Source organism: Callospermophilus lateralis, chromosome 2, assembly GCF_048772815.1.
Source record: "Callospermophilus lateralis isolate mCalLat2 chromosome 2, mCalLat2.hap1, whole genome shotgun sequence".
Classification (NCBI taxonomy): domain Eukaryota; kingdom Metazoa; phylum Chordata; class Mammalia; order Rodentia; family Sciuridae; genus Callospermophilus; species Callospermophilus lateralis.
Genome location: NC_135306.1, coordinates 147,537,188 through 147,673,020, shown reverse-complemented (window position 1 = coordinate 147,673,020; position 135,833 = coordinate 147,537,188). Strand labels below are relative to the sequence as shown.

General features: G+C 51.6%; 2 protein-coding genes across 3 annotated transcripts; both read right to left on the bottom strand.

Annotated features, from left to right (window-relative positions):
• Positions 1–35,640: 35,640 nt before the first annotated feature.
• Positions 35,641–46,745, bottom strand: Lrrc32 (leucine rich repeat containing 32). Of its 2 annotated transcripts, none has more exons than XM_076846602.2 (3): positions 46,621–46,745; positions 42,233–42,323; positions 35,641–39,515 (listed from the first exon to the last, which is right to left on the bottom strand). In XM_076846602.2, the coding sequence occupies exons 2-3, from the start codon at positions 42,317–42,319 to the stop codon at positions 37,611–37,613; spliced, it is 1,992 nt and encodes a 663-aa protein (XP_076702717.1). In that variant the 5' UTR covers positions 42,320–42,323; positions 46,621–46,745; the 3' UTR covers positions 35,641–37,610. The 2 variants fall into 2 exon arrangements, with proteins under 2 accessions (XP_076702717.1, XP_076702718.1); XM_076846603.2 differs by lacking the exon at positions 46,621–46,745 and adding an exon at positions 45,173–45,336.
• A 14,471-nt stretch (positions 46,746–61,216) lies between these two features.
• On the bottom strand, positions 61,217–93,351 carry LOC143388148 (guanylate cyclase D). Its single transcript, XM_076842096.2, has 18 exons — positions 92,631–93,351; positions 88,281–88,576; positions 87,108–87,462; positions 84,573–84,657; positions 84,056–84,152; positions 83,841–83,969; positions 82,621–82,701; positions 80,149–80,325; positions 79,787–79,937; positions 79,359–79,508; positions 76,112–76,260; positions 74,648–74,811; positions 73,814–74,006; positions 69,540–69,714; positions 68,533–68,631; positions 67,110–67,204; positions 65,304–65,389; positions 61,217–61,325 (listed from the first exon to the last, which is right to left on the bottom strand). The coding sequence occupies exons 1-18, from the start codon at positions 93,349–93,351 to the stop codon at positions 61,217–61,219; spliced, it is 3,312 nt and encodes a 1,103-aa protein (XP_076698211.2).
• Between the last annotated feature and the right edge of the window lie 42,482 nt (positions 93,352–135,833).

Genomic DNA, 135,833 nt, shown 5'->3' with positions numbered 1-135,833 from the left:
ATATGTGCAAAGGCTCTGTGGCTGGGAGCCCAGTATGTTTAAAACAGAAAAGGAGACCATGCAGCAGCAGCTAATCAGTTTTTAAAATTAAAAAAATGTGAGAGGAGAGCTAGTGAGTCAGCAGCTGGCTGTCCAGGGCCTTGGCCTGAAGGACCACAGCAAGACCGCAGGTACATGGACACAGGCAAGCACCGTGGGACTCTCACAGCGGTGCTGGTGATGGCACAGAGCTTGCTACTGTCACTCAGGCTGTCTTGCACTTCCTTCTTTCTGGCTTCACCCATCCGCCTGGAGGACCCCAGGACAGGATGTGGGATCTGGAGGAACTAACTGCAGAAGGAATCGTCAGAAGTCTCTGTGGCGGTTCAGGTGCCAGCTCTGCCGCTCACTATGTGATTGGCAGGTGCTTTTCTTTCCTGCAGAGTGTATTCAGATGGCCCTTCCTGCTCTCCCTTCCTTGGAGGGCCATGGAGAGGAGGCGCCACGTGTCCAGTGCTTTGTGAAGAAAGGTTAAAAGGTCATGATCTCTCTGCCACAGGCTGCCTTCTTTCTGGGGTCCAGGGCCTGTGTGGGCTAGGGCTGCTGCAGCCCCTCTCTGTGGCTGACTGGGTTTTCTGCAGATGGAGCTGGCTCGGATGCTGAGATTGGAGAGGAAGACTCCCAGACCTGGGCCGCTCCTCCCCAGTGCCTGGGCACTGCGGGGAGGTCAGGGAGGAGGCGCTGGGAGCTGAGGGCGGGCTCCATGGTCCTGGAGCTGACTCACCGCAGGGAGGCAGGGAGGCAGGGAGCAGAGCGGGGTCTGGGGTCTCCTCAGCTGAAGTCGTTCCTGTTGGTTGATCAGACACCCACTTCCTGCGCAGGCTCAGAGTCAGCCCAGGCAGTACTGGCGCTGGGCTGGGAGAGGGGGGCAAAGCCTGGAGTGGGGAGCCCACCTAAGATCATGCAGTTGCTGGGGGGCAGAGCAAACAGAAGCCAGCAGAAGTCAGTGGGGAGGAGGGGGGAGGTCTTCTGGTCCAACCTCCACAGAGTGCACAGAACAGAATCCATAAAAGCTCAGACCTCCCACAATTACAGGGACAGGCCAGCCTGCAGACGCTGGACAGACGGGTGACAGGCAGTGGCCATAAGGTCTCTATTGCCCAACCTCAGGGACTCTTTTTCAGAGACCTTGGACATTTCCCCAACATCCCACTCCTTGTCCTAGTCACCCACCCCAACATTCCCCTGTAAAAGTTCCTCTTACCCTCTCTCCACACCAGCCCCGCTTCCTGCATTCCCAGAGTCAGGGTCAAGTCTGGGCTTTTGCTAGTCCTCAGCCCAGGATCCGGCCACCATATAACCATGCTTGGTGTGTCCTAGACAGAGCCTGTCACCTGACCCCAGTTCTACTCACCACCCTGTGGTACCCATCAGTGAGGGACGGCATCACCCGCTCTGTGCCCCAGCCAGCTAGACACCTGTCCCCCGCCCCTTCTCCTGACAACTTCTCGATCCCAAGGTATTCCTTCACCTCTGAAATAGACCTTCCCCGCTTCTTGCCCTTGGTAGGGTTCACCCCCATGGCTCCCCAGCATCCCACCCATCTTGATGGGAACCTCCTCGCAGTAGCCGGAGACCTCTTTTGGATGCACAGTTCTGATTGATGTCCTCAGGGGAAAGCCCAGACTCCTCCACCTGGGGTTGAAGGCCCTTCTTAATGTTGTGCTGGCTCCTGCCATGATCCTGCCAGTTCCACTGGGTGCCATTCCCCACACCGATCAACTTCTGGGTCCCTCCTCAGGCCTTTGTCCCCCGGATCCCTGCCCAAGGCTCTTTTTCCCCCTCTCTCTGCTCTCACTCCTCAAGGACCACATCCCTCCATGATGTCCCCTAGACAGTGGCACCGAGCCCTTCCTGTGCCCCCAGACCCCTCAATGGTGCCCCGTGCAGACCTTGACTACGTGCCTGTGACACTGAACACACAGCCCCCTCCCCAGCCTGCAAGCACCTCAGCCCAGAACCAGGTCTAACTGGGTTCAGGACAAAAAGCAGAAGGAAGGAAGAGGGAAGAGGGAAGAGGAGGAAGAGATTTATTTTAAGTGTGTGCTCAAGCACCTCCTCCCCCATGGTTACCCCCAGACAGACCCCGTCACTGCCCCCTAGGCCCTTGGCTTGCATGTCTTTGTGGCACAGCCGTAGGTGGCTTGTCAACCACTCATGTTCACGCAGGCCCTGGAGCTGAATGTCGGAGCTGAAGGCCCTTCAGCTGCACTTGGATTCACAGATGGGAAAGCAGAGACTGGCGATGAGCAGGCACTGCTGAGTGTCACACTGCAGACCAGAGCATAGCCAAGATTCAAGATCGAAGCTCAAGTTCCTCTGAAGGGGACTCCAGTCCACTCTCTGAGTCTGCTGCCTCCATCTATCAGCAGGGCAGGGCAAGGCCTGCTCGCCAGGCCTCCTGCTGGACCTCTTGATCCCAGAAGCACATCATGGGGGCAGCCAGGGGCAACCAGGCCAGAAGGAGCTCACCAAGGGGACCCCCAAGCCACAGGCCCATGAGCAGCAGCAGGGCCTAAGTGCTATGGCCCCGGTGTCAAGGGTGACAGGGGGTGAGAGCAGAGAGGAGGTCATTTAGAGGCGATTTGAAGCTCTCATGGGGATCTGGATGGGTTGGACCTCAGCCTTTGTGGCACACCCCTGAGCACCCAGCCCTTCCCCTGCTAGTGTGTGTGTGTGTGTGTGTGTGTGTGTGTGTGTGTGTAAAAATTGCTCCCCAGGACTTAAACCCAGGCCCTTGCATTTGATAGGCAAGTACTCTACCTCTGAGCTACATCCTGAGCCCATTTCGTTCTATTTTTGCCCAGGCTGCCTTTGAACTCACGATCCTCCTGCCTAAGCGCTGGAGTCCCCGGGATCACAGGCCTGCACCACCGCACCCGGCTCCATCCTTGGATCTTTAAAGCTCACTGTAGCTCGGCTGGGCAGAGATGGCCCTGGGATTTGACAACCCCTGCTCCCAGCCTCCTCAGCTCTGCCACTCACACCCTTGGGAACTCATGCAAGTGCTCTAACATCCTGGTACCTCAGTGTCTTTCTCTGCAAAACGGAAGTAATAACGATGTTAATTTGTAGGGTTGCTGGGAGAATTAAATCACGCAGAAGAGTGCCTGGCATGTGGGAAGTGCTTGCTGGTGTGAAGGGACTTTGCTTTTAGGTCACACAGGTATATCAGCTGGCATGGTGGGCTCTGTGCTGCACTCTGACGGGGCATCTCAGGCCATAGGACATTGACAGAAAGGGTCCTTGAAGCCCTTCCAAGTCTTGTGACTTGAAGGGATGTGTTGAAGGGGAAAAGCACACATCCTGGGTGTTGAGGAAGAGGACCCCAAGGGAAGCGGAGCCGTCCTCCCCTCTCAGTGCTGGCTGAGGGCTGCGGGGCTCTGAGGGGGTGGGGAAGGTCCATCCCCTGGTGTCTGCTTTGTGTCTTCCCAGGACGGTCCCTCCTCACATCAAGGGAGGCTCAGCGGGAGAGTTTACATTCCCAAGTACCCCAGACAGCTGCGATAAGAACGTCTCTGCTCTGGGAGCCTGGCAGTGGCTTTATCTCTCTAGATAGGGCCCGGCTGGCCCAGGCGGGGGAGGGGAGGGAATCTGCTGGTTTCTAAGATGTCTCAGAGCCAGACGCCCAGGTGCTGCAAGCCCACTAACTCTGGTGTGGTTTCCCTAGAGTCCTCCTCGGCCTGGCTCCTGCCTGCTGTCCTCTCCTCTCCCCTCCCACTCACCCTCGACCAGAGCCAGCCAGGAACCGCCTAGACTATTTCCTCCTGGGATCCCTCACAGCTGAGCGCCTGACACTTCATACCTACTCAGAGCTCCTCCTCTCTTCCCTCCCCTCCCTCCCAGTCAGAAACAGGCAGTGTTTTCCTCCTCTTCCTTCCTCCCAAGCCTCACAGCCTGGTGTTTATTCAATGAGCACTTACTATGTGAGAGGCAGTTGATTAAAACCCCAACTCTTGAGAGAGACTGGTATGATGCCCATTTGACAAAGAAGGATGTGTTTAGAGGGCAGAGCTGGGATGCGAGGACTGACCCCAGGTTCCACCTGTGGCCCGGGGTGGGGCACGAGGAGGAGCTCAGCTGTACCTGGCTGAGGGGTGACAGTGAGAGGCCTGCAGAGGAAGAAGAGGATATTCCTGTTGCCTGGCAATGTGTAACAAGTCACCTGAAACTGAGTGGCTTGAAGCCATGACGTTTATTTTGTTCTCTAATCTGCATTTGGGCGGGACTCCTGGGGGCTAGGTTGCCTCTGCTCCAGTTGACCTTCCCGGACATGGTGGGACTATGGAGCTGGAACTGCCTGCAGAGCTGTTCAGCAGCTGGGGCTGGCTGTTGGCTTAGCTGGTCTGCGGGTCAGGACATCTACAGGGCTTGTGCTTTAACTCACGTGGCTTGTGCTTCCTCACAACCAGGTGCCTGGATCCCAAGGGCCAGCATCCTGTGAGAGAGGAGAAAGATCAACAGATCTTTTGAAGCTGCATCAACTTTTAAGAGTTAGCCTTGGGGCTGGAGTGGTGGAGTGCTTGCCTTGTATGTGTGAGACACTGGGTTTGATTCTCAACACCACATATAAATAAATGAGTAAAATAAAGGTCTATCAACATCTAAAATATATATATATATATAAAGAGCCAAGGGAATCTGGGCAAGGTGATGCACGCCAGTAATCCCAGTGGCTCAGGAGGCTGAAGCAGGAGGATCATGGGTTCAAAGCCAGCCTTAGCAATGGTGAGGTGCTAAGCAACTCAGTGAGACTCTGTCTCTAAATAAAATACAAAAATAGGGCTGGGGATGTGACTCGTGGTCGAGTGCCCCTGAGTTCAGTCCTTGATAGCCCTCTACCAACCCCCGACTCCCAACCAAAAAAAAAAGAGCTGGCCTAGGGAACTGTGCAGAGTCACACCTGCCACATCCTGTTCATTGAGGCAGTCACAGAGGTGTGCCCAGATTCAAGGGAAAGGGGATGGGCTTATCTCTTGACAGGGAATGACAAGTTTCCAGCGTAGAACTGGAAATATTCATGAGGCTGTTTTGGGGAAATTACCATCTGCCCACAGGGACCTCCTCTCCTGGCTGTTATTAGTGGTCCTCGGTCACTGACCTGGCAAGATTCTTCTGGGGGCTTGACTAGTACTTCCCCTTTCACCCACCTTTGAAAGCATGGCTGTAGATGGTGACAGGGGCAAGACTGGATGGCTGTCTACTGAGCGCTTAGTGCGTGCCAGATCCTACATGGGGCACAACAGGACTTAGTCCTTGCATCCCCACCATGTGGGGAAACTGAGGCTGGGAGAAGTGAGGTCACTTACCAAAGTCACAGGAGTCATCAAGAATGCTTGGGTTTCAAACCAGGTCTGCGTAGCTCTCAAGGCCCTTCTGTTGCCCATACACGCGCTTTTCCTGGGGGTAAGATAAGGAAGGCACCATGGGGTGAGGGCTTGAAGCTCCTTGACCCTGGGCAGATCTCTGCATCTCTCTGAGCCTCAGTTTCCTCATCTGTTCAGCAAAATCATAAAAAAAAAAAAGAGCCTAGGGAAGCCGGGCCAAGTGATGCACCTATATATAACAGACTTTTAGAAACACAACAATAAAATAATGAAAATAATGAAATAAAACGCTCAGTTAGGAGCTCAGCACTGTCTCTGGTGCACCGTGCTCTGGACCCAGATCACCCAGGCCCTCAGGAGACAGGACCTCCTCAGGTATAGGGGGCAGAGCAAGCCTGAAGCAGAATGGGCCTGTGCCCTTACCATGGGGGACTCCCTGGTTCCTGCTGGCTATTTTTAGGCTTGTGTGGGCAACCACAGAACCACACGTGGGGCTTCCCATGGCCTGGCCAAGCCTCAAAGAGCAAGTGAGCACTTCTGATGGCGAAACTTGGGCCTCTGAAATGAGGATGGACCTCTCTTCCCTCCAGCATCCCCAGGTTGACACTGGGCAAGGCCCGAGAGCCTGAGTTTCCCCGTTTATAAGCTGGGGATGACAGTAAGACAGTAGCCCACACCTGTAGGCTGCTCACTTCCTGCCCGATGCTGGTTGAACCTCTCCTGGGCATCTTCTCGGGTGAGTCTGTGAGGCAGGTTGGAAGAGGCGGAAGTGACTTGGCTGGAAAAGTGGGCAGGAATGGAACCAGGGCTGGAGCTTTTGATCCCTGTGCCTTCTCCTCCCCAGACAGAAGGAGGGTCACAGGGTTAGTCAAGACTGCGGGTGTGGGTGTTTGTACACTGGGAACTAGAATGGAAACTGCACAGGCCAGGGAGAAATAAGTCCATGGAGACCCCTCTGAGTCTGCCCCAAGCCAGCTTTGGCCAGAGTGCTTCCCATTGTCACCTGCTTTCCACAAAGGGAGACTTGTAAGGTTTTATTTTGACGACTGCTTTTTTTTTAAAAAAAGTCTTTGAAAGCCACTGAGGGTCATACTGAAAATCAAGTCCCTCACCCAGGGCACACTGTGGGGACAGAGGCCCTAGGTGTCCGAGCCCTTGACACCAGTCCTATCCACAGCAGTGGCCCTGGGGACCTCCACCCAGTCCTTAGAGGAGCCCAAGCCTCAGGCCTACCCTCTCCTTGGCTCGCATGGGACCCTCTGCCATTCTTACTTTTTGGGCCCAGGAAACCATATTCCTGGAAGAGCCACTAGCCATGGTTGGGACTCAGACGCTCTGTAATTCCCCAAGGGGAAAAGGAAGAAAAGTGCAACCAGAATATGTTTGTGTCAGTAAGTGAGAGTGTATCCGTGTGTGTGTACACAGCTACCTGCTCACACACGTGTGCTCACACACCACATGTACTGCGTTTGATGCAGCACACTTCCCCCACACAAATATGCCTCTATATACACACAGATCTCCAGCACACACGTCCCCCCGGCCATACACACACACACACACACACACACACACACACACACCACTCCTGTCCATATACCAGTACACACATACCTTGCAAAACACTCACACACCCCATGTATTTAAATGGATTAGCATAAATACAAAACCACGATTTCTACAAAAAGTACAAACATGCACAAATATATGCATATTTACATACACCCAACCCTTACCTACTCCCATGGAAAAGCAGGTACATAATATATTCACACCGTGGAAGTTTGTATACTCATGCTCACACAAGCATGGGCGTGCAGGTATAAACGTGAGTATCCCTATTTTCTTGATTTACATATGTTCATACCCAACAAGAATTAACACAGAAACATAAGCATCCGTGCATATATAACAGCAGCACACACCACAGTCACCTGCTCATGTGTGTGCAAATCCACACACACATACCTGCACGCACAATCACACCCTCACCTCCACCTGTACAAGCTCACCGCTGCTGCACGCCATGACACACACTGCTTTTCTGGCTCTCTTGTTGCAGAGCCACCTTGCAAAGGTGCAGAGACACAAACACCTAGTTCCACTTCACCTGAAAACCCCCAGCCCCTGCGCGTGGGAGGGTGAACCAGCCGCCCTCCCTGCAGGGGGCACAGTGGAAAGTATGATCCGAGCTGACTTTTGCAAGAGTAAAGATGAGGGTTTTTCCCACCCTGTCACTTCCCTGTGTCAGGGTGACCAGGGCTGCCTTTGCTAATGGCCCCTCTGACTCTAGGACAGTAAGGTCTAACACAAAAGTGCAGTTTACTCAGCAATGAATAAGCCAAGGCCTGGTCCCTGCTGTGTGTAGGCCCTGTGCTGAGGGCTGGGGTAGGGAGAAGAGCTGGCCCCTGGGCTGCACCACGAGGGTCACAGTTCGGAGGAGGGTAGGGGTGGGGTCCATAGGAATGCTAGGTCAAGTTCCTTGAGGTGTATTCACTTGATGACCAACTTGTCAACAGATGGATTTTTCAAGTGATCAGTTTGCTGAGTATACCAAATTTATACTTAATTTTTTAAAAACTCAAATGCATATAGCAATTATGTTGGGTAGATTGCTATTCGTTTTCTTTTTGGTGCACTACAGCACTTTAAGGAATGTTCCTTTGGCCCCAAGCTAAAGGCCCAAGGGTGGTTGAGTTAACAAAGGCACTTGATGTTTAGAACTGGAGAGGGACTTTCTGGGGACATCCACCAGCAACAGGGCCATTTGGGAAGCCTATAGCATGACAGGCTTTCTGGGATCACCTGACATCAGGTGCCAGATGCCCCGTACCTGGATTCTCCTCCGACTTGCCCTGTGACCTTGGCCAAGTCTCTTCTCTCATGGCCTCTATCTCTGCATGACTGAAGAACTCATCTTTAGGCCTTGCTGACATTTAATGAGACCCTGGAGCTTCCTGTGACTTCAGACCCCTGGGGGGATCTGGATCTGGGCCACAGGCACCAGAGAAGGTGCTGACTCTGTTGGGAGCAGCTCAGCCTTGCTCAGAACAAAAAGCTGTCAGACAGCTGCCTCTGTCTGAACCAGGAGGTTTCTAGGTCCTTTCCCTGGCCCCAGGCAGAGAGGCCTGGTGTGCTGTGACTGTGAGCGGGGCACCGGGCTAGAGAGGGTGGGGCCCAGCTCACTTTCCTTTCCTGGTAATGTGCTCTCTAACCTCATTTCCTTTTTCTGAAGGGAAATGCCATTGACATCACACAACTGGATTTTCAGTGAGGCCGAATGAGACCTCGTGATCCCTGCTCAGGCAAGAAGGATGCATACACGGGCTAGAGGCGCATTTGTCCCAGGATGAATTTACAGAAACCCTGATCTGAGGTTTCTACCCTCTGCTTTACACATGGGATCAGAGAGGGGCAGAGTCATGGCCTGGCTTCACAGCCAGACAGCAGAGCTAGGGCCAGAACCCAGGCCCCTGCCTTCTACCCAGGCACTAGATAGAGGGGCCTAATCTGACCCCCTATACCCATGTTAATAACAGAACCAACATCCACTAAGTTAAGGAGGCTGACGCAGGAGGATCGCAAGTTCAAAGCCAGCCTCAGCAGCTCAGGAGACCCTGTCTTTAAATAAAATAATAAAAGGGCTTGGGATATGGCTCAGTGGTTAAGTGCCCCTGGTTTAAATTCTTGGTACCAACCAACCAACCGACCAACAAAAAAGCAAAATAAAAACAAACCTTTGGCACCCACCAAGTTGCCCAAGCCAGAAACTGGCCTCCATGCGGCCTCCTCCTTCTCTGGCCTCCTCTTTGTGGCAACATGCTTACTTGTCTCCTGCCTCTGTCCTGGGCCACTGCCCAGCTTGGGCTTCCTCATCCCTCTCCAGGAGACACCTAGCTGGGGCTCAGGTCTCCTCACTCACACACTCAGGCCTCTTTCTCTATCCAACTTCTGCCCAGCTGCCTAGGTGACATTGCTAAGCCAGAGTCCACAATGTCCCTCCCTGGTCGCAACCTCTTCAGGCTCCTTGGCTGGGAGTTCGGGGCCCTTTGCATGCCCACCTTCCTCTCAGGTGCTCCACCTGAATGTCCCTTTGCTCCCTCAGTGCAGAGATGACTGTGTCCCCGACCACACAGCCTTTGTGTATCTGCTCTTGCTCTTCCCTCTGCTGGGAGCCCCTCCCTCCCCTGCACACCCCCACTTACTCTCCCCCAGGGAAGGCTCAGCACTTCAGATCTCCCTTCCAGCCTCCTGCCTTGGAGGGAAAGAATCTCTTTGGCCTGTCTGTCTGTCTTCCCCTAGTGCCAGGAAAGCAGTGAGGATAGGTTATGGTGGAAAATTTCAAACATACAACAAAAATAGAATAGGACAAGAATCATGTGTCCCCAGCTCCAGCTTGCACCCATTCAGAGTCTCCCCTGGTTGGATTATTTGGGGCAGATCCCCCAAATCAAGTCATTTCATCCATAAATATTGTAATCTGTATTTCTAAAAGATAAAGCTGTGATCAGATTACCAGTATCCTGCCAAAGTTTTGAATAATAGATTTTTATGATCAAATATCCAATAGTATTTTACCAACTATCTCATAAAAAGGTCTCTTATTTATTTATTATTTTTTTCTTTTTTGATATATTTTTTTAAAATGGCTGGTGTCTGGCACATGGTTCACAGACTTTTGAATTGAACAAACCATTAAAATTTCAAGAACTTTTTGAGACCAACATAGAATTGCTAATTTTCACTTTGCCAAGTCCAGATGTTTAAAATGAACCAAGATCACCATCATAAATGAGTAAACTCCAAAGCAATGTAACCATAACGATCTCAGATTTTAAAACAGCGCTTCAAGATAAAAAGGTATTTTTTTTGAGGGGGCAGGTGGTACTAGGAATTGAACTGGGGGGGCACTAACCACTTAGCAACACCCCCAACCCTATTTTGTATTTTATTTAGAGACAGTGTCTTACTGAGTTGCTTAGCATTTCACTATTGCTGAGGCTGGCTTTGAACTCCTGATCCTCCTATCTCAGCTTCCTGAGCCACTGGGATTACAGGTGTGCGCCACCGCACCTGGCTAAAAAGGTCTTTTAAAAGTTGTTTTGTTTTTTTTTAAACTTAAGATCCAAAGAGGGTCAGTACAGCGCATTTGGTGTTGCAATGATCTCTTTCAAGCTTTTCCTACTTTTCTTTGAAATTATTTGTTAAATAAACTAGGTTGTTTGTCTTATGCAGTTTTCTGGACTTTTCTGTCTGCGTCACCATTATTTGGCATGTCCTTCAGCCCTCTGTGTTTCCTATAAATCAGTAGTGAGATCTAATGACTTGATTAGATTCAGGTTTGAAGTTTCAGCAAGAATATTCCACAGGAGGTGCATGTGTCTCCCTCAGAAGTGGTATTCGGAATGTCTGGTTGTATTTTGTGCTTTCCATCTTTGATGATCTCTGCCTATATTTATTATTTCATCAGGCATTTGTAAGCAACGGTATTTTTATTTTATATTGCTTCTTCATTTATTAGCTGGAATATTTCTATGGAGAAAAACTTCTCTCCTCCACTCTTTGGTTTCTCTGAGGTACAGTTGTTCAGGCAGGATAAACACTTCCTGCTCTCCCCTTGCTTATTATTTGCCCAAACAATGAGTTGATTTTCTAACATTCTCCAAGAGGACCAGCTAAGATTTTTTTGTTGGTAGGTTTTGTTTGGGGTTTTTGAACCATTATCTTGTGTTTTAATGCATGTGAAAGGTTTCAATCCTTTGTAGTTATTATATTTGTTATTACTCATGTTGTTCCATCTTTGACCCGTGAGGATCTCTTTTTTAATTGGCTTCTGAGTCCTTTTGATCAGACCCTAGTAGTATTATAACTTCTTCACTTTCTGGTATGACAAAATGTTCAGAATTGTCTTGTGCATTCTCTGCCAAGATATGTAACCAGCTATTTTTCCAAGAAGCCCAAGAAGCCCTGGTTCTTTTTAGTGAGAAATGGTATTGAGATCACATCTCTCTCTCTACATCTGATGCTAAGGGTGCTCAAAACTATTTGGTTTGTCTTACTTCTAGATTTTTTTAGTCTAGTATAGGTACATATGCTACATGTACACATACTAGTGACTATAGATAGATAGATAAATATATCTCTATGTATATATGTGTGTGTTTATGTGTGTATGTATATATAATCTCCTGCTAATCAAGTTACAGTCAAATTACCAGATTTCTAAATCACTTGAAGTAAGTCAACTTTGCATGATGAAGCAACCAACTCAATATACATATTAACTTATTTCATTTTGCTTTTGATTTGGAAGAAATGTTTCTGGTTTTTATTCTGATTTGATTTTGTTTTATTGTTATACAAAGCATTTACCTGGCTCTAAAATTGTTCTACAAAATGAGGTGTTTTCAGAGAAGTCTAACTTCAATCTCCATTCTCTTGACCCCATCTCTTCCCTCTTCTCATGGACAGTAATTTTAAAATTTTATTTATTTTATCTTAGCAGATTTTTAATTAAAGAAAATATGCATGCTTTTGCGTATCCCTTTCCACTTCTTTGATAAGTAATAATGCACTGTATACATTTTATTCCACTTTCCTTTTTCACTTAGAGACGATGCTCTTGTAACACACAGACATTTGCCACTTCCCTTGGCTAGCCACAGAGTGCCATTGTGTGGTCAACAATTCCCTACTAGTGGACACTTGAGTGGTCTCTAGATTTTTACTATCACAAATGGTGCTGCCACAAATAGCTTTGTGAACATGTCTTCTTTTTGCCAGTAAGTCTTTGGAATAGATTTCTAGAGACAAGATGATCAGGTCCAAGGGTACATATGTAAATTTGCTAGAACTCATCAAATTCCTCTCCATGTAGGGCTTGCGCCATTTCACATTCCCCCCAGACAACATACGAGAGGGCCTGTTTTCCCACAGCTTTTCCAATGGGGTACATTCTTAAACTTCTGGATTTTTGTAAGATGAAAAATAAGAATCTTGGCTTAGTTTTAATCAGCATTTCTCTGATTAGGAACAAGGTTAAACAACTCTTCATATGTTTAGATTTTGATTCACTTTTGGGTCCCCAGTGCCCAGCACAGGGCCTGACACAGAAGAGGCTCTCAAGAGAGATTTCTGGAATGAAGGAATGGAAGAACAGATAAACAAATGAGGAAATGAAGTCTTAAAGGGGATGGCTGACTTGCCCAAGGTCATGTGTCCAGTTATCATCAGAGTTGGGACTGGCTTTTTCTCCTTGTCTAATTTTTCTGACTATAAAATGAATAGATGTTTTATAGCAGAAAGTTTAGAAAGCACAAGAAAGTATAAACATGAGGAAATTGTTAATCTTTCTACCAAATATCAACCATTTTTAGCATTTTTGTATTTCCTGCTAGTCTTCACGCACTTCTTTCTGTTGTGATCACACCACACATATGGTTTTTGTATGGTGTTCTTTCTTACACTCTTCCACTTGTTTTAGCTCTTTGTGGCTATAATGAAATACCTTAGGTATGCTACTTATGAAGAAAAAGAGGTTACTAGCTCACAGCTTTGAGGGCTGAAAGTCTACACAGCATGGGTCTACATGCTGAAAGTCTACACAGCAGTGGCTGGCGGAGGAGGGATGGGGAAGCACATGTAGGAGGAAGGACCACACCTCAAAAGGAAGCCAGCGAGCTGGGTGGGACCAGGATCCGGCTTTCATCACAAACCTGTCATGAGACTACCAAGGGGTCCCAGGACAGATATCTTCACCCCTTTTGAAGACATACCCCGGCTGACCTAAGGACCTCGCACTAGGCCCCATCTCTAAAAGGTTCCGCATCACCACCCCAGGAAATAAACTCCAACACGTGAACCTTTGAGGGGACAAGCGGCATCGATACCATAGCGCCACACTCAAGACAACTCTTTGCAAACATCACTTTAATGGCTAGACACCACTTCACTGTTCTAATATATACTCGTGTATTTTACTTCTGAGTTAGTGCTAGACTTCTAGATTGTTTCCAGATTTGCTATTATAAATTAGTTCTACCATGTTCATCTTTGTTCCCATTCAGGATCCCCCCCGCCCCTTAGGATTGATTCCTGGAAATGGAGCTCCTGGAATCCCAGCACTGCACTCCAAGCTCAGGGTTTTTCTTGGCCACACTTGGAGGGGAGTGTTGGTTAATCTTTGCCCCCAGGACCGCGCAGAGCCCCTGCCCTAGCCTGGTTCTCAGCGTCTGTGATCTTCAGAGGAGACGGGCTCACACCCGAGTGAGATCAGAGGGCGGGCTGAGCTGGGTGGGCCAGAGCCCGCTCAGGACGCGGCATCCGAACCCCCTCTCATTCTCCCTCAGTTTGTCACTGCCCAGGCCGTGGACAGATCACCTGTAGCCAACAAGAGGAAACTGCGTAACGGGCAGGGGGAAATCTGGGGGAGGCAGGGCAGGCGGGGATGCTGAGGGATGTCATCTGGCTTTGGAAGCCCTTGTGGGGCAGTGGAGCAGATGCCGGGGCCAGACCCCCCACCCTGTGAAGGGCTCCATGATAGACTCACAGTGCCCGGAGCAGACGGTGAGACCTGGGAAGGCTTCCTGGAGGGGTCAACAGTTGAGTGCCGTAGTGGGAACACAGGTTTCACCTCCTAGATGAGGCCCTCTAAGCTGGGTTAGGGATCCTAGATCTTGTCCTTAGACGGCTAAGTAGGGGAATGACAGGTCCACATTAAGGACGATCCCTCTGGCTGCTGGGTGGGAGGCAGGGCTGCAGATGAGAACTGGGCAACTTTAGAAAGGCCACCACCCAGACTGGAGACCAGGACTCCTGGACCAGCACAGTGGCAATGGAGACAAAAGGCAGATAAGAGATCAGAGACGTGTGGGATACAAAACAGAAAAAGCCAAGGTAACTTACAACCTCTCTGTGGTGGGCGGGGACGAGTCCTGAACCAGAACTCAGAACACCTGGGTTCCAGTCCCTGCTCAGTGTGACCTGGGACAGGTCTCGGTTTCTATTTTTGTACCCCATGGAGGTTGCGTTAGGTCATCTCCACGGCCCTTTGTGTTTTGAAAACTTTGTGATCCTGAGGCAAAGTGACCGAGGTCCTGGAGGGAAGAGGAGAGGGAGAAACAGAGGCTGAGCAGAGGGAGCAGCCAGGGCGGGTCTCGGGGTCCTGGCTCTCCGTCTCCCCACTCCATCAATCTTGCAGCATTAATGTCAGTGGCGGGGGCCTGGGCCCAGGCCAGGGGCCAGCTGTTGGGAGGGAAGAGTTGTCTCTGGCTGGAGGAGCAGAAAGGAAAGAATGCAGAGCTTCCAAAAAGCCGTGAACGAGTCTTCTTCAGCCCTGGCAGGGTGCCCAGGGGTTTCGCAACTGCCCTCCAGTGAGAGGACGTGGGGGAGGGCGGACTCGTCCCGCTCTGCGCATCAGAGACTGTGGGGTGATGGTGGCCACACAGATGACTTTGGCTGCAAGTAAAAGCAAACCCTGCCTCCAACGGGCTACTTGAGGAAAGCGTCTCTGCCTGCTGCAGGTCCAGAGCAGGTCCAGAGCAGCCCTGGGGTCCTCAACAACAAGGCCTGCTATTCTCTCCCACCTTCAGCTGATTCTCCTGTGGCCCCAAGATGGCTGTTGGTCTCTTTGGGCTTGAAAGATGGTGGCCAGTGGCAGTGGGGGGCTATGTGCTTATTCAGCAGGACTGAGCCCCAGAGGGCATCTCTCCCATCCCTTACTTGTAAGTCCTTTTCTTTGGTCTGAATGAAGTCATGTTTCCAGCCAATCAGGGCCCCTCCCGGCATGCCATGCACTGATTGGCTTAGGTTAACTGGGATCTTGGGCTAAACCTGGGGGTGGGGAGACTATCCCAACAGAATCGGGGTTCTCTGAGGAAGGAGGAGTGGAATCCATTGCTGGTGAGTGAGCAGCACACCCACATGACGATGAACCTGGGGGCCCCAGCAGCTGCCCACACAGCCTGGGGTCAGCGGGACAGGGACCATCTCTAGATCACCAGGGAGGACTCGGGCCCAGAGAAGGGGAGTGACTTGCTTGGACCACACAGGAGGTAAGCAGCAGAGCCTGAATTGAGAAAACTAAGTGCTCAGCAAACAAACCAGGCCCAAGCTGCCCGTCACGCTCCTGGACGGCTCCTTCAGTCAGGGCTGCTGCCTCCTCTGGGCTCCCAGGCCCTGACCACCAGAACCGCCAGCCTCCAGCGGGAGCTACATGAACGAACTCATCGTTGAGGCTTCCCAAGGGCTGCCAGAGCCTGGCTGGGTCCAAGAGCAATGGTGTGGCTTTGGATCCCAGGCTTGAGCTTCTGCGTCCTCTCTGTCAGATGGAACCCCGAGCCCCACTTTAGTACCTCTTGGCATATTTGTTGAGAGGAGGGTCAAGTGAGATGAGGACAGGTGCTTTAATATCTGTGAAGTGCTGTGGAAGTATCCAGCTTCCCGTCTGCTGGGAAAGGGCTCGTTCTATGGGCCTCATCTGCACCAAGCCCTGGAAGACCACGGGAAACGAGCAGTCAGAGGGAGTCAGGGTCCTGAATCTCCGAGATGGCCAGACCTGGAGCCATTTAACTCCAAAGCACAGTTTGCATGTGCTTACAGATAAAGAAATGTGTCCAGAGTGAGGTGGTGAGCTGCTCTAGGTCACACAGGACTAGAACCCAGTCCCCTGGTTCTCAGCCCCGTCTTCTGCACCAGGCCCTAAGCATTGAGTGAGGGCCCCCCTCCCCAGCCTGCGTGCGGGAGGGACAGCTGCAAAACGACTCGTGCCTGCTAGCACGTCCCCAAGTTTCTTGGGGGCCATTCTTCAGGGGTTCACTCAGGCGAGGCCACACTTCCCCTCGGGCGGCTTCCTGTTTTGGCCAAACAATGACTCTCACCGGGACCTGGTGCCAGCTGGCTGCAGCTGTGCCAAGGCCCTGACTCCTTGCGTGCAGGAGAGGAGAGGGACTGGCCCTTAGGGACTAGGCCGGGAACCCCACACCCAAACACGTTCTTTGGGGCCCTCTGAATTCAGTCATTCCTTCATGTCCTGATCTCACACACACAAGCAGCAGGCTTTGTCTGGGTACCCAGAATGCAGAGAGAGCTGAGGAGAATTTGCTAATTTTACAGACATTCATCATTCATCCTGCACCCAGGAGTAGGGCATTGTCCTCGGTACAAGAAACGCAGATGTACACAAGATGCACCCTCTAAACGTGCTCTATATCCTCCCATGTCCTGTAAAAGCTCAATCTGTCCTTGGTCATCTAGTGCAAGCAGCTCCACACTGAAGTCTCAGGGCCCATGGGGAAGAGATTCTAAGGACATGAATAAAAATAATAAAGATGACATTTTTAATGTTGACTTTTTGAGAGGTGAGGAAATCAAAGTTTGGATACGAAAGGTACAGGATGGAGCTGGGACCTAACCTGGATCTTTAGACTCCAAACCTTGCACTTCAGGATGCTTCAAAAAGCAGCCATCTAACTGGAGGCCCCTCGAGATTGGAGAAGGTAGGGAGGGTCCTTGGGTCCATGGGGTGCGGTGCTTGATGATGAATAAAATATGGGTGGAGCCCAGATGAGGGCAGGGAGGTACAGGGAGTCTGCTGTGTGTTAGGCCCAGTCATCTTGGTTCCTGCTCTGCAGGTGAGAAGGTGCGGCCCCCCACAGAAAGAGCTCTTGGAGCATTTGCTGAGTGGGGAGCTGAGAGGCTCTCTCAAGCCCCATGCTACTGCGGCCATTCTCCTTTTGACCCCAGGACTGTCCTGCTGGGGGGCTCTCTGTGCTGATTGCTGTGGTTGCTCCTCCTTTTTCTTAGGTTCGGCCCACAGGAGGCTGTAGCAAGGGGTCTGTGAGCAGGAGACAGAGGTGGGAGCACTCGCCCCCTGCTCCTCCTTGCATGGCCACAGTCTGGCAGCAGCTGCATTCTGGTGCCACAGCTGCTGTTGGGTGGCCCCAAGAACCAGGTAGATTGCCCAACACACATGCCTGCCCCTCGGCTCTGCAGACCTGCTGTGGTAATGGCTTCCTGCTGCTGCAGCTCTCCAGGTGCCCCTTCACCCTGCTGTTCCTGTCACCCTGCCTTCCCTTGGCCTGGTCTGCAGATTCCCTCAAGGGATCCCCCCATGTCCTATGGGAGTCCTGCCTAATAAGGCACCATGGCCAGACCTTTGAATCAAAATTTTCCATTTTGGGCTGGAGATGTAGCTCAGCGGTAGAGTGTTTGCCTAGCTCATGTGAGGCCTTGGGTTCCATCCCCAGCAACACACACACACACACACACACACACACACACAAAAGTTCTGTCTCCCTCCCTGTCTCCAGCATCACCCATCCACACTCTCCTGAGACAGGGCAGTGACCTGACAAAATCTGCTTCCCTGGAGCCTCTGGAATTTGTTGGTGCTGCTGTGGAGACAATGAGAGGGAGGTTCCCACGGGCAGGCATTTGGTCCTCCTATGTCCCTCTTCTCTGGAGAATCTGAGAAGATATTTGGGCCATACTGGGCCCTGCCAGGAGGTCTTGGGGGAGCAGTGATCTGGTCCTAGGCTTGTCTGCTCCCCAGACCCAAGTTGGGGGTAAGGAAGGGGCTAGAAACCAGGGAGAGGCTCCTTCTGCGGGGCTTCAGGGCCATAGGAGTCCCCTGGGCAATGCTTTTTCCTGGGCAACATTTTCTGGTTTAACAGTGGGAACAGGCCAGGAGGGAGGGACACAGCTGAGGTCACCGGATGAATATTTCTCAAGTCTGCCTCAAGCCCCACCTCCCTCCTGAGTGCCACACACAGACCTCCACGTGCTCCAGAGACTTCTGTAACCATGAGAAGTTGACACCAACACATTCCCTTCCTCCCTTGCTCCTTGGCCCATTGACCCTCCATCAAGGGAAGGCACCAGAAGGCTGGCGCCAGGCCTGACTGGTCTTCCTCTCCATTCAGGGCTTGAGCCTATGCGGACTCTTGCCAAGTCCTACTCTGCTGTCTTCTCCCCAGGCCATGGCCATCTCCCCAAGCTGGGTCTCACCAGCTACACTTAATGATGACAGCGGCCTGATCTTCCTGATTTCAGGCTGGACTCTTCCAATCCATCCTCCATTCAGCAGCCGGAGCGACTTTCCAGAAGTACAAATCTAAGCATGTCCCTTCTGCTCTTAAATGGAGCTCAAAATCTGTGATACGCCCCAGGCCTTCCTTTCCAACTTTACCTCTAAAGAGAAATGCTATCGGATGTTCCATCAGCTTTGCTGGCTTCTTCACGTACACCGTGCTGTAGTCAACTACAGAATACCCCCTTGGAAAGAGGCACCTTCCCACCAGTTCATCACTGTCTTAGTCTAGATTCCTCCGAAGCAGAGCATGAGACAAAGATTTGGGGCAAGTAGTCACTGGGGAGGTGATTTCAAGAGGCAGGAGCAAGGGAATGGGGAGAGGAGGATGGAGAAGGAAGCAAACCCCATACCAGTGTGTGTTTTATCAGTCTCCACTGTGGACAACAGGGCACATTCCCCCAGGACCCTGTGGAATCCACAGAAGGACTCGGAATCATCCACAAAATGGAAGCTAGAAATTGATCTGCTAACTCCAGCCCCTACTGGTAAGGGCTTCTGGATATTTGGGCCATATGGCTGCCTAAGCAAGTTCCCATGGTGTCAAAGAGTCTGCAGCAGCTTTGGAAACTTGTAGCTCAAGCTTGGTGTAGATGCTGGCTGTGGGTGACCTTGGATTAGCAAGGAATTGTTCACCCTGGGTGGGGGGGCAGCTGAAATCCAGTGCAAGACAGGGTGGCTGCATATAAACACTCCTTCATTGGAAAAATCCATGTGGCTTGCTGGAGCCAGCTGTGTATGAGATGCCCAGGTTGCTGAAGAAGAGGTTGTTCTCAGAGTTCACCCAGGGCGTCGTGGAATGAGCATGGGCTTTGCAGGCAGATGAGTTCAAACCCTGCTTCAGTTTATACCAGCTATGGAACTCTGAGCAAATCACATCACCCAAGAGCCACAGTGTCCTTCTCAGCATAGGGATAATCATTTCTACCTCACAGAAATGCCTACGAGAACCAAGAGCAACCCAAGAAAGCAATAGATTTGGCTTTCTGATGTTGAGTCTGTCAGTTTCTTTCTTCCCACAGGAAGGTGGCTTTGCAGACTCTCACTTCACTGCCTCAGCCAGAATCACCCCCATTTTCTCCATGCCTGGTGGCACCTGGGTCACCTACAATTACCCAGCAGCCCTGACAACCTGTGTGCAGTGTGAATTTTTTCCAGGTCCCAGTTTGGGACTGGTACATCAGCAATCCACACCCCAATTTCACTGCAGGTGGCCAAAAGAGATTTTGTGGAAACAGCAGGAAGGACTTACATTGCGTACGACACAGCAGTCATTTATTGATCTGTTTATTTTTGAAATTCCCATTAGCTGTTGCTATCTTTCCTTGAATCCCTTTTCTGACCCCACCATTTCCACCATTTTTCTCACCTGAGCGCTGCACCTCCAGTTTAATTCCTTCATACTTTTTCTTGCCCCTTGGGTTCTGGGCTCTATTCACATATTATGGGTTGCAATTTGACCCCCCACCAAATTCATACATTGAAGTCCTAACCCTCAGGTCCTGAGAATCTGATCTCATATGGAAACAGGGTCATTGCAGAGGGTAATCAGTTGGGTATATACTGAAGTAGGGGGGCCCTATCTGATATGACTGGTGTTCTTACACAAAGAGGGAAATTTGGGCCCAGAGTCACTCACACAGGAAGAATGCCATGTGAAGACTGGATTTATGCTGCTACGAGCTGCAGTAGTACCGAGAGTCCCGGAACAAATCCTTCCCTGGGGTCTTCCAGGGAGTGGGTATATCTGACACCTTGATCTTGAACTTCCAACTTCCAGAACCACGAGATGATCGGTTCCTGTTGGTGAAGTCACCCAGTCTGTAGCATTCTGTTATAGCAGCTAGCAAACTGACACACCCCCTAAAAGGACAATTTATTTTTCTGTTGCAAATATAATTTTTGCATCATCCCCCTTGATCCCAGCCTTTATTGCTATGTTCATGTGTTTACATTTCCTGACAGTCGACCCTGGGGGCGGAGCCTGGGTCATTCTCAGTGTGGTGCTTTCAGGGTCTGACACACCGCCTGGCCTCTAGATGTGTACAGGCAATGTTTGCTGAAGACCTCTTGCTACAGGTAGATCTGGTGCTTGCCCTTCGGGGGTTGTTCACATTAGCACAGGCAGCACCATCAAGGGCAGGCTGGGCAAGGGCAGGCCGGGGACAGCATGAGCAGCTGGACTGTAGATGCTGTAGTAATGAGAAATAAGGTAGGGATGGAAGATGGGGAATGTGATGTCAGGGCACCAGAATCTGGAGAATGCACCTAATTTGGGAGGGCGATGGGGCAGCGGGGAGCCACGGGAAGGAGAGGTATCAATAGCAGGGCTCTGGGAAGATTATTCTATTGCACATTATAGGAGCCCAGGGAGGTGTGACTGGGGCCGAGAGCAGGTGAGAGGTGATGAAGGCTGACACCCTCATGGGTGTGAGGATGGAGACAAGATGAGACACAGAGGAAGAAATGCCAGCCCGACAGCTGACTTCGAGGTATTTTCCCCTTTGAGATGCAAGTCCCCAAGCTCCTCCTCCTTCTGAAGATGCCACGCTGAGAATTTCCATGATGACATAAATCACACCATCCCGCCCCCTGTCTGACAGCGACTCTTTTGGTGAGAGAGCAAAGGAACCAGCTCCCCCACCTCGAGCTGGTAAGGTTTCTGGTCCACAACTCAAAATGTCAATTCATGAAAGCAGACATTTTCCACCTTTTTAAATATCAAGTTTTTATAATCACTTATGAGTTCTACAAGTTAACTGAAATGCAATGGTGATGAATCTTGTGGGTATAAAGTGAAAATGACATACAGTAAAATATGACCTTGTCCTTTAAGAAGAGGGACCTGGAGTATTGAAAACTGATAAGAAAAGATTGCATGATTTTAATTTTCTTGCCTGTTTGTTATCTTCTTTTCCCTGGAGCATCAAAGCCAAAGTGTAGTTTAAAGAAGAATGAGAAGGCTGAGTTTGGAGGTGATGGGTGACTAAGTTAAATATTGTTGGGTTTGAATACACTGTAAGGATATGCAAAAGAAGAAAATAAAAATTGCCAGGCATAGTGGTGCACACCTGTAGTCCTGATGGCTTGGGAGGCTGAGGCAGGAGGATTGTGAATTCAATGTTCACCTCAGCAACCTAGGGAGGCCATAAGCAACTTAGCAAGACCCTGTCTCAAAAAAAAAAAAAACACAAAAAACAAAAAAACATAAAAGCTGGGCCCAGTGGTGCATGCCTGTAATCCCTGAACCTTGGGAGGATCACAAGTTCAAAGCCAGCCCCAGCAATGGAGAGGCACTAAGCAACTCAGTAAGACTCTGTCTCTAAATAAAATTAAAAAATAGGGCTAGGGATGTGGCTCAGTGGTTGAATGCTCCTGGGTTTAATAATCCCTGGTACCGGGGCTGGGGTTGTAACTCAGTGGTAGAGAGTGGTTGTTGACTCAGTTGTGACTCCATAAAACTCCTGTGTAATGAGACCTCCATAACCCCAGCGGTAAAATAAAGGTATTGTGTCCAACTATATAAAAAATTAAATATTAAAAAAAATAATCCCTGGTACCAAAAAATATAAAAATAAAAAATAAAATAAATAAAAATCATCTGAAAACTTTCTCTCTTGCTCTTATTTTTTGGTGAATATCTTCATTCTAGTCTTCCCCCAACATGACACATATTAAAAGCTATACTCAGGGGAGTAAATGGTGTAACAGTCTTATTTTTCTAGCAAGAGTATCTCCCTTCCTCTGTCCTGAATGATGATATTTTGAATATATCTCATAGCTTTTCAGAGAAGTATGTCAGATTCCAATGAAGAGTCTCATGCTTAGTTATTTAAGAATTTTTAAAAAGTTGGCCAAATAAAGGGCTGGTATAAAGTGCTTCCTGATGTGGTTTCCCGAGAAAGACCCAGCCTTTTCAGATGAGTCTCTTTCACTAAGAAACACTTCCTCGGTGAGATCTGTGAGATACTGTGATATAATAAGACATATACATTTGGTCTCTGCCGCTAGTTCCTGGTGCCCAGCTTCTAAAACCCTCGTCATCTCTGCTGTGCTAAGACTATCTGATTTTTGTGAATGAGTTGCTGGGGACCTCTCAGGGGGTCCCCAGGATGGGGATTGCTCACTGGAAAAACAGAGGCATGACCTCCAGGGAGGGGCTGAGCCGAGCTGAGGCTGAGTTGATGGCCAATGCTGATGGTGTAGTCAACCTCACCTGTGTAATGAGGCCTCCATAAAACCCCGAAAACAGGGCTCAGAGAGCTTCCTGACGGCTGGACACATGGAAGCTTCTGGAAGGTGGTATACTCAGAGTGGGCATGGAAGCTCTGCACCCCTTCCCACGTGCCTTGCCTCCCACCCCACATCTCTCCATCTGTAACCTTCATAATATCCTTCATGCCAAACTGGTTACCTTAAGTGGGTCCCTGAGTTCTATGAGCAGTTCTAGTAAATCAATCAAACCTAAGGAGGGGATTGTGGGAACCCCAACTTATAGTGGATGAGTCAGAAACCCAGGTCATACCCTGGGACTTGTGAGCAGCATCTGAATTGGGGATAGTCTTGGGGACTGAGCCCTCAGCATGTGAGATCTGATGCTATCTCCAGATAGATGGTGTCAGAAGCCAGCTGACACAGGGGGCACCCAGCAGGTGTCTGCTGGAGAAGAACTGGTCGTCTGGTGATTAGAGGTGAATTATTATGTGCTAAGTTTGAAAGTAGGAAAAACTGCATCCCCCCCCTTTTTTTTCCTTCTTATCTCTTAGAAAATGGTATAACCACCAAAAAGGCAGATCTGACAGAGGAAATATCAGACAAGCCCAAATTGAAAATCTCTCTACAGCCTGGCATGGTGGTGCACAGCCTGAGGCTGAGGCAAGAGGATCACAAGTTCCAGGGCAGCCTCGGCAACTTAATGAGGCCCTGCCTCAAAATAAAAAGGGGGGGCTGGGGATGTAGTTCAGTGGTAGAGCACTCCTGGGTTTAATCTTCAGGAGCAAAATAAAGTAAAATAAAAAGAAAGAAAAGAGAAATCCTAGTTATAAAAGAATTGGTCCAGATCAAAAGTGTCGGTGTCACAGGAGACAGTGAAAGACTGAGAACTGTCCTGGATTAAAGGAGACTGAAGACATAAAGAACCAATAGAGTGCAGGATCCCAGACAAGGCCCTTGATCAGAGGCAAAATTGCTGTAAAGGATGCTACTGGGAAATTGAATGAAATTTGGAAGTTGCCTGGGGATTATATATTAAATTTCCTGAATTTGATAACTACAGTGATTATGTAAAAGAATGTCGTTTTTCTTAGGAAATACATGTTGAAATATTTGGGATAATGATGTATGCAACTTCCTTTCAAATGGTTCAGGAAAAAATGTGTATGTGTAAAGACAGCAAATGACAAAGCAAAATGTTAACAGCTGGTGAATGTGGTTGAAGGTCTCTTGGGAGTTATTTGTACTGTTCTTGCAAATTCTTCTGCAAGCTTGAAATTGTTTCAAAACTAAAAGTTAGAAAAAAATGTTAAAGAAAATAATTCCAGGCCAAGTAAAATATCTTTATTTGAGTCTTTAGGACAAAATGTTTGTGAAAGACATAGCTAATAAAGGACTATTAAAATATAAAAAGAACTCTTAAAACTCAATAATAAGAAAACAACCTGTCAGGCATGTACCATGTCCATAATCCCAAGTACTCCAGAGACTAAGGCAGGAGGATCACAAGTTCAAGGCCAACCCTGGGCAACTTAGTCTCAAAAAATATAAATAAATAAATGGATTGGGAATATAGCTCATGGTAGTACTTGTAGTACTTGTGGTAGAGTACTTGCTTAGTGTGTGCAAGTTACCAGGTTCAATCCCTAGTACTGACCAAAAAAAAAAAAAAAAAATATATATATATATATATATATATATATAGAGAGAGAGAGAGAGAGAGAGAGAGAGGGAGAGAGAGAGAGAGAGAGAGCGAGCAAATGATCAAAAGACTTGAAGAGACATCTCACCAAAGGAGACATACAGATGACAAATGAGCATATGAAAATATGCTCAACATCACATATCATTAGGCAGTTGCAAATTAAAACAACCAAGGGCTGGGAATGTGGCTCAGTGGTCCAGAGCTTGCCTAACATGCATGAGGCCCTAGGTTCAATCCCCAAAACTGTGGAAAAAAAATAATTAAATTAAAACAATGAGATACCACAATGCACCAAGTAGAACAAAATCCAAAACAATGATAATATCAAATACTGGCAAGGATACAGAGCAACAGGAACTCTTGATCGCTGCTGGTAGGAATGCAAAATAGTTCAGCCACTTGGAAGACTGGCAGGTCTTACAAAGCTGAACTCACTCTTACCATTCGCTCCAGCAATCACACTTCTTGGTATTTACCCAAGAAGATCGAAAACTTATGTCTACACAAAAACCTATTCACAGATGTTTCTAGAAGCTTTATGCATAACTGTCAAAACTTGGAAACAACCAAGATACCCTTCAGTAAGTGACTGGGTGAATAAATTGTGCTCCATCCAAACAATGAATATTATTCAGCACTCCAAAGAAATGGGTTGTCAAGCCACATAAACACACACAGAGGAAGCTTAAGTGCATGTTACTAAGTGAAAGAGACTCATCTGAAAAGGCTGTATGATTCCAACTATAAGACATTCTGGGAAAGGCAAAACTCTGGAGATAGCAAGATCGGTCATTACAAAAGGTTAAGGAGGAATAAATAGGTAGAACTCAGAGGAGTTTTTAGGATAGTGAAACTGTTCTATATGAAGCTATGATGGTGGATATATGATACATGTCATTAGACATTTGTCAAAAATCTGACTGTAGACACTGAGAGTGAGCCCTGAGCTGGACGATGGACCCAGGGTGATAATGGCATGTCCAGGTAGGTTACTGATTGTAACAGATGTACCACCCTGCCGGGGGGGACACTGACAGCAGAGGACGCTGGGCTGGTGGGGAGCAGAGGGCATACAGAGCTCCATACATTCTTCTCAATTTTGCTGTGAACCTAAAACTTCTCTAAAAAATAAAAGTGGATTGAAAACTTATGTCTACATAAAAACCTATACACAGATGTTTCTAGAAGCTTTATATGTAACTGTCAAAACTTGGAAACAACCAAAAATATTTTTTATTAAAAAAAAATAAAACAGAACAACACTTAATCTCCCACTACACTCCATGAAACAGGTTAAAGAAATGATAGTGTTAATTGTGGAATCCTGCCCTCTTTTGGGAGGGTTACTGGGGATTGAACTCAGGGGTGCTTGACCACTGAGCCACATCAGCCCTATTTTATATTTTATTGAGAGACAGGGTCTTACTGAATTGTTTAGGGCCTCACTTTTGCTGAGGCTGGTTTTGAACTTGTGATCCTCCTGCCTCAGCCTCTCAAGCCACTGGGATTATAGGTGTACGCCAACATTCCCGGCTTGATAGTGCTCATTGTTAGCCAGGATGCAAAGCAACTGCAGCTCTTATGCATTCTTGGTTGGAACTAAACACTGAGCAGTCACTTTTGAACAGTTTGGCAAAGTCCTTGAAAGATAAACATGCACCTGCCATCTGACCCAAACTCCTATTCTAGGTGTTTACCCAAGAGAAACAAAAGCTTATGTTCAGACAAAAATCTGCATGTGAATATTTATGGTGGCTTAATTTATAATTGCCAAAGCCTGGAAGCCATCCAAACACTTTTAAGTAGGTGAATGGATGGACAAACCGTGGCCACCCACACAATGGAGTTCTTGCCCAGTTAAAAGAAGGAAGCTCTGATGCTTGGGAAACATGATGAATCTCAAATGCAGTGTACTAAGAGAAAGAGACTGGACTCAAAAGGCTACATATTTTGTGACTGCATTTATCTGACATTCTGGAAAAGGCAAAACTACAGGAGAAAACCCATCGGTGATTGCCAGGGTCTGGGAATGGAGAAAGGAGGTCACCACGAAGGGGCACCCAAAAACTTTTTAAGGTGATGGTGGTATTTTCTGTCTTGACTGTGATACTGATCATTAGTAGTGGTGAATTTTACCCTCTGGAAATCACACCTCGCTAAACAAACTAATTGAAATTTCTTACTTATCTTAGAGCTTCTCTCCTCCACTCTCAGCCAGACCCAGTCCAGAGCCCTGTGGTGAGGAAAGGGCCTTGCTTGACTTCTGTTCTGTTTCTTCGAATAGGGATCAGGATGAGTGGGGTGAGGGGAGGTGGGGGCTCATGCAAATTCGACTCTGAATGGAATCATTGTAGACTGGAGTTAGACCTCTCTGGATGGTAGATACCCAAACTCTGGCTCTGCTCACAAGGGTCAAATACTTTGGGTTGTGTGGAGCTTCCTTTGTGGGTCAGTTAGTTCCTGGGATTGGGCATCCCACCTACTAGCTGACCACCTGTGCCCTGCCTCTCCACTAGGCTGAGGGTCTTTCTATAGGAGTCCCTTGTCCCACAGAGCAGACTTCTTGGGCAGGGATCTTTCAGGCTGGCTTATGCTCTCTGCCTGGCCCTGCGTCCAGCCGATCTAGGAAGCCCTCCATTCCTTTGTTGCCAAGCTCTGGAAGCACAGGCCACTCCCTTTGCAGCCACCAGGGCCAGCTGCCCCCAGCCTCTCCTGCGTTGACTTTTCCAGGGCAGAGGTGGGTCAGGCTCTGTGTCCTCCATGCTCCAGGGGAGCCCTGTGCGCAGCTTCAGTGGTGTGGGGTGAAGTGTGGCTCAGAGACACTCTCCCCAAGGAAAGCCCCAGCTCTCCTGGGCCAGGGCTTGCTTTGGGTGGGGGTGTCACACTCTGCCATGCCCTGCTGGATTGATTGTGTCTGGTGCTGCTTTTGAGGCTCTTGGAAATAGTCACAATTCTGAGGCATGAAAGTCCCCTTTAATACACTATTACACATTGACTAATGTTACTTTAGCAAAAACTTGGGTCTTACTGCATATATCATATTACAATCTGTTTTTTTCATTTATACTATATTCTGAGCATCTTTCCATGGCAGCAAACAGATTCTATGTTCATATAATTTTATTATTAATTAATTAATTAATTAATTAATTTATTTATCTTGGTACCAGGGATTGAACTCAGGGGCACTCAACCACTGAACCACATCCCCAGTCCTATTTTGTATTTTATTGAGAGGCAGGGTCTCACTGAGCTGCTAGTACCTCCCAGTTCTTGAGTGCTCATATCATTTTAAACAACTGATTTGTTTTTCTTTGTACAGATATTCTATAACTTACTATAGCGATCCCCAAGTGTTAGCTGTTTGGGTTGTTTCTAACCTTAGATGATTATTAAAAATGCCATGTTTGGAATGCATTTCTGCGAAGTTGATGAAAGGCCCTTCCTTTTGCACAAGACCTTTTCAAATGCTTGGGAATAATCTAGCAATTTTATATTTACAATTTTGTATCCTCTGTGTTAAAGGGGGCCCTAAATTGTGTAAACTTCAGGCCCCATAAAAGCTGGATGTGTTCTTTGGCTATGATAAAAATTCTCACACTCAATTTTTTTTTTTATTGGCCACATTTTTATTTCCTTAGGATAAGTTCCTAGAAACAGATTGTTGAATTAAAGCAGATTGGCATATTTAAGATTCTTAGAACATATTGCCAAAGAGACCTCCAGAAAAGGTGATCTAATTTACACCCCAACCCTGCCCTAAATGACTTCACCCAGGACTGGGCAGTTTCTACCAAATTGTGTTTCTTTGTGACTCAGTTCTCACTGCCTTAGCACCTTCTCCTGAAGGAGACGTTTAATCTGAGATCCACAGGACCCCAGTGGTAGAATTCCTGTGGTCTGTGAATTTGGTTGAGAAAAAATTTCATCTTTATTTTCACCATAAGCCTCTCATTGAAACCTAATCACTCTCTCCATCTTGAATATAGGCCACAGGTCCCTGGAGTATTAGCAGTACCTGTGACTTTAGCAGTTCTGTCACCAGCAGAAATCACAGATGATTTCATGCCTTGTTATGATTGGGGCAGATCTTTCAATATATCATTCATTTTCATCAGAACTGCACAATTACAGTAGTTGTTAGAACTGCCACTAGATCTTGTTTGGTAATATGCTGATAAAAAACATGTATGTCTAGATTCTAACTTATGTTTTAATATTTTGATGACTGCATTCAATAGAATTGGTCTCCTTTGTAATCTTGGGTAATTTTCTTATCCTGAGAAGAGGTCCACTGTCTTCACCAAACTGCCGAGGGGTCGGTGGCACAAGAAAATTCAGAATGCTTATGATATGGCTAACCCACATTTCTTCAAAATTTCTTCATGATACTGAAGGAAAGAAATTAAACTTTCCTGATCCCTATGTGAGCCAGGATGTGTGTCGGGTGCTGGGGGTGGAGAGAGGACAGGCTGACCCCCTCCCTTTCACTTTCCAGGTGGGAGAAGCAGTTTCACAGTTCCCGCTGAGGACCCAGATTCTCAGTTTTTCCAGAGTTTGAAGAAAAATCAGGACTCCAGATTTTATGTGTTCCCATATAAAACAACTATTTCAATTTTTAAATGTTGGAAACTAATCAAAAACAATTTTTATAAACTACTGTGTGGGCCAAATAAAGCATGTCTGAAGGCTAAATATGGCTCATAGGCCACCAGTCTTCAACCTTTGGTCAAAGAGGAAAACAGAATTCCAACGAGGGGGAACAAACTCATTCAACAGAATCAAGTAGCAAGGTTGCGGAGCCCTCTACCCTGCCTCTGCAAACCAGGGAGCCACCCTTGGAAGGAAGGTCGTGGGAGAAGGAGCTCGGTGGTGTACAGTGGGAGTCTCTGAAACCTGGCTGCAGGCTGGGTAAGGAGAAAAATGGCAAAATGCAGGTGACACTGTGGTGAGAAGGTCAGGGGAGTTGTCAACAAAGTAATTCAATGACTGTAGGCCCAGAAGACCCAGGGCCTCTAGCAAAACAAAAGAAAAAACTATATATTAAGAAAAATCAATAGGGTTCTTGGATACAAGATAAATATACAAAAATCAATTACCTTTTTCAGTTTATACAACAGAGAAACTGAAGGAAATAATGATATTGGCAAGAATTTTAACACAGGAATAAATTTAACAAGAAAGACAAAGTCCATATGAAGAAAGATATACAATCTTGTGAAAGGATGCAACACAAGATCTGAACAAATGGAAAAACAGAACCATGCTCTTAGATGGGAAGATATACTGTCATAAAAATGTCAAACCTCCCCAAATTAATTCCAAACAAAGGGCAATGATTTCAATGTTTATATGGAAGAATAGATACCTTTAAAACACACACACACACACACACACACACACACACACACACACAAAGTGGGCTGGGGATATAGCTCAGTTGGTATAGTGCTTGCCTTGTATGCACAAGGCCCTGGGTTCAGTCCCCAGCAACACACACACACACACACACACACACACACACTATGTAAAATAATAAATAACAGTGCAAGAGGATTTGCCTTGCCTTGCAGGTATCAGAACAAACTCTAAAACCAATCATTGGGATATTGGTATAGGAATAGAGAAATTAACCAGTAAAACAGCAGAATAGGAAATTCAGAAGTAGATAAATAAACATCTGTATCAGAATTTAATATTTGATAGGCTGGCCTGTGACCATTTAATAAATGGCACTGACACACAGCTGCTGTTCATTTGCAAGTGAAATTTGATAACTACCCAACTTTATAACCAAAAGTACATTTCAGATTATTTAAAGACTTGAATGTAAAAACGAAAACAAGAAAAAGATCTTATGAGAAAATTTAGACAACTGTAGGAGCAATCTTCATAAAACTTAATCAAACTGAGACACTTTAAAAGAAAAGTGAGGCTCTAGAAAACACCGTAGAAGAGACCTAAGCAGAGTCAGCAGACAAATGACAGAGATGGAGACCAGTGCTATGAAACATTAGTCCAACTTTAATATCTGCACAGTACAATGACGTTTTACGAATGGACAAGGAAAAAGGAACTCAATAGAAAACTAGGCAAAGGACAGATTGAGCAGTTCACGGAGCAGTTAATACAGATGGCGAAGAGACAAAAATCTCAGACACAGAGTAGGGAAGTCCAACGAGAAAGAACAATGAGAACTCTACACTCAAAGCTAAAACCTGCATTTCTGGCAGATAAGCAGAGCAGAAGAAACTAGCACATATTATGGAAATGTGAAACATTACTTAAAAAAAAGATGTTTTATTAGAATTATATGTGTGTGTGTGTGAGATAAATTTAACCTACATATTTAACATATAATTCTAGATCAATGAATGTATGTATATGAACATATGTATATATGTGTGTGTGTGTGTGTTTGTGTGTGTGTGTGTGTGTGTGTCCTTCTAGGTATTTATCTCACCAGAACACAACCCCAGAGAAAACAGGCATATGTAAAAGAATTTTATTACAGCATGTTTATAGTTGTAAGAAAAGATAACAAAGGAAGTATCTTTCAAGAGTGAATAAATAAAGGAATATTAACGCTATGGAATATTATTATGTGCAGTCCAAGATGAATCAGAGCTCTATCAGTTTCTTGGGCAGAATGTCTTTGAAGTACTGTAGATTTTTAAAAGAAAGCAAAATGCCAGAGAGTGTACAGAAAACAATTTCACTTTTATAAAACAATGATCCCAAATGCTTAAATACCAAATCCTTATTCCTGTGTTAAAATTCTTGCCAATATCACTGTGTGTGTGTGTACATAGTGTATTGCATCTGTCCACAATTACTTGATTGTGGAGAAAACAGGAAGGGTTATGTGTGAGAATCTTTTTTTTTTTTTTGAGAAGAGAGAGAGAGAGAATTTTTTAATATTTATTTTTCAGTCTTTGGCGGACACAACATCTTTATTTTATTTGTATGTGGTGCTGAGGATCTAACCCAGCGCTGTGTGCATGCCAGGCAAGCGCATTACCGCTTGAGCCACATCCCCAGCCCCATGTGAGAATCTTAATATGGGTTCCCCGGAGTGAAAGGGGCCAACCCTGCAGGCTGACAGAGTGGTGGGGAAAGGGACGAGGAAGGCCAGACCATCATCAACCAAAATAACAAAAACAATAACCATTTAAAAGTCGGGGCCTTTGGAGCTGCACTCTCTCCCCTTGCAACCCAGCTAGCCCTCTGCCCCACAATGCGTGACTCCTGGGGCCCTTGACCATCACCCCCTCTGTCCCGTACGTGGCCTTCCAAGGTTTTTGCTATGACTCCAGAATGGGACTCGAGGTACCGAGGCGCCGGGCTGGGGACTGCCTTCCGTGCAGAGCAGCAAACCTCAGAGTTCAGTCCCTGCTCTTCCCAAGCACTTTGACAAACTCATGGGAATGAGGGGAAGAGGCTATGGGAACACTGGTTCCCTTGCTCTCTCAATTCACATCCTCCCAAGTCTCAGCCTTCAGAGCACATCCTCAGAGGACTCCTCTGAGTCCCTCCCCATCCAAATTGTCTCCCTGTTACTTCCTTTCATAGCACATGTCACAATTTGCCATTGTTTGTGTGTGTGTGTGTGTGTGTGTGTGTGTGTGTGTGTGTGTTTAATGTCTATTTCTTTAATAAGCTGTAAGTGCCTCAAAGAGAGGGACCTTGTGCGTCTAGCACCCAGCACACAGTGTGGACTGTGGCAGGGCTCAAGAAATATTGGTTGCTTTCATTAACTTACTCACTCATTCTCTTTTTCCTTGACTCACTCTTTCATTCACTCCTTTCTTCATTTATTCCTTTATTCATACCAGAAACATGTGCTATTGACCAATGGCTTTTCCCACTCTGAGTCTTCTACTTTATAGGTGGCTTTTCTTGGGATGGGGGTAGGAGTGGGGACATGACAGCAGAATTCTGGGAATGCATCCACAACTTGGGAGAGCAGAGCTGGGTGAGCTGGAAGCTCTCCACGCAAGGAGGGAAAATTCCAGAAGGCTGGAAGATCTGAGAGGAAGATGCTAGAGGATCAGATGGCACACACTGTCAGTGATGGGGTGGAGGCTGGACAGAGGCAGGCTCCCTTCTGTGCCCAGGATCTCCCACTGCCCAGCTTGTCTGCCTGGTCCTCTCCCAGTGTGTATGTGTGAAATCCCGCCCTTCCTGTGGGCAGTCAGATATCCTCCAAGTCTCCCTCACTCCTCCAGCTGTAAGGGCTGTTCCCATCTGCACATTCCCTAAGCGCAAACTCTGGACCTGCCTCAAGAGTGACCACTTGCTAGCTTGGGCTGTGGTTTTACCTGTTCCCATGTGTCCCGCAGGCCCAGGATCTAGCACTGTGTGGTCACTCTTGCCATGTTGGCCTGACAAGTGAACACCTCTGTGAGTTAGGGCAAGGGTGACGGTTTCGAGCCCATTTTACAGATGGGGAAATGGGGGCACTGATGAGTGGCATGGCCCTTGCTCCAAGGGCAAAGGAGTAGCAGAGCCTAGACTCAGCCCGGTTTCCAGTCCCAGAGGCAGGGCTTGTTCCAGGACAGCCTGGAAGGAGGTGGGGGCAGGGTGGGGTGGATTGGAAGCTGGATCCTGAGAACCAGCAGGCCAGAGAGATTTGGAGTTCAGATGGCCAAGTTCAGGGAAAGCACAGCTGGGGAGGAGCCAAGGTATTTATTATGCTTGGTCTCCAGCTCCAAACAGAGCTGATGGATGGAGCCGCTCCAGTTCCTATAAACAGCTGGGGCCTCCCTCCCCGCCACCCGCCACCCCTCCCCATTCTCAGCCACAACTGTTTCCAGTGAGATAGCGGGTGTGTGTGTGTGTGTGTGTGGGGGTGACCAAGGGAGGAAGGAAAAAAGGAATGAGATAGGACCAAAGAAGGGAGGGTGGTCAGCACACATTCTTACTTTGCTTCCCCACTGCCTGCTGCTGCCCCTGGACCGCCCACGCCCTGTGTCCTGCTCTGGGTTCTCTCCAGGTCCCTGGGTCTGTCTGAGGGCTGGTCTTAATCCTATGAGTTTATAAGTCCTGGAGGGCAGGAGCCATTCATTCAAGAAATCTTTTCTGAGCTCTCTGCCTGTGTTTATTCACAGGCCCTGGGGACACAGAGAGAGAACTCCTGAATAGGGCCTCCCTCCCAGAGCTGCGCCAGTGTGCTATGATTAAGGTGGCCGGGGCTGAGGGCCAGGAGGTAAACCTGGGCAGTCCTCCTGGAGGGGGTGGTAGGGCAGGGGTAGGAGAAGGAGTTTGCAGGAAGATCAGTGGGTGAGACCTTCCAGGGAGGGAGGGGAGAGCCTGGCGTTGGGGAGGTCAGGGTGCAGGGCCACTTAATGGTTAAGATTGATGGCTCCCTACGGGACAAACCTGGGTTCAAGCCTCAGTTCTGGAGTGTCGGCTTCTGTAAAAAGTTAGAATCGAACACGACAGTGAACATCAAGTGCTCAGCACCGGGTCTGCCCAGCCGTGCTCAATAATTGTCAGCTTTGAGCATACTGTGGGAGGCAGAGATGGGGGCCACACTGTGGGAGGCAGAGATGGGGGCCACACTGTGGGAGGCAGAGATGGGGGCCACACTGTGGGAGGCAGAGATGGGGCTGGGGGCAGCAGGCACCTGGCCTCCTAGGCTCTTGTGAGCCAGAAGGACAGGGGCACAGGAAGCAGACACCAGAGCCCAGGCCTGGGGGACTTAGCACCTGGGGTGAGAAGATAGGTAGCTGGCGTGTGCCCGGCCTTGCTGGGGGGTGCCATGACAGCTCACTGAATTGAACGAACCAGTGACACTGGGCACTCGAGGGCCTCCCTGGAACTTGCTGAAAACTTGGGAAGCCGGATGCTCTGATGACCTAGTTGGCAGCTGTGACCATGTTTGGTTGAAAACAGGAATTTCTGCCTCACTAGGGGGTCTTGACCAGGTGAGCAAACTGCCCTGTTTGCCAGGAAAAGGGGTCAGGTGGCTGCATGCAAGGCCCGCAGACCTGGGGCTGAGCTTAGCTTGTGCTGCTGCCCGTCCCCAGGCCTTCACTGAGAGCCCACAGTTTGCACCACACCCTGCACCCAGCAGCACCACCCATGAAATAGGCATTTATAATTGTTCTTTGGAGAATAGGGGAAGCAGGAACTGGGAGGTGAGAGGTCACAGGCCAGAGAAACTGGTTGGAGAAATCAGGAGGAAGAGCTGCCAGAACCAGGGCCCAAGTGGCAGCAGGGCCCCAGGGGGAGACCAGGGTGCTTGGGTGGGGACAGAGGAGCATCACTGAGGTGGGCTTGGTGGGGTGGGGGCAGGTAGGGGAAGAAGCGTGGCTCCTGCAGAGGAGGGGTGCCTGGGTGTCAGGCTGCTGAGTGGCAGGTGGTCCCAGAGGACAGCTCCAAGGGCTGTGGAATGGGAGATTTAAGGGCCGGGGGGGAGGGGGATCATTCCCTGCCCCACAGACTTGGCCTCCCCAGTGGCTCCTGCCCCTCCTCAGCTCCAACTCCTGGTCAGGACCCAGGGATGCTCTTCCAAGTTCAAGCTGGATCTGCAGCCCAGTTGCTCACTAAATGAATTCTCTAGACCCTGGGAGACCTCTGGTTGGGGACAAAGGGTCGAATGTCCAGGACAGGTGAGGCTGGAGGCAGAGATGTGGGCATTGAAGCAATGGGGTGGCTACAGCTGGGATGGAGTCCTGGTGTCATCACCTAGAGATGGCTCTTGGAAGATGAACACATAGAGGGGATGAAAGCAGTGGCCTAAGAGGGAGGGGACAACTTTTGAGTGTTGGGTCTCAGATGTCAAGGGTGGGGTCAGGATGGGGAAGGGGTCCAGGAGATAGATAGGGTCTGAAAGGTATACCGTGTTGGCAAAGAAGACCCCAGAGGCCTGAGCAAGGGCAAGGGGGGTGGGCTGGGAATGGGAGTGGCGGTGGCCGAGGTGGGGTTGTGATGGTCTTTGTCTGATGAGCAAGACTTGAGACCTCCTGAGATGGGGAAGGGAGGGGACACATGGCTGCAGAAGGAAGAGAACAAATCTGTCACCAGTTTCTCAGTGTTGGGGTAGAGAGCAGGGTTGTGTTGGGTGTGATAGGACAGAGGTGTAACGGGATCATAAAGGGGACTGAAGTCCCAAGGTCCAGGGTGGTGATGGCCCTGAGCCTTCATGTCCCCCAAGAGACATGCCATGAGGACTGAAAGACTGGAAGGGAAGTCGGGAGGTCAGGGTTCAAGTGCACACACTGATGTGAATTGCCCACGGCAAAAAGGAGGCTGCAGGCCACACGTTTCCCCAAAGTCATATTTTAATACATTCATGTGGTTATACAAAGAGCTGGTCCCAGGGCCTGGGCCGTGGCCTGGCCTCTGGGAGGTGACAGCAGCATGGTGTAGTGTTTTCAAAGATCAGGCCCAGGGGCCAATGCCGTGGCCTCAAGGCCTGAGAAGAGTGTCATGTGCAGTAGCACCTGTGGTCATGGTCCCAGCCAGGACTTTGTGCACCTGGCTGCCCCTCATACCACCAGGGCTTCAAGCAAGGGTCCAGCCCTGGATCTGCCCATTGGCCTTGGTTTCCTCATCTGTAAAAGAGTGCAGAGAACAGCATTCTGATCTTCTCATACATTCATAAGTGTCCATCATGGGTCAGACCACGGACCAAGCACAGGGAAGATGACTCTGGCTGGTCCCAGCGCTCTCCTTCTTCCCAGACAGCTCACGACTCCACGGTATGAGCAACAGGTATTTATCTAAGTTGAGCCTTTCTACCTATTTTCCTGGCAAGGGGTGGGAATCTTTGCATGATGAGGAACAGAAAGTAAGTTTGGAACTGGCATTATCTTGTGATGTGACAGATGAGAGAGAAGGACACCACACAGGTCCAACCCCGAATTTTGGCAGTGCTTCAGGTTAAACTCAAGCCTTCTACCACTGAGCCACATTTTCTTTTTTGCAGGCTGTGTCATTGACTTGTGCAGCTATGAGGAGGTTAGACCCCATGATCTCAAAATCCAGGCTGTGCTCAACAGAGGGAGAGGGAATAAGAAACCATAGGAGCAAAAACAGGAAAAGGAGAAGCCACATCAGTCTGCCAAGGATGGAATGAGGGAAACTGAGGCAGAGGAGAAGCACAGGGCCTGTAGCTGCCTGCCTTTCTCCTGCCTGGTGGGAGAGAGGAGGAAAGGGCCCACACAGCACAGGATACTCAGGCTCTGTTCAGGCAACACGGAGCCACTCAGGCCTGGACACAGAGGATGTGGGTTTGAATTTCAACTACGGCATTTCTTAGTTGCGGGACCCAGGAGGGAGACTTTGGGAGAGTTGTCTCCCCTTTTGTAAAATGAGGATAAAATACCAGACTCTGGGAGTTGTCACACAGAGGGAGACAGTAAGGCTGGGGTCTGCATCTAGAGGTGGCAAGCTGTGTGCAACACAGAACCAGACAGCTAAGGCTTCAACTCGGCTCAGCAGCCAGGATGGGGCTGGGATGGAGAAGGGGCCTGGGCAGGGGGTGGGGGATTCAGGCAAGATCGGGGTCAATGTGTGCAGCAGGAGAGTGCCAGGGTGGGAAGGACCTATGGGACATCCTGGCCCCAGCCCAGAAGACCACCTCTTAACAAGACTCTGGGGCTGCTGCAGCTTGCCTAATTAGGTCCCAGACACCCTCATGAGGCTCCCATTCTCTCTTCTGGTCACAAGTTCCTCATTTTCCAGAGAGGCTGGAAGTCATTATCAGAAGATATGACAAAACAGACCACTTGGAAACATTTCAGACCAATCCTCCTGAGCTTGTGGCCCCCCTGCCCTGGTATGGCAGTGGCAGGACTTTCCACCTGGGACTGGCTGGGACTCTGCAGAGCCTCAAAGCCCTGGGCTTCCCCATCTTGAACCCCATCCCCTGCCCAGCTCTGTGATGACCTCTCCTCCTCAGAGTGCCACATGTGTTTCATTCAACTTACTGCATCCCCAGTCCCCAAGAGCAGGGTGTGGCCCAAAACAGATGCTTGGGGAGGACTTGCTGATCCTGGGTCAACATTATTCTCTGCTGTCCCTGAAATTGCCCAGCTGCAGTTTCCACAGCTGGACCACTTGAGCAGCCTGGGAAGTGGGTCACCTTCCCATGCAGAAGGTCGCATAGAAAGGAGCCCTAGGCTGGGAGCTCGAGACCAGGGTTCTGGGACACCGGCTCACGGTGTGTCAGTCCCCACTCTGCTCTGTGCCTCCAGCTCCTGCACTGACCTGGAAGGGTCCCCTGGCTCCCTTAGGCTTTGTACTGTTGGTTGAATTTCTGCCTGCGGACACAACAGCAGGTGGCCAGCGTGGTGAGGATGAGGGCGGAGACTAGTGCGAAGGTGAGGATGATGATGAGGTTGACATTCTTGAGCCCGCCCTTCTCACAGTCCTCAGGACGCACGTGGCTCAGGGACACCTCTGCCTGGGAGCCAAAGCGGCAGATCAGGTCCTGCGTGGCGTCCACATCCACTCGGCCCTGGTGCAGCTGGGCCGCCAGCCAGCCATTGCCACAGCAGCTGAGTGGATTCCCCTGCAGGTAGAGGCGCCGGAGGCTGGTCTCCAGGCCCCCCATGGCGCTCCCTGGCAGGAGGCTGAAGCTGTTGTTCCGTAGGTCCAGCACCTCCAAGGACACAGCCTGCGTCCAGGCAGGCAGGTGGCTGAGGCGGTTCTCAGCAAGATTGAGCCTCTTGAGGCAGCTGAAGCAGGGCAGGTCCACCTGCAGGATAGTCAGCCCGTTGCCCTGCAGCTCTAGGACCTCCAAGGAGGCCTCCAGGCCAGCCAAAGCTCCTGTGGCCACATCCAGCCCAGGGTTGGCAGAGAGGTCCAGCTCAGTAAGCGGGGTGTGGAGGAAGGCCCCTGCCCTGAGCATCTCCATCTCGTTATCTACCATGTTCAGAACTCGGAGGGTGGGGATGCCAGAGAAGGCCACACAGCCTGGGGGATTGGGCTCAGCTGCGCCCCCGCAGGGACTCACCCGGTTCCCCTGCAGGTTGAGCCTCTGCAGGCTGGCCAAGCTGGCAAAGGTGTGCGGCGGCAGGTCCTGCAGGGCATTGTCCTGGAGGAGCAGCGTCCGTAGGGACCCCAGAGCTCTGGCACCCAGCTCCAGCACCTGGAGCGCATTGTGGCTTAAATCCAGAAGCACCAGGCAGGGCAGGGAGCCCGCATGCGGGGCCTTAAAGGCCTGCAGGCAGTTCCGGCTGAGGTTCAGAAACCGCAGAGAAGTCAGGCGCCCCAGGAAGCTGTCCGGGATGAGCTCAATCTCATTGTAGCTCAAGTCCAGGTTCAAGAGCTGGGAGAGCGAATAAGTGCTGGTGTTCCAGCTAGGGTTGGAGAGGGGCAGGGCTGACCAGCCCTCCGAAGGCGCGTGGAGGCCCTCGCTGCCCTGGGGCAGCCCCGAGGGGAGCCGGATAAGGTTGTTGGACACGTTCAGGTAGATGAGATGCGGGAGCGTGGCCAGGTCGGGGAAGTGTAGCAGCTTGTTCTCCCGCAGGTCGAGCCAGGCCAGCTGGTACTCGGCCGGGGGCTCCGGGGCTGTCTGGAAGGCCTCAATGCTGTTGCAGCTCAGGTCAAGCACCCGCAGCTGCGGGAGGCTAAAGTCAGAGATGCAGGTGAGGGAATTCCTGGAGAGATTGAGGTGGGTCAGGCGGGGCAGGGCCTCAAAAGCTCCGTCCTCGATGTCCATCAGCACGTTACTGTGCAGGTCAAGGCGCTCCAGCGCAGGCAGGCCCCAGAAGGTGCGGCGGCCAAGGCGCGTCAGGCTGTTCTCGGCCAGGGAGAGCGAGCGCAGGCTGGGTGCCTCGCCCAGGAGCCGCTCCACTAGGCCACTGTATAGGCTGTTTCCAGACAGGTCCAGGGAGGTCACGTGCAGCAGGGTGCCCAGACCACTGGCGTTCAGTGCAGTGCCCACTGCCAGGCGGTTGTGGGCCAGATTGAGGTGCTCCAGGTGGGGCAAAGCCTGGAAGACTCCCGGAGGGAGGAAGCTGATCTCGTTGACACTCAGGTCCAGGTGACGGAGTGCTGTGTAGAAGCCCAGGGGCAAGGCCACGATGTCCTGCAGCTGGTTTCCAGAGAGGTCAAGGGCCTCGATGTCCAACGGGAGCAATGAGGGGACCTGGAGCAGGCCAAGGCCCTGGCACAAGGCCTCCTTCTCCACCTGAGGAGGGTGATGGCGAGGAGAGCAGATGGCATTAACGGGTGCAGTAGCGGGTGGAAGCAGACGAGCTACAAGACACACATGTCCCCCACCCAGGCTTGGGTCAGCTCTCCCAGGGACTCCCAGGATGCTAGACTGTCCTCACCCAGCCTAATGTCCGATGACCCCCCTGTGCTCCCTGCCCTGTCTCTGACACCTGTACAGTGTTGAGCAGAAGGGAGGGACTAGAGAAGTCGGATGGGCAGATGGATGGAGAGATGACAAACGTGAGGACAAGTGAGCTAAGGGCAGCAAGGTACCGATTATTACTACTCCATTTCACAGGAAGCTAAGCCAGGTCATCACTCAGTGTGACATAGAGCCAGTGAGCAGCAGGGCCAATGGGGGACCAGGCTTCCTGGTTCCATATCCTGGGTCTCCTCTACTGCCCACAGGGTTAAATTTCCAGTGCTAGCCCAGAAGCTATGTTGGAAAAGAGGCTTCCAACCTGCAGTGTGTCCTCCTCTCCTCGGTTTTTATTTTGCTTTCCACCCTCAGATCTCATTCAGGCTCAGGTTCCATGGAGCTCCCAGATGTGACCTCCTTTCTGCAGCTGTCACCTGCCCCCACCCCATTAAGTGCCTTGCTTCCCATGGCCTGGTGCAGAGTCAGGCTCTGAGGTAAGGTAGGGAGAGGGAATGGGGCAAATGGTGGCCCGGGTACCAAACAACATTCTTTGGTGATAGGACTGCAATGTTGCTCTGTGACCTCCATCACGTCACAGTGCCACTCTGGTTTCTTATCCAAAGTTCCTCATCCCTCCCCAGCCACCTCTCAGCATTTGACATTGCACTTTTGGGCCTGTTCTCATTGATCCTCAGAATAGCACGGGGTGATCTGTTACCATCACCCTAACTGATAGAAATCCAGGCCCAGAGAGGGCCAAGGAGACATCAGGACCCCCAGGTGAGGAGGGAGCTGCCATTTAACCCAAGCCGTTTTACAACCAAAGGCCCCACTCCTGTACCTTCTGGGGCCAGAATTCTGTGCAAACACGGGTCTTTTTCCTTTTTGGTGTCTTGCAGACCCCCAGGAAACCCAGCCTTTGCCAGCAAACGGTCTGCCTTCCACCACCACCCGGCTCAGGCCTGCTTCTGCCCCAGCGTCTCTGTCTGCACTGACCCCTTGGGACCCACTGCCTGCCAAAGCACTGCTCCAAGACTCCGCTCAGAAACTCTCGTCCTCCAGGGGGAGTCCAGGATCCTCAGCAAGGCATTCAAGGCTGTCTGTGGCCACTACGAACCTGTCCCCTCACCCCCTCCCTCAGCCCAGTTCAGCCCACATGCCTGGTCACACCCTCCCATGCCCATTTCTGGGCCTCCCCGGAGCTGGTCGTGCCATCCTTGACCAGATCCATGGTGAATTCTTCACACTGGGCTCCAGCCTCTCCTCCGCTAGGGAGCCTTCCATGACTGCACCACATAGTGGCTTTGCCCCACTGAACCGCGACCTTTTGTGTGGGGATTTGCTATCAGTGAACTCAGAGCAAAGAGGGCCTGGTGTAATTGACATGGATGCCTGAACCTTACCCACACAAAGAACTTAGGATATTTCTGTAATGAACAAGAGTCACAGACTACTGTGACCGACACCAAGCCGGCCACCTCTCAGCTGGGAAAGAAAAGGGATGATCTGTATTCTCAGGTTAGAGGTGGAGACCAGCAGAGCAGAAAGAGGACAGCCCACCCTCCTAAGCAACTTTGCAAGACCCTGTCTCTAAAATAAAAAAAAAAATGAAAGCACTAAGGATGTGGCTCAGTGATTAAGTGCCCTGATGCCCCTGAGTTCAAACCCTGGTCCAAAAAAAAAAAAAGACCCAGGGGCAAGAAGAATGGTGGCTTCGCAGAAGACTGGCAGGTGCTGCCACCAGTCCTGAAGCAGTGGCCCATTCTGTGTTCAGGTGGAGCTGCTGGAGGGCTGTCCCTTCTCCAACCCAGGCTCTGCCACTGACTTCAGTGACTGCCCTGCCTTGCAGGTGGACCTAGGTAGTCTCTTTTTCCTGCACCCTGCAGGGTCACAGGGCTAGTCTCCCTGGCTTACAGCAGGAGAAAGGAATCAAACCTGGTCCCTGCCCTAGAGAAGTTATTAGTCTGGCAGATAAGACAGGCTTGGACCCTCCCTGGACCACCCCACATGCTCAGGATGCTCAATATTGAGATGGAGGAAAGCTTGGGGCTGGCAGGAGGCCAAAAGAGAGAGCAACCAGGCTAGGTTAGCCAGGGAGGCTTCCTGGAGGAGGCAGCAGTTCTGAGCTCTGAGTGGCATTTCAGCAGTCAGTCAAGGAGGCCAGATAGGGGGAGGGATTGGTCCCAGAAGGGACCAGTACTGAGAAGCCCCTTCCAGCTGACCCATCCCACCTTCCCTACACATATCCATATTCTGGATTCCCCAGCTGGGCAACTGGCCTGCAGGGACAGTAAGGACTAGAGTCTGACAAGTCACCTAACTTCTCCAAGTTGGGTTTCCACCTCTGTTAGATGGAAATAAGGGGGCTTACCTGGGAGGATCGCTGAGTAAGCCAGTATTAAAACATTCTAGCGAGTGCTCATTGAATGCAAGGTAAGCCCCTTTCCTCTCCTGACTTCCCTTATATCCGGCTGCTGGGGCTGGGGTAGCAGGACACCCTAGGGCAAGGGTGAGGTGTGGTGGCCCTCGCCCTGCCTGGCAGAGCCTCTTACCATCTTACAGGGCAGCTTGTCTCGGTGCTGGGAGGTAGCCAGGCCTTGGGTCAGCACAGCCAGGAGCAGCAGGATCTGGTGGCTCATGGCTCTGTGGAGGGCGGGGAGGAAAGGCCACACTGTGAGACCACGGGCTCTTCCCCTGCAAGCCCCACCTCCCACCTGTCCTTGCCTACAAAAAGGTGCCGTGGACAGGGCTGGCAGCAGATAAGACACAGTTGCGCAAAGGCCTGGGGGGACAGGCCAGGTGGGCCACGACCCGGGGAGGCAAGAATTTTAAAGCAGGGGGTGACCAGGTCTGATTTGGATTTTCAAAGGTCCCTACCTGGTGGGAGACAACCTGGAGGGGATGCAGAGGACACAGAGGGACTTTAGGGGCTGCCCTGGGCTAGGGCTGGGGGTAGAGGCCTCTGACTCGGTTTCTACCCAGGCCATAAGCAGGCGCCCCCATTCCAGCCTCAGGCCCCCAATAGAATTCCTCCCCCACCCCCGCCCCCTACCCCACTCCCCGCCACTCCCCTGCTTTATTTTGCTCTTGTTCTTTGATTCTCTGGTTCTGGAGCCCCTGCCATTGTTCCTGGACTGGGCTCAGGCCTCAACAGGAAGCCCCGCCGGGGGCCTGCCCTGCCCGGCACTGTCCCTGCACACTTCCCCAGGAGCAGGCCGCCAGGCCCCACTTTCACTGAGGCCGCCACCGGCTGTGCAGGGCGACAGGCCTGCTGGGACTGCCTCCCCTCCATCAGCCTGGGATGGGACTGAGGGCACCCAAAGGCCCCCAGCAGGGTGGAATCCCACAGCTCCCTCCTGAGGACCTGAGCCAAGTGTTGGGTAGACACAGACCGACCAGCTCATTTGACGAGCTTGTTCATTGAGTCACACCTTTACTGACTGCTTCCTCATAGCTGGCTCTGTGTTGGGACAAATCAGAGCATACAAGGGAACATAATGGGAACAGAGAGTGTTAACACAGAAGGACATCTAGAGCCCTCCTAGAACCCTGGGCTCAGAGGCACCCACTGCTCTCTCATGCCTCTACTAACCTGCTGTGTGACTCTCTATAAGTCACTTTCTCTCTTGAGTTTGTTTTCTTTTTTGAGGCTAATGACAGCCCTGCCAAGTTTTGTTGAGGATCAAATTAGATATATTTCATGAAAGTGCCACTTAGCCTTTATGCTACTTATGCACTCTTCTCAATACTTTATAATTGGTAATTCATTTAGTCCCCCAAAACTCAATGATTTGGTTCCATTATTACCATTCTCATTTTATATAAGGATAAACTAAAGCTCAGACAGGTTAACTCACAAACCCAGGGTCACACAGCTAAATGGCAGGTTCAGGCAAAATCTGGCTCCTGGGTCTATGCCCTAAACCTCTGCACCAAAAGTCTCCCACCCGGGGTGCTTGATCAATGAGTGTTGCACTGCAACTCTGAGGGGGCTTTGCAGGGAAAGGGCTTTCGAGGGCTTGTCTCTGTCAGAACCCACTGGTGATGAGTTTTAAACAAAGATGGCTGCGCTGAGGTTCTTTCCTGCTGGAACACTAGGGGCCAGGGTGACATCTTTCAACCTCTTCCTTGGTTTCCTCAGGCCACAGGCCCCACGCACAGTGGCGCTCTCACCTGCACTGCAGGTTGCCCTGGAAATTTTGTTCTGTTGTTAAAAAGTGTCCACCACTGAGTCTGGACTGAGTCTGCCACACAGCGGGCTCAGAAAACCCCTGGGAGGCCTTCGGGGCTCTGGGGACAGTCACTCCCCACCAGCTCTCCTCTCCCACTCTGGGTCCTGGATGCCCCGTTTCCTTCCTTCCCTGAGCACTTTCCCAGGGCTGCAGACCTTCGCCCCCGACCCCACAATGTGCTCTTCACTTCTCGTTCCTCCTCCTCCTCCTCCTCCCATGGCCTCCTAGAGAAGCCTTCTTTGGGTCCCCAAGTCTGGGCTACGTTCCTCCTCTCTCCTGTGCTCCAGGCCTGGAGCTGCAGGGAGCCTGCAGCGAGCACCCCAGGGTCTGCTCCCCACCCCTCTAGGAAGTGCCCCAGGGCAGGGGGGCGTCTGGGCGACAGAGGGATGCTGGTGACCTCAGTCCCCCTTGGCTCTCCTTCACCTCCCTGCCGCACTCATTCCCACACCGCTGCATTCTGCTGTCCTCCCTGAAAACAGAGCCCACATGGGCCACCTCCTTCCTCCATCACTGCCCCAGACAGGTGCCACTGTGACCCTGGGCTTGACCACGGTAACAGCCAACCCGGGTATTTGTTTCCATGCTTCTACCCGCACCTCTTGGGATCGGCCCTGCTGGAGCAGCCAGAGTGCAGAGGTAAACCCTAGATGAAGTCCTGATTGTCTGCTTTGAAAATTTCCATTACACCCAGGCTACTCGAGTCTCCTGATCTCCAGCTATTCCTCCCTCCTCTCTCAGTGCCAGCTTTCTCCAGCGCCTCCAGGGGCCTTTGCCCCCGCTGCTTCCTCTGCCTGGAATGCTCTTCCCCCAGCTCCTCATGCGTTTTACCATTTTCCTTACATCTCTTATTTTCCGAGAATTTCTTATTCTGTGGGAACTGAAACCTACTAAGTAGGTGCTCACTAAATACCCCATGAACAAAATGGAAGAGTGGGGGAATCACAAGGGGGTGGGGAGTGTGGGGAGTGCCAGGTGAGGTTTAGTTCTGAGCTTGAAGGTAGAGATGCCAAAAGGGGCCCTTATTTCCCCCTCCTCTATCAAATCCCACCCCACCCACCCCAGTGTGGGCATCTGCGCATTCAGAAGTCAAGGTCACTGCAGCACATGGGAACTCTGATGGGAAGAGGGCGCTCAGCCCTGGGCCCCCCTCAGCAGTGGCCAAGACACAAAGCGTAGTAGCATTCAAGGCCTCCTCTCTCTCACACAAGGGAGGATGGACGTCACTTAGACCCAGTCTCACATCCAAACTCCACTGCTCACCAGCCTCACTCTCAACAGCAGGTCCCTTAACCTCTCCAGGCTTCACGGTCCCATCTACAGGGCAAGTAGTCTAGTTTCCATTCTGCTGCTACCACCTACAGCCATTGTCACGATGTGGTGGAGACGGCTATAGAGCTGCCTGGGACACTTAAGTGTCCTTCCCAGGAGGTGTAAAGGCCAAGCATCCCAGATCAAGGAAAGAGGCCCCAGGCCTGCAAACAAGTGGCCAGGCAGGAGAAGGCAGCAGACACGGCAGGACTCTGACTCAGAGAAGTGCTGAAGGAGGGGGGGGGGGGGAGAGAGAGAGAGAGAGAGAGAGAGAGAGAGAGAAGGGGAGGGGAGGGGAGGGGAGGAGAGAGAAATGGGGGTGAGGAACAATGCCTACAATCAAAAGTCCACCCCCACTACGCAAAGATGTTAGATACTCTTCTAAGCACTTGACCTAATATCACTTATTTAATTTTCAAAACCACCCAAAGAGGCAATTATTATAATTCCCATTTTACAGACCAGAAAACTGAGGCACAGAAGGGCCTGAGCGCTTTCTTCTCCAACAGTGCTGGGCCCACTGCCGCCTAGAGAACCCTCCCCAATTTTTGCCCACAAGGAAAATGAGGCTCAGAGAGGTCACTTACTCAAAATCACCCAGGCAGCAAATAGCAGAATCAGGATCAGAATCCCCAAACAACTGTTTCCATTACATCAAGCAAGATCTCCCTCCATAACCCAGCCAAGGAACCCAGGCTCAGGCACGGAAGCAGCCGGCTCACGGTCCAGGCGCCTCAGGTGCTCTCTCAACAGCTCTCGGCCTCCCTCTGACAGGCAGAGAGGGTCCTGGGAGAGCTGCTGCTCACAGCGAGCAGTGAATCACCCAGGGCAAGCCCCGTTCTGGAGACATGTGCATCCCACGGGGGAATTAGACCTTAACCCAAAGGAATGCGGCTGTGATGGCGGAATCTCAGGCAGCCAGGGGTGGGGGTGGGGGGTCTTCACATCTCACCCCCATAAAGAAGGCTGGCTCAAGCCCCTGGGAGAACGGTGGGCGCCCCTTCCAGAGAGATGAGCAGGTTCTCCAGCGCGGTGGGATGGGAAGCCCACACCCGGCCTGGAGCGGAGGGCGGGAGACCTGAGTTCAAATCCTGATCGTCCCTCCACTAGCTGGGTTTCCTGGACAAGTTCCGGGCTGTCCGCCACAGTTTTCCCAGCTGTCAAATGGGAATGCCGGCCTCACCCCTCTGCAGGTAAGGTCCGCTGAGACAGGCAGGCGCCTTGGAGATTTCTCGGGGACCGAGGGAGGATCAACCCCAGCCCCACGCGCGCAGTGCGGGCGGCGGGAGGGGCGTGGGGCACCCCATGGGCCGGCCGCAGCCGGGTCGGCGCTCGTGCCCTCGAGGGGCGTGGGACCACGGCTCCCCGGGACCCCGGCCTCGCCCGCGGGGCGCTCCTACCTGGCTCAGCGCGGCCGCCGCTCCTCTCCCGGGCAGCCTCGGCACATTTTGCGTCACCCTGCCTCAGGTCCCACCCGCGCCAGACCCCGGGGTCTCGGCCCGAGGAGGCACGGCCGCTCCTGCGCCCCACGGGAGCCGGCCGCGAGGGGGCGGCGCTGGCCATTTAAATACCTCTCCCGCCCGCCACGCCCCCTCGGCCCCTCGGCCGCGCGGGGTCCTAGCGCTCGAAGAGGCGGCCCCTGGGACGCGGGTTACGGGGAACCGGCGGTGCGGGGGTGGGGTGAAGCATCTTCTTTACGCAGGAATCCCATCTGGGAAGGGGCGGGAAGAGAAGGGTCGGGCTGAGTCCGGAGAGAGGAGGGTCTCGAAGGAAGCGCGGTGGGAGCGGCGCGCAGGGGCAGCCGCACGTGCCGATCGCCTCCCGAGGCGCGCGGGGTTCGGACCGGCGGGGGCGCCAGGAGCCGCGGGTCCACCGAGGAAATCCGGCGCCGCCACACTTAAGCTGGGGCGGACGGGAGAGGTGACTGACGGCAGCTGAACGCGGAAGGAAATGACCCTTCATTGGCCCTGGGGCGGTGGCAGAGGGGGTTCCCCCACACCACGGCCATCCTGCATCATCTCCGGACTGTCAGTCCCTGGTTTTCAGATGAGAAACTGAGATTGGCATCGGGGCAATTAATATAAGTAAAAATCAGCCCCCCAAATTGGCTGAGACTAGTTAGGTCCCCACTTATGGTGGGGGAACTTGAGGCTCAGGAAGGTTATATGGCATATCCCAGAGTCACACTGTTTATAAGAGGCAGGGGTGTGAGCCCAATCTTCCCACAAAGCTATGTCCAGGATAGTTTGCATGTTGTCAGGGTTTCTGTAAGTGCTGTCCCAAAGCGAGGTGACAATATTCTTTTACATCTGTGGTTGGAGCAAATCTTCCCCAAATCTCTCCCTCTTCTAGGTGCTCCAGCCCTACCAGATCACTGGTACCTAGGTGGGTAGTCCTTGGGGGAGATCCTGCCCTCCAGGATCTGGTTCCAAGGGTAGATTCCTCTTTCTCAGTGGTTCTATTTCCTGATGCTCACTCACCAGGGCTGAAAGTGGGGCCAGATGCCTCCTTTTACAGACCTGAAAATGACCCACCACCCAAGGGCTTGTGGCAAACCGGCTGAAATTGGACTCAGAAGCTGGGTTCTCTGGAGCATGCAGAGCTTCTGCCTTCTCCTTCGCCCATCCACTCCACTGTGGAAACAGACCTGAGCAGATGGAGGGAACCCACAGTGGCATGCTGTGACAGGAGTGGCCCCAGGGCTTGCGGAGGTCAGGGAAGGCTTCCCAGAGAAGGGAACCAGAGCTGCCATGAGGAGATGCCTAGGAGGTTGCAGGAAGGGACCCAGCAAGTCTGGAGAAGGGCATCCAACCCCGCCCACCTCCAGCCCCACCCCACCCACCTCCAGCTCACATGGGCTAATCTGTGCCCACAGGAGTCCAGCTGGTCCATCCTGGTCTTTCTCTGGTGCTAACCCCTATCTGCTCAAACAGAACCTCAGTTTCTCTATATATAAAGTAGGAAAGGTATTAGCTACTTCTTGGAGTTGATGCCATATGTAAGGACAAGGAATCCAGGTCAGGGCCTGTGCCCAGGGGGTGTTGGGTGACTACTCTGATATCTATTACAGTGTTTGGTTGATACTTCTGTTATACTCTGAGGGCTTCCTTTTCCAGGTTCTATTCAAGGGAGCGAAAGGCCAGGAAAATGCTTTGCAGCTGGCCCTGTGCTTTGAGCAGATCCAGGAGTCTTGAGTTCTCTTCGACCTGCAGCTTTCGCTCGCTCGGGCCCAGGCTAGCTGAGCCCCGCCTCGCCCTTCCCGGGTTGCTGCGGAGCAGAAACCACTGTGCTTACGAAGCTTGGGGAGAGCTGCAGCAGGGTGGGGCTGGGGCCATGGTGGTGGGGGCAGGGTGGGATAGCAGCCCCCCTGCACCCCTAGAAGCTGTGGTTGTGGTTAGTTGGTTCACGGGGTTCCACCTTACTCTGTCCGGATGGGGCTCCCCAAGAGTTGGAGATGTGTGGGCAGCCACGCGTGCCCACCCACTACAGATGCCTCTTGGGACCAGGGGCTAAAGACCAGGAACTCCTTGGCACCCTTCCTTCACCCCCTCCCTTCTTCAGCTGTCACTTTATGTGTGACTTTTGGCAGATGGCTTGATCTTTTGACCTCAGCGTGTTGATCTGCAGAGCAAGGCTAATTCTATCACTGAGGCCGTGCCTTGATGGGAGGGCATGTGGAATGCGTTGAGTGCCTGGTGGGGCCTGGCCTTGTATTTGCTCTGAAAACATCATCCCCCTTCCCTGTGGGCCTCGGAGAGCTGCTGATGTCTGTGCCTACTCTGTGGACCTCCCAGGCCAGATGGGAGTGGCCACAAACACAGAGGAAGACTGAGTCCAGAGGCCTTGAAGGCCACATTCAGGAAGCTGAGCTTGAGTCTGCAAGAGGTAGGGGGTGGGATTTGCCAGGCAACCATGCAGAGCGTAGTGATCTGTTAAAGGCCACAGAGGCCAACTTTCCACACCATACTCTTAGCTCCTGCTCACACGCAGGTTCTAGGAGAACTTCTGGGGAGTTCTCTTAGACAGCCTGTGGATGCACAGCTCAGACTCCACAGTGTTGATGTTTCTGTGGAAATTCTTGCAGTCTCTCATGTATTGGTCAGTGAAGACAGGAGACATTTCTTTTTCTGGATCCTCATGACTATTATTCTGAGACAGTGCCTCTCAAGCTCCAAGTCAGGTTCAAGGCTCACTGGGAGCGTTTTGCGCAGATCATGTTGAAACCTCAAGATCTTATGTAGGAGTTAGTGGCCCAGAAAGACAACGATGTACACATCCTGTGTGGCCTTAGAGAAGTTGCTAAACCTCTCTGAGTCTTGCTATCCTTATAGAACTAGAGTGGGAAAGACTATGGCACTCTGGACCCCAACTCAGTTTTCTCTGCTTTTTGCCAGTCACTCACTACAGACCAGTCCTTCCTGTCACGTGGCAAATCAGAATAAAGACAGCCTTAGTCTTCTAATTAGGTGCCTTCATTCTCAATTATTGGCTGGAAACTGAAGTTCACAGAATTTAAGTAACTCACCCAAGTCACACAGTTTTGGAGTCAGGAATTGAACCTGGGTGGGTCTCTTACTTCCTAGGCCACATCTCAATGCAAAAACGTGACTTGTCCTCACTCCGGGCCCCTGCCCAGCACCCATGTGGGCCCGTGGGAGTCAGGGAGTTCCCCATCAGCCCTTATTTGAGTCCTGCCTTCTGGAGCAGAACCCTGGGTTCCCCAGTTCCTCCCCTGCCCACCCTCCTTTGTGCCCGCAGGCAGCTGGGCTCAAGCCATATCCCTGTGAACCCCTCCTGAAGGGACAGTGGGAGAAGGCAGCGAATGTGTCTGGGGGTCAGCTGCAAGGATTCTGTGAGCCAAACGCCAACACGGGGTGCGTGGGAAACAGACGCCGTGGGTACTGGGGGGGCTGTGACTCTGAGGAACGGCTGGTGTGTCTCAGTGAAAGCAAGGGGGTTGCAGAACCAAGCCTGGTGCCAGCAGCCATCCACTGGCCCCTTTTACAGAGGAGGGACCACCCCACACAGTGGACAGGGAAGGGCACGGCAGGTGCTCCCATCTGGGTCCTCAGGCTCCACCGGCCTCAGCCCTGGTGCGTGGCCAGAATCTGCGTGGCTGTTCTCCGTGGGACACAGGTCACCCCTCACGGTGCCACTGTGCGCCAGGCAGGGAAGCAGGTGCCGGTGAGGCCCAGAGCCCCCCTTGGCCTCCACGCAGGAGACTTCTGGCTCAGAGTCCCATCGGTGAGTAACTGTGGCTGGGGGCTCTGGAGGCTCCCTGAGGCCCCCCGGGACGGGGAGATGTTCAGTGAGAAAATTCGAGACTGGGTGAGCCAGGCAGGGCAGGATTAGAAGCGTCCCCACGGCCTGACTCTGTGCTGAGCTGTGGACCGTGAAACCACAGCTTTCTTCTGCCCTGGGGCTGCTGGGAGCCCAGGGGCTCCTCTCTCTGAGCCTCACCACTCCCCCCACCTCCGCCTCCCCCCCCCCGCCCCGGGTTTTACTCGTCTGCAGGTTCACCCCAGTGGATCCTGTTTTTGAGGGTGCCAGATTCTGCAGCCTGGGCTTGGGTTGTGGTCCATGAGGCCAGAAAGCACCAACTCCAAGCTACCGACAGCCACCGAGCCACGCCCAGGGCCAGGCAGCTGCCAGCACATGAGTCCCTGAAGAGGCAGCCTGAGGACAGCCCTGCCCCAGGGAGCTGCCGCCCGAGCCATTCTCCCTGGGGTGTTTCCTCAGCTGTAAAAAGAAGGTGGTCATCCTGCCAAGTTCGGGGGGTGGCGGGCATGGTGCCGTGGGAAGGGGGAGGGCACAAGGGCTGGGTAAATCTGACGCTTGGTACCATCTTCCTCATGGGAAAGTCCACAGTCCATGGTTGACTGAAGGGAACTGATGGCAAAGGAAGCCCCCGGTAGTGGGAAGCCATGACCGGAAGTCCTGGGAGGCCTGGTCTGGGCTGTGGGGGGAGCTATGTCAGTCCCTGGACCTTTAGGCTCAGTGCACCCAAGTCAGCTCCACTCCTGCCTCCAGCCACTCCCGCAGCTCCTCTCCCTTGGTGCAGACCAGGGTGTCGGGTTCCTCACTGGGCTGAGCTCCTGTCTTCCTCAGAGTGGTCAAATCCCCAGGGCCTGGCAGAGCGTCCAGAGAGTGGCTCTCATGCCCCTGGGTGATCCTCACAGATAATGGTCACCTTCCAAAGTTTCAGAGAATGCTACTTGCACTCCAAGGAGGATGACAGATCTAGGCACAGAAAGGGTAAGGATGTCACCCAAGGTCACACGGTACACTGAAGGTCTGATTCTCTTGCCCCAGACTGGATCCTTCTGCATGCCTCGCACGGGGCACTGCCAGGTTCACACGGTAACCTCTTCAGAGGCCAAGTCCAGTTCTTCTCAAACTTGAGAAAGTATCAGAATCCCCTAGGGCTTGTTAAAATAGACTGCTGGGCTCCACCCCCGGCTGGTTCTGTAGGTTGGAGGTGGAGCCCGGAATCTGCATCTCTAGCAAACTCCAGTGGTGCCAGGGCTGCCGGTCCACAGACCACCCTTCAAGAGACGCTGGGCCAGGGATGCTATCACCACAATATCCAGGGGACAGGGGGGCTCCGTGGGGAGGCTGGTGCAAACCCTGGCCAGGGGCTCACAGTGGGGCAACCTTTGCCAATGAAATGGGGGTAATAGTAGCCCCTCCCTCCCTGAGGTGCAGAAATGAGGGAATGAAGTACAAGGTCCCTGTGAGCAGGTTATGAATTTGCTTATCATGAGTGATTTCACCAGCTGGGCCCGGCAACTTTCACGTTCCAGCTCATTCGATCCTCACTGTACCCAGTGAGGCGGATTGTATTATCATTCATATTATTATGAATGTCCAGTCACCTTGCTCCCCTGTGCACTGGGGCAGGGGACCTGGGTTGGAGGCCAGAACTCAATTCCACTCAATTACACTGTATTCTCCATTTTGCAGATGACACATGAAGAAACCCAGAGAGGTTCAGTAATTAACTTAAGCTTGCCCAGCCAGTGCAGATGGGTCCAGGCAGTGGGGCTCTGGTGCCTACCCACTCATTGTCACTTGATAGAGCATTAATTAGCCATTAGCCAAAAGAGCAGATAATCTAAAATTTCTGTGTGTTGAGCTGTATTCCCCCTCCCACCTTAGGTGGGGTGAGGAGGGCCTGAGGAGGGCAGAATGGAGAAAGGGAGAAGCCTAAGTTTTGGAAAGAGATCCACCTGGGACTCTGTTCTTGCTGTGCCACTCTGCTGTGTGCTCTTGGGCTGGTCTCCTCTCTTCTCTGAGCTCATCCCATCTCTGTGCAGTGGGGACAAGGATGCATGACTCTGGAGAGTGAGCGTCGGTGGCACAGCTGCTTGGGTTCCTAGTGGGTCACTGATGGCATCCATAGAGCCTCAGTTATCTGTCTGGTTTCCTCTGGGGAGCTCCTAAAATGGTCTGTGAAGCTTCTCCCGGGCAGTGCAAGGGGGTGGCCATCCCATTCTGCAGGGGGAGGTGGAGGCCCCCCAAAATGGGTGGGAGGGTGGAACCCAGTCTCTCCCAGCTCTCAGCTGCAGACTGACGACCCTGTCCTATTCACAGTGCCCTCCTCCTGGGGACCCTGAGGCCTTCATGGGCGCTGCAGTGCTGCCTTCAAGGGGAAGCTGAGGCTTGAGATGTGCAGTAGCTAGCTCGAGGTCACCCAGCCAGGAGGAGGCAATGTGGGGTGGACCCTCTGCTGCTGGACACTCTGCTCCCTCCCCATGACACCGCTCCATATGCTACTGGGAGCCACACGCGCCCCACAGACAGCACGCCTGGAACCCACACGTATCCGCCTCCACGTGTACCTGCAAAATAACACAGGATGCAGGACCACAGCTCACGGGAACCACAGGCATGCATCACCTCACAGAATAATGTCACACAGGCGCATACCGTCACAGACACCAAGTCTTTTAGAGACACCCTCAAAAGTCATAGAGTCACACATGTTGAGACACACACCCTGCAAGAGTCCAGGTCACAAATACGCACAGGAAGCACCAAAATGTATGTAATGTGCGTGCCACGGATCTGCAAAGCCTGCAAGAACACCAGGCCACATGCACCACACACGAACCCCGCGCAGCGCACACCCCACAACATAGCAAGGCTTTAAGATGAGCAGGCTCCCCAAATCCAGTGCCCACACCCCAAGACAGCAGGGAAGAGCCGTGGTCTGGACACGAGGGTGCATCAGCTCGGATTGCACGTGACTCGGATTTTCTCAGAAGCAGACCACACAGGAGTCCAGTGGCTTTCACTCCAGCTGACATCCTGGGATGTAAAAAGAAAAGAGGGGAAAGGCCATCGTTTGGTCTAAATAAGTCAGAGACTGACGTGGCCCCTCTGGGAATCCAAGATGAATGCAGATGGGATGCCGGGGGCTGGCGCAGGGCTCTGGATCCCGTCCTCTGAGGGGTGGATGCTGGGCCCTGTCCACAAAGCCAGCTGCTCTGCCAGGCACTCTGTCCAGCTCTGGAAGCTTGGAAATGGTTATCTGGCCTCCTCCAGACCATGGACTTGTCTAGTCACCTTGCTCCCCTGTGCACTAGGGCAGGGGACCTGGGTTGGAGGCCAGAACGCAATTCCCCAAGACAAACTTGCTCTTGCTCTGGGGGCCGGGCGTGCTGCCTGCTGGGCCCCTGGGAGCTCCTGAGCCCCACTCCTGCAGGTTCTCCCACTGTCACCTACAGGCTCTGGTTCATAACCCCCTTCCAGGCTTCCCTGGTCCCCTCCAGCCACTGCCTGACCCGCCTGTCCCTTCCTAACCTGTGAAGCATCGCCTTCTCCTCACTTCTGCCTTCACTGGTATCCAGACCCCTCATTCCATCAGTCTGGAGGCTGGCCTCCATGGGCAGCACTGTTGTGGGTGGTCAGCCTCCCCTGGCCACCGCCACATTTTCCGCAGCCGCCCCTCCCTCCTTCTCTAATCGCCCTCCTCCCTAGCACCTGTGCCACCTGCTCCTGGTGCTCCTCTTGGCCCCGACATTTCTCCCTCCTCACCCTCTCCCCAGCACCCGGACAGCACCCGGGCCAGAGTCCCCCTTTCCTGTTTACATGTCCACCCGGTCATCCTCCACGGGCAGCCACGTGGACTTTCTCTGAAACACAGCCTTGACCAGGTGACTCCCCTGCCTAAAAGCCTTTGATGGCACCAGGAGTCAAAGCACGGGCCACGGTTCCCATTTTCCTGCTCCTATGTGTCACCCACAGGCATCCTCCGTCACCCCCTCTCCGTCCTGCCCTCTCCCAGTCTGCTCACGTCTCTGCCAAACTCCCTCTCCCCTCAAACCTTCTCCTTCCTCCCCCTCTCCCTCTTTCTTCCCATCCGTGCCCCTCTGCCTGCCCCTCTCCCTCCATCGAGGGCTGCCCGAGGCGGGGGCTGTGGGATCTCTTTTGTGGGGTTCTGTGCCAACAACAAGAAAGTCAAGCCCACTGCTGGAAGGGGCTCCTCATGCTGGTGGACCACGTCCGGGATCCAGAGCAGGAACTGTGGCAGCAGAGGCGAGAAAGCCCCCTCCCTTGGCTGACCCTGGATGACCACAGGTCATGGGCTTCCTGCTCTTCACTTTCCCATAGTCCCCCTGACACTGTGGCTCTGACCTTGACCTCTGTCCTCAGAACACTCTGGCATCTGCCCTCTCAACTCCTCCCTCTGCGACCCAGACACCTGGCTGTTGGCCCTGGCTTCACCTGGGACCCTCTCCTGACCGGCCTAACTCCTCTGAACCTCACCATAACTCACCCATTTCTGTGACTGGTTCCCGCCCCCCCCCCCCCCCGCAGTGGGTGACTGTCTGTGTCACCTCTTCCCATGTGGCCCCTAAGGATGCCAGAGTAGAGAAGTTGGTGGGGCTTGGAGTCAAGGTGCATTTCTGCCACTGGCTTGCTGAATGACCTTGGGCTGAGTCTTAAGAACTTCATCTAAAAAATGAGGAGACCAATACTTACCTTGTGTGATCGTAGTGAGGACTCAATTGCAGAGATATTATTCTTGTTAGTTCCCCCTTTTTTTTAGTGAAATTTAGTGCCTCCATAGGCTGCCCAAGGGGAGCCTTGAAGGTAGCTTGTCCAGGGCCTGGGAGACCTGGATCAGCCCTTTAAAGGGTTCCTGAGCCTTTGATGATACTACAGCTGCTCTTGGGGTAACCACCAGTGAATCAGGAAGCTGAGGCTGAGTGTTGGTGGGACCCAGGGGAGTTTGGAGAGAAGAGTGCCTGGGGGTGCGGGTTGGGGTGTAGTTCCATGGTGGAGAGCTCACCTAGCATGTGGGTGGCCCTGGGTTCAATCCCTAGCACCAGGTAGGAAACAAAGAGGATGATGGGAAGAAGACAGGGAAAGGGGAGGGGGCCACGAGGGAGGGAGCTCTGGGCTCCCAACTGAGAGGCTGACTGCAGGGTGAGCAGCCGCTGTCTTCAGCAGCTCTCCATTTCTCTCTGGTGCTGGTTTAAGGGCTGTATCAAAGCCGGGAGTGTGGGCGGAAGGTGGACGTGGGGGGCCCACAGCCAGCTTGCCCCAGGCCATGTTTATAGTAACAACCCCGGGAAAGAGCAAAGTGGATCTCAGGATGGTCCTCCAGCCGTGCGCCTGACCCATGGTGATAACTACGGTCTCCTGGCCACTGCTTCCAGGTCTTGAGGAGTGGTCGTAGCTCTTAACAGAAATACTTTGAATGATAAATAGCCTCGGGGTTGGGGTTGGGCGTCTGAGCAGTACTAGAGGACAGGGTGAGCCAAGGTGGAGGAGGGAGGGGAAGGGCTGGGGGTCAGGGAATGGCTGGGAGGGCCAGAGGCAGAGCTCCTGTGAGGGACCTCGGCCCCTGCAGTGAGCCCGAGTGGAGCAGCAGAGTGTCGTGAGGCCTGTGCTGCAGGACACCTGCCTGCACGGGTGCCCTTGTGAAGGACCCGGCTGATGAGGCCTGAACCAGAGTCCAGGGCTGGCTGTAACTCAGGGTGGCTGTGGGGTGAGGAGAGGTGTCATGCGAAGGTGGGGTGGAGGATTGGTCATCAGCCCATCTGGCCCAGGTGACCAGGCAGAGCATAGGGAGAACCGGGGCTCAATGGGAAGTATCCACAGATCAGAGATGCTGCTGGGCCTGGAGCTCAGAAGGAAGGTGCCAGGCATCGTTGAAGAGGACAGCTCTCCCGGCTGTAGATGGGGACGGTCTCACCTGCCTCCCAGGAGAGGGTGTGGCAGGACAGCGGGAGCCAGTGCCCAGGGCAGCACACTGAACATCGCCTAAAAACGTGAATGGCTGGCAGTTGGACAAACCCTTGGACACATGTTGACTTGAGCCACACCTTTTGGGTGGGAACAGGACACACACGTGGTGTCCTCTCACTGTCCTTCAGTCATCAGGGAGATTCCCCAAGCAAGACGCCTCCGTGGAGTGGCCCCCATCCCTCTGAGGACCCCATTGTCCCTCCCCCGCTGCAACAGCCCAGCCCTGGCATCTCCAGGTTGAGAACCCCAGCTCCCCATCTCTCTGGCACAACTTGCCTGCCCTCTAGTGGACCTCGGAAGAGTCTCAGACTCAAGGAAACCCTTTGGAGAGAGACCAAGCCACTCAGTCCAACCCTGTCCCCCTCTGAGGTGAAGACTGGAGCCCTGAGCAGGAGGGACTCCTGAAGGAGGTCCAGGAAGATGGGTGGGGCTGGCCCTGGAGAGGGTGAGGGACCTCGGCCTTGAGAAGGAGCAGGGCTTGGGCGCCCAGCCCCAGGGGAGCCCAGTGACACATGCAGTCACTGCATCCTCCCCAGGAGGCCTGGTCCTCACCCTCAGCGGGGAGGCAGGCACCATCCCCCAGGGCTGTGAGGGTGGCTCCCAGTGACGGCACAGGACGGGTGCTCAGCCTGTGGCCCTGCCCTGCCCTGACCATTCACCTCCTCCTCTAGCATGTTGGCTTTCTGACCACCTTTTGAGCAAATCCAGACTTTCGTGCATACAGACTCCTTAAGTTGAGCCTCACCTGCCACCATTTCCCCTGCCCCATTGTATTTCTTCTTCTCTGTGACTTTTCTGACCAGACACTGGGGTCAAAGAAAGAGGACCCAGTCTTGCCTGTAGGAAGGTCCTACAGCAAAGTCCAACCCAGGACCATACCAGAGTGTGGTCAGTACCAGAAAGAGTGGCTGAGGCTCCAGGGCCAGAGGAGGTGCCCCTCGGACAGCACATGTGGGTGGGAGGGAGGGCATCAGGGAAGGCTTCCTGAAGGAAGAGTCAGAGGAGAGGAAACATCGGGGAGGATGGCCAGAAAGTAGGAAGCATGGGTCTGGGAAAGAGCAGGGGCTGAGGGTGGGGTGGCCTTTGAGGAATGAGGGGTAGGGGGATGCAGCAAGAAGGGGCCATGGGCTGTCAAGCTGTCTGCCCTTGGCATGCAGGGTCCCACCTAAGCATTAGACCAAGAAGGTCAGAGGCAGGGAACAGCAGAGAAGAAAAACCAGGCAGATGGCCCTGGGGGCTGTCACTGCAGGATGGAGATTGTTCCCAGAAGCCTTTGGATGAATTGGTCCGTTTATTCTTCCATTCAATTTCTCCTCCTCGGCCTGCCTCCTCCCGCACGCTGGGCCAAAGGAATGGACTGGATGAGTTTTCGGCTGTCAAGTGAGGGTCAGGCCTGGTGACAGCGCAGTCATTCAGGGGAGAGTTGGAAAGGACCTCAGGAGGAGGTGTTTCCTTAGGTGGACTTTGGAGGGCATGGCACTTGCTGGCTGTTGAAGGGGGACACAGTGCTCTAGGTGGAGAACAGCAAGACGGGGATCTGGGGAAGAGTAAGGAGCCAGCCATGGCCAGAGAGTTGGGGACAGGGGGCAGTCAGGGGGCCAGCATCGCAGGCCTTGAATAGTGATTCTGGGTTGCCTAGCCCTGTGAGGACCCTCTGGAAGCCTGTGGCCCCATCTTTCATAGTGAGGCCCCTTTCCTAGGGATACCAATAGTGTCCCATTGTTAGGAACCCACCCTAAGGGACAGAAAGGTGGCTCTAGGCTGATGGGACACCTCCTGGCACCAGTTGCCCCAGCTCATCATGAAAGCCATGACTTGGGGCCCATTTCCAGGTCCCACCTGGGCATGTGCTCAGGAGCCCATGCAAACGCCAGGCTGGCTCCTCTCCAGGGTGGCAGCCCAGCTCTAAGGGCCTCCTCACCTGGAAGGTGTTACCCTCACCCCGTTCTGCAGAGGAGCAAGCTGTGTGCCCCTGACCACCTCTGCTGGGAGCCTTTCAGGGACCAAGGCTACTTCTCTGCTTCTGAAGCTCTGAGTTCTTCCTGAGATCAGGAGGCAGACAGGCTGGCGGGGACAAGGCGCTTCATCCCTGCCGCCTGTGGTTCCTCATCTATAAGGTGAGCAAAGCAGGTGGGTGTGGTCGGAATACAGAGCATGGAAGCCCCTGCCCGCTGCAGGCAGCAGGTACACAGGGAACGAGCGAGGCTCAGAAGCAGCCAGCAGGGGCATGCCGCAGGACCTGGTGGACACTGTGCCTCCCTCACCCCAGGCTGATGGCAGAGGCCAGGCAGAAGATCCCTGAGTGGGGAGTCTGCACACAGCGTTTGGGCTTTGGAGCTGGGGTTCCCTCCCAGAACTCCCAGGGGATCTGAGCAGGTGCCTCTGAGAACAGAACTGCCTCAGCCCATCTGCAGCTCTGAGTGGGCAACACAGAGGGTGGTCAGAGGCTCAGCAGCTGTCCCCCACACTACCCATCCGGAGGGCCCAAGAGCTGGACCCAGGCACGCCCTGGCAGACTCCCCATGCATTCAAGATGCATACATGGACACATACAGACGGACACATGTCACGTGCAGACACAGATTCATGACGTACCACTGCCACCAGAACTTTGGTGCCCAAACGGACAGGCTTAGACAGCACCCCCAGCTAACGCCGCTTACATGGAGGAGGCCCACGTGATACAGGTGCACAGTCCCACGGGACATATGAGGGCAATATGTACAGACAGCACCCACAGACGTCCAGGCGAGCATGTGCAAGCAGATAAAGTGGCAAGCACACATGCCCACAGGCGCAGACACAGGCTTGCAATCACCCACCGTCGGCTAAAGGTCCTTTGAGCTCTGATGGCCACGGGACCTGAGCAGGTGCCTCTGAGAACAGAACTGCCTCAGCCCATCTGCAGCTCTGAGTGGGCAACGCAGAGGGTGGTCAGAGGCTCAGCAGCTACCGAGAACCATTCACACCGCCCCCCACACAAGCCAGGCCTGTCCCTCACCTCTCAGTGTGCTCTCAGCTCTCTGCCTCCTTTGATCTCACAGCAACTGGAAGGGGAGGCAGGGCAGGGGTCTGCAGTGAGGAACTGAGGTCTAGAGATGCCAGCTGGTGGCCCAGGCCACACAGCTCACGGAGGGGAAGCTGAAGCCTGGTTTGAGTTTGGGTCTCTTGTGCCTGCCCACCAGGCTGCTCCTCCACTTACCCAGGCACGGGCTCCTGGAGACAGCGAACACACAGCCATGCGCCCGGTGGGGCCTCGCTGTCACCCAGTCTAAACACTCATGTCCCAGATGAAGAAACAGGCCTGAGAGAAACTCTGCAGGCCTTAGGTGGCCACAGTGAGAGCCTGCGGAGGGGCCAGGGTCACACCTTTGTTCACACACAACCCCGCGGCTCTGCCACACACACACAGACGGGATCTCACAGGAGCTGTGGGCACGGGCTGCAGACACGTGCATAGGTTCTCCTGTCTCAACAGCCCTCACAGGGCCAGACATGGTCCTGTGTTAAGTCCTCACAGTGACAAGGGAGGTAAGAGTGACTGGCCCCCTTTTGCATTTGAGGAAACTGAGGCGTAAAAAGATAAGGCCCAAAGTTGTGCAGGAAGGGACAGGCAGTGGCATGTTCCAAAGGCAACACGTCATCCACATCCCCATGCGATTTCTCTCTCTCTCTCTCTGTCTCTCTCTCTGTCTCTCTCTCTCTCTCACACACACACACACACACAGCTTCCTGGACTCTAGACACAGCAGCCCCCAGATGGAACATTTTCCCGGCAACCCAAAGTTCAAAGTTTTAGTGTCAGCACCTCCTTCCCAAGGGGTCTTCTGAAGACTGACGAGTTTGTTTAGGGCTTACCCTGCCTCCCAGGCCCCTGGCCCCCGCCCCTTGGTGGGGAAATGAATCCCACGTGCACCTAATCTGCCTGCTCTGAGATGGCCGTGGGATCTGGCGAGGGCTCTTTGACATGGAAGCCGGTGTACTGCACCGGTTGTGGGTGTTTGGTGGTTGCTGTTTCTGTAAGAGAGAAAACTCATTTTCCTGAGAGCCTCCATCTCCCAGCCTCAGATTCTGGAGGCCCAAAGCCTGGACTCCCAGCACGGACTGTACTCACAGACGCCCAAGGTCAAGGCTGGCGGCTGGGGGGGGGGGCAGGGAAGGCGCCAGTGCACCTTGAGCAGGTCCTGTGGGCCACGCTCTATGTTAGCAACTTTAATATCCTCTCCCAGAGAGGACCACCCAAGGGCTCCAAGAAGTGACGCGTGGCCGGAGTGTGTGGCCCAACTGATCCCGAATCCTCATCCGCCTGGCTCCTTTCTCACCCCAGTCCTGACCCAGTTCCTGGCAGCTTTGCCACCTGGAGTGAGTGGCCTCCTCCCTCTGGGCCTCCGGTCCTTCCACGGGTCAGTGAGGACAGTGTTCCTCCATGTAGGAATAATGAGCTCCTGTGATAACAAGCTCTGTGTCAAAATGATTTGTCCAGCACCAAACACTGTGTGACCAGAAGGGAGTACTTCTATTTTTATTGTTTTCATGTCAAGAGGCAAATTTGCCCCTAGGATTCATACAGGAACGCATCACTTAATATGGCTCCTGGGCACTTGTTAATGAGCACCTGGTTGGCCACCAGAGAGCCCAGCAAGCCAGTCCTCTCAGGAAGTGGGACGGTGGGGGTGAGGCGGGGGGTAAGCACCAGAGGCTTGGCTGGGGGGGGCCTGGCCTGGCCTGTTCCTCCGCTCAGGGCTGGGCTGGGGCCTCCTCTGAGCTCGAAGGCCCCGCTGCACCCTGGCGGGCTCTGGCAAAGGCTGCCTTGATTTCTTGGTTGATGAGGTCCCGCCAGGGGTCTCTGAGGAAAAAGGAGAAACAAGAATCATAAACGACCACCCAGAACAACAGTCACGGGCAGTGGAGCGCCGCTGAGAGCTGAGGGGCCGCTCCTTTCGGGTCCCCATCTCCTGACCCCACAGCAGCCCTGCCGTGGGCATGCCCCGACCCCCACCCTTGAACTGTAGGGACCCAGTGTTCAGACAGGCGAAGGCCACACAGAGGCTCCCTCGTCTGCGCGTGTCTTCCAGTCCAGTGGCCTCCAGGAGATGAGGAGCTAGCTCTGCCCCCTTCTCTGGACCTGATCTGGGAGGCCTGAGGCCCTGGGGCAGGGCTCTGTGACTCTCGGGTGACATGAAATTCTCAGTAGTTCCTGGTCTCCCACCAGAACCTACTTTTGCTTTCTCATTTGCTGTCCTTGGGTACATGGGCCAGGTTACTGTCTTGATGCAGTGAAGGAAGCGAGGCTCTGTGTGACAGCTAGACAAGGGACACTTTTTTTTCCCCTAGTGCTGGAGATAGAACCCAAGGCCTCATGCATGGAGAGAAGGAGCCGTTTCATGGAATGTTCCCCATGTTGTGTGACAGAGGCACTCCTCTGGGCTCTGCTGCTTGGGTCGGTGGCTACCTCCAGACATGGTTGAGAAGTTTTTATGCCTTTGCCCTGATCTCTGCCAGGCTTCCCAACACCCCCCGAGAGAGGCTAAATAACTTCTGCAGATAGGGGAAATATGTAAGGTGAAGATAAAAGCATCTGGGAAATTTGGCTTTAAGAAAAGTCAGATGTAACATTGAATTCAACTAAAATGTGGTAACAACCTTGTAAATCCAGCTCCAAGACGAGTTCCCATCCAGCTGGCACCCAGGGCCCCCAGCAGAGATCTGTGTCTGTCTGTCTGTTATCTCATCCCCAGACAAGCAGAAGGGCTGTGGTGCTGTTTCCATGTATGTGCACACCTAGTGCCTATGATGGATTGTGTGTGTGTGTGTGTGTGTGTGTGTGTGTGTGCGCTCATGTGCATGTGCATGCACAAGGCCCCTGTGAGCTTTGTGCAGGATCAGAGTGCAGATTCTCCTGAAAGGTTCCTAAGCTGGGGAGATGCACACTGCAACTAATCTCTCCTCTCCCCTCTCCTTTCCTGAGCCAAGATGATGAAAATGTTTCTGGCACTTTCTAAAGTTTCTGTCTAGGAGTGGAAAAGTCATCAACTGGGAGAGCTTGGGTGTGGGAGATGACAAATGGCTGCCAGACCTGCAGGTTCCCAGGGTGGCCGGAGGAAGGCTGGGAGCTGGGCTTCCCATAGTGCCTGCAGGGACAGAGCCAGGCTGGAACAGGGCCAGAGCGTAGCTGGTCAGAAGCCCACACTCCCTCGGCGGTGGGCACTAATGGGCGGAGGCACAGGCGCCTTGGCCATCTAGGGTCTCATGAGACTTGCAGGGCAGGTAAAAGTCCCATAAACACGTCATCAAGAAATACGGGTAGTTATGAGTACTATGGAGACCACCACACTGGGTAATGGTCTGGAAGGTGACAGCAGGTGGCCAGTGGACAGAGGTGGCCATGGGGCAGGTGCTAGCCGGGCTGATGAAGTCTGGGAGGCTTTGTGGGAGTTGGGCTTGGGCCCCAAAACAAGAGGATGGCCCTGGAGGGAACTTCCATATCCATCATGTCTGTGCTTTTAACTTTGGTGGAGATGGGTGGAGGGACCCAGTGGACGAGAGGAAGCTGACTAGGAGCCCTGCAGGGGGCCAGGGTGGATGGGGAAGCCCGCCAGAGGTGGGGGCAAGATGGAGGCCAGGCGGCGGGCTGCATGTGCCTACACGTGTGTGGGGGTCCACGGGAGCCGAGTCCCTGGCCTAGGCGGGAGCCCTCCTGCCTGGAGGTCCCAGAGGCTGCAGACTTGCTTCTGACAGATTAGATGGAGGTGTGCGTTGGGACCTGGAGGAGCCCGGGACAGTATGCCACTTTCCGACTGAGCGGGGCGAGGCCCTGGGTGAGAAGGGGATTTTGGAGGAAGGTTGGGTTTCCAGGGCGGTTGGACCTTTGGGCTCTGAGGTTCCTTGAGAGCCGCAGAAGGAAGGCCTGGGGTGGGGAGATGACCGGCCTGGGGAGCCAAGGCAGGCTGAGGAGAGCACTGGTGCCGGGCACCCTCAGGGCCTGCACAGGAACGGAGCCCAGCACTCAGGCTGGGAGAGGAGAGGGAAGGAGCTGGCAGGGAGCAGAGAGAGACCAGTGGGGGGGGAGAAGGGAGTGGAGGCTGGGCCGCGTGCTTCTAGGAAGAGGGAGGCCGCAGAGACGCGGTGGGACTGTCAGTGACGAACTGCAACTGCCCACGGTTCTAGTGACATGGATGGAGGTCACGGGTGACCTTCTTGAGAACCTTGTGGGCGGGACAGGGTGGAAGTCAGACTGCGGGGGCACCAGGGAAAGGGTGGGAGGAAGTAGGCCGTCCGCAGACTCGGCCCTCCGAGAAGCCAGAGGCAGGAGCAGTGGGTGGGCCTACGGGGAAGTGGGCCAGAGGGCCTGCTCCTGGGGCGCAGGGGGGGAGACCTCAGGGTACAGGAAGAGCAGGGAGGGCCCTGGCCCCTGCCCCTGGGGGGGGTGGGCTGGGGCTGCTGTGGCAACGCAGCCAGCCTAGCGGAATCTCCTCGGGGCCCTGGGAGCCAGGCTGGGGGAGAAGGACCTGCCAGAGGCCACGCAGAACCCAGGCTGGGGCCCCCTCTGGCCCAAACCTGAGTCTTCCTCACCGAGCTGGCCCCAGCAGCCATCCACACCCAGACTGTGCACCAAGGAAGGGCTCTGGCTGCATGGCCTCTCCATGAGCGGGGGCTGCTTCTGCACCCAGGAGGCTGGTGTGCCCAAGTGAAAAGGTGCCCTGTGTTCCGTACCCCGAGGCGTCTCCCTTTGCCTCCTGTCAGTGCTCCCTTCCCCACTGGGAGCCTCTCAGGACCCTGCTGTGTGCGGTGACAAGGTGGCCCAGCACTCAGGCGACTGCCCTCAGGCAGGGCTATGCCCCAGGCTCCCTGGGTCCCGAGGCCTTGGCTCCCTGACAACAGGAGAAATGGCTGCTTGACCAGCTGCCTACAGTGGCCCCTGTCCACACCAGTCCTGTCTGCTTGGAAGCATGGCCTGGCCTGCGTCAGCCCGAGTCTGTCCCAGGGAGCCCGCCTGTGCCCCACACATTTCTTTTCGTTGAGAGATGGGAAGGGGTGGCCTTGGTCAGGGGTCCGTCCTTCAAGAGCTGGGAGGGATTTGGAATGAAGGGGTAATTCTGGGAAGGGAGAGGACAAGCCTGGTTCTGGCCCAAGTTCTGCTGTCATGCTGAGAGGCCCCAGGACCTTCCCAGTCACGGGTGATAGCCATGTCCCTTGCCCTCTGCCTTCTGTGGACTGCTCGCTGACTGGGAGGAAGTGAGAGGAATCAGCACCTCAGAGCAAAACAGCCTGCTCCCAGGTGGACCCTGGGAGGGACATGGGTCCTGAAAGATGGGACAGAGGGAAGAGCCAAGCCACAGCAGGCTCACGCTCTCAGAGAATCTGCTTCACGTGGCCCCTAAAAGGCAGATGCCCTTTGGATCCCCAAACTCCATGTCTGGAAACTGTGTGAACAGTGGCAAAGGTGCGATATTTACCAAATTCTCACCCAGAAAGGAGCTGCACACTCAGCAATAGGGAAGGGCCGAGCCAACTGTCCCGAGCTGTGGTCCTGACGTGTCACCACCGCATGTCTGAAGTGCTCTGCACCATACAGGGGCTGCTCAGGGCAGAGCTGGGAGCTCAGGGCGGATTGAGGAGCTCCCCAGGCGGCCGGACCCCCACCCGCCAGGACCCCAACTAGGCGCCACGCTAGTGCTGATGCGGAAAGACGTGCTTGTACGTAGTTGAAGAATTCTATATTTTCCAAGTTTTCTGCACGAGGCATGTCTTACTTTTATAATTAGAAAAACAACAAATATCAACCTTAGAAGAGCCAGGCCCTTTGGGAAACCCTCTTACTCACCCGGGTTTGATGGGCAGAGGTGTGGGGAGGGGTCTGGGGAATCCTGCCTTCCCCACCAGCCAGTAGGTCTCCTGAACGCCCTTCCCCTGGAAGAGAGAGGAAGGGATCTGAAAGGCCTCCTGCGCCCCCAAACCTTCTCAAAGGAGGGCACAGCTGGGCGATTCCTCCAGCCTGTCGAGAGCAGCTAGAGCCGGGAGGCCCCTCCTGGGTGCAGATCCACTTGCTCTGCGGCTCGCTGGCTGTGGGATTTGGCCAACTTACTTGACCTCTCTATGCCTAGTCTCCTCTGTGCCTCACACAGCTTTTGTGAAGAGCTTTTTCATATGTATCTGTGAAACAATAAAGAAGGGACTTGAACTTGGTGGCCAGCAGGTCTGGGATGCTGGGACCCGAGGCTCCTGTGGTCTGTGATTCTCTCCAGCCCCCACCACCAAAGCCTCTGATGGCCTCCCTGGGAGAGGAGTGGCAGCCCTGGAGGTGAGGAGGGAGGGAGTCTGAGGGGTGCTCAGGTCAGGGTTGGCTGGTCTGGAGGTTCCAAACCCCACCCTGGCCGAGGTGTCACGGGGTGGGTATTGCACTATGGAGTCCCACGCCAGCTTCAAGAACCCGAGGTCAGCATGCTACCCTCCCCGCCCCTCTCTGCATCCTTTCCTACCACCACAGTCCTGTTTCTCAGGACACCCAGTGCCCACTCCCGACTCATCCAGGCTCTTCTGCCACATCCCCAGCCATAGGGAGCCATACAGGGATTCCATCCATGCCAGCCCTTCCAGGCTGTGTGACCATGCACAAGTCACTGCCCCTCTCTGAGCTGCCTTCTCCTGCTCTGACTTTCTGTAGTGTAATGAAGACAGCCCCATGGAGCACCCAATTTCTGAGGCCTATGCATAGCTTTGGGCCTTCGAACCTAGCTCCCTATCAGGCCTGGAGGAGGAATTAGGAGAAACAAGAGGAGGTGGGGTAGGAAGAAAAGTCATTCGTGAGAACAGTGTATCGTTCCAGCTACTCACAAGTTCAAGGCCAACCTTGACACCTTAACCAGGCACTTAAAATTAAAAATGAAAATATCTTAAAATGTAAAGGACTGGGGATGTAGCACTTGCCTAGCATGGGCGAGGCCCTGGGTTTAATCCCCACTACTACCAAAGAAAAAGAAAAAGAATACTGTATTATGGCCTCTTTTGGAATGTTAACATAAAACAAGAAGGTGAGATCAGCCACAGAACTTCCTTGGCCGGTGAGGTGTTCCTGAGCACGGGCAGCCCAGTTTTGTGCCATAACAGCAGAGCCAGGCAGGGGGCTGGCAGGTCACAGAGACGGCGTCACAGTCCCTGGGGGAAGGAGGTGACGTGGAGGCGTCTCTGCACGTGGCAGGTTCAGTGAGTGGCAATGTCCGAGCCCGGGTTCCAGGGGTGACCAGGAGCCCGACAGTGCTCTGGAGAAGCACAGGCTTTGGGGACATGGGATCTGGGTTCTGAGCCATGTCACTCCGACAAGTCACTTGTCCTCTCTAGTTGAATTTCTTCAACTATAAAACGGGGCCGCGTTCCTCCTGTCACTATTGCTGTGAGTGACAGCTGGGTCGTGTGCGTCACACAGCAGTGCGCTACCCCTGGGGGTTGTCCCCACAGGGACTGCTCTGCTCTGGCCAAAAGGTTTCCCAGGAAGAGAGGCTTCACTGGAATTTGGGGAGCAGAGAGCCCACGTGCGGCTGTCAGACAGCCCAGCCAGGCAGCCAGGTCAGGTGATGCGCCCGCCCGCGGCCCACAGAAGCTGTGTCCCTGGGGACTACGGACGTCCTCTCACCTTCAGCTCAGTCTGACCCCGGACAGCGACTTCGTAGCCCTCATTGAGGCCGAGCAGCGCTTCCACGGCGCTCCGGCTGGCGTGAATTCTGCATGCTGAGGAGAAGGACAGTGGTCAGGTCACCAGCGGGCGGCAGCATGCCTAGTATTTGGTACAATCATCAAAAAGCCCCAACAGCTCCAGCCCAACCAGTCACAATTATGATTTGTGCAAAACCCTCCTGCAGGTTCCGTGTCTCTCCAGATGGTTGGTTACCAAGAGAAATCCCAAGGAGAAGCAAATTGTACAGATGACTATTGGGGGAACTCAGGATGAAGTCAGAAGCCTCGGAAACATGATCTTACTTGTAGGAAAGTCTATGAAGGCTGAGTCGGAGAAGGTAGGCAGTTGTTTTTCTGAAAGCAGGAATACCCCGTGGGGCTATCGTGTTCAGTTACACAGCACGTGCACTGAACATTAGGGATTACACAACCTATACAGCCAGAAGCAGAGGCCCTGAGGATTTCAATATTTCAGCTGTTCTAACCATGCTATCAGAGTAGCTCCTGCTGCCAGCAAGGGCCTGCATGGTTAGGGATGCCCTTGTGGCAGTGTGAGGGCTATCCCAATATAATGGGAGCTGGCAGGCAGTCAGGAAAAAAAAAAAAAACTGGTGTCAGGTTCAGTCTTGAAAATGGAATATTACTCAGCCATAAAGAAGAATGAAATTATGGCATTTGCTGGAAAATGGATGGAACTGGAAGCTATCATGCCAAGTGAAATAAGCCAATCCCAAAGAACTAAAGGCCGAATGTTCTCTCTGATATGTGGATGCTGACTCACAATAGGCTGAAGGGAGTGGAGAGTGGAGGTTCACCGGATTGGACAGGGTGGAGTGGGGGGCAAGGGAGGGGGAGGGGAATGGGAAAGACAGTGGAATGAACCGGATATACCTTTCCTTTGCACAGAGATGAATGCATGACCAGTGTAACTCCACATCATGTGCAATCACAAAAATGGGAAGTTACACTCCATGTATGTATGATATATGTCAAAATCCAGTCTACGGTGTGTATATCTAAAAAAACAAATAAGAAATTTAAACCAAAAAGAAAGAAAGAAAGAAAGAAAAAGCAAAACTGGAAGGGATCTCCTCACTGAAAATGGGAGACTGAGGTCCCCAGGAAGAGTATTTTGCTCAAGGACACAAGCAAGCCACTGGCAGGGCCAGGACTAGGACCCGGGCTTCCTGCATCTGGAGTCACTGTTTTCTCTGTTAATTCCCTCATGAGATCATCACAGGTTAAAAGGACCGGTGACATGTCCTCCCCACTGCTTTGACAACTAGCGCACACTGCCACCAGATGGTGACATGGTGACTAAGCACGGAGCCTGTAGAGCAGGAGAGCCCCTCCCACGCAGGACAGGAGCATGCCGTACTCACGCAGCCCTGTGGACTCCATCCGGGATGCGGTGTTGACAGTGTCCCCAAACAGGCAGTACCGAGGCATGGTGAGACCCACGACCCCTGCCACGCAGGGCCCTGGAACCCGAATGTGCCTGGTGAGCTCCAGCAGGGCCGGGACCAGAGAGCGTCCCTGTGCCAGCTGCACCCGCCCCTACCCCCACTGCCATTCCCTCTGGATGTCCTGGGCTGCAGTTGGGGGTGATGACAATGCTATCGGCAGTCTCCAACAGTACCCACCCGAGAAGAGAGGACACCTGGGTGAGGCCCTGGGCTGGGCATGGGAGGGCCAGTCCTAGCCCCTGGGCGAGCTGCATGGCTGCCATCAATGCTGGGGCAAGGGATCACTGTGCCAGCCCGGAAAAGGACCTCCAGCCCCAGCCAGGGGGCTTTCTGGAGTAGGTGATGCTGAGCTGCGTCTCAAGGGTCGAGAAATAGCAGGCAGGGAACAGCAAGTGCGAAGGCTCAGAGGCAGAGCCCAGGGGTCTGTGGGAAACACAAGCAGCAGGAACGAGGACCCAGGCGGGGAGTGGTGGGCAGTGAGGGCGTGGAGGTGAGCAGGGGCCTGGGCGCCACGGGGTGCAGTAAGTGTGGACTTGATCCTGCAGGGCGGCCACCGAGGGAGGGAGGACTGGGGACGCGGTGAAGGCAGAGCAGCTGCTCTGAGGTCTCTCCCGGGTTGTGCACACCAGGCTCCTGTTCCGCCTCCTGCCACAGACTGTCAGCTCCTCCGCTCAGGAGCCCCGCCCAGATGCTGAGACCCACAAGCCCCAACAAAAGACCCAAATCATCACAGACTCTTTGATTCTGATATATTAGAACTTGAAGATAATAAAAGGGAAAAAGAAACCAAATTATTTTAGCATAGAATCTTAGAATCTCAGAACTCTGGAAGCAGTCATTGGGGCTGCCCCAGGCCAACGCCCCAGGGAGGCCTGGACACTGACCCCACCCGCACGTAGTGTCACCCAGGTCCCCTCCCATACCTGAGTGCAGGCCGGCCCTGATGTGTATAGGCACATCGGGCGCGTGCCTCATCCGGAAGTCCCCCACAGAGCTCAGGAGGTCCAGGGCCAGGTTGGCGATCTCGGCTGCGTGCCGGTCCCCATTGCGCTGGGGCAGCCCCGATGCCACCATGTAGGCGTCCCCGATGGTCTCCACCTAGGAACCACAGTCTTCATGCTCCAGCTCGGGGACAGGCCCTTCCTGGGCTGCCCCACACCTGCCCACATGAAGCCACCACTCAGGAGCCCTGGCCCAGCCCTGTGGGTCCCCTGCCCACAGTGCCACCTCTGCCGGGCCTCCCGCCTGGCACTTTAGCAATGACCAGATCTGTACGTTCCGAGTGACCTCTGTCTGCATCCCAGGTGACCATGGCTTTTTTGTCTCAGACCCAGGCTGCGAGGGATAAACGTGGGGACAGACCGGGGGTGCCATCTGCACAAGGCCACTGTGGCAGGCCAGGCTGTAGCTGGAGGACACAGCTGCGTTCTGAACCCCTCAGGCCTTCCAAGGCGCGATGGACAGAAAGTGGGCTCCGGAGCCATGCAGGTCCAGCCCTGGCTCTGCTCTCGGCCTGGGCACACTTTCCACCGTCCAGAGCCTGCGCTTCCTTCATGGGAAGGGCGAGCACACGGAAGATGGCACCTGGGGAGCCAGGCCCGTCAATGCTGAGTGGTGGCTGCGCTCCCTCCTCCTCCTCCTCCTGGTGTTGGAGAAGATAAGCCCTCAGCATCTCCTAAGTGGCAGGGACTCTAATGTCACCTGCCTCAACTCCCCAAGCTCCACACTCTACCCTGGCCAGGGCTCTACCGTATGGCTCTTGGCTGCTGGGTCCCCAAGCCAGTCTTCAGGACCTGAGGGTGGCCCGCTGCTCTCTCTGCCCTCTCTGCCTCCCCTTCTACCATCCGAGGCCGGAGCTGTTCAGGACACCCAGCAACCACTCCGCAAAGCAGGACTCGCTTCTCCCGACCTACCCAGCTCACTCTCCCACAAGCCAGCCATCCACACACCAGAGGCCAAACGTGACCACCACCGTCACAAAGGCGATGACTCAGAGATGCCAGCAGAGTGAGCTCTTGGCTGGAGTCAGGACCCTGGCTCCTGCCCTCAGCTGTGCTCCTGCACTCAGTTGTCTCCTCTCATCGATGGGAGGACACAACCAGGGGACAGGTGAGTGCAAAGGCTTCAATACTAATATACATAGATGTGAAGCTTTTTTTAGTATACCAGGGATTGAACTCAGGGGCACTCGACCACTGAGCCACATCCCCAGCCCCACTTTGTATTTTATTTAGAGACAGGGTCTCACTATTGCTGAGGCTGGCTTTGAACTCACAATTCCTGTGCCTCAGCCTCCTGAGCCGCTGGGATTACAGGCGTGCGCCATCACGCCTGGCCATAGATGTGAATTTTAACTCTAATACTGACTTGCTGGGTGACCCTGAGTGAGCCATCACCTGCCTCTGAGCCTGTGTCCTCATTTGTACAGAAGGGATAATAATCCATCCTGCGGAGAGGCATTAAACGGCTTAAATAAGAGGCTGCATTTGTGGCTCAGTGCAGAGCACTTGCCTAGCAGGTGTGAGGCTCTGGGTTTGAGCCTCAGCACCACATAAAAAGAAATAAATAAAATACAGTTATTTTTTTAAAAGGATTAAATAAGACCAGGAGGGGACACGTGCAAAGATCAAAGATCCTGAGGCCCGTGACCCCTGTGGATGCTGCGCAGCTGCCCAGGCCTTGCCCCTCATGCACAGATGCGTGGCATTGTGGTGTGGATGAAGGAAGGACAGCACCGTCTTCTATTTCTTATTCTGAAGAACAATCCGTTATCACAGGCGCTTTCATCCATCTGCTTTACAAATGGAGAACTTCAGGCTCAGGGTTGGCTTGCCCAGTGTGGCTTCCCGGGACTCACCCCAGGCTGGGTGGCCATGCGGGGCTCACCGGGCTCTGCTCTGAGCATGGTCCAGAGAAGTGCTTGCTCAGCGAGGGACTCCCAGACCCCTGCAGAACCAGGAAATGGCTGCCTGGCTGCCTCCCAGCCCAGACGGATTAGAGAGCAGAAACCAGATCCTGCTGGGGATGGAAGGCGAGGCCAGGGCGGGAGTGAGGAGGACGCAGTCGCCTCCGAGCCCCACATCTGGAGGGTGCAAGGGCCTTGTTTTATTTCGCCTCCCTCTGCCGAAAGATGCAGGCCTCTTGGCCAAAGTTCAGAGCAGATCAGAAAGTGTGAGTCAGAGCCGGGAGGGGACAGTGCAAAGATCAGCAGCCCAGGAAGAGTCAGGCCAGGGGTGACTCAGGGCCCATCAAGGCCGCCGGGCTCAGCCAGATGGATGAGGACTCTTTTCCTGAGTCCCGTGGGGCTGGGGCCGCCAAGGAGGCAGGAGGGAGACAGCCAGCCTGAGGGACAGACCCTCTGAACTCCAGGGGCGCAGGGTCCTGAGCAGGAGGTGGAGAGGCTACAGAAGCACCTGGACCACTATGAACCTCTGGCTTTACTTCAAGGGTGTCCACATCAGGCAAATGCTGAGCCTGCCTGAGAAGGGGCCTTGGGGACCAAACGCTAGAGTTCAGATTTGAGCCTCCCATTCCCCAGAATATAATCAAACAAGCCACTTAAACTCTATCTCCTCATTTTCTTCCTCTGTAAGTTAGGGGTGCCAGTACGTACCCCAGAAATCGTGCTGGTTAATGGGTTAGCTCCTACAGAGCGTTAGCAGCGGCATCAGTACACAGGAAGCCCTCAGTCAGTGTGGGTGACTATTGTCATTGGGACACTATAGATAATGACATCGCCAACTGCCCCGCACTCAGGGGGACAGCTGTCCTCTGGCTCCTCCTTCCCAGCCTCCCCTTCAGCCTGGCTTCCGCCCTCAGCCCTGTGTCCCCCTCTGCCTTCTTGGACGGCTGTGGCTGGAAGGGACCTTGGGGGTTACAGATGGGGACTGAAGCCAGTGGCCGAGTGTGGCTGTCTCTGGGCCCTCCCTCCCCTCCTTCTCCACCACATCTGAAGCTGCACCTAGGTCCCCAGCTCCTGGGTCAGTGTAAGGGGCAGGGCTGGGGTGGGACTGGTCCCCACAGCAGGGTGGGCGGGAAAAGACAGGGCAGGAGGCATAGTGTGTTTACAAGCCCTTCCCCAGCGAGGAAACGGTCCTCCCACCATCTGGGAACCTGCTGGTTTGGGGTCATTACACTGGGCAAGGAACCAGAGAGGGGAAGTAGAGATTCTTGGCGTAAAGCTACACAGGAACGGTAGCCAGGCTGAGACCCAGACCCCGGATCAAGGGGTACACGGGGACTGGGTCACAGAGGGTGTTATGGCCCTGCCTGGGCCCCCGCTGCTCTCTCCCCAGCTTCGCCCCTCCACGGGGCCCCTTGGTGGCCTGCCATGCCAACCCACTCAGCACCACACTCTCCCCAAGCACCCCCAAACCTCAGGCCTTCACATGTGATACCCATGTCCAGCCTGGAGCCGCCATGGCCAGGCGGGTGATGCTGGGAAGACAGCACCTGGCACAGGGTGATCTCAGCCTCCCTTGATTGCCACTTCCACTGGGTGGACATTGTCACTCATCTACAGGCCTGAGGGCTTCTGGAGGGCAGGAGTGGGCAGACTCCTCTGTGTGCCCTTGCCCACTACAGGGACAGGCACAGAGGGACCCATCTGTGGAGATGCCAAAGGGATGGGTGGGTGGATGATGGACAAGGGAACACAGTGGCCACATAAATGCAAGTGGCCCGCCCCGTCCACCCCCTCTACATCCACACCCAGTGGGACTCTGCAGTTTCTCCCACCAGAGGTGGAGATTATTTCCCCTTCTTGAATCTTTTCCTTTGACCAGTAGAATATGTTAGAAATGGCAGTTGCCTCATCCCAGGTGAGGGCGTGCGCCTCTGCCCTTCTCCCAGAACCTGGACCCACCATGGAAACAATCTGAGACTTGCTGGACAGAAGGTGAGACTCTGCGGACCAGAACTAAGTCTTCCCTATCAAGGCCACAGAGATGTGGAGAACCCAGCTAAGATCAGCAGAGCTGCTCACCTCACCCACAGCTGACCACAGATGCATGAGTGAGTCCAGAAGAAGCCTCTAGCTGGCCCATAAGCTTGTGAGCAACAACAAATGCTTATCATTTTACATTACTCAGCATCGGGGTTATTTGTTACACAGCAATAGCTAACTGGAAATGGAAATGGACAACACAGACACAGTAGTAAAGAGAGGAATAGAATGCCAGCCTCCTGCTATTCTCACCTTATATACATCGTGACTGCCCAAAATGGCATCGAACAATGTGTAGAGGTCATTGAGCAGGCCCACCACCTCGATGGGCTCACTCAGGGCTGAGATGGTGGTAAAACCCACAATGTCACTGAAGTAGATGGTGACTTGGTCAAAGTACTCTGGTTCCACAGTTGCTCCCATCTTCAGAGCTTCGGCCACAGACCTGAAGGGATGGGAGGGACCAGGGTCACACTTCGAACAATTTGAGCAGTTTGGAGGTTAGAGAGGAATATTTAGGAGGAAATGTTGGGTTGAACATCAGGGAACCTGGGACAGGTCTGCTAGTGTGCTGGCTGCCCTGGCAGCAAGTCCCTGTCCTTCTTTGAACTTGGCTTCTTCTGAAGTAAAGTGAGAGCCTTGTGTCCCCTCCTTGTTCCCAGAGATGTGGAGAGCAGAAATTCAACACCTGTGTGCTCAGCACAGTGCCCAACACATGACCAGTGTCTGCCAAAATACGTTGGATAAACAAACAGGAATGGATGAATTGGATGAGTTCACAGAACACTGATTTTTCTGAGCACCTACTATGTTCCAGAGTACATGTGCGGAGCCAGGCATGGTGGCGCACACCTGTAATCCCAGCAGCTCAGGAGGCTGAGGCAGGAGGATCGGGAGTTCAAAGTCACCTCAGCAATGGTGAGGCACTAAGCAACTCAGTGAGACCCTGTCTTTAAATAAAATACAAAATAGGGCTGGGGATGAGGCTTAGTGGTTGGGTGCCCCTGAATTCAATCCCTGGTGCCCCCCACAAAAAAAATCTCAGAGTACATGCGTGGAGGCACACTGGAGTCCCTGGCCACTCACGGAGGGAGCATCTGCGAGAGCAGCCTTTCTGTCTTCCGCCTCTCCAGCTCCAGCTCCTCCGTCCGCTCCTGGACCAGGCCCTCCAGGTTCTGGGAGTACTTCTCCAGCATCCACAGCATGGAGTCAGCGACACTGGTCTTCTTGCCTTGGTTGAGGCTTTTGAACTGAAGATGGAACAACAATCTTTATTTTCCCATGAAGGTCAGTGTACCTGACCCTCAGCTTGGGAGTCTGGGTGACAGGAAGGAACTGGACATAATCCCTGCCCGGAAGAGTTGGGCTGTTACGGGAGGTGGATGTGTAAATAGACAGTGGGAGGGGGTTCTGATGGGGGCAAGGTGCAGATGGCTGTGAGAAATAGTCGGTATGGGTGGACAGGCAGGGGGAGGATTTTGCAGAGGAGCCCGGTCCTGGGACACTGTGGGCTCTCTTTGCCTTTCTCAAAGATGGAGAGGGGCTGGGGTTGTGGCTCAATGGTAGAGCACTCGCCTAGCACATGCGGGACCCTGGATTCGATCCTCAGCACCACAAAAAATAAATAAGTGAAATAAAGGTATTGTGTCCAACCAAAACTAAAAAATAGATATTAAAAAGAAGATGGAGAGATAGATGGGTAGATGGATGGATACATGGATGAATGGATGGATTGAATATACAGAGATTTTATGTATACATATTAGTACATACCTATATAAAATCTACATGTATTTTATATGTAGGTATGAAATATATACAACTATTTCTACCCCTCTATTCTTCTTCATATTCCAAAAATAAATACATAAACAAATACTCCCAAGTAGCCAGGTGCACCTGGAGCTGAGGAAGGGCCTGCCCTGGGCCGTGCACTTGACATCCGTCCCCTCCTCCCTCTGGACGCTCCTCTCCCTCAATGAACCTCACCTTGGCAACTTGCCACTGTGGCTGGGGATGGAGGGTGGGAAGGGGAGGCCCAGATGCTGCCCCAGGCTTGATGGCTTGGCCCTGGGGAGCCATGGCCCGCACACTCCACCCCACCCACAGGACTTGCCTCACCCCGTCCGCTACAGTCTCAAGGCAGCCTGGGGGACCCGGGGGTGCCCTCATCTTCCCCTCCCTCGCTCGGGAAGCAGCGCTATCTTGCAGTCACAAATAGCCTGTCCACTTGGTCACCAGGAGGCCCGTCTAGGTAGAGCTCCACGGGCAGCTCCGCAGACAGACAGACCTGGTCTGTCCCCTCTGTGTCTCATTCCTCCCCTGGAAAGCCCAGACACTTCCGTGCTTCTTAGGGAACTGCCACGGGATGAAGTGACACCTCGTGGGGGCTGGGCGGCAGGAAGGCACTGATGAATGTCCCCGAAACTCGTGGTTCTGAGAAAGCTCTCTTCAGAGTGTGGAGCTCAGGGAGCAGCGCTGGCCTGGGCTGTGGCTCGCACTTGGCCAAGCACGGCCCATGGGTGGACCATTGCTCTGGGGAGCACTGACCTGGCTGTAAATCTGGTCCAAGCTTGGTCTGTCATCCGGAGCCTCCTCCCAGCACTGCTTCATTAGCTGGATACACTCAGGTGGCCCGTGGTCAGGGGACACCAGAGGCCGGCACAGGGGAGGGGGAGATGCCACCCTCCTGATGATTTCTGCAAAAAACACCCCATGGGCCGTGGGTCTGAGGTGCCCTGAAGGCTCATGGCAGGAGGGCAGGCTAGGCCTGGGCAGGTGTGGGATCAGCCCCAAGGATGTTCCTCTTCTGTGCCCCAGGGCATGGCTGGCCACAGCTTTGCTCTTTCCTGAGTCTGCCCCCAGGGTGTGGCCGGGAACAGGTCTCAGGAGCTGGGAGAGCTAGGTTTGATTCCAGATCTGCCACCATCACTCTGAAGTGGTGGAGAAGACAGTGACGGCTCTCAGCCTGTTTCCCCTTCTGTGAAAGAGCTTAGTAAACGAGGCGCACACCTGTAATCCTGGCTCCTTGGGAGGCCAAGGCAGGAAGATGGAAAGTTGGAGGCCAGACAGAAGAACTTAGCCAGACCCTGTCTCCAAGTGAAAAAGCAGAAGGGCTGGGCTGCAGCTCAGTGGTAGGGCACCCGGGGTCCAATCCCAGAACTGGGGGAAATGAGTTCAGCGAACTGCCTCCTTGAGAGGGGTGCTGAGGGAGGGAGGAGGGGAGGGATGTCAGGTGCACGGCCCAGGGAAGGCTCTTTCTCAGCTCCAGGTGCACCACAACCGCCATTGCTTAGTTCCAGCAAGGCCCACGGATGTGAACCTTGCCTCTGAAGCAGACTGGGAGGAAGAAGGGCTGGCCATCATGTCTGGGCTCCAGGGTCAGCAGATCAGAATGGGGCTTCAGTTACCATTTACATTCTGTGCAAGTTATGTCACCTCGGTTTCTACACCTATTAAATGGGCACGCAATACTACATATCCCATAGAACTGTTATGGGGCCAGCAGGTCACCCTCCTCTGAGGAGGCCTGGGAGCCTCTTCTGATGGAGGTGGGAGGCCCTGAGCCAGTGAGGAGAAACCTCCTTCTGGATTCATTCCCTTTCTACTTCCACTGATGCCCCCATGTTGGGGACAGTGCAGGAGTCATTGTCCCATTTTACATTCAGGGAAACCAAGGCTCCTACGGACGAAGGAGGGCACCCATCTAGGGTCAGTCAAAAGCAAACACTGTAACTGGGCCTGATTTCCACCAAGCCTGATCAGAGGTTGCCAATGTGCAGGCACAAAACCCCAAGTCGGGAGAGCCGTCTGTGCTTGTGGAGGGAGGAGTGTGTGTAGATAGAACCCACTAACCACACACACACACACACACACACACACACACACACACCTGTTTTTCAAAAGCATGCAAATGATACTGTGATGAATAAAATACAAATGCATTTCAAAGAGTCACAGACTTCAGAACAGATTTTTGTCCTTGGATATTTTCATAATCAGCAAATATTAAAAAGAGTCCAGTATCACACGGGAGGCCCTGATCCTTTTGACATTAAAATGTTCTCATATGCAAACAGGCTGGGAATGGCTGCCCTGGGCTAGGCCACCTCAGGCTAGGCTAGTCTTGTGTTGCCCTCGCTGGGGACACGCTTCCACACCCCAGGCACCCCTGGGATCCATCAGCTGTTGCAAAGATCACCCAGCTCTGTGGGGCCTGGGGGATGACTCCAGGGGACTTTAGGTTTATCAAACTTGAATCAAGGGACTTCCCAAAACCCACTTCTACTCCTCACCTAGGAGCCCCTCCTCTTCTCATTTCACTGACTCCTCTTTGAAAACCCATTTTTGGGGCTGGCCAGTGGACACTGCAGGTACAAGGGCCTTGGAAACTGCAGGGGGCTGTACACATACGGGACCTTAAAATGATGTTAGAGACAGGTGAGAATGAGGGACTCCCATGACCACATCCCTCAAACCACCCAGGCAGTATTTACTGAGCTACCCCTATGCCAGGGTCCTGGCCTAAAGCAGGCACTTCACTGACTCTTACAGCTATGTTGCAAACGAGGCACCATGGGCCCCATCTTACAGATGAGGAAACTGAGGCTTAGTGCTGAAAGGGATCTATCCGAAGTTGTAAAGTAAATGGGTGGAGTAACTGGCCTTAGGTTGGTGTCCCCTAAGTCTAAGCTCTGAACCTATAGTCCCTGAGGCTGGAAAGACTTTAGACTAACAGCGCCATTCCAGGTTGGCCAGAGCATTCCAGGCTGGGACCCTGTAGCCAAAGTCTGTTGGCGGAGCCTGGCTTGGAGGGTCTGGCATTGGAGCGTGTCCTGCCGATGGGGTCTGGCTGGTCCTTGCCTCTCTCAGCAGGCAGATGTGGGGGCGGGGGCAGCTGAAGAGTGTTGAACAAATGGCCTGATAGAGCCCCTTCTCCTTGTCCACTCCCCCACCTCAGAAACTTGGGGCCTATAATGCTCAATATTGACCAGGCAGTGATTTGGTAGAGAAAGGGGAGGGGACTAGGCCCCTATGAGTTCAAAGATTATCCATCAGGAGTGGCCGGATGGTGGGCTCAGCCCTGCCTTTGCCTGGCACTGCAGGCTAGAGTGGGGACAGGTCCTGAGACTGGACAGAAACGGCAGGGGGACAACTTCAAGAGTAGCCTGGGGTTCAGAGAGTCCCGACAAAGAATACCGAAGAGAGGGGAAAGTTCTCAAGTTGGTCCCTCCCTCCAGGACCAGAAGCGAGAAAACATCTACACGCAAAAGTATGGACACAGAGAAGCTCTTGGAGGAGTCCCACCCAGGCAGTAACCAGCCCCAGCACTGAGCAGCCTGGCCACATCAGCCGTGGGGCCTGGTATCTGGATTATGTTTTAATTTTCTCTCCATTTTAAAGATGAGAAAACTGACGCTCAGAAAGGTGAAGTGATTTGTGCAAGCCCATGTGTAAGGTCATATGGTAAAACTGAGGTCTGTAGGGACACAGGTCTGGGCTGGGCGTGGAGCGAAGCCTTGGTGAAGGAATGAGTGCCGTGGACCGGGCAGTGCCATTGGGAAAGGAAGGGGTGAGAGTTTACCCTGAAACCAGCGCCTGGCCTAGAGCTTATCAGCTGCCATTTTGGCAGAGTTGCCAAGGGCTGCCTCCCCGAAGTCAAAGAAAGACCCCATTTCCACGGTCACTTTGCCTGTGAGGTTGTTCTCTGGCCCCCGGTTTCTTGAAGGTCACAGAGCTCCCCAGCTACCTGGAGACTCCAGCCAGGGACGGGCCAAGGAGCAGCAGGGATGCTTACCTTCTGCTGGGAGACTCAAGCCGCCGTAGGGTGGGCCCCGCGTCAGCACCTCCTGCAGGATGATGCCCATGCTGAAGATGTCCCCTTTGAGGGTGCCCTGCCTGGGGCCCCCAGGTTCCCGTAGCAACTCAGGAGCTGTCCACAGTAGCTCTACAATCAGAGGACAGGGCCACAGCGCCATCACCCACTGCACCCCGGCAGAGCAGGGCCAGGGGCTTCAGGCCTGTGTCTCCTCTGTCCCCACCATATCCTGGGGGATAAAGCCTTCTGCTCTCCAGGAGTCACAGGTGAAGGGCGGATCCATCCCCTCAAGGACATAACACAAAAAGTGCCCGAGGACTAGAGATCCCCTCTCTACCCCTGCTTCACAAGCACCTGGTTTAAACAGGCTTCAGGACCTGTCAGCCCCCTGCCCACCCTGAGCTGACCTTCTGGGGCTGGTGGGGCAGACCGCTGGGCATCCAGGAGCTCCGCATAACCATGGTCAGTGACCTTGAGCACAAAGCGTCCATCCACCACACAGTTCCGGGACTTGAGGCGGCCGTGAGGGAAATGTCGGTGATGCAGATACCGCATGCCCTGGGAGGGATTGGATGGGATCCACTAGGTCTCCCGGATGAATGAGAGGGACCAGAGTGTTCCCATGGCCCCAAAGTCTTTCCTTCCATGCCTCTCTTTTTGCCTGTTGCTCTAATTTCTCAAGGTGGAAGGAGCCCCGGCATGGGCAATGTGAGCATCTCGTGCCTCCCTGACTTCCCATCACCCCGTGGCTCCCAGGGAGGGTCCTTACGCGGATCAGATCCAGCAGCAGGGAGGCCTTGAAGGTCCAGTCGAGCCGCAGGGCCTCGTTCCGCAGCAGGTCCTCCAGGCTGCCCCGGGAACAGTACTCCAGCACCAGAGCACTGACCCCAGGGCCCACGAAATAGCCCAGGCAGGCTGCCACGTTCTCGTGGCGCATGTCACGCATCTGCCGGGACAGTGGAGACCTTAGCCGACTCCACGGGACAGGAACACAGGCCTGGTTCTCAACCTACATCATACCATGCCCCCGGAAGGCATCAATTACCTCCCTGCAGATGAAGGGATTGCGGAGGGAGGAAGAGGAGCAGAAGGGATCCTGCACTAGCAGAAAGCAGCCTCCCTGATGTTTCAGACCCCACCAGGGGAGCATTTGCCAAAGCAGGTCAGACGGACCCTTGTCTGGCGAGGCCTTCCTCACAGAAAGAGTTCAGGGCCCCCGGCATCCTCTTCCCCCTTAGAGATTCCCAAGCACGTTGGCATGTGTGGAGAGTCAAGAGTGGCCTCCAATCCTTTGACAGTCTTGCCATACAGAGGTGAACTTTGTCCCCTCTCCTGTGACTCCTGGGAACAACTGAATACAGTGGAAATGGCCTCCTACATATGTGTGTTCAGGACTCAGGAGACTGGCTGCTTCCGTTTCCTGTCTCTTGGAACATTCTGTGTTGGAGTCCTCCCACTGGAGACCACATGGAGAAGCCCTGAGACTATCAGGAGAGGGAAGATGTGACCAGCTTAACCAGGCAGGGAGCGTGTAAGTGAAGCCATGTTAGGCCCTCCCGACCAAGAATCAGCAGTGTTTTCTGTAAAGGTCCAGATAGTAAATATTTTAGGCATTGTGGGTCTCTGTCACAACTATTCGCCTCTGCTCTTATAGCACAAAAGTTCTCACAGACAATGCCTAAAGGAAAGAACATGGTTGTGTTTCAATAAAACTTTATTTATAAAGCAGGTTGTCCACCTGGTTTGGCCTCTGCTGGCCCATTTTCCAGCTAAACACCACTGAGCGATCCCCAACCAGAGCAAAAGCAGAACAGAGTTTTGCCCACAAAACTGCAAGATATAAAATGGTCATTGTTTTAAGCCACTACATTTTGGGGGCACACTGTTACACAGTGGTAGACAGCCAGAACGGCACAGTGAAGGTTCTGAGAAGTGCTATGGCCAAAGCGAGCAATTTCCAAACTTGTGTGATCACATGCAGGACCTTTATTTGAGGAAACAGTTATTCACTTTGGTTGGAAGATGCCCACTGGGAAATGCCTAAGTTTACCTCCAGTCACTTAATCTCTTCAAACTTTATTTCAAATAGGGGCTGAAGGATATGGAAAATAGCATCCTCCAAGAAAAGGGGAACAACAGACCCCAGGGAGAAAAGGAGGACAGTGTGATCGGGAAGGGAGGAGGGGAAGGCCCACAATGGGTCCTGGACTCTGGGCTCCCATCCTCTCCCAGTGACGATGGATCCTGCGGAGAAGGCAAATAATGGGCTCCGGGCTCTGCACCTTCATCCCAGTGAAGATGAGTTTCAAACTTTTACAACTGTTTTCCTGAGTTAGATTTTTAACTTGCACAGTTTCCTGACTGCCCAAGCAGCATGTCCTCAATCTCGAGTGATTAAGTCACACTAAACATCCTGCTATGATTCACTCTCATTAAGACCTATGAAACACAGACCCCTTTGTAACCAGTCGCCATTTTATCCCCTGAAAATGTGCCATTCCACCCCGGCTGAATAAAGACAGCTTGCTGATCTGTTGAAGTCTGCTCCTGTTTTGGTTTCTTTTCTTTCTTTCTTTTGCTTACAGTGGTAATGTTGAAAATGTAATAAAAGTAACAATATTAATAAAGTTCACAATACATCGAAGGCATGCCCCTTGCCAGGGACGGTTGTAGGCATTCTGGATATTCCTGCTCTCCTTACCACTGTCCTAGGACTGGGTGTCTGACTCCATCTTTATCCAGGATCTTCCTGTGCTCTATCTGCCATCCCACACTGCCCTCAGGATGGTGCCAATCTCAGGTGAGGGTGTATATGTGGTTTGTGGTGACAAATGACTAGAAGCTCTGTAGGGAAAGATCCTCTCTTCTCCCAAGCCCAGCACACTGGCACATAAGTGATGCTTAATAAATAGCAGATGAGTGTGTGAAAGGGTGGGGGGTGTGTGCAGGATGAGGACCCTCGATGGTGTTGAGATGCTATGTGATAGCACTGCTGGGGGACTGTGCCCCTGGGGTTATGATGAGGACCCTACTGGGGTGGCAATGGGGTGTAGGGATGCTGGCGTGCAGGGGTGACAGTGACACAGGAGTATGCTGTGCTGAGGTGCTGGCCACGGGTAGCTATCGTGAGGACAGAGAGAACTTCTTCTCTGAGGCAGAAGCTTCCACACTGAGCAGAAACCAATCCAACCAGTAAGGGTCTCCTCACAGAACCCCCCCCCCATGCCCTCTGCAGCCCTACCTTTCTCAGGAGGCTGAGGCAGCTTGGGCGCAGGTCAGGGGCTGTGCCTGCTTCAAACTTCTTCAGCCAAACCCAGTCTCCCTGTAGAAGGAAGAGCAAGAGTTTGTGCCGATCCCGCTGCATAAACCTGGGGAAACCCTCCAGCCCTCAGCCCCGGCCTCTTCCCCATCAGTGTGCTGCTTCTGCGTGTTCTGAGCCTGGTGGAGCTTGGTCAGCGGGGACAGTGTTAGAGTGACCGGGACCCAGCTAGAGTTAGGGCCCAGGCTTTGGCTGATGGACATGAGTTCCAGTCCTAGCTCCACCCCACCGAAGTTCTGGCAAGTGAGGGGAGGAGGTGGCCTCAGGCTGGACTAACGGCCACCCACGTCTCCAGTGCCCATGATATGGGAATATGAAGCACGTTAGTTCTCACCTCCAGGTCAGCTTCACCCTGCAGGCCTCAGGGACCCTTGATGCCCAAACCCTGTGAGCCAAAGGTGGGGCTCTGTGACCCAGGGACATAGGAGAGGCCTCAGGCTGGGCTCTGAACTTGCCCAGGCTCTGCCCAGCACCACTTTGGCATCACCCACAGCCAGCCAGTTCTCTCAGAGAAACAGACAAAGCATGCTTGACATATCATTGAAACCTCCTCAGCAGAAAGGAAAAGTGGAATCCCCCATGAGGCCAGATAGAAAAGAAGCAGCAAGAGTCTCATGTTGCTTCCCACATAAACAATTAGTCTGGCTCCTCAACTGTGGGAGGCAAGAACATGAGGACCACATAGTGTCAATGAATTATTGAACTTGAGAATAACAGCCACTGAGAGACTGAGGTGTCCTTAGAGTCTCACGGGTCTAACCTCTAACCTTCCAGCCTCCCTGGAGGCTGTCCTGGGCTGGGTGCTGCCCTTCACATCAGGGCTTGGGAACCAGGGACGGGACTTTCCTTGAGTAGAGAGGAGAGTGACTTAGGCAGTACCCAGGGACAAGTAGCCAGGAACTGGTTATTTCCAAAGGTCAGATCATGAACCAAGCTGGGCTGGGAGCTGGGAGTCCTGCTGCCTGGCTCTAGCTCTGCTTGCCAAGGAACCCAGGAAACCCACTGCTCCTTCTTGGGCCAGTTTCCAGTTCCATAATAATACTGGGGCATAACACAGAGGCACAAAGGACTGTGGGCTTCCTTAGCTTTTCCCAAACTGATTAGAGCTCCCCAGTGGGTATGTGGGTAGCAGAGGCCCTCACCTGATACAGGGCTACATTCGTGGGCTCCTGGGGGGCTGACAGGCTCCTTGCTGACCCCTGGGCCATTGACCTCAGGCTCCCGCTATCTGTCACACTCCTCGATTCACTTGCACTGTCCACCTGCAGCCTCTGGAAGGAGGCAAGCATGGTCAAGATCTATCCCTGTCTTCTGTCCACTGCCTGTCCCCACACCCTGTCCCACCCGCTTCACACACCCATCTACTCGGAGGCCGATGGAGGAAGGTGAGCTCCTGGGCTGTCAGCAGGATCTGTTGGGGACCCCTTGCCAATTGCAGCTGCTGGATTCCCAATCTGGAAGGGAGAGAAAGTGGGAGTACTGCAAAGATCACCCCCACCTCCTTTGGCTGGTGGAACTGCCCGAGTCAGAGCCCTCCCTGATTAGCTCCATTTCGTCTCCCAGCAGACCCAGTGGGACTGGGAGGTCACTGAGCACCGACTTCACAGAACCCTCAGCCTCGGGCTCAGACCCGGAGTCTTACAGGGAGAATTGTTTCCAGAGGTTCAGAGCCCCTGGGGATGGTCCTGGCCAGCCCTGCTTTGTACCGATAGGGAGCTTCAGGGGATGAGTCTTATCCAGGGCCTTGACCAGTCCCAACTGTGGATGGAAAGGAGCGCTGAGGACCCTGAGGTCTAAGGAGATGGAGCCTCCCCCAGGTTGCTAGTGACGGGCCCTGTGGGCCAGAGCCAGGCTCAGCCAAGACAGACTCTTACCTGAAGAGGTGCGCCAGGGCCCCACCAACCAGCGCCAGGACACAGGCCAGGGCCAGAGTGAGGAGGCTGCCCAGAGGCTGCACACCTGCGGGGGAAGCAGGGATGGATAAGAGTCACAGCAGTGGGGACAGCTCCCTTCCCCGACCCTCACTCTCTTCCTTGGTTTCTCCCCTGGGAAGTGAGGATGTGGATTCCTGCCCTCAGGGCTGAGCCTCAGAATGGCCTCTAACTGGGAGAGTCCTGCTTGCTGGCAGAGGAAGCTTCACAGGCAGATGGCAGCGACAAGTCCCAGCACTGCTGTCTGTGGTTTTGCCTTGGGCTCCCCGCCTCAGGACCCCATGAGAGCCTTGGTCACATTCAGAGAAAAGTGGTCTTTTCTCTGCCCGTGTGTCAAGCCCCTTCGCGCTAGACGGAGCTGCCAGACAGCAGGGCCCGTGACTTCCTCCTTTCAGTGTCCCTGGCACTTAACACAGACCTGGACAAGGCAGCTGCTGGATAAAACGGAGAAATTCATCTCTATTAGTTGTTAGGCTACCACTTCTTGCTTGCCCCCTGCAACAGGCCACTTGCTAGCTACCTTGGCAGCCAGCTTCACTGTGGGAAGACACTGGCAACTGGAAGAGCCTTAGTCTGAACCCAGATCTCTAGGCCTACGCCAGGAGCCAGACACGGGGAGGCTAGACACCCCGCCCCAGGGAGTGGGTGGGCGACTTGGGCAGCTCAAGCATCTGCCTGGACAGCTAAGGGAAAGAGGACACTGAGCCCTGCTGCCCAGCAGAGGGGACCATCCTTTCCTTCCTTTCTTGTCAGGTCACACAGTTGGTCAGCAGACTGTCAAGCTGCAACCCTAAGTATGTGACACCAAGCCCCTGCTCCCTGGTCCTGCAATCTATGGTATCAACTGTGTACAGTATCCTCATGATAACCATGGCCATCCTGACTTAGAATTGGAGTGGCCATTATGGGATCCCTGAGAGAATTCAAACTCCAAGGCTGGTGTCCCTGCTCAGGATCCTGCCTCCTGGATCCCTCTTAGAGCTGCTCCACCTGCCTTTGCCCCCCTGTCCTCCATTATCCTGTGAGTTTTGCCAGCGTCTGAGCTGAGCACAGAGCAGATGTCGGTAAGTCCATGCTGATTGGTTACCGACTGGATGGATTAAAGCCTGTTAAAGAGCACCCTCAGTGAGCCAGGCTGGGGGAGGACCCATTGCCCCTGGCTGCCCTGTCATGGCCTGACCACACTGTGTAGTGTGGTTTCTGGCTGTCCCTGTCTCTGCCACCAGACTGAACATACTGGAAAGAGGGGCCTGGGTCTGATCTTCAAGAGAATCAGCCCATGAGGCATGAAGGGTGTGTGATTCTCTCCTAGACCCTGGGGCTGAGCACGGTGGCTGAGGCAGCAGGGCCTCAATCATTATTTGTGGAAGAAAAGAGGAGCCAATAAACAATCAGGTGAAGACTTCCCCCGTCCTCCCTCACCAAGGGGATGCCTTGGACCTCAAATCTAGCTGGGAGACAGATGGCACTAGCCGTCCCCAGCATAGGACACACACCCGGTGAACACACTACAGTGCCATGTGCTCAGGGGCCATGGGAGCACAGAGGAGAGGCCCCAGGTTGACTGCAGAGCTGGTCTTGAAAGACAAAGAGGACAAAGGAGAGCTCGTGACCCTGGGGTGGAGGGTCAAGGTGGCCCGAGAGGGAAATGTTTGTGGACGAAGGTTGGGAGGGCAGGGAGAGCCCAGGTCAAGAGAAGTGTGGGGGTTGGGGGCAGGGTAGGGGTGCCCACAAGCTTAGCCAAACCTGAGTTGCCCACTAGTGGTGATGACCACCATAACTACATGTGCATTAGGGAACAGGGGTGCACCTGTGTATACCCGTGTGCGTGCACATCTCTATAGACCTAGGCACGTGTGTCAGTGCAGTCTCTTGAGGGTGATACTCAGAATGGATGAGAGACAAGACTCAGAAAGTGTGGACCTCCTGGTCTCACACCCCTGGTGGTCATGAGGAAAAGAAATCTGGCACTTAGTCAGAATATTTATGCTCAGCATGAGCTCAGTCACAACTCTATGTGTGACCTCCAGCAAGTGACCAAATTTTTCTGAGCTTCAGCTGTCTAGTGATGGAAGGAAACCAGAAGGAAGAAGGAAAATAGTCTAGTTATGAGCTGTGGAACATTTTAGATCAAAGAGAAGGAACATCTCTGTAAATGCTTTAACCCTTCTCATCTGAGGGAGGCCTTGCTCGGTCTCCCCTGGTGCTCCACAGCTGTTGGCTCAGTGTTCTCATGAAGTTTCATATCCTTTCTTTGCACCTGCTCCTGCTACTCACCTAAGATGGCCCATGTGGAAAACTTTAATGAAGGATGGATGGGTGATGATGGGTGGGTGGATGGATGGATGGATGTATATATAGATGGATGGGTGATGGATGGATAGATGGATGGAGGATGAATGGATGGGTGGGTTGTGAATAGATGGGTGGACAGATGGATGAATAGATGGATGGACGGGTGGATGATGAGTTAGTTACCTCTCATACACAGTGTATTGGGGTCAAACCAGCAGCTGGAGTCATGGACTGGAGGTGCCCCTCCTGGAAAGTGAATGGCCTTGCCCAGTGGCTGCACTTGCCATGTGCCTGTGTCCAGAGTGTGGGTGGGTACCAGCTGGTTTCCTTGAGCATCTGTATCCAGGATGATATACTGGGCCAGCCTTCTGCCCCTCTTGTCCGTTCGTATCCTCTGGCTAAAGCCTGCCACATTGAGAGCCCCTGTATGGTCCCCTAAGTGAGCTCCTGAGAGCCCTGCCCCATGGCTCCCAGAGCGGTTCAGGGCATGGGCCAACAGGACAACAGCATCATAGATGGTTCCAAAAAGAGGAGACACCTGTGGAAGAGAAGCCCCCCACTGCAAAACCTCACAATACAGGCTCCCAGGCATCTCTGGGCCTTGGTCTTTCTACTAATAGCAATTGTTTAGATAACTGCTCCCCCTTGTCCTCAATACAGTCCTCTCTGAGGCCACCAGATCCCCTCAGTCCCCATAGCCACCCCCTTTGTCACCAACTCTGAGGCTTCACAGGTATCTCAAACCTTCCCAAAGCAAAGCTCCTGGTCTAGCTCATTGCTCTCCAACCATCCTCCTCTGGCTGCTTCTGAGTATTCAGAGCTCAACTCCAAGGCCCCCCCAGGGGCTGCCCCTCCCATTCTGCCTGTGCACCATTCCACCCCAGGCTCCCCCATCACTGGATCCTTTTCTGTTTTCTTGGTGGCATTTCACACTTGAATTTGGTTATCTTGTCCCTTAGTTATTGCCTGTCTCCAGAAGGAAGCCCTTGAAGGCCAGGTCTGTCTCTTATATCACCAGGCTCCCTGCACGGTGGCACATATTAGGAACTAAGTCTACATTTTTCAGATGAATAACCGATGGAATGACCCTCCATCAACACCTGCATCCCTCAGGAGCTCCAGACATTACTCTCTTCTTATCACTAAGAAACAGAGATGCCAAGGGACACTTGAGTCCAGTCAAGTCCTAGAAGCCATAACCAAGGCAGCAGCACATCGTGTCTGCCGAATCCTCAGACATGCGGTGACGTCACCCCATCCTACCCCCATTCCCACCTGGCACTCCCAGAAGGCCAGGAAGGCCTTTGGCAGGGGGGACTCCCAGCCTCCAGGTGTATGAGAATCTAACGCACCTACCTGCTCTGGCTGCAGGTGGGCAGCCACCTGTGCATCCATGCTGGCAGCCGCAAAGGCCTTGTCTTTGGGGCCAGACTCCAGGGTGACAGTGAGCACTGCATCGTAGACCTCCTGCAGGGGCCCGGTGTCACCCAGGGCCTGGTAGGAGCGGTTGCGGTAGGGCAGGGGGAAGAGCAGCGTGTCGTAGGGCAGGAAGACCAGCCTCCCGCCCGCCAGGCCCTCGGCCCCAGCGCGGCTCAGCAGGGCGGTCTGCTCGGAGCCCCCCAGGAGCGCCGAGTGCATGCACAGCACCACAACTGCAGGGAGACAGCAGGGTCACCTTTGCAGCCTGGTCCAACTGCGGCCTTCCCTGAAGCCCAGAATTCTTTGGCTTAAGAGCTGTTCAGAACTCTTCTCCACTCCCTGCCCCACATCAGGCTGCAAAGGCAGAATTTCCCCTGAATCTTCTCCCCATAACCATTATGGCCACGGCCACCAAATCTGTATTTGTATGAACCCGGCCCTCCCAGCCTCCCCTCCCAGCATGCCCATCTGAAAATTTTGTTCAACTTCCCACCCTATCTGACCTTGACAATTACTAACATTTATTAACAGCTTTCAATGTATGTGAGTCCTAAAGGACCCTTGCTTTTGGTCATTCAATATTAAGACAGCACTGGCCAAGCATGGTGGTGCATGCCTGTAATCCCCATTGCTCAGGAGGCTGAGGCAGGAGTATTGCAAGTTCAAAGCCAGCCTCAGCAACTTACCGAGGCTGTGAGCAACTTAGTGAGACTCTGTCTCAAAATAAAAAACAAGCGGCTGGCTCAGTGGTTGAGCATCTCTGGGTTTAATCCCTGGCACCAAAAAAAAAAAAAAACCCAACTAAAACAGCACTAAGAAGCATGTTTATCAGCACCTGCATCCCGTCTCGAGCTCCAGACACTACTGTCTTCTTATCACTAAGAAATAGAGATGGCAAGGGACACTTGAGTCCAGCCTCAGATGACGATACTGAGGCACAGCGTGGTTAAGGATTGCCCCAGAATACGTCACCACCAACGTGCTAGAGCCAGGAGTTGGACATAGGGCTGGGTCACAGTTTATAATCCTTTAAATTTTTTTCAAATGAAGAAGATTCCCATATCATAAAACTCGCTCTTTTACAAGTGTGAAAGTATACCATGACTTTAGTACATTCAAAAGGGTTGTTCTACCATTGCCATTATTTAATCCAAGAGCATGTTCGTCACCTCCATTAGTAGTCACTCCCCATTCCTCCCTCCTAATCTGTCTCTGTGTGGATTTTCCTGGCCTCCCTCCTAATCTGTCTCTGTATGGATTTTTTCTGTATCTTTCATCTCAGTGGACTTGTACAACATGCATTCTTTGTGTCTGGCATCTTAGTGTGAAGTGTTCTGGGCTCATCTTTGTTGTGACATGTCAGGACTTCATTCCTTTCATGATTGCATCATATTCCACTATGTGGCTGACCACGTTTTTGTTATCCATTCCTCATCAGCTTATACTTTTTTTTTTTTTTTTTGTACTAGGGATTGAATCCAGGGGCACTTAACCACTAAGCCACACCCCAGTCCTTTTTGTATTTTATTTAGAGATAAGGTTCTCACTGAATTGCTTAAGTCTCACTAAATTGCTGAGGCTGGCTTTGAATTCTAGATCCTTCTGCCTCAGCCTCCTGAGTTGCTGGGATTACAGGCATGTGCCACCACACTCGGCCAGTTTGTACTCAACTGTGGCCATGGGCAGCATCCTAAAGGTCTAAGCAGATATGGATACATTCATCTTTGTCTTAGTAAAACAGCTTTGGTAATAAGGAAGCCAACTGCCTTTCCAGGCACCAGGACCCTGCCCAAGATAAAGGTCCACATCAGATTTCCTCAGCTGCTTCTCTCTTCCCCACTTGGGTCCCTAAACAGGGCTCCAACCACAGCACAAAACACCTACTGCTTGTTTGGATGTGTCCCAGTTTCCTACTGAAATCCTTCTTTTTCCAGAAAACCCAGGAAAGTGGAGCCACCAAGTAAGGCTAGGGAGTCCCCTGGCTGGGGCTTGAGGCCCTTCATTACATGGAAGTAAGACCCTGGAGCCCTGGTCTCAGCTGAATCCCCGAGTGGCCATGCTGTGTGAGCCAGTGGCCACAAGTCACCCCCTCTGGACCAGATAATGTGGAAAGTCCTTAGAGAGACCACCAGGATGGGGCAGAAATGGAACTAGTCTTTGTGTCCTATCAGCTATGTTTGATTTCTGCTCAGTGTCCCCCAAATGCCCCTTAGCCCAAGTTGGAAGCCCTGTTCTATGTTTGGCCCCTAGGGGGAGCTGACTCACACAACTGGGGATGAAGCCAGTGAAGTGGAAAAGCCCTCATCCTTTGTAAGCGATGCTCACTGTGAACCCGCGCTGTTCTGAACTCTTTATTTGCAGTGGTCCACAGCACAGAGAGGTTTAGTGACTTGCCTGAAGTCACACATCTGGAAGGGCCAGCAGTGGGATATCCACAAGTATGTCCAGAGAATGCCCTGTGAGAGTCCCCTACACTCCTTTGCACAAGCTGGTTCCTCACCACCCAGAATACAGCTGCCCCTCATCTCCATTTTGCAATTTATTGCCATCCCTGTCCTAATGTCACCTCCCTACACCCAAGCAGTTCAGATTGAGATGAGGGGAAAGGCCAGGCAGTCCGTGTAGGTAAGAATGATGAGTCCCAGTGGCTCAGGAGGCCCAGGCAGGAAGATTCCAAGTTCAAAGCCAGCCTTGGCAACTTAGCGAGGCCTAAGCAACTTAGTGAGACCCTGTGTCTAAAGAAAATATAAAAAAGGGCTGAGGATGTGGTTCTATGGTTAAGCACCTGTGGGTTCAATCTCCAGTACCAAAAAAAAAAAAAAAAAAAAGAAATGAGAAAATTGGCCAATGATGGTTGAATCAGTCAGTCAACAGGGGTAAAAATAATGAGGGTCGAGAAGGTGGCAGTTGTTTTTCAAAGATAGAACAAAAGGTTGTTGACTGGAATTTTTCAAGAAAAATAAAAAACATCCGAGTTCCTGCTCCTAGGCACATGTACAGGGAAGAAAGGAAAAACAATGATCAATGAAAGAGAGATGTTCCAAAGGCTATCAAAAAGGCAAGTCACGCCCTTCCACGGGCTTTTGAGCTCCCAAAATCCCCTTCTCTCTGGAGGAGTCTGTTCTCTATCACTTTCTTGAATAAATCTGGCTACACTTGCTTACCTCAGCTGTTCACGGTTTCATTTTTTGATGCCATGGAACACGAACTCGGTGCCAATCACCAATAAGATGGGTATCAAGATTCCCTGACCTTGAGGTCTTGTGTGCCCCTCTGCACCCCTGTCTCCCCACCAAACATGGGCTCCTCACAGCTGGGGCCCAGCCAGTTCTTTCCCAGGTCCCCAGAGCCCAGCAGGGTCTGGATACACTTCACCTTGATGTACTCACAAAGCAGAGCACCTAGGAACTGAGTCTACTGAGAGGAAGTTTCCCAGGCCCCCACCAACCCTTGCTGCCTGAAACGCACTCTCAGGTGGACGCAGTCTCATTCTGGTCTGTTCTATTCTGTTTTAAAATACTCAGTTCTACTTTTCTCTATCTTTTTCTGTTCCACCTCACTAGTCATGATTCACTAAATTGATTTCCTAACCCACATGGGCCACAAACCCAGTTTAGATTCACCTGAGATCCCATCTGCTTGCCACTGCCCCAGGCACCATGTCTGTCCCTGGCTGGTGACGTCCTTAAGGATGGACACCTTCTCCGAGGAGCCTCTCAGAGCCCCTGGTTCAGCCCCTTCTCCTCTGGCTCTGCAGACCTCTCAAGATGGTTCTGCCACTTCTATCAGAACCGGTTGCTCACACATCTGTCTCCCCATCCCTGGGGATCCGTCGCCATGTCTGTCCTGTTCACTGCTGTGACCCAGCACCTCTGGGACTTAGTGAATGCTGGAAGGATCATTAGGCAATAAACTCATGGATATGATTCTAACCACCAGACCAAGACTGACCCTCACTCCTGGGCTCAGATGCTGCCACTCTTTCATGACCTTCCCTTTCTTGGCCGGTGGGCCAAGAACCTAGGAGGCCTTGAGCTCCCACCCCAAGACTGACACTTGGACCAGAGCGCAGGATCCAGGTGTGCTACATGCCAGCTGTGTGACCTGGGCAAGTTCCTTCTCTGAGCTGCCAGAGACTGCAGCAGGACGAGCTCACTGGGTTGTGTCCGTGAGTTAAATACAGAGCAACCGTCAAAGGCTCAGCCCCATGTCTGATGAGGAGGAAGCCCGCATGGTGGCCATAGGAAGTGCAGGCTGCCCACAGGAGGAGAGTACCTGCGTGCTTACCTTTCAGGCCGTCCATACTGCAGAGCTGCTGTAAGACCTCCGTGGCACCCTGTTCCCCAGGTCCCAGAGAGGTCACCAGCCCCACAGGCAGCCCCTGTGTCCTGAAACTCATAGCCAGCTGCTGGGCTGTGGCCACCCAGATGTCCTGGTGGGAGGACACAATGGCCAAGCGAGCCCAACCAAAGTATCTCATGACAGTCAGCAGCACCTGGGCGGCAGAAGGCAAGGTGGGCACTGATTCACGGCCTCCCTCTGGAGCCCCACATGCCCAGGAGAAGAGGGTCTTTCCCCAGCTTTGTGCCAGCAGGGCGGCTGCTGGGCAGTAGCCAGGATTGACAGGGCCCACAAAAGCAGCCACAGTGTCCTTGTGAGTCAGGAATGTGGCCAGGGCCTGAGGGGTGTGGCAGCCTGTAGGCAGAACCACGGAAGCCAGATGTGAGCCCGGCAACAATGAGGGGTCCCGGTTGACTCTGTCCACAGCCAGCTGGGCAGCCACACCAGGGAGGGCCTGGGAAAAGATGGGGTCACAGTCCCAGGGACCCAGCACCCCCACAATGAAGGTACCCGTCCCCCAGGCCAGGTCAGCAAGGGAGCCAGCCCACAGGAGGGCACCCCAAAACACCACAGAGGGAAGTGGCAAAGAAGAGGTTGTTCCTGGATGACTAAGAGTAGGCCCCTGGGGACCCTGGCAGGGCAGGACAATCTTCCCGTGTGGCAGCATCCGGTCCCAACCTTCAGGGTACAAGCTCCCTTGCGGCCCTGGGGAAAGGGGGATATGGAAAAGGCTTGCTTTCTAGTATTTTCTAGCAGCATTTCCTGGCATGATTGAGAGGCAGACACCTCCTCCCAGAACCTCAGTCTCCTAGTTGGTAAATCAAGGGACTTAGACCCATGAACTCCAAGGACTCTCCAAAAGAGTTGGGGGCCTCACATCCTCCCAGGACTGGCTCATAGTCTCGTGATGCCCACATGAAGCTTTGAGCTGCAGTTCAAGTGCTCTGTGTATGGGCCACGGAAACAACTAGCCAGACCCAACCCCCTGTTTCCAATGTTGGAAACCTGGGCCAACCTTGAAGCTTTCTGAGCCTTATTTTCCTCCTCGGTGAAATATGGGCAATAAAACCTACTTGATAAAGCATGATTGCAATGATTGATTGACATCCTGTGGAACCCTTAGCACAGTCTCTGGTACTCAGGTATTCAATAAATCCTCCCTCTCTCAACATACAATTGTTTCTTCCAGTACTGATCTTTAAAGCAGAACAGGTTCTCCTGGTGCCCCTCAAGCGTCCCTGCCTCTTTCCCTCCAAGCCCAGCACCATCCCACAGCCCTTTACCCTAGTGGACTCCACAAGCCCTAGCAACTTATGCAAGTCCCAATGCGGGGACCTCACCCTTCAGTGTGTGCATGGGAATTGTGGCTAGTGAGTTAACCCTACACGTGCTCCTTCCATCTCTGACCTCCCCCATAGACCTGGACACAGAGGCCTTTCCCTCCCCACTGTGCAGACAGAAGACTAAGGAAATCTGACGTGCTAGTAGAAAGACAGGATTTGACCCAAGGCAGTTCAGCTCATCAAACACCCCACACATGATGTCCTCCACCAGGACACTTGAATGGTGACACTTCCCACTTCATCCTACTGTTTCTGGGCCTTGATGTGCAACTGAAGTCCCTGCAACCCCTGCTTGGCCTCTACCTGCTTCCCGGCTATTGCACACTCTCCACCCATGGACGCTGCCTTCTTTCTCCCCACCATGCATGCAGCCAGTGTGTGAGCTGCATAGCTTTGGGAACTACCAGGCTGGGAGGGAGGCAGGTCCCAGGCAACAGAAGAACTGACCACAATTTTGGACTCTAGGCAGAAGGACCAGGGAGGAGGCCCTGTGGGTGAGGAGAGGGGCATGGGGGGCTTCCTCAAGGAGGAAGAGCTCAAACCAACTCAACACTTGAAAGTGTGGATCAGGAGAGCGCAAGGAGCCCTCTGAATGCCAGCAGCAATGGCCTGTGTGGAGTAGCCTTAGAAATCAAGTTCAGTGCAGAGGAATAGAAAGGCCTCAGAATCACAAAGAAGAATCAACCCTGGTTTTCTTGCTTACTAGCCCCTAACCTTGAGGGATCTGAGGTCCTTATAGGTCTAGTTCTTTCATCTACAAAAAGGAGATGAGAACAGCTACTTGGCAGAATTGTGAAAACTAAAATGTGTACAGTATCTACAGTGGGACTTGAATAAGGAGACATGAACTAAATGGAATGGTCACCATCATCATCACCACCACCCATCATCACCATCTTTAGATCCTCGAGCGAATCAGGAGTCAGGTGTACTGGGGTGCAAATAGAGCTGGACAGGGAGGTGGGAGGCCTCAGTTCCCTGCTAGACCTCAGCCTCCCCATCTATAAAAGGAGCCAGTTTGAGGAGCTGGTCAACCCTGCACCCTGCTGGCCTATGATGCTCTCGTTCTCTGAGCTCTAGGTTCTGTGGCTTGGGGTGGGAGACTCTTCCACTAGCCTCTGTGCCTCTGGTTCTTCCTTGCTCTTCTACTATGATGCTCAAAGTATCCTAGCAGCAGGGACAGGGACAGGTCCATCTGCCCTTGAGATGAATCCCCCAGGGCTGTTGGATGAGCTCTGGACTCACAGAGAGCCGATCATTTCCAGATGGGAGTATGAGCATATGCTGCTACCAATAATGACAGTGGCCTCTCCTCTCAATCTCTACTTTGCCAAGTACCTGTGATCCACTGCTTTCCTTGGCCCTGAGGAGACATTTTCCAAGGTGGAAATTGCAACTCTGGGCAGGATAACAACTTATCCAAAGTCTCACCAAAAGTTAGGGCTGAATCAGGACCAGAGCTTGGCTTCCAACCTCCCAGTTAAAGACAAAAGTCCCCTCTTTTCCTTGATATCTAGAACACCGAGCTGAAAGATTCTCAGAGATTTAAACATCCAAACCAATTTCTCTGTGCCCAGATGGGGGAAACAAGGCTCAGAAATGAGGGTGGGCTTCTCTTGTTCCCACAAAAGAGCTTCCCTGGCCCAAGGTTCTGCTGGCCACACGTTTTTCCAAGAATTCTGCAGCTGATGGTCTCCAAGGGCTCACAGAGGGCTCAAGTCCTTACAAGGCCAGCTTAGGATAAAGCAGGAGCCAGCTCTTACTCCAGCTTTGTCCCTGATTTGTGACACAGACTCCATACTCCTTTTTATGCCCTAGTTTCCCCAAGTGTACAGGGACAGCTTGGTTTAGAGATCTGTGTCTCAAAGATCCTTCAGCTCTGATGCTCTAAGCGTCAATAAAAGTCAAGGTCTCTGAAGATGACCAGGTGGCATGTTTCCTTTCCAAGCCTTCCCCTGAGTGTGGGAGCATCGAGGGCCTCCCCCCAGCCACAACAGGTCAATGTGCCGCTCTCCTGGGGGCGACCACTTATATTTTTAGAGTCAGGGAGATGGGCCTGAGGGTTGGCCACTGGTTTCTTGGCTCACAGGTCTAAGGTCCTGGAGCTGGTTCCCTCCAGAGCACCATAGTCCAGGGGTGAAGGAGGCTTTGGCTGCATTAACAGACACATGGCTAAAACAAGAAGGTGAGGGGCACCCACGGGAGGGGAATAGGGATTCCTGCAGACTCACCACCAAGATGAGGCTGTCCCAGGTCAAGCTTTCCAAGCAGCCTCTGGCCGTGGGCTCCTGTCCCCAGCACAGTTGATGTTCAACACTCCTGCTGCCTGTCAGCTTCCTGAGACTCCTGCCTGGGGATGGCCTCATAGATGATTGTTCCCCTCAGGAATCTGAAGAAGCCACTTGAAAAATTAGATCTGTTCAGATCCCAGGGCTCTGGGGAGCCACATACAGAAAGGAAGGAGAGAAAGAAGGAGACGTGGCAGTGAGAGAAGACCAGTCTTCAGCACTGTGGACAGCTCCAGGCCAGGGTTCCCAGGAGGCAGGAAGGAGGGACAAGCACTATAGAGGCCAGCTGGCATTCACCAAGTGCCCATCCCTGTGCTGGGCACTTTTCATTCAACCCACCGGGACAGCTATTATTACTATCTCACTACACAGATTTTTTTGAAAAGTATGGCCCAGAGAGGTTAAGTAGTTTGACCAGGACCCAGAGCCATTAAGTGGGGAGGCCTGACTGGGTCACAGGCATCCTGGAGAACCAGAGAGGAGGTTTTTCTACCTTCCTTTAGGCACAAATGCCTACGTGGAGGTAGAAACCTCAGTCCAGAGGACTTACAGACCTCCCTCCTCCACCTCTCTCCTACCCAGGGGAAATTAACTTGTACCAAGCTCGCTGACTACTGTGGGCTAGCATCATTCACGCCCCGTCTCACTTAACCTGCACAGCAACCTCGTCAAGTGGGTGTTGTTTGCTTTCTTTATGTCACTTTATTCATTCAACTAATATCTACTGAGCACCCACTTCCTGGTTCTGCCAAGGGAGAGGAGGAGCCCCCACTTTCCTCCCCTCAACCCTGTGCTTAATCCCTGTGCTTCAGATACTCGAGCTACAGCAACAAAGGAGGAGAACACTTTCTTCTCACAGAGCCAACTTTACAGTCGGGGTGGGGGGTGTGAAGACCAACACACAGTCAGCCTGACAGGCAGCAGATGAGTTCTCCATGTTATAAACTGGGGTGTATTTAAAAAGGTAGAGAAGGGTGATGTTATGGTTTAGATGTGAGGTGTCCCTCAAAAGCTCACAAGTGAGACAATGCAAGAAGGTTCAGAGGTCAAATGATTGGGTTGTGAGAGCCTTTACCCAATCAGTGAATTAATCCCCTGGTGGGATAAACTGAGTGGTAACTGAAGGCAGGTAGGGTGTGGCTGGAGGAGGTGGGCATTGGGGGTGTGGATTTGGGTATATATTTTTTATCTGGTGAGTTCTCCGTCTCTCTCTCTCTCTCTCTCTCTCTCTCTCTCTCTCTCTCTCTCTCTTTGCTTTTTGATGCTCATGTGAGCTGCTTCCCTCCACCACACTCTTCCAACATGATATTCTGCCTCACCTCAAGTTCCAGGGAATGGAGTTATCTGCCTATGGATTGAGACCTCTGAAACCATGAGCCCCCAAATAAACTTTTCCTTCTCTACAATTGTCTGGTTGGGTCTTTTAGTCACAGCAGTGAAAAAACCTGACTAAAACAGGTAATAATGCTATGTGTATTATAATTCAGTGTAAGTGGTTTTCATATTGCTGCTCAGTCTTTGTATTATACTTTCAACAGTCTTGAAACACATAGTATTGAAGATGTAACTCAGTGGTAGAACATTTGCCCAGTGGGCCTGAAGCCCTGGGTTCCAGCCTCACTATTAGATGTGCACGTGAGCGCGCGCGCGCACACACACACACACACACATACACGTACATATTGAGTGGATAGGTCATAAAAAAAATAAATACTTTCTGGCTGTATATTTTTATTTAGAGCTAATCTTCTTCTGGAAGGACTCCAGCGCCCCTGCTGTGTACCCTGCATGTGCCTGTTTACTCTCAGACCACTTCCCTGGACTGACTGGGCTCCCAAGAGGCAGGAGGGACTCTGTACCACAGAGGCTGATCCTGAAACTTTGCTTCCCAGCACCCCTTGCCATAGGCCTCTGGCTGGATCCAGCCAACAGGAAACACTCGCAGGCGATGGAGGAACAGGAGAAAGGAGAAGCCACGTTGCTCCCCAACCCTTTCTGCTGTGGACAGTATCCCAGCAATGGCCCTGTCTCCTCCCTGGCCTGGGTCCTTTGACATCTCCTTATGTGGCCCCAGTTTCTGGGACACCTTCTTCCTTCTTTTGTCCCTCTGCTCTTGAGGGATGGAGGCTTCCTGCTCTTGCCAATTTCTGAACAGTCTCATATCCCAACATGCTGAGCCACTCCCCTGTCTAACTCCCCACCACTGGTTGTAGGTAAGGGCTCTGTTTTCCAGGTAAATCCTGACTCACACCCTCTTACCTGAGTCTGCTGCAGCCTCTCATCATTATATATAGTTCCTTAGTGAATATCATGATTTTGCCATCTTGGATTTTTTCTCCTTATGATAAACCCTCAGGAATAGACACACTGAATCAACAATAATGAACATTTTTAAGGCTCTGATTATATATCATTGGAAGCCCCCCAATGCATTAACATCAAGATAATCTTTAGATACTTGGGGACGTTTGAATATAGACTGGACATTAGCTGATTCAAGGTTGTTCTTAAGTTAGGTGTGAGAAAGGCAACGTGGTTATGTAAGAAACTGGCCAATTTTTTCAAGCTCACATACTGAAGTATATAAGGGCCCCATGATATCTATGGTTTATTTTTAAATTATCATACAAATGGAGAACTGTAAATGAAGTATGGAGAAAAACTAATTTCTAAAATATAAGCCATGGTGTACTTGGGTTCATTTTACTTTCTTCTTATTTTTTGTATATACTTGAAAACCTTTACAACTGAAAGTGATGTTATTACCAATTAACAACAGAGATGTATAAATTTTACCATTTCTCCCTGAGCATCCAGTAGTCTATTTTTTTCTAACTTTAAAATCATGTATTATGGGCTGGGGTTGTGGCTCAGTGGTAGAGCACTTGCCTCACATGTGTGAGGCACTGGGTTCAATTGTCAGCACCACATATAAATAAATGAATAAAATAAAGGCCCATCAACAGCTAAAAAATATCTTGCATTATATTCCTTTGCTATACTATATAATAAATTTCTGCAAATTTAGTGACTTTGGACACACCTAACTATCTCTCAGTTTCTGCAGGCCACAGGTCTGGGTACAGCTTTACCAGGACTTCTGCTTGAGGTCCCACAGGCTGCAATCAGGAGCCAGGGCTAGGCTCTGCAAGGGGAAGGTCCGCTCCCAAACTCCCCCAGGTTTCTGGGCTCCACAGCAGCTTGCTTCTTTAAACTCAGTATTAGAGTCTGCTGGCAAGACAGTCTTACCTAACTTAATGTCAACATTTGCCATGTTCTATGATTAGAAGCCAGTGACAAGTCACACTCATACTCATGGGGAGCATGAATACTGAGATGTAGTAATTGTGAGGCACCTTAAGGTCTGACCACTGCACATGTATGACAGAACAAATGGACAGCCTGGAGAAGTTCAAAGATGTGAGTCACATTCTGCAGGAAACAGGGTCAGACTCCCTAAGAACTTCATTACCACTTCACGGTTCTGTCAAAGGGAAAGCAAGAGCTTTCTTCTTTCCTCCCCTACTCCCAATTCCCGTCGTCTCCCCATGCTCTGCCGCAGGACTATCTCTCTAATCTAAAACCAGCCCTTGGGAAAGTCAATGCAGAATCCATTCTTGCACTGAAGAATGGATGGTGGATAAAAACTTACCAGGATCCTGGCCCAGAGCATCTCCAAGATCTCCAAGAGATCTGCTCCAACAGAGGGAAATTTACTCGAAGACACATGAGGCCATTAAAAATCATTGGGGATGTGGAGCTGTTTTAGGGTGGTCAAACTCATTCTGGTAGAGGGAACTCAGCTCTACAGAACTCAGAATTCTCAGCCCAACCAAAACAGAGGAATGGAATAGAAGACACAGAGACAAATCCACATAAATATGGTTATCTCATACTAGACAAAGGTGCCATAAACTTACACTGGAGAAAATATAGCCTCTTCAACAAATAGTGCTGGCAAAACTAGAAATCTATATGCAGTAGAATGAAATTTAACCCCTATCTCTCACCCTGCACGAAACTCAATTAAAAGTGGATCAAGAACCCAGGCAATGGGGCTGGGGATGTGGCTCAAGCAGTAGCTCACTTGCCTGGCAAGCGCGGGGCACTGGGTTGGATCCTCAGCACCACATACAAACAAAGATGTTGTGTCCACCGAGAACTAAAAAATAAATATTGAAAAATTCTCTCTCTCTCTCTCTCTCTCTCTCTCTCTCTGAATAAAGTCTATCTTTAAAAAAAAAAAAAGAAAAGAAAAAAAAAAGAACCTAGGCAACATACCAGAAACCCTCCACCTACTAGAAGAAAATGTAGGCCCAACACTCCATCACAGCAGCTTAGGAAATGACTTTCTCAACAAGTCTCCTCGAGCACAAGAAGTAAAATCAAGAACCAATAAATGGGATGGTATCAAACTAAAAAGCTTCTTCACAGCAAAGGAAATAATGAAGAGTGTGAAGAGAGAGTCTACAGAATGGAAGAAAATCTTGCCACCTGCAACTCAGAACAAGCATAAATCTCTAGGATATATAAAGAACTCAAAAAACTTAACACCAAAACAAACAAATAACCCAATCAATAAATGGGCAAAGGAAATGAACAGGCACTTCTCAGAAGAAAAAATATAATCAATCAACAAATATATGAAAAAAATGTTCAATATCTCTAGCAATTAGAGAAATGCAAATTAAAACTACACTGAGAGTTCATCTCACTCCAGCCAGAATGGCAATTATCAAGAATAAAAGCAAGTGTTGGTGAGGTTTGGGGGCGGGGTGGGAAGGCACACTCATACATTGCTGGTGGGACTACAAATTGGCACAATCACTCTGGAAAGCAGTATGGAGATTCCTTAGAAAACTTGGAATGGAACCACCATTTGACTCAATTATGCCACTTCTCGGCACGCAGCCAAAGGATTTAAACTCAGCATACCACAGTGAGGCAAACATTCTTCCAGTGAGTCTATCAGGTAATGGTGAAAGAGGCTCCTCCTGTCATTTGCCTTGGTTCGTGGTCTATGCACCTGACAAAGGGATGACCCGGTGGGCCCTGGTGTGAGGCATACACTGCACCCAGTCAGGACAGGATGTTTTCTCCCCGCTCATTCTCACCGAGCCTGTAGCAGAGCATTCCATAGTTCTATCCAGTCGGATCTCTCCCCCATAGAAGGAGAGGCGGGATGAGGGGAAACCAGTGAGCTGACTGCCCCAGCTCCATTGCAATAAAATCCTACCTCTGATCAGAGGCTATGTTGGACAGCACAGTGAAAGACAAGGCATTCTTGTGTGACTAAACGATCACAGAATGATCATTACAGGGGCCAGGAGAACAAATTAAGTGTTACCTCCTCCATGAGGAGAGAAATATGATATAATCAACCTGTCACCAGATAGCTGACTGACTGACCCGCCCCCCCACCACCACTACACTGCCCAACCAGGGAAAGGGTGCCAGATTAGGGGCTCAGCAGCGACCTCTGCTGTTGACGGTTGAACACTAGACTGTGGCAGTAGGCAGATGAGCCTGGGTGAGTGTCCATGTTTTGAGTCCACACATAACCCCCAACCTGGCTGCCATGGCTACTTCAGCCCATTCCGCACAGGAGTGTCTGGGGAAGTGGCTGATAGCTGGGTTGTCTTGTCTACCAAAGTGACTGTGGCTTCCTCTGTCATGGGTACCCTCTGTGGGCATTTATGTGAGATGGTAGCTTTTCACACACTGTGACTATTCTGAGAGGCTCATCCTTACACCTCAGTGATGGTGCCCAAGACACCAGGATGCTGGCCATCCAGATGGCCCATTATCAGCTGCTCGGGAGTGACAGTAAAGAAGCACCCTGGGCCGTCTCTCCATCTGCCGTGTACTTATCCCCTGACATTCTGCCCACTGGGAAGCCTCCCTTCACCACTCGGACTGCAGAACCAGCCTTGATTTGAGTTGGAATGCAGTGTCCATCATGTCCAGCTCATGTCCCTCCATGACAGCTGGTGATCAGGAACTTCCCATGGGTGTGGGTAGAAGAAGGGGGAAGATAGGGCTAGGTATCACCCAACCATCTACTTGGTCTCATAATTTGCCACTTCCATTTTGTTAAGGGAAACTTCTTTGCACATCTAATCTTGTGACCCAGTGAATCATATTATATCCAGTTCAACTGTCATCTCTGGTAGTGTGGTCATTTGGTGTTCATGTCAAACACTGATTCTCTATCAGGACTCAGAGAAAGTCACAAGCTGCTTTTCCAATGGATAAAAGTGATCCACAGAAAATAATATAGTTCTACTCCAAAACCCTAGGGGGCTGCAAGGTGATTCTCTAGCCTCTCTTAGGCTCCATGTGGCATCTCTGCCTGCTACGGATTACCACTGGGTCTCTTGAGTCACAGGCTGAGTGACAGGGCAGCTTGCCTGAATCTGCTGCATGACTCTTTTAGCCCTGGACTCACTCCAGAGTAGAAGCTGTGTGGGTTATCTGATCGATGGGTGAGGGCGATACATCTAAATGTCATATACATGACCCACAACATCCAAACAGGTTCACCAAGCACTATACCCTTTCTATGTGATGGGTGGCACAAAGCACCACAATTTGCCTCTCATGTTATAAAGAATATTCCAACACAACTCTAGGCTAACTGGACCCCAATGTGACAGCCTCCTAAATTTCTGCAGACAGGATCTCCCTCTCTTTAGCACATATCACTACAACATCTAGGATTCTGGCTATCTCCCAAACACCAGGTTTAATTAGCAAAATGACATCAATATAATTAACCAGCAGGATGTTCTGTGGCATATCAAGCTGATCCAAAGTCCCTTTGAGCCCTATTATGACAAGGAACTGGGAGAAATGATATAGCTCTGGGGACAAAACAAGTAAGGGCATACTCTTCTCCTGCATATCACTTTTGATTTTCCTCACTGATAGGATGGAAAAGAAAATATTTGCTAGGCCAGTGGCTACCTACCAGGTGTCAGGGGCTGTGTTGCCTTGATCTAGTAAAGATAGCTATTCCAGGTAGCTTCCCTTGACATCACCCTCTGATGGCGTTTGTGATGATCAGCTTTATTCTCCAGGACTTATCAGTCAGAAGGCAAGTTACATGGAGATTTTTCAGGACTGACTGTCCCTGTACCTCTCAAGTCTTTGGTGCTGCCGCTTACTTCTACAGTGCTCTAGGGCACATGGTATTGCTTTTGCTACACTCTGGGCAAAGGAAAGCTATGGGGTGCATTTTGGGGTTTCTAGTTGACATTTTCTCCCATAGAACCCTCAATCTGCAGGCCAGGGAAGCAAAATATGGGGATGCTACTAGTTTCTGTGGATTTCTACTCCCATCCTTCACTCTGGAACTGGAGAAATAACCACAGGATGGTGCATGATCCCACTGGACTCTCTCTTAGAAGTCTTCAGGCCAAGATGCACATCCCACCTGGACTTCCTACCCTCTACCTGTGACCCTCTGGGCATTCTGGTTCTTCAGGCACCGGGAATGGAGCCAGTGTCTAGTAGCCTCCTGGATGGTGTGGACACTTGATGGTCACCCTGGTGGAGGCCATAGTTTCCCCTTGGAGGAAGATTCATGGCATGCACTTTGCTCAAAGGGACTTAGAACCTCCCACCCGAGTCAAGAGCCTGAGAACGCTCGACTAGGAACTAAGAGGCAGTGCACCGCACTATAGTGACTCAAGATGGGGTTTTTTTTATGTGTGTCAAGCCTAAAATTTTTTCTTCCTATGTTCAAGCATAACCTTAGAAGGCTTCCAGCTATTTTTCCCTTTAGGGAAAAATTCGATAGCGATCCCCCACGAATCCCTGAGATCCTTCAAGAACCACTCCACACCTCTGGTAATTCTCCCCGCTGTTGTTTTTGATGGTCGAGTGCTGCCATCAGTCTGGACTCCTGTCACCCACCAGGACACTTCCACCACAACATCCACCTCTAGCCTGCAGAGGACCACCACCAGAGGGTCCTTCAGCATGACCTAGTCCCCACCCATACGTGCACTCCTTACTGCTCGGCTGGAGGCAGCATCCCCAGCTTCCCCAGGGGACAGCAGGATGCAGAGACTAGTCAGCTTTCCTGAGCCTCCAGGGCCTTCCACTCCCCATTCCAAGGAGATTCTGGCACTTCCTCTTCACTCAGTGAGGGCCTCCAGCACTGGGTGGGAACTCCAGTTAGTCAACCTAGAAGATGATTAAAACTACTCCTAAATGACCAAGTCAAAATGTCCCTAAACCCACTGGAGCACCATATCAGCGAAGGTGGCCCCAGAGAGACTTAGAATCTCCCGACTGTGTCTAAACCCCTCTATCTAATCCATTCCCTTGGACTCCTGGTGGTACAGATTGACGAGATCTTATGAGTCTTTCACTACAGACTATCTACTTGACATGCGGTGTAGACCTTAGACTTCTCCAGGCTAGCCTGGGTTGGAACCCTGGCTGTGGCCTGAAGGCACAGCCTGTGTCCTCAGGGGCATGGGTACTGGTTCGTACTGAATGACTGTTCAGGAGCCACTGAAAGGCTTTAATGCCAAAGAGAAGGGGTGCTCAAAAAGAAGGAGAGGGGCTGCCTCTGGTGCTGGTAGTTCAGGGGGACAATTCTTGGTCCCATCCATGTCCTCCCCTTGTCTCAGTGTCCCCCTCTCCCCACCAGGGCCCCTCCTGTATTGTAGGAGATCAGAGGGCTCTGGAATTTGACCAGCAGATCGTGGGTTTGGGCCCATTATATCTTCCTGACACCTGCAGGACACGAGGGACTAGGTCATGCATCGTGGAAACCTTCTGTTGTCCACGTGATCTCACCTATGTGGTCATAATTTTATATTTCTTATATACAAGTTTGCACTGCATAATGATCAGTGAGAAACTACCTACATAACAGTATATACTGCCTAGCCTATGCATGTAGCAGGCTGTACCGTGTAGGACTAGGTGAGTACATTCTAGGAGATTCACCCAGCACATTTCTCACAATGTGTCCCCATTGCTAAGTGACTCCTGACTATAAATATGCTCCCTGGGTCTGTAAGAAACAGAAAATACCTCCTCTATCTCTATAATCAGCATCATTGCCACAGGGACCAAGTGCCACAGTCGCATGACATCCCAAACTGTGGTCTCTCAGCCTAGACTTCACATTGTGCTATTACCAGTGATAGCTTTCTGCTTCCCCCAGTAAAGAGATTATCCCTGTATTGCACAGCTATAGCACCAACTCCAACTCCAAGATCCTGTTTGGAGGGTCTTCCTTCTAGGGTCACTCCTAATCAGAATCCATGCACAGTCAAATTGGGATCATCCAAGGAGATCTTGTGCATAAATGCTTGTGATGGAGCAGGGTACCAGTATCGCAGCGGCCCAAGGCTAATGGTTGCATCCCTGTTAACCTCCCCAGATCCAGTGGGTGGAAGGGAGGGCATCCAGGAGCCAGGAAGAAGAGAGTTGGCTGCCAAGAAAAAAGCAAGGACTCTCAATGAAAGGACACACCAATCTGCAGCATCCCTGCTAGGAGAACTCAGGGAAGTAGAAACCCAAGGCCACTTCCTTCAGCCCTCTGGTCAGCTGCTAGAGCTTCTTACTGACCAAACCCAGCAAGAATTCAAGATTTGAGACCTCATGGATATTGTCCACACAGGTCAGCCTCCTGGGACCTGGAAAGGCAGGTGAGGTGAAGAGTGGGTATGGATGGGCTGATGGGAGACCTCGGCTTAACCTTTCCCTGTCAGGGGAGGGGTGGCATTTAGTCCATCCAGGCCTTGAAGAAGGGGGGGGTCTTTCCCAGGAGCAGCTGGAAGGAGGACATCTAAGGAGAAAGGAGTGACATAAAGCAAACATGCAGAGACCAGAGCATCAAGGTGCATAGATGTGGCAGCTACTTGCCTAGAAGGTCCGTGTGGACACTCACAGCTGACTGGCAGGCCTGGCCTCAGACTCTGGGCCCAAATCTCCAGGGATAATCTGAAAGGCATCCCATTTCTGGAGTCTTTCCATTTCTGTGGTTTGGCATCGTCCCCTCTGGAGACTCAAGAGACCTCCAGAGCCACAGTGGTCCACCCAGGGAAGACAACCCTGGCCGGGTCTCCCACCCAACATTTCCCCCTGCTGTTCACCCAGTCTCCAAGGCCTTTGGGCCCTGATCCCAACAGGCCTCATCTGACCAAATGAGCTCTTTACTCAGCTCTCCCTGAGTGTCCCATTCTCCATGTCAGACGTGGCTCCCAAGCCAGAGAGGCTGCTGTCTGGTGTCTGTCTCCACAGAAAGTCCTAGGCAATGGCCGCTCTGACGGAAGGAACTACCAGGTGTACCCAGAGCCTAGGTGGAGTCAAGGAAGACTTCAAGAGGAGCAGTCAATGACTATACCTCGAGCGTCCACAGCCTTCACCAGGCAGATAGGAGCAGACAGCGCATGGGTGACAGGGACCAGCAGAAGCAGATATCTAGAGGCCTAGGAGCATGGACGATGCCAAGATTCCTGAGTCTGGGGACGTGGCAGGGGATGAGGCTGGAAGAATTTTCAGGGAACAAATAGAAAAGGGCCTTAAATACCAGGCTTGGCAGTTTAGATTTCACAGTTTAGATTTCAGGGGTGTTTACACAGACTGCTGTGACTCTGTGTGCATTTTTCCAGATGTTACGATTCCTGTCACCATTTTAGAGATGAGAAACAGAGACTGAGGGCAGGTAAGTAACTTCACAAGGTGACATAATTCATATATTCTAGAAACACATTATTTCCTTGAATTCTTGGGGAAGCTAAGCAGAGTACAGGGCATGCTCTAGCTGTCTAATTATCCATCCCAAACTTCAAGGCTTAACACAAGGATCATTTACTTTGTTCATGAATCTGCAATTTGGGGGGAGGCTGGGAAGGTTTGTCTCGGTGTCATATACATCCACCTGGCGTTGGGGGTGTGCCTAGGACTAGGAGGCAGTCCCTGGGAAGGGTGCCCAGGTTGCCCACCAGTCTCCCTAGATCCTGGAAGAAACTGAGCCACAGCAGAGGGCTTCAGGGTTGAGACAAGCAGGTGTCAGGCAGATGCTCTGGTGAGTGTCCTCAAGAGGCAGTACCATCCTGGCTGCTTCCTCTCCATCTTGGGGGCTTCCCCACGGGTATTAACAGCAACTCCATCTGTCCCCCCAGAAAAATGGAGCCTCTTGATTGAGGAAGGAGCTTTAAGTGGCCTCTGTGCCAACTCTCCAACTGGGCAGCACTGCCTGTTTGTATGTCCACCCTGCTCACACACCCCCATGCTTAGCCACTTACCAGCCCCTCTTGTGGGGCTGCTCGGCTGTTGACACTTCTGACCTGTTAATTGACTGGGACGTCTGCACCCTGGTTGCTGTTCCTCTCATCAGCCCCAGGGAGCCAAGGAGCAGCAACAGAAAGTGCTAGTGAATTTCACCACAAGAGTCTTTGCACACAGTCATGGGAGTCTCAGGCTGTACCAGGTGCTTGGCACACAGTGGCCCTCTGCCCTCCTGAGATAGGAAAGGCCTTCCCCGTCTTGTTCATGACTGGGCCCCCCTATGCGCTTGGCACATGCTAGATATGTGATAAAGCACATGCTGAATTGTTATCCCCATTCTGCTGATGAGAAAACCAAAGTGCAAGGAGGATATTACCTGCTGAAGGTCACAGGCTTCTCAGGGGGCAGAGCTGGGATTCAGACCAGGAAGCCTGGTTTCAAAGTCTGTGCTCCCGACCCCTATCTGTACTGCTTTTTAAAAACATTACCTGAACTTTTCTTTTCCAAGAAAAGCATCTCTTAACCTGATTGTGTTCTTTACAGAGGTAGTAACAAAGACATGACGTAAGTGGGCATTTCTATAACAATGCGGGATGTTCCCATCTCATATAAACTTTACCATAATAGCCCAGTGTAAGGTTCACAAGAGCAGGGGCCCCTCCCTCACTTTTCATTGCTGTGCCCCAAAGCCAAGTCTGGCATCTAAGATATACACAATAAATATATGTCAAAGTAGCTTACTTCACAGATAAGGAATCAAGGTTTGGAGAACTTAAGAAAATTGCCCAGGGTGGCAGAATTAGTAAGTGACAGAGCCCTGATTTGAAACTGATCTCTCTGTCCCCAAACTGTTTCTGCCATACCACTTGATCTCTCAGGTTTCAGTTTCTTCATCAGTCAAATTGGGATCTTTAGGCTCTTTAAGGACACTATGGGGACAGAAGATATAATGGGTTTAAAGGTGATCTGCAAATAAGAAAGAGACACAGATGAAGGCCTTCTTTCTTCCTTTTCTGTCACTGAAGCCTATGCAGGGCCTGGTGCAGAGGAGGAACTGGGGAGTGTTGCGATGGGAGACCCTGTGAAAATGGGTGATGCCTAAAGGACACGAGTGAGACTGGCACGTGTGTGTGTGTGTGTGTGTGTGTGTGTGCGCGCGTGTGTGTTTGGATGAATAAGATGGATAGGCTTGGGAATGGCTGGATGGGTAAATGGTTGGTCGGTTGGATTGATGGGTGGGTGTGTGGATGGTAGCTTAATGGGAGGTGGAAAGGTTAATGGAAGGATGCTGATGGATGAAACAAATGCCCTTTTGAAAAAGTGTTGTCTCCTCTTAGCCTTTTAGTCTGTATCCAGCAGGGGGCACCAAATCTCCAAGTAACTGGCCTCAACTAGTGTCTCTTGGCGTTGAACCACATACAAGAGGGCACACCTGGGCTTCTCCTGTAGTTTGTTGGCAGCTCTGGCAGGTGAAAGTCTCAAGGCACAGAAGACCAAGTCAGAGTCTTCTGGGTGTAGGAGCAAGTCATCAAAAGCAGGCTCAGAGACAGCCACACCTGCTGCCTGTACCGGGGGCCTCAGAGAGCACACTCCCTGCCCAGGGCCCAGGGAGATAAGCATGCCTTCTTGTATGTTCTCACAAGGACTAAATGGGACGCACGGTAGACAGTGCTTGGTCTGCTGGAGATCCATGACACTTACAGTTCAGGCCTTTGGGGCTCAGAGACGTCCCCCAGAAAGCACGAGATAAGAAGAAAAGGCATCAGTCTCTGAGGATCCAAATGAAGTTTCTGTGAGAATGAAGAAAACTCTATTTGAGTGAAAGTAGTTCCTGGGGATGGAAGACAGTCTGGGGAGCTGTTCTTAGGCTGGGGAAGATGCTGCAGACATGTGAGACCATCCTGCCACCTGGGCAGACACCAAATGCACCCTGCCCCAGGGGAGCTCCAGGTGCAAGTTGGTAATGTGGGAAATGAAGATTTTATGTGAACTTAACTTGCACCTCCCCAGGGTGTGAATTTGCTCACTTAACAGGATAGTAAAAGGCCACGTATTCCCTTTGGTGGTGATTTTATGCATAACGGTCACTCCTGACCCCTGCCAGGATTTATCACAGGGACAAGGCTTGGGTCCAGTCACTTCAGAGGGACCCCGATGGGTCCTCATTGGCAGGGGGTACCCTGCAGAAAGCAAAGCCCAATTAGACACAACTTCAAAAAACAAAATGAACAAAAATAAAAAAAAAAACAACTTCAAGATGCCACAAAGCAACTGGCTGTGCCAAGCCAGAGGAGTGTCCAGCCCAGAACACAGAATAGCAGTCAGGCTTCAGGGGTGAGCTGGTCCCCATGATGCTGAGCGCAGGTCTGCAGCCTGGGCAAGGCCCACATGGGAAGGTACCTGCAGTGAGCCTTTTTTCTCTCATCAGTCAGTGTCCAGAACATGCCCAGGTGCTGCAGGCCAGTGTAGAGTTGAACAGGACCACACCTGCCCTGGCCTAAACCCTCTCCTGCTGAGCCTATAGCCTGAGACCTTTGTATTGCGACAGCCTCACTGAGCCAGCCAACACCTCTGCCACCAGGAGGGTCTGCCTCTTCTGCCGGCAGCTCACGTCCAGGCTCCTAGTCCTGGGCTTCAATAGGATCTTCCCTTCCATCCTTGATGAAGTTCCTCGGGGGCATCCTGCTCACTAGTCACATGCACACCTCTGCACATCTGTGGGTTCCATATTCTCTGATCTTCTACTCTGTGCCTGCTCCATTTTTCAAGCCAGTGAGACAAGGTGCTGCTGTAATTTGGTAGGGAAGACAGAGATTTGGGAGACGGGAAAGGATGGGGCACATCAGGAGATGAGAGCCACAGGTTTTGGAAGGGATCCCTGGTCTGGTGAATTCCAGCCCCTCCACCCTCATGCATGTGCAGGTGGATGAAACCCCCCTCCCTGCGACTTCATCTCCATCCCCAGATGAACATCGGAACTGGAGCCAGACAGAAGCAACAACTGCACAGAGTCAGTGGCCAACTGCGAGGAGTAGATGGGGGAATCCAGAAACCTTGAGCAGCGGTGATGAGAAAGGAGCCACATTTGTCAGATGGGCCCTTGCCAATGTCCTGGAGGCTCAGGGGGCAGTTTGCAGCCTGAAGTGCTATCCAGTACTCTCCATGGCCCCAGTGACCCCCGAGGGGAGGCCTGGCACAGTGTTTGAAGAACTCACCATGGACCGGGAGCAAGAGTGATGGCACAGAGCGGCCACCAGGGTTTGGAGACCTGAGGAGCCTTTCCTGACGTGGTGCTCCAGAAGCCCTGGGCTGTGAGCCAGGGAGGAGGCAGATCCTTGTCTGTGCTGATGAACCACCATCCAGCCACCTCCAAGAAGGAAGGCCTGTCACAGCTTTCTCTGGGACCATGCTTTGCGACTTTCTCACTTCCTCTGGGCTGTGCTACCTGTGATTTGCCTGTGCCTCCAACTCTTACCCTACAGAGTCAGGCCTGCCACACTGCCCCACCCTGAAAACGCCAGGCCTTGAACTCCGCCTGGTCCCTACTTGGACTGCAGTCTGACGTACTTTATTTCTGTTGTGCCTTTTCCAGGACCAGCTGCCAACGGTCTGCTTCTGCAGGCCAACGCAGCTTCTCCCTGCCCCCTGGCGCCCCCACTGCCAGTTCTTCAACCTTGAGTTGTCACAATGAGCAGAGAACAATATGGGCAGATTGGACTTGTGCTGGGCTGGGCCTCTGTCTGGCCTGTGCCCTCAGGAACCTAAATGAAATGGAGAACTGTGCCCACCTCCTGGGGAGGCTGTGGGTTTGTGTACAGTGACAGGATCACCTGGCACCCGTGGATGCCAGGGAATGTCTGCTAGGTCTGAATTCTAGAAAGCATGGGACGGAGTGAGGGGGGAAAGTGCAAGGCACAGAATCTGCAGGCTTGATGGGGTTTAAAGCAACTCCTCACCTGTGCATGGGCCAGAACTCTCTCCCTGTGAGTGTGGATCATCTCCACATGGAGACATTCCAAGAGCCAGCTCAGGGCTGAGAGCTTGCGATTAAGGCTGAAGTAGGCTCCAAGAAAAGGAAGCCATCTTTCAGTGAATCTGAACGCCAGCAGCAATTCCTGAGGGGAGCTGACCACCAGAGCTGGTGCCCAGCTGTGTGTGCAGAGACATGTGCCCACACACACGGGTTGGGCTTGGTCGTGAAGCCGAAGCCCACTCTGGGTTTGGGCTGTGGCAGGATTTCTACCATCTGAGCACCACATGTGACTTTCCGAGCCTTCTTTGAGGCAGAGGCAGCCAGCTGGGCCCCACATGCTTCCAAGGGCCAGCCTCACAGCTGGTGTGTGTTCCCATCACAGGGAGGAGCTGGCTCTGTGGGGATCTCGTGGCACCAGAGCCCAGCTCCCAGTCCTCTGCCAGGGCATGACCAGGAAGGAGGACTCTAAATAGGGAGAGGGAAGTGGGTGGAACCCAGAAACCTTGGTATTAGGAAAGACTGAGACAGCAGAGTGGAGGGGGGTCAGTGACAGAGGGAAAGAGTTCAGAACAAAGTTGTCATAGACGGGAAAAAGGGAGGAAGGCAGAGAGAGACACGAGTCACAAGCAAGAGAAACAGAAGGAAAGAGGGGGAGAAAGAGAACTAGATTCAGAGAAGGAAAAATTAAGACAGGAAGTGGATGCTGCAGGAGGGAAGTAAAGTCATAGAAGAAGGGGAAGGAGAGAGATTCCAAGAGCAATCAGAGGCAGAGAGGAAAGAATGCAAGATAGACAAGGAGCAGATGAGAGGACATGTTACAGGGGCAGGCGGTTGGAGAGGGAAGAGCCAGGAGGGCCTGAGGATCCAACCCTCCCCCCATTTACCAGATGAGAAAACCAAGGCCCAATGAATCAGTAGCAGAATCAGGCTGAGAAAATAAGTGACAGAGATAGTGAAAGGAAAAAGACACCTGGAGGGAAAGGTTGATAATGGATAGAAAGGTCCGAAGGGAGAGAAGCAGGAGGAGAGACAGGAGGGAGAGACAAGGTCCCCTGGCTGTGGCAGGAGACCTGAACACCCAGAGAGGTCAACATCCAGCCAGCCTCTCCCCAGGTGGTGGCTCTGCCGGTGGCTAACCGTCTCCAGGGCCCCCTACCTGATCCGCGTGATGGCTATCAGCAGAGACACAGAAGGACAGAAGGGGCACATGGCTGGGGTGTGGGGTGGGACTGACAGAGCTTTCCACTTCCACACCTTCCTGTCCAGCAGGATGCAGTTCCTCAGACCTCAGATCAGACACAGGATGTCAGATGGATGGCCCCTGGAGGTGGGCACCCTGGCCAGCCTAGGAAATGTCAGCCATGGACATCAACATCCATGAACCACAGACACAAGAAGCCACCGAATTTCTCAACCTGAGACCATGCAGCAGGACAATGGTATTGTGACAGTGAGTGTGTGTGTGACAATAATGCAGTTAGCAGGCACATACAACCACCCTTTGTAAGCATGACTTAAAAAGGTATAGAAGCAGACCACAGGGTTCAGGAAAAGGGCCTCAAACCAGAGTCTCAGGCTGTGTTGTTCTCAAGGTTCCAAGATTTCAATGAGGATTTCTTTATCTTTTTTACTTTTAAATACATTTATTTATTTATTTATTTATTTATTTATTTGTGGTGCTGAGGATCAAACCCAGTGTCTCACACGTACTAGGCAAATGCTTTACCACTGAGCTACAACTCCAGCCTCTCAATAAGGATTTCTTGTGTGTTTTGTTTTGTTTTCCAGTATTGGGAATTGAACCCAGGTGCATTTTACTACTGAGGAACAACCCAGCTCTTTTTATTTTATTTTAAGACATAGTCTTGCTAAGTCACCCAGGCTGGCCTTGAACTTGCAATCCTCCTGCCTTAGCCTCCTGAATCACTGGGATCGCAGGCGTGTGCTGCTGTACCTGCTCAATAAGGATTTTCAATTGCATTTTCATTGACTTGACAATATTTCTTAAGAGCTTTTCCCAGTTATGCAAGCAAATGTTTTCCTTTCCAGTAACAATTCAAAATTAGAAGGCATTTTTATAGGTTAACACTTGAATTTCTGAGCATTGAGTGGGGCAGTTCAACCAACATCAGCCTTTATCTACTACTTCCTCTGGGCCACGAGGAAGGTGGGGTCCAGCATGGGCTGCCAGAGCCCGTGCAGGGTGAGGAGGGTGTCTACACACACAGAGCCGTGGTTGTGATGAGAGAGTAGTTGTAAATAATCAAATAAGTATATTAAAGTAACGGGAGCCATGTTTCCACTGTTAGCAAGGAGAAATACAAATATGGCCAGAGAGAGAAACAGAACTAACCCGTGATGTTGGTTTGGAATCAGAGGTGGTGATGTGAACTCAGAGATCCACTCTGCAGCCCTCTCTGCTGAGAGTGCCTGGGAGCAACACCCCAAAGCAATGAGCACTTAAATCTTGGCTTCTAAATCAGTGCTGCCTGATTCCAGGCCACTCCAGGAAAAACACAAGATGAATCTGGAACAGCCTGTAGCACCCGAAAGTAAATAAGTACCTAAAGAATGATTGGGGACAGGTCAGAAAGACCCAGCAGGTACTTTGAGCATCCATGGGCAAATCTGCATCACTCTCTGCACCAAAATAAGTAATGATAGTAACAGATTATAACTCCTTGAATAAAATAAGAAACCACAAGTCCAAACTGTTAGGGAGGAGAGGAAGGAAGGGAGAATTTGATAGTGAGCAGGATATTTATATAGTCTCAGAATTCCTCCCACAATATAATTATTTGGTATAAATGGAAAAGGGATTTTCTGCAGTGATTTTCCTGTGGAGAAGCCTGGCAAACTCTCTCCAAGGGATCACAACATACATTACCGGTGATGGGACAAGATGAAACCATAATACAGCAGCCCCTGGGACGTTCCTGCTGAAGATTCAAGACCTGAATCTAGTGATGAGGAGACATCAGACAAACCAAAATTGCAGGGTGTGCTGCAGAGAACTGCCCTGTAATCTTCAAGATCAGGAAAGCCCTGGCTCCGCCTTGCTCTGAAAGAGACTGAGACTTGGTAATGTGAGACTTGGAATCAGATCCTTTGGCTCTAAAGGACACGAGTGGGACAATTTCAGATACCTGCATGGGTCCCAAGGAGTAGATGGCAGTCCTGTATCCATGTCCATTTCCTGAGGTTGATGGTCCATTGTGATTACATACGAAAATGCCCTTGTTTGTAGGAAACACTGGAGTATTTGTTCAGGACAAATTATATGTATTCTACTTCAGCTTTCTGTAAATTTGAAATTGTTAAAACATGTTTTTCGATCTGCCCACAATAAAACTCCCAAGATAAAGATTTTTCATATAAGCAATGCCAGACCTTCAAGGAATGATTAACCCCCAATTTGCACACATCTGCCATATCGAAATCAAGGGCAGTGTGGTAAAGGAAAATTGTAAGTTGATGGAACCTACAAACATGTATGTAAAAAGCTGCACTAAAGATGGGCTGTGTCCAGGCCACCAGCTTCAGGAGCCTTTTCTGAGAGCCCTCAGTTGGCCAGCCCTTTGTCTCTGCCTCACCCTTCTGGCCACTCCCTATGCAGTATGTGGCTGCATTGGCCAGAGTGCCACCTTGGATAAAGAGGTCATCTCACTGGAGAGTGGTAGCCTATGAGGGGAGGGCCCTGGGGCATGGTACACTTGCTGGAGTACAGGGCCAAACTGTCCCTAACTGCCTGCTCCAGACGTGTGTGAGAAAGACCCGATATCCTCTGGTATAAAAGCCACTATTTGGGGTCTTTTGTCATTCACTGCCTAATCTAATCCTAACGATAGGTAGATTATAATTTTATTATATAATTTTATTGTTAAAATCAACAATAGCAGATTATAGAAGAAAAGATGTATTTCATCTCATAGATGGAGGGGGGAAGAATCAAGAAAGTTCCACGTTGATTAGTGATTAAAAAAATAAAACTCTAAACAAATTTGGAAGAGACAAAACTTCCTTGACGAAAGAAAGAAAGAAAGAAAGAAAGAAAGAAAGAAAGAAAGAAAGAAAGAAAGAAAAGAAACCCACAAGCAAGACTCACACTTGATAGTGACATGTTTTTGGTTTGCTTTTGGTTTTTGTGGTGCTAGGGATTGAACTCAAGCCTCACATGTTAGGCAAGTGCTATGCCATGGAGCTACATTCTCTAGTCCTTTTTAAAATGTATTTATTTTATTTTATTTTATTTATGTATGTATTTATTTATTTTGGTACCAGGGATTGAACCCTGGTGCACTTAACCACCAAGATACATCTCCAGCCCAATTTTGTATTTTATTTAGAGATAGGGTCTCTGATGAGTTGCTTAGTGCCTCGCCATTGCTGAGGCTGGCTTTGAACTCATGATCCTCCTGCGTCACTCAGGCTCTGGAGACACTGGGATTACAGGTGTGCACCACTGCACCTGGCTTAATTTTGAGACAGGTTCTCAGTAAGTTGCTGAAGCTGGCCTCCAACTTGAAATCCTCCTGCATCAGCCTCCCAAGTTGCTGACACTACAGGTGTGTGGTGCCACATTTAGCAAGAGTGAGATTTTTTTTTTTTTTAATCTGGAAGAAGACAAGGATTCCTACTCTCAGGAATTCTGGTGAATTCTGTTCTGGACACCCACCTCCACACCAACCCCACACGCACACGAACACACACACACACACACACACACACACACACACACACACTCCCCCCTCCATCAGCACAATAAAATAAGAGAAGGAAAAAGCATAAAGATGAAAAAGGAAAAAACAAACTTCATAGTCTGCAAATGACATTATTATCTACATAAAATGCATCATTTACAAAGGAGTAATTAAAATGAAGTATAGAGGTGTACATGAATATAAAATAAATACATAAAAAGGCCATGCAGTGACACATGACTGCAACCTCAGGTATTGGTAAGATCCAAATTTGAGGCCAGACTGGGAAAGTTAGCAAGACCCTATTCAACACACACACACACACACACACACACTCACACAAACACAATTTTTAAAAAGATGAATTGCTTAGTGCCTTCCCCCAAAACAGAATTCACCAGAATTCCTTAGAGCAGGAATCCTTGTCTTCTTCCAGATTAAAAAAAAAAAAAAAAATCTCACTCTTGCTAAATGTGGCAGCACACACCTGTAGTGTCAGCAACTTGGGAGGCTGATGCAGGAGGATTTCAAGTTGGAGGCCAGCTTCAGCAACTCACTGAGAACCTGTCTCAGTAAGTTTATAATAGCAAAAAATTTAAACATACCTTAAAACAAATTTAATAACAGATGGGCAAGCTTTATTAAAAATGAGAAAAATTTTAAACTTTATTGAAAAAACATTAAGAATATATTTAAAATGGGAAAATATTTTAGATACATGAATAAAAATGATTACTTACCAGTGTCACATAATGATCTATAGATTCCTTATTCTTCCAGTCAAATTCCAGAATGTCTCTTGGGGAATTTTGCAAGCCAATTCTACAGAGACTTTTTTCTTTTTAATCAATGAGCAAAAAAACTGAGATAGTCCCCCAAAAAGAAAAATAAGATGAGGAGGCCTGCCCCATGAACTAGTGAGATGAATTATAAACCACAGAAATTAAGAAAGCATGGTGGTTGAGAAAGGTATTATCAGAGCAAAGGAACAGAATAGAGGCTCCCAAAATCATGTATTAGAATGTCGTAAAAGGCAGCTGCATTACTGAAGAACAAGGAACTGCTTACTGAACAGTGTTGACCATTCTGGTTTTTCCTTATGAAAAAAAAAAAAAAAGAAAGAAAGAAAGAAATGTGATCTGCACCTGACACCAAACACAAAGATAAGTGCCACATGGACGAAGGCCTTCACATGAGACAGCCAACTGCTTTTGTTAATTTTAGGAGAAAATATGGGAACATTCTTTTATGAACCTAAGCTATGGGAGAACTTCAACAAGACATTTAAAAATGCAAATACCAGAGGAAATTGCAATCTCTTTGACTATGATAGCATTTAGAATTTCGATGTATCAAAAGATGCCCTAAGTGCTGGGGTTGTGGCTCATGGTGGAGCTTGCCCAGCAGGCATGAGGCACTGGGTTCGATCCTCAGCACCACATAAAAATAAAATTAAGATATTGTGTCCACCTAAAACTAAAAAATAAATATTAAAAAAATAATATTTTTTTAAAAAAAGATGTCCTAAGAGAAGCAGGGTGTGGTGGCAAATGCTTGTAATCTCAGCTACTCCAGAGGCTGAGGCAGGAGGATGGCAAGTTCAAGGCCAGTCTCAGAGACTTAGCAAGACCCCATCTCAAAATAAAATAAAAAGGGTATGTAGTTCAGTGGCTAGAGCACTCCTGGGTTCAATCTCCAGTGCCATAAAAATTTTAAAAGATGCCACCAGAAAGTGAAAATACAAGTGTAAAGTGGGTGTGATGAGTTATATTTTTCAAAGACAGCTGTGACAATAGCTCTTTCCCCACAGGCCCTGCTAGAGCCTTGCCACTTCCCATCAGGAGACAATTTCTATCCTTTGCCCTTGAGCCTGGGCAGGTATTTGTGGCTGCCTTGAGCAACAGGGGACAGACAGTACAAAGCTGTGTGACATCCAAAGCTAGGTCATAAAATGCCATATCCTTCAGCCTCATGCCCTGCTTTTGGCCTTGGGCTGTTCCCATTCCACTTGTACCATGCAGATGCCACAAGGCTGCTCTCCAGCTTAGACCCTGGCTTTACCACATCAGATATGCTAAAGTTTGCTTGAGTTTGGCTCCTCCAGCTGTCTCCTAAGTCCCTCCCTCAGGTCCACATGGCCTGGAGCCTTGCTCTGGCCCTACCTGGGAGCAGACCTGAGAGGTGGGGAGAGGCCCAGAATACAGAAATGAAAGACATATCCAACATCCACTCATGCTGAGGAGACAGAGAGGGAGGGGAGGCCTGGAGCAAACCCACATGGGTACCCTCAGAGTGGGGAGTCCTGTCCCCACCAGCTGCCTGGTCCTGTCCTCCAGACATGCCCAGTAAGTGGGAATATGTTGGGCCTTGAGAGTTGACCCCTGCTCTGCCTTTGACAAGCTATGTGACTCTGGCGTGTCACTGTGCCTGTCTAGGTCTCAGCCTCCCCAGCCCCCAGGTTCCTGTGGAGATCTTTTTTACCATCTTACACCTGTTGGGGTTCTGATATGTGCTGCAGGTGCTCCATAAGGAAGGCCCTCCCCGCCACCCTTGTGCCTACCCAAACCTCCTGCTCATTTGCCAAGACCCTCAGACACCAGAAATCATGCCAAAGCCATCTTTGTGTCCCAGGTCCCAGCAAGGGGCCTCACACAAAGCAAGAACCAGGAAATGGCTGCTGAGCACATAATGAAGCCTGTTCCTCTGAAGGAACCAGAAGGGCCTGCTCTGGCTGAAGTTCACACAAGCCTGTTACCAGCCACCCTGGGGATGGAGTCCCTTGGCTTCTTTGAGAGTCCTGTGAGTGAGCCCGTCACGGGGCTGTGGGGAGTCACCATCCTCCAGTCAGCTGCTCTCAGTGGATCTTGTGATACCCATGATAGTCCCATTTATTCACTTATTTTCCAATAATGGCACTATTCCAATAAGGGCTTTTTTTTTCCTGCTAAGATCTGCAGACAAATATGAAGGTATTAATTGGCATCCATGCTGGCTTTAGTACACCTCTGAGGCTTTCATACCTTAGTCAAGAGGCACAGGGTAAACCCTCAGTGGTATGCGGGTAGACTGCCCAGGCCAATGTGCACTCTCAGGTGGTCTCCCTGGGCCTTCTGCTCTCTGGCTTTCCAATTTAGACTGAATCAATAAAATTCAATGTCCTGAGATATGCTCACGTGATTTTGGCCTGTTTTACCCCAGTCCAGTCCAGTCCCACTAAGCTTGAGGGTGCTCTCAAACATGAGGCAGCCTATTAACCAAGACGTAGACCCTCAATGAGCTCCACTGTGGGAGCCAGTCTGTCCCACTGTCCCTCCGCCTGCTCCCTCATGTCCACAACAGCATTGCTGAGACACTGTGTCTAGGAAACAGGCCAGAGAGCAGAGGACTGAGGCAGGAGACTGTGGTCACAGATGCTATGACATCCTGCTCTACAGATCCAAAGTCCACCCGGCTGCAGGGAGTAGCTCGTTTCTGCTGATAGCTTCTCGTTTCAAGCCTCTCTGCCCCTGAAGAGAAAGTCTTTCCCAGACCCTGCACTTTATTGCTTTCTCTCCCCAGTAAGTGCAGAGCCGCAACTGATTTTCTCTTAGGATCACCACCCCACAAATAAACTTCATGAGCCAAGCCCCTGTCTCTGGATCTGCTTTGGGGAAACCCAAAGGAAGACAACCATGGAGGAGGCTGAAGCAATAGCCCAGAGAGGTGCTGAAGGCCTCAACCAGGAGAGGGACTGAGAGGATAGAACTGGTCAGTCCCAGAGACAAAAGCGAATGGGCAGGACCTGACAATGAGCAGATGTGGGAGGTGGGGTGCTCAAGGAGGCAGGGTTGTATCGGGTTTCTGGAGTTGGCAATATCTTTACTGTAACAAGAGACGATAGAGAACTAAATGTGGTCAAGTATGACTTCAGATTTTCATGAATTTCAAGTTTCAAATCAAAAGATTAAAATTCAATTTGAACTGAATTTATAAATTTTCAATTTCAAATTTTACATATTCAAAATTATAGTTAATCCTCATAACAACCTTGTAAGAGAACCTTCAGTTCCAGGCAGGGAGCTCAGTTACTGCAAGACTCTTGTGGTATACAGGGGGGAAAATGATCCTCCCCCCAAAACATATTCATTTCCTAATGCCCAGAATCTGAGACTATTACTTATCATGGCCCAAGATGGGGATCACTTTATATGGCAAAAGATGTGATTAAGACAAATATATTGATTTCCCATTACATTAAAAAAGAGGGAAAAAGGACTTAAGGTGACCCATGAGATTTTGTGATAATACAAGATGATGTGTATTCAGGATTGTATATTTGATTAATGGAATGTCAAAGGCAGTTATAAAAACAATGATGTAGAAGAATATTTAATGACAGATGTATAGAGCATTTTATTATGAAAAATAGTCTATAAAATAATATTTATAGAAGAGAATTCATTTTGAGTATGTACATAGGTATATGTAGTAGATTCCAATTGCAGATCATTTAGGTATGCAAAAAACCCAGTAATTTCATTTTTCTAATTTTCTTCTTTTTCTTTTTTTTCTAATTTTCATTTCTGTAATGAACCCCCATTCTGTGAGGTATAAACTTAATCTCAGTCATATTTCTAAGTTCCCTACCCTCACCTCCTTTTCTCTGTTCCTACAGGTAGGTCAAGTGTCACCTGTTCATGGTGGGTACCCTGAGACAGACATTCCATTATTTTGCCTGAGTCCTGGCTGCCAGTCCTCACTAGTCATTGTCTGGTCAAGCTTTGTTCCCATCATGGGCCCTTCAGTTCCAGGCAGGGAGCTTGGTTACTGCAAGACTCTTGTGGTATACAGCTGGGGGTGGGGGGAGGAAATGACCCCTCCCCCAAAACATATTCATTTCCTAATCCCCAGAATCTAAGACTATTACCTATCATGGCACGAGATGGGGATCACTTTATATGGCAAAAGATGTGATTAAGACAAGAATTTTGCAAGGAGCAGCTTATTATGGATTATCTGGGTGAGTCCAAAGTACAATTCCATGTGCCCTTGTAAGAAACAGAGGAAGTTCAGACAGATGAGAAGGTGATTTACAGATGGAACAGAGAAAGGTGCTAAGAAGACCAAAAGCCACCAGAAGCTGGAAAAGATTCTGTTGCAGACCCTCCAGAGGTGCTGTGGCCCTGCCAACACTTTGATTTCAGCCCATTTTACAGATTTCCCACTGCTGGCCTCCAGAAAGGTGAAAGAATACAAGTCTATTGTTTGAAGCCACCCAGTTTGTGGTGATTTGTTACAGCAGCTTCCAGAAACTGATACAGCTGCACATCAGGTACACTATGGTCCTGCCTGGGACCTTGCCTGGGTCCAGCATGGGAGCTTTTCAAGTCTCTCCGTTACTTCCCACACTCCCAAGGGCCCAGGACCCCTGTGCTGTCTCCAAGCCTCTCCAGGGCTATGAGGCATTCCGGGAGGCTCCCTCCAGCCCATCAGCCTAGGCTTCTCTCAGATACCCCTGCTCTTCCAGTTAGGACCTCAGCAGGAACAAGGAGCTTAAGTGCCCTGCACCCAGGCTCTGCAGAGTGGGAAGGAACGGGTCTGTCCTGATCTTGGAGCCCCACAGTATCCCTCTGCCTTCTTGTGGCTGGTCCCCATATACCTTCTTCCTGGACAGAGCTGGGGAAGGTGAGTGATAGGGGCCCCTTATTAGCACCCACAATTCCTCACCTTCCCTCTAATTCTGTCTCTTCTCTTCATCAGGATATTCTTCTTCTGGGCTAAAATCTTGTCAGTTCTTAAATCTTCCAAACGGGTTGCTTCCTCTCATGCCTCGAACCAAATGAGTGCTTTCTTTTCTGCCTGTGTCCCACCATGACACGAAACAAATGTTTATAGCCCAGTCATCTTCTAGCTACATATGAGCACACACCCATGATTGAAAAGAAACACACACACACACAAAAAAAAAGATTAAAAGTGGTTTTCTTTGAATCACATATATTTTTATTTATGATCCTTTTCATATACATCCCCTAAAATATCTTATATTCATAAATATTACTTTTGTAACTGAGGGAAAATTTACTATTTAAAGGAGATAACATTTAAGGTAAATTTTTAAAATAGGCGCGAAATAACCGAGCGCAGGAACCAAGTTGAAGCAGCCCATGAACGGCTGTGTTCCCTGTGGGCAGCACTCGCTCGGCTCCGGGCTCCCAGCAGCCAGGAAGCAGCAAAACACAGCCAGTTTTCATGAGTGAAACAGACCAACTGCTCAGAAGGACTGCTATTCTTAGGCCCAGGAGCAGACAGGAATTTCTGCCAAGGATCTGTTAGACACATATTATTAATCTACTTTTTCAAGAGAGAAGTGAAGCTGAGTAGTGAAATAACTTGCCTAGTGATACAGCTATGAAGAGGTAGAGCTGGGGTGGGAGCCCCTGAAACAGCCATGGGGAGTGTCCTTTAAAAACAGACCTTTACTCAAAATCTCCAGTGGCTCCAAAGTCATTCAGGGCAAAAGCCAAAGTTCTGATGGCCTATGAGGCCCTGGTGAATCTGCCTAGTAACAATCACCCTGACCTCTTCCCCTGACTCTCTTGCTCCCTGCTCCACCCAACAAGGCTCCATGACAGGGCCTTTGCCCTGGCTGCTCCTTGGCTGAGAACATTTTCCCCAAAGAACTCCCTCTGGAGAATTCCCTTACACCCTTTGAGCCCTGGCTTGAATGTCCTCTTCTAAAGAGTCGGCACTGGCTACCCGATTTAACTTGTCACCCACCCCCTCCCCAGTGCTGCCCCCTGAACTACTCTATTTTTATCCATAGCACTTGTCACTTTCCAACATTCACGCTGCTTGCTGTTTGTCATCTGCTCATTCTATTAGAAGTCTGCTCCACAAGGACAGGATTTATGTCTTTTGTTTACTGATGTCACCTAAGCACAGTAGGCAGAACCTGACACATGAGAGATGCACACTAAGTATTTGTTGAGTGATTGACAGATGCAGAGAATACTCCCCACACTGCCAGGCACATGGTGAGGCCCAGAGAATGTGACTGTGTATCTTGTGAAGCTCATGGCTAGGCCCTCTTCCCTCTGCGAGTGTGATGGGCTAGGTCTTGTGCTAGTTACCAGCGATGGAAATAACCAGTCCTCAAGGACTTCCCATTCTAAAGGGAATACATGCCAACTAACATAATGAGGAAAGCAAGACACATTTTTTTTTTTAATTGGAGAGAAAAGGTGTCAAGAAAAGGAGAGAATTTATGTACAGAATCATGCTTTCATAGGAGTTTCCCACCAAGTGTTCATTAAGACCCAGAGGTAGATATGAACAGCATCATTTGCAAACAAGTAAACTGAGGCTCATTAACCAAAGTCAAGTTGATAAATGAGTCATTGACTCAGCAAGATCTCAGGATTCCAGTCAAGCTGGGCATAGGCAGGATATGAACAGGCAGAGAAGGGTGACTGCACCTGTATCTGTGCCAAGGACAGCAGGAGACCAGGCACAGATGCAGTAGCATGTGGAATGTGTTCCAGGGCAGTCAGAATCAGGGAAGGGCTGGTCTGTCTGACATGTCACTTTAACCCATGCTCAGCCAAGGGAGAAAAGGTGCCCAGGTACATTGTACACCTGAGCTCAAATCTCTGGCTCCTCAGCAGCTACCCTGGCCACTTGCTCAAGAACCTGCAAAAGCGGCACTGGGGTTGTGGCTCAGGGGCAGAGCACTTGCCTAGCATGTGTGAGGCACTGTGTTCGATTCTTAGCATCACATATAAATAAAATAAAGGTCCATTACTGCAAAAAGTAATCTCCAGGTCCCTTTGCTCAGTCTGTTGTGTGCCCAGTATCTCTGAGCATCCTCCCCTGCCATCCACAGAAGATGCAGATGAGATTTGAACGCAGGTTCCTGGCTCCTGGCTTATTTCTTGTCAGGCATTCAAATTTCATCTCAAGTAACACTTACCCTGAGGCTTCAGTGCAGGGGGGAGAGGGGAGGAGGAGGGGGAGGTATCCATGTCTTAACATTTAATTCTCATAATTGTGCACTGAAAGGGAATCCCAGGTCCTGATCTATAGGAAAGAAAGCTGAGACTCAGAGAGGGAAGTAGTTTGAGTAGTTTGCCTAAGGCCATCCCCCCCCCACCACCCCACCACCACCACCCAAGGCAAAGCAGGATCCACTAGGGCTCAATCTCACTTGTTTGATTCCTGCCTTGGGTCTCACTTTCCACTCTCACTTTCTCTGCCTTGACATTACACCCCGCCCATCTGGGGTCTCATTCCCCAGCTGAGCAGCCTGGAGATCTAGTAGCTCAGCCCCCAGCAGGCTATGCAGGAGGAAGGAAGCTGAGGGAGGTAGGCCCCTCAGAGAGCCAGGAGTGCAACCTTGTTCTGGGGGCTGCTCCCTGGCCAGGGAACTGTAGCAATCAGCGACAGGAAGGGGCCAGGCTACTCAGGCAGGGCAGGGGTGGGGCGTCTCCATGCCAGAAGAGGCAGGGGTCACTGCCATTTTTTCCTCCCCCTCAGCATGGCAATGCTTGATGTTTCGGCCCAGCACACCCACCAGGCTGGAGCACCCGCCAACAGGGGTGGGGTGGGGTGGGCAGGGGAGGGGATTCAGGCTCGAGTTAGGGCCAGGAAAGGGCTTCAGAGAAACAGAGCAGCCCTCAGCCAGGCTGGGGAGGGAAGGCCTGTGGAGTGGGAGGGGCTGCTACTACTAGTCTGGAGAGAAGAAAGAGGAGAGAAGGACACAGAAAAGTAAGAGGAGGAGAGTGGGACAGAGAAGGAAACAGACAGCCAGTAGAGAGAGAGAAAAAAGAGGACCAAGCCAGAGGCACAGAGACCAAGAGAGAAGAGAAAGTGAAGTAGAGGGCAGGAGGACGACAGAGGGATCTGAGAGAGGGGAAAGGGATCTCCCCCAGGGGCAGGGAGAGGCCCTGGGCAGCTCCTCTGCTGGCGCTGGGCTGCCTGCCTGCTGGACTCTGGGAAGGAGTGGTGACCGCACCCATGTGGAAGCTGTCAGGGTCCCTCGAGAATGAGGGTGTGGGGAGGAAGCCAGACAGGAGCCACGTCTACCAGAGGAAGCAGCAGGGTTTGACAGAGGCTGAGTGCGCAGAGCAGGGAGGCTGCGGCAGACTGGTTTCTCTGGTCGGGAGCTTCTCCACAGGGGGAAAGTGCAGCAGCCAGGCTCAGTAGGACAGGGACCAGGCTGGGTGGAGTTCCCAGAGAAGGACAGCTCCCCCAGTTCCGCCTCTTTAAAGATAAAAAACAAAGGCCTAGGGAGGGGAAAGGTGTGCCCAAGATCCTATCAACACACCTCCCTCATTCATTCACCTACACAGTCACCTGTTCAATCATTAACAGCACCTCCACGTGCCTAGTACTGTGCTAGAGACTGGGGGGACATAGAGGGACATGAGGTGGTCTCCACACGCAGTCTGATGCGGAGGCATCACAAGAGATGCCACAGTGGTAAAGGGAAGCTCAGGGGACTCACCGACAGGGCCTGAAGGGGACACCAGGGCCAAATTGAAAGATGAGCTGGACCAACCAGGAAGAGAGGGGAAGGGATATTCCAGGCAGAGGAAACTGAAAAACCAAGGGCTTCACATGGGGCCACAAAACTCAGCTTCCTGTGCTCCCCAGTGCACAGGGAGGCTATAATGAACTTTGTTTGTTATAAATCTGACTTTCCTCCTAAACTCCCTCCTCTTTCCCTTGGTCAACAGGAAAAAAAGTACATAATGTCATCCTATTTGGCTTGAAGTTCAGTCTGATCTGATCATTTAAACAATCCAGGTGATATTCAGTCTGCCTTGTATGAAAATGCTTCATCCCTCAGGTATCTTTCACACACCATGTGGAGGTGTTGGAAAATGTCAGGAGTGTGAATGGGGGTATTGGCGGTGGGGGGGGGGGGCTTAATGTGAGCAACCAGGCAGGAAGATGATTGCTCTGAAGAGGCAGAATCAGGATGCCACCTGACTCTCTAGGTTAATCCTCTACCTGCTGGATTGCTGGGCTCCTCAGATGGGGTCTCCAGCTAGCAAACTGGGGTCTTCTTTTATCCCAGGCCTTGTCTCCAGTGGTGATTCCACCTGACCAGATTACACCTGGGCTCTGGGAACCTGCAGAACCACAGTGGTCTCTACCCTCTTCTCCATCTAACCACTGCCCAGGGGCCTCCCCCACAGCCTCTCAATTCAGCCTGTAGGTCACTTGGAACACAAGACATCCCAGCTAAGCAAATGCTCTTGCCTCCCTCTCTCAGGCCACAGTATAAGTGCAAGTTTACAGGGCTGCGTGGCTCTGTGCTGCAAAGGATTCCATAACATGAATGACATACCAGGGTTTTTAACCATCCCCATTCTTATAGATCTCCCCCCATGTTTCAGTATTATAAACAATGCTGCCATAAACATCTTTATGCTTTCCTCTTCATGCTCATTTGAAGGTGTTTCTTTGGGGTGGATACCATGAGGTCAATTGCTGGGTTATATACAAAGTGTATTTTAAATTCTGATAGGGTCTGTCAGGTGGCTACAGCAACTCACCAGGCCATCAACTCTTATCAACTTGAATATTGCAATGGTTTGGATGTGGTTTGTCCCCCAGGGGGCTTGGTCCCTAGTGTGGTGAATGGTGGGGCCTGGTGGGAGGTCTTTAGATCTTTGAGTTCTGCATTTGGAAGGAATTATAATAGTTCTCCTGGGATTCCTGGGTTAGTTCTCATGAGAGGGTTGTGAGAGAGTTGATTTAAAAAGGAGCAAGCCCAGGCCCCTCCCCTCTCTTTGACTTCCTGTCTGGCACTGTGATCACTCCCTCCTGCACAAACTCCCTTGTTGTGCAGTTGACCATGAGGTAGCCGAGCTCATGCTGGCACCATACCCTTAAACCTCCAGAACTATGAGTTGAACAAACTTTTATTGAGTACCCAGCCTCAGATGTTTTACTATCATAATGAAAAACAAACCAATATCATCAATATTTTTCAAAAATCTGTCAATCTTGTAGGTGAAACCTAATTTCCTGATCAATTCATTTTTTAGACTTTTATTTCCCTGATGACCAGCAAGGAGGGCATCTTTGCATCCTTAAATCCTTTTTATTTCTATTGTGAATTTCCTAATCAAACCCTTAGCCCAGTTTTTATTGGTTTATCTTTTTTTTAATTTTTAATTTTTAAAGTTCTTTCTATTTTCTAGACATTGATCCCCTCTTATATATGTAGCAAATATTTCTCTTTATTTGACATTTGAGTGTTAACCTTCCTCTGTCTCTTATTCAAAAAAAGTTCCTAATTGGCATGTGGTCAAATACAGTAAACATCTCCTTTAGGAGATGTTTCTTCTAAGTTAAAATTTGCTCAGATTTTTTTTCTGCAATTTTTGAAAGAGGCCTCCTGAATTGTCCCTCACAAAGTAGAGGCGGGGTTTAGTCCACCTTCCCCAGTGGTAAGCCAGCCCATGTCCCAGCAGCCCCTGCCACCACCACCCCTCCTTGTTGCATGATAGCCCTGAATGGAAACTTGATCCCACAAACTGACCCAGGGCAGGGTCCTCTACCAGGCCACCATGGTCCCCTAGGAGGTGTCCCACCAACTGCACGCTGAACTCAGATAAGGATGCAGCTCAGCCTGCTTGGCCTGTAGCCATGGGTTGGGTCATCCTAGGGGCAAGATTGGCACTGTCATCATCTCGCAGATAAGACTCCTATCCCTTTTTCTCCTCTCGATTAGCTCAGGGATCAGGCAGCTCTTCTTTTCAACCCACAAAACACTCTAATTACACTCTAATTAATACCCCTTTTCTCTGACCACACGGCTGTCCCCACCCGGGGGTGGCTTTCCGCCATGCCTTTCTCCCAGGCCTTTCAAGGGCGGTTGTGTTTCTCAGGAGTTGAGAAGAGCAGGAAGCCTCCTCATCGGGCTTCGCCCTCTCAGCCCCTCGCACCCCAGCAGCCCGAGCCCCGGTGCAGGAGCAGTTAGCTGTCCCCTTTCTCAGCTTCGTTCCCAGGCAATCCAGGAGGCAGCTAGCTTCCAGGGCTTGCCTGCCTTCTAGAGAACCCTGGCCCACTGTCCCCTTCCTCAGGGACCACCGCTCTCCTATGTGGTGGGGACCTTTCTTAAGCAACATTGTAAGGAAGGTCACACTCAGGGACTCCAAGATCATTTTCTGCCCATTATTTCTCTCATTAAAGAAAATATAATTACAGGGCACTCTTCCTGATTGGGTGCCCACTGCCCATCTGAATTCTAGGTGACCAACAAGGCATATGTAGACATCTGAGTAGCGATCCTCATAAGAAAAGTGCTCTCTAAGGAGCCACTACGCCTGAAATGCTGCCATATGTATACTGTCACACTCCACTCATAGCCACAGTTTCTGCATCTGCAGATTCAACCAAAGGTGGATTCAAGGTTAAAGGGCCAGCCACTCTCTCACCTCATCCATGGTCAATCCGGATTTAAAAGGTATCAGAGGGCATGGAAATGGGAATTGCTTCGTGGATAAGAATGAAAACAAAGAACTCCCCATGCATAGTTTCTAATGCAAAACAGCTTTGGTCAGTGTCAGTGTTTGGGAGACCAACCTTACAGGTGACTGAGTCACACTCCCTGGCTGGGTGCTGAGACGCTCAGTCGCAGAAATGTGACAGAGCTTTCCCCACCCTTCTTGGGTTCGAGGGTCAGTGTCTGTGCATAGGTGTGTCTTGCTACAGCCCCATGGGTGGAAGCTCTGCTCACCTGATCCTTTGTAATATAACCCCTTGCCCTGTTTAGGGTAGAATCTTCCATGGATTTGTGTGTGTCCCCTTGTGTGTGTCCCCTTCTCTTACTGTGCCCTTGGGTGTGGCCTACCCAGGTGTCAGTCACCCTGCTGACAGTGGACATCATGAAGATAGACTCAGCCCCCTGAAACCTGACTCCTTGCCTCATTTGAATAGCTTCTCCTCAATAAAAGGGGTCAGCACGAGCTCTCGCTCTCTTTCTGCGGACCCTTAAGGTCAGAGGAGCTGTCACAGTGACCCCAAACAAAAAGGTATTTTTTGTGGTTATTTTGTGTGATTATTTTGCGAAGCCCAGTTAGGCCAGTTTACCTGGAGTGACCCCTGAGCCTTTTAGTCACGAGAACAGAAACCCGGCATCTAAGGCCTCTCCTCTTCAGGGACAGTCTGACCTTCACTCTCCTGGGGCATGGTAACCTTATACCAAGGAGCCCTCACCCCAAGAAGAAGGTAGCTTCAGATGAGTAGAGAGCCAGGCCCTGTGCCAATGCTTCCCATGCCACAGCTCACTTCATTCTCATGGCAACTTGATAACAAAAGTAGGGTGTGTTGTGGTCCCCATTTTACAGATAGGAAAACTGAGACTCAAAGAAGTCTGAGATAACCTCAGCCTGGAGGCTGCAGAGACCAGCTCCAAAGCCTGTGATCGTCTAACCATTGCTTAGAGTTTTGGAGTCCTCATGTTGGCCACCCACTCTGTCCTCTGTTCTCAGCCCCACTCCAAAAATGACGTGACACTTCCAGCAGGAGGGGACTTTGCTTCCATTGAAGCAGAATGGCAGGAACTAACCACCGAGATGGCCACCCAGCCTGGGTGGAGAGAGGGCTGGATGATATCACAAAGCCACGCTCTGGGCACAGAATTGTGACCTTAATGCTTAGCTTTCTTCTGCTGCTGCTGGATAGACTCTGGTCAGCTCAGGGCTTTTGCAGACAATTCAGGGGCTTTCCCAGCCCTTTTACCTGGAGGGGTCTAAGTTCTGGAGGCAGGCAGAGGTACAGAGGTGCAGGGCACATGACCCATAACGGAAGCCCCTGCCGCCCTCATTCCCACTGGCAGCTCAGTCACCAGCATCTCCTGATGGCATCTGTTGAAGGCCCATATTTCCATCTGCTCAGACCCACTCTTAGATCTAGGCAGGAGGGGCCTGGGCTTTGAACTTTAGAGGCCCACGCAGATCACAAAAACTGAAATACAATTATACAGATAGAAAAAGCCTTGCAAGAAATTACTTTGAAAGTCTACCGACCGACTAAGCCAACAAAAATGGCTGGAGACGGAGGAGGCAGATGGAACCCATCCCTGGCAGGCCCGAGGGCTGAGAGCACATCACTGTGTGAGCATCAAGGGCTCCTGGTGTCCTGGGGATGGGGGGATTGTAGAGGCAGACCCCTCACATATCCAGGTGGGCTCTCAGCTGGCCCCACCCTGCCTGGACCCCTCAGATCAGCGCTGGCAGCACCATTAACCTCACAGCAGTCTGAGCAGCCAGGTGGTAATGAGCTCAGATGGGCGCCCGCTGCAGTAATTAAATCAGGGCCAAGGGGAGTGGGTTGTAATTGAGTGCAGGGAAGCGAGGAAGCAGCCTGAAGTTCTCAAGGAAATCAGAAGCACAGAGGCGTTCACGCAGGGCATGGCTCTGGCTCTGGGGATGGCACAGGGTAAAGGACAGGAGACCCAGCTGAGGCCTCCTCCAAGACTCACTGAACCTCAGAGCAGGGGGGCGGGTTCCGGCACCTCCATGCAGTTGGGGAGGCAGGGCTCAGAGGGAGGCATAGCTCCTGCAAGGGCCAGACCTTTGATAAATGGGCTCTCGCCAGCCACCTCCTCTTGTATCCTAGCAGCTCTTGGAGTGCAAGACTGTGACTTGCTCCATGGGGCCTTGTTTCTTCATCAGGATGTTAATGAGACCAAGTCACTGTAGTCGTGCATCCCCAGGACTACAGCTTCCATCCCCTAAAAGCCAAATATAATCTTAAGACTAATTGGTCAGATCAGGAAATTCAGCAAATAGATTTTCTGCTGGTTGGAAGATTTCTGTCTCATCTGACACCCCCACCCCCCACCATACACACACTTTCCAAGCAAGAAAGCAGCTATCCAGGGCACATCTCAGAATAGTCAATAATTCATGTAAAATTCAAAAGTATGGTACGTTGTGTTCCTCCCAGTCCCCATCACCCAGTGCAGAGCTTCTCAGAGAGGGGGCTTCAAGAGTATTTGGTGAATGAATGAACAAATGAATGAATAAACCACATGTGTCTTGCCTGGAATAATATCCCCATACCGATAGCAGAACTCGACATAGCAACTATGCCAATAGGTAGACGGATGGTGCATAGGACACCTCCCTTATGCCCTTCAGACCTGCTCTCCTTCCCCTCAATCCTACCCTGTGTCCAGAAGTTGACCAGAAGGGGCAGCACTGACAGGCTCCAGTGCCCTTTGGCTTCTGCTTGGGTGAACCCAAAGTGGAGCCAAGCAGGAGTTGGGAGAGAGGCAGCCAGGGAGGGAGGAGGGAAGAGGAAAGTCATGGTACTTATTCCTGGGTGTGCTCTCTCTCTGTGGTGCCTCAGCCTGGCCACTTCCCTTGATGATAGGCTCGGCTCCTGCTGGGCAGCCCTCTCTGCCTCCTTCCTCCACTTCAGCCCTTCAGGATCTGGGAGACACTGGTTCTGCTGATTCTGATTCTAGGGCACTGGAAGGATCCTGTGTGGTTTCCTTGCACACCACCTGCCTCCTCATCTTGTTTTAAATGGTCCCATATTAAGCTCATTTTTAACTATCCTAATTTAAGTGTGGATCCTGTCTGCTGCAGATGGGTAACCGGATAACTGGGTGAATGGTTGGAAGAAGCAGGTCTAGTGTAGTGGTTAAGAACCCAAGTTTTGTAGCCTGGATTTGCATCCTAGCTCCACCACATTTAGATGTATGAACTTGGACAAGTTTAGTAATGTCTCCAAGATTTCGTTTTCTCAACTCTAAAATGGGAATTAAAATAGTAACTTCCAGGGCTGTTGTGAGGATCAAATGTGATAATAAATGCAGAGCTGAGCATCTTGCTTGGCACCCAGTAAGTGCTCAATAAATGGTTGCTGTTGCTTCTGTGGCTGGCTGACCAGATGGTAAGATGAAGGCCCATGGTGTATCCCCCATGAGTCACCTGAAGTGCGTGAACAAGGAGATCAATCCAGGTCATGGTGTAAAATATCTCTGCCTTGTCCCCCCACAAGCATTGCTGCGGTGGGTGGTTACCCAGAGTGGGCATATAGAGAGTTCTAGCTGCCTCCTGCTGGGGTCCCCATGATTTGGTCTTCTCATCCTAGAGTGGAAATGTGGGGAACATGGCTGATCACTCTCTGACAAAAGTGACCCTAACAGACTACACTGCTCAGCCCTCTAGGAAGCTTCCAAGTCTGAACTTTCAGAAGGCCAGGAAATAAAGGCCAAGAGGTCACAGGCCTTTCTCTGGAGGCATTCCAGGTCAGGAGCTCCCCAGTGAGACTGGAGAGGGACTCCTTAGACCTCCCTTTAGAGGCCTGAGCCCAGGAAGGGAGGACTCATGGTGTCACCAAGGGCAGCCTGGTTGTCCTACTCACTCGCTGGGTGCCCTTATGCTGCCGAATTCCCCCGTGTAGCCGCATATACCCACTCCCCCAATGGTCAGTGGCGGTTCACTGCAGTCTCTGAGCCAAGGGCCATCCCAGACTCTGGAAGCATGGACGGGGCAGAAGTAGACCCAGTCTTGCTTGTTCATACCACATATCCAGAGGTGGTCACAGCAGGAAGGGGGTTGAGTTCAAGTTCTCACTTCACAGCGTAGACAGTGAGGTCCAGAGAAGACAGTGACCTGCCCAAAGCCACCCAGAGCTTGAGAGCACAGCTTGTTCCAGCCTGGCTTTCCCAACCACCAGGCCAGTGTCTTTCCACCGCCTGAGTCAGCACGAACCGTGGCTTGAGGCCAGGGAACTGGGGCACTTTGGAAACTGACTTGAGTTCAAGGTCTGGCCCCCTCCTGACTTGCTGGGAGTCCTTGGCAAGTCACCAATCTCTCTTAGCCTCAATTTTCTCACCTTAGAAACTAAAATAACTCCCTCCTTGCAAGGTTCTTGTGAGAATGTAGAGAGAACATCTTCATTGTGCCCGGCATATGGTAGGCCTCACCGTGCAGTAGGTTAACCCATAAGGAATCGCCAGTTTTACCAAGTCACGGTCTCACCTCATTTTCTTTTTCATTAGCATGACCATCATTAACTAAGTGCTCTTGGACATACTACTTTGTCTCTAAGTCTTCTCATCCAAAGCAAGAGAAATGATGGGCCAGCAGCCCGTGTAAGACCTGGCACAAGCAGATGCTCAATAATCCTAGGTCCCCTCTCCATCCCCTCCTCATATAGTCATTTCTTTATTGGCTGCCATGGGTTGCGGCGAGGGAGGGGTGGGGGGCTCTCCTTTTCTGATGGTCACAGCCCAGTAGGCATAAAAACAGTGACCAAGAGAAGAGAGAATAAGGAGCTGGTTTTAAAAATCATCTTCTCAGAGAAGTTTTAAAAGTTTAAAAAATAAAACCACATGTTTTTAAAAGCCTGGCACAGAGCAACACTGTCGGTCATGCCCAAGGCCCTGGGCCCTGGGGCAGGAGGCCAGGGCCCTGCTGATAGGCCGCTCCTTCTCCACTCTCCCTTGCCAGCACTGTCCCAGAACCTGAGCAGGAGTCAACAGGAAAATCAATTCTGTGTGTTCTGGGTCACAGCTAAGCAAATGCCAGAATGTTCTTTTGGCAGCTGGATGCTACCTGGAGCCACAGTGGAGCAGAATATTCCAGATCTGGGAAGGCCCTGACGTCTCTGAGTCCAGCCTCCTGCCTAGATGGGCAGCTGTCACACCTAGCTCTCCAAGGATAGAAATGTTATCCCACCCCTAATTCCCCTGTAGGGTTCCCTTCCTTTTGTCCTCCTCTGCCTTTCCTTCCTTTATCCGTCCATCACATGGCCCCGCAGCATCTTCCTGCTCTCACAGGGGGCCCACTCAGGAGTCATACAGGGAAGAACACAATGCCCCTGCCCCTGCCCGCTTCTTCCTCACTGGACTCTCCTTATCTATTTAGCATCTAACTCTTCCACCAGCCTGGACCCAGGAGAAACTGAACCCAGGTGAGTCTGGACACAGGCGGCACAGGGCACATGGGAAGCACTCCAAAGACAGTAGCTCCCCTGTCCCTTACCTAACAGAGGATACACGCCAACACCCCCAGGGGATGTCTGAAACTGCCGATAGTACCAAACCCAGACACAAGCATTGTGAAACCTCCACGGTTGATCTAATGACCAAGATGGCTAGTAAGTGACAAGCAGGCAGCTTACACAGGGCGGCTATGCTGAGCCAAAGCATGATTCACAATCTGGGTGGGACAGAGAATAGTGCAAGATTTCACCATGCTCTCAGCACAAAATCTAAAAACGTATAAATTGTCTCTTCTGAAACTTTCTACTTAATATTTGTGAACTACACAGGTAACTGAGACCATGGAACACAAGACCACAGAGAAAGGAGACTGCTACAGTTATTTAATGTTAAATGAATGAATACCTGGACTCTGGGGGAACATTTCTGGTGAGAAGATGCCGACTGCTTTGAAGGGAGTGTGTTCCCATGAGGGGAACAGGCCGGAGGTGGTGGGCCCAAGGTAGGCACAGCTGGTCCCCAGGCCTCCTGATGCTAAGAGGCCACTGCTACTCAGAAGCTTCCCAAAATTCTCCTCACCAGGAGTGGGGGATCCCCAAACCTGGAAATTCCCAGTAGGTTCATCCCACTCCACCCTACGGCACCACGGGCCTGGTCATTCTCAACACAATTTCTTGGAAGGAAAAATTGGCTCAAAATCAGAAGTTCTGGAATTCACTACAGGAAGTGGCCATATGAATAAGAGGAAAGGTTTCTGATTAAAGAGTCAAGAATTCTGGGTTTCGATTCCCACTCTAGAAAACACGGGCATGGATTGGGACCTGGGTTCAACTCCAGCTCTGCTGGTAAGTCAGATACTTCACTGAGCCCTCATTTCCTCTTTTGAAAAGAGATTACAATATCTGCCTAGCAGGTTCTTGTGAGGATTACAGAGGAAGCAGCTGGGGCAATAGTCAGCCTGCATGCAAAGATTTTCACTTACTTCTTGGTAAGTAGCTGCTATCCCCTGAGGGCCCCTCCACCTAGCCCAGCATAATTCACAAAAGGTTATTTGCAAATAGTACCAAACCTAGACACAAGCATTGTGAAACTTCCACAGTTGATCTAATAACCAAGATAGCTAGCTCAGCAGGGGGCTCCAGCATCCTGGGGATTCTTTTGATTGGTGGGGCCCAAATTGAACTAAATGGATAAGTACAAAATGCTCTGTATACTGCAAAGTGCCCTGACCTCCACATTCACACCTCCAGCTCCGATCTACCTCCTGAATATGGATATTCGCCCTATTTCCAGGACCTTCCACATGGATGTCTTGCTCACCACTACCAAATTGAGCTGTTTGTCCTGTTAAACTCATCAGAGGAATTGGCTCCGCCTCTGCCCAGTTGCTCCAGGAAGGAGCCTGAAGTCTCCCAAGACTCTTTCATACCCAGTCTCTCCCCTGTTCAGCAGTTCTGTTTCCTCTAAGTTCCCCAGACCCATCCCTCCTTCCTGGCCCTATCCACCTCATTCCCTCATCATTTCTCTGCTAAGTGGGAACAACCACCTCCACGCTGGCCCTTGGGCACCAATGTATCCTTCCATTTCATTCTCATACTGTGGGCAGAACCACCTTCCAAAAGCAAGGGCT

Coding starts and splice junctions, on each gene's coding strand:
- Lrrc32 (XM_076846602.2), bottom strand. CDS start 42,319: ATGAGCCACCAGATCCTGCTGCTCCTGGCTGTGCTGACCCAAGGCCTG. Junction 39,516..42,232: donor ACAAGCTGCCCTGTAAGATG/GTAAGAGGCTCT, acceptor CACCCTCCTCAG/GTGGAGAAGGAGGCCTTGTG.
- LOC143388148 (XM_076842096.2), bottom strand. CDS start 93,351: ATGCTGCCACACGGGAAGATTGTCCTGCCCTGCCAGGGTCCCCAGGGG. Junction 87,463..88,280: donor CCCACCTGCAGCCAGAGCAG/GTAGGTGCGTTA, acceptor TCTCTTCCACAG/GTGTCTCCTCTTTTTGGAAC. Junction 65,390..67,109: donor GGGGTCAGACTGAGCTGAAG/GTGAGAGGACGT, acceptor TCTCTCTTCCAG/GGGAAGGGCGTTCAGGAGAC.